At 50.7% G+C, this 108,072-nt stretch overlaps 8 protein-coding genes across 18 annotated transcripts; 3 read left to right on the top strand and 5 right to left on the bottom strand.

Moving 5' to 3' along the window:
- Positions 1–2,523: 2,523 nt before the first annotated feature.
- LOC100830057 (purine permease 3) lies at positions 2,524–6,253 on the top strand. Its single transcript, XM_003578215.4, has 2 exons — positions 2,524–3,497; positions 5,723–6,253. The coding sequence occupies exons 1-2, from the start codon at positions 2,652–2,654 to the stop codon at positions 6,068–6,070; spliced, it is 1,194 nt and encodes a 397-aa protein (XP_003578263.2). The 5' UTR covers positions 2,524–2,651; the 3' UTR covers positions 6,071–6,253.
- Positions 6,179–7,239, bottom strand: LOC100829746 (glutathione transferase GST 23). Of its 2 annotated transcripts, none has more exons than XM_010239948.3 (2): positions 6,783–7,239; positions 6,179–6,711 (listed from the first exon to the last, which is right to left on the bottom strand). In XM_010239948.3, exons 1-2 carry the CDS (start codon positions 7,098–7,100, stop codon positions 6,340–6,342), a joined length of 690 nt encoding a protein of 229 aa, XP_010238250.1. In that variant the 5' UTR covers positions 7,101–7,239; the 3' UTR covers positions 6,179–6,339. The 2 variants fall into 2 exon arrangements, with proteins under 2 accessions (XP_010238250.1, XP_003578262.1); XM_003578214.4 differs by having other exon boundaries at positions 6,187–6,690; positions 6,783–7,234.
- A 216-nt stretch (positions 7,240–7,455) lies between these two features.
- LOC100829436 (phosphoribosylaminoimidazole-succinocarboxamide synthase, chloroplastic) lies at positions 7,456–12,404 on the bottom strand. Its single transcript, XM_003578213.4, has 12 exons — positions 11,692–12,404; positions 11,511–11,612; positions 10,699–10,828; positions 10,518–10,610; positions 10,351–10,439; positions 9,753–9,833; positions 9,308–9,397; positions 8,547–8,636; positions 8,370–8,420; positions 8,162–8,208; positions 7,947–8,004; positions 7,456–7,870 (listed from the first exon to the last, which is right to left on the bottom strand). Exons 1-12 carry the CDS (start codon positions 11,989–11,991, stop codon positions 7,814–7,816), a joined length of 1,188 nt encoding a protein of 395 aa, XP_003578261.1. The 5' UTR covers positions 11,992–12,404; the 3' UTR covers positions 7,456–7,813.
- Positions 12,405–16,902: 4,498 nt separating this feature from the next.
- Positions 16,903–60,425, bottom strand: LOC106866728. 9 transcript variants are annotated; one of them, XR_002960383.1, is made up of 9 exons: positions 60,007–60,425; positions 59,500–59,661; positions 57,069–57,207; positions 56,809–56,988; positions 56,048–56,728; positions 55,528–55,634; positions 55,399–55,452; positions 44,019–45,927; positions 16,903–17,312 (listed from the first exon to the last, which is right to left on the bottom strand). XR_002960383.1 is itself a non-coding variant. In XM_024455155.1 (6 exons), the coding sequence occupies exons 2-6, from the start codon at positions 59,617–59,619 to the stop codon at positions 17,308–17,310; spliced, it is 780 nt and encodes a 259-aa protein (XP_024310923.1). In that variant the 5' UTR covers positions 59,620–59,661; positions 60,007–60,425; the 3' UTR covers positions 16,903–17,307. The 9 variants fall into 9 exon arrangements, 1 of the variants encoding a protein (XP_024310923.1); XR_002960384.1 differs by having other exon boundaries at positions 44,019–44,634; XR_002960385.1 differs by having other exon boundaries at positions 44,019–44,354.
- A 1,167-nt stretch (positions 60,426–61,592) lies between these two features.
- LOC100836584 (serine/threonine-protein kinase PEPKR2) lies at positions 61,593–65,550 on the top strand. Its single transcript, XM_010239946.2, has 3 exons — positions 61,593–62,506; positions 64,461–64,757; positions 64,919–65,550. Exons 1-3 carry the CDS (start codon positions 61,771–61,773, stop codon positions 65,230–65,232), a joined length of 1,347 nt encoding a protein of 448 aa, XP_010238248.1. The 5' UTR covers positions 61,593–61,770; the 3' UTR covers positions 65,233–65,550.
- A 16,018-nt stretch (positions 65,551–81,568) lies between these two features.
- Positions 81,569–83,217, top strand: LOC100835662 (zinc-finger homeodomain protein 1). The gene has a single exon (XM_003576575.3). The coding sequence runs from the start codon at positions 81,983–81,985 to the stop codon at positions 82,853–82,855; it is 873 nt and encodes a 290-aa protein (XP_003576623.1). The 5' UTR covers positions 81,569–81,982; the 3' UTR covers positions 82,856–83,217.
- Positions 83,218–90,842: 7,625 nt separating this feature from the next.
- Positions 90,843–92,550, bottom strand: LOC100829140 (GLABRA2 expression modulator). 2 transcript variants are annotated; one of them, XM_024455344.1, is made up of 5 exons: positions 92,337–92,550; positions 92,039–92,262; positions 91,836–91,937; positions 91,428–91,705; positions 90,843–91,326 (listed from the first exon to the last, which is right to left on the bottom strand). In XM_024455344.1, exons 2-5 carry the CDS (start codon positions 92,118–92,120, stop codon positions 91,138–91,140), a joined length of 651 nt encoding a protein of 216 aa, XP_024311112.1. In that variant the 5' UTR covers positions 92,121–92,262; positions 92,337–92,550; the 3' UTR covers positions 90,843–91,137. The 2 variants fall into 2 exon arrangements, with proteins under 2 accessions (XP_024311112.1, XP_003578260.1); XM_003578212.4 differs by having other exon boundaries at positions 92,039–92,550.
- A 6,073-nt stretch (positions 92,551–98,623) lies between these two features.
- On the bottom strand, positions 98,624–101,101 carry LOC100828838 (cyclin-D4-1). The gene is made up of 6 exons (XM_003578211.4): positions 100,600–101,101; positions 100,422–100,508; positions 100,198–100,296; positions 99,857–100,058; positions 99,614–99,732; positions 98,624–99,357 (listed from the first exon to the last, which is right to left on the bottom strand). Exons 1-6 carry the CDS (start codon positions 100,888–100,890, stop codon positions 99,115–99,117), a joined length of 1,041 nt encoding a protein of 346 aa, XP_003578259.1. The 5' UTR covers positions 100,891–101,101; the 3' UTR covers positions 98,624–99,114.
- Between the last annotated feature and the right edge of the window lie 6,971 nt (positions 101,102–108,072).

Raw genomic sequence — 108,072 nt, 5'->3', positions numbered from 1 at the left:
ATAGTAATTTATTCTCTACGGCATCGCATCCTTCGCCATAGCATTCCGATGAAGATCACACGATTCAAAAACTAAACACTTCAGGGTGTGTATGGGATGACCTAAGGTTCCCCCCACATCACGGCACCAAGATGCCGACAGGAGGCAGGGAACCATTAAATTCCGATGGAGACGATCTAATCAAAACCCTTATTTTTCCTCGTGCGCCGGCCGTAGCTTCCTTCCCCGTTGCCAACATTTGACTTATCAGAAGTTCGGCTAGGTAACTTCGTCTACGATTCGCTCTGGTGAGTGGTAATTAATGCCCACCATTATCTTGTCAATCATTGGGCCATAAGTGGGCTAAAAAGTTTTTCATTTGGGGATAGTGGGTCAGCAGGTTATCACTTGTGAGTACTACACTAGTACTCGTAGAAATAAATAGTGCGCGATTTGGCCGCTATAGAAGGGAACGGTACTGCACTCGTTGCAAGATTTGGTGAGTACTAGGAACCAACAGTCGTTAGAGCATCTCTAGCAGATACTGACCTTTTGCAATCTGAACTTTCGTGATTCAGTTTACCGAATAACGGAACTTCAGTTTCGCCCAGGTCAGCGCAGATCAAATACCGAAAATGCAAACCGAACTTTCGAATTCAAACATGGCACCAATTAGTAGCAAACAACAAAACACGTTTAAACAACACATTCCAGACGAACAAATCACATTGCATACGGCTTTCACATCAAAAGACTTACACATTCGAGCCGCGCCGGAATCTACCTTGCCTAGTCGTCGTCATCGTCGGAGACGTTACCCGCCAGAATCTTCAAGAGCTCGATGGCCAACTGGATGTCGGCCTACTTCTTCACAAGCCGGCGCGCTTCGTTGTCGTTGAGGCTTGCCCTCGACTGCTGCTAAACTAAGCGCGTGGTGGAGTCGTCGGAGCCGTCGAAGTCCTCGACGTGGCTATCCCGGTCGATCTCATCGTCGGGGGTGAGGGCCGTAGGGTCAGCACCATGGCGGGCCGCAGCGCGGGAGGACTCGGCCTCCTCCCGCGATGCGGAAGGCGCCCTTCGTCTCGTCTTCCTCCTTGAGGAATGCATCCCAGCAGATGCGGGCTTCCTCGCTGAGGTGGTAGCTGTGGTAATACCTTAGCATGCCCTGACGGCGTGCACCTAGACGGTGGCGCTCGTCGGGGCTGAGGGTGCAGTTTCCCCACCTCGACGGGGACCTAGGGTTTCCTCGACGATGCGGGGAAGCGGTCCGGCCGCCGCGGGGCCTCATTGCGGTGGCGGGGGGCAGCGGCGCGGTGGCGGTGGGCGGCTGTAGATATACGAGCTCGTTGCGGGCCGTTTCGGTTCCCCGAATTTTTTTATTGGGCCGGGCCGGCTTTCGTTAGCTGATCGGGCCGGTTTTTTTGCCCAAACCGAATACCTAATTCGGATCGGGCTAGATCGGTATTTTGCTAGAGATGCTCTTGTGCCGTTCTTTGGTACGGGACGATGGAAAGGCAAATCAGGCCTTTAGCACAAACAGATCACGAGAAGTGTGTCACTGTCTCAATGCTCAATGGACAATGGTGATCACTTCATCTGACCATTTGGTGTACGATGCAATCAGTAGTACTACTCCTGTATAGAATCGTGCAATGCACACATCGATCTACCGCCGTATTCGGCGATCGGTTTCTAGAAGACAATAACGGCGCCATTTGGATTTGGTGACATACGCCAGGCCACCCGCCGTTGTGCACTTGTGTTTCTTTCCTGCCGTCTTTGCTGAACCTGAGGGGTCCGTACCTGCGGGCGGCCAACGTACAAGTACGAACATGACGCGATCAAAATCGAAGCCCCACTCCGTCGTTCGCGTATGATATTGCTACCATCGAGAGTTCGAGACCTATCTCTTGGCGATGGATCATGCACATACATGATCGGGCTGAGACGTGAAGACGTGAGAGGAGACGCGTTCTCGGGACGTACGCGGTGCCGTTCATCTGGTCGGAGTAATAAAGTTGCGGAAAAGCAAATCTTGAGCGCAAGGCTTCTTTCTCTCTGCACGGTTCGAAAAAAAAAGGCTAGCGCAAAGGCCGTGCTCTACGCCTCTACGTGAACGGGCGAATCAATATCTTGCGCCAAACAGAGCCTCGGCCTCAGGAAAAGGAGATACGTATCATTAATTGGGCCGCAGTATTCGACGCGGGCTGACGCGATGCTTAATAGGCTGATGTGTGCCGGTGCAATGCGAGAGCCTCAGTTACGAAGAGGGGTCAGTCAGTCCAAGTGCCCCAAAACAACCGGGCAGACGTTGCTCAATGCTGAGATGAGAGCCTCAGTTCGTGTGGGTCGGTCCAACCAGCAAGCACTTTCAGTGCTCTTCGCAAACATCCAGTACAGTATAAGCGCACATGAATATGATTCTTAAAAAAGAGAGGCATAAGCGCATATAGGGAGGCCTAGCTACTTACGCGCACAAAATCGATCATATGGTACGCTGAAAAAATACGAAGCTTTTTTTTTCTTTTTTCGAAACGGGGCCGGGATTGCATTGCAGCTCACCGATATAAATACCGTACGGGTGTCCACGGGCTGGGGCCAACACCTCTAGCGATCGAGAATCAGTCCGATCGAGAGATCACTCGGTCGGCCACTCCGACTGACTAGCTACCATGGAGGTCGAGACTCCCCCAGCAGTACTGAGCCGCGCGCAGGCGCAGCAGCAAGCGTGCAAGAACATCAGCAGCTCCAACAACAAGCAGCTCCCGAGCGCCGGCGCCACCAGTAACAACAAGCAGCTCCACCACATGTACAGCCCTCTCTTCGTCGTCAACTTCCTCCTCATGGTGGTCGGCTCGGCGTGCGGCCCGCTGCTCCTCCGCGCCTACTTCCTCCACGGCGGCAACCGCAAGTGGCTCTCCAGCCTCCTCCAGACCGCCGGCTGGCCTCTCCTGCTGCCCGCGCTCGGCTTCTCCTTCGTCTCGCGCCGCCGCAGACGGAAAGCCACCAAGGGCGCCACGGCGGCGCCGCTCTTCCTCATGTCGCCCCGCCTCCTGGCGGCCACGGTGGCAGTGGGATTCATGACGGGGCTGGACGACCTGCTCTACGCCTACGGGCTCGCCTACCTCCCGGTCTCCACGTCCTCCATCCTCATCTCCACGCAGCTGGTCTTCACGGCCGCCTTCGCGCTGCTGCTCGTGCGCCAGCGGTTCACGGCGTTCTCGGTGAACGCCGTGGTGCTGCTCAGCGTGGGCGCCGCCATGCTGGGCATGAACGCCGGAGGGGACCGGCCGGCCGGGGTGACGAAGGGGCAGTACGTCGCCGGGTTCGCCATGACGCTCGGCGCCGCGGCGCTCTACGGGCTCGTGCTCCCCGTCATGGAGCTTAGCCAGGCGCGCCACGCGGCGCGCTACGGCCGGCCCGTCACGTACGCGCTCGTCATGGAGATGCAGGCCGTCATCGGGCTCACCGCCACCGCGTTCAGCGCCGTCGGCATGCTCGTCAACAACGATTTCCAAGTAAGTTTCTCTCAACGTACTGTGACATGCTGCACTCTCTCGATCAATCGCACATCGTGCTTCTGCTGCTGCTTCTGCAGTAAAAGGTCAGAAACACACTGCGGTACGTAGCACCCAAATGTGGAGGCAGGTATGAAATGATTGCAGCTTGCATCGCTGACATGCGTGATAGTTATCAGAGGGCATGGGCGCGCGAGGCACTGCACCGATAACCCTACAGTGGCGCTCACCATCCCTGGAATTTGTACCAGTGCCCAGTTAGCCACGTACCACCAGTCCACTGCTCCAATTGCTGATTTGCATTTCCCCTTCTGCCATTTGACGTCTTCCAGTGTTGATCCAATCGTCGGGTGCCCCACTGCCCCTGCTCCTCGCCGCCCTGGTATATACTACTCCCTCGGTCTCATATCAAGTGACTCAAAATTTTTCAAATATGGATGTATCTATGCCTAAGCGTCTAGATACATGTAAAACAATGTCACTTCATATGAGACGGAGGGAGTACACACTACACAGCGAGATCTAGTGGAGAAAGATTGACCAATTTAGCCTTTAGAGAAAAAGAAATAACCACCAACCGATTTTCCAAAAAAAAAATCCAATAAACTGAAGGCCGCATTTTCAAACTTTTAAACAGGAACGTTACCGTTTCTGATAGAGGCAGCTCAGTTGATTGTACGCATGATCAAAACTAGTGCAGTTCCTTTTCGTCATCTTGGCATGACCCAATGGGTAGACTACTAGGTAAAAGGCAACTACACAGATATGGTAAACTATTTTGGCGCACTATGAAATGTAGCCTTAAATTATCCTGAATAGCTCATCGTTGATCGCGAGGCTTAACGCTTTTTCGAAGGTGCACGTTTCTGAAAGATAAGACGCTACATGATACTTACCCATCGATATTCACATTAGTCACGATCAAATCCTGTTTGAAGAAAATATCTAGAAACGACCGCACACACATTGGATGTTGAGTGACTAAATTCGACCTTCGTCCTGACGAGTTGTACGTGCACACTCTATAGTCATGGGCTTATCCGGCAAGATCGAATCCTTGTGCAAGTTGTCCATGCTTATTAACTCTTTCTTGAACAGGAAAACGCTAGTCGTGTAGATCATGTCATGGTTGGGAGAATACGATCGAGCACCTTTGCGTGTAGTACCTTTGGACATAGAACGACTTCTTTAATATATATAAAAAACTTGCATAAGGAAATAGAATGGCTTTCGTGTTTCTACAATTTATTTGTTCCCAATTGTCGATTATGATTATTTTTTAAAAGGGAAAATCAGGTAAAAATCAATTCAAGATTCTATTTTTTTTAAATCCTACAAAAATATAGTATGTTGGAGGTGCAATATTCTATGGACCTAGAAAATTTCAATTCCTTTAAGAGAAATATAAAAATGAATAGTATCGAACAGTGAAGAACCGTATCATCAGGATGAGAAAACAAGTTAAATGCGGTAAAAGATGGAATGATGCGTGCAACTAAGAAGTAAAAAGAAGATAATTTTAAACCAGATAACCTTCGACAATCAACACATTTCTCAAACAAAGGATGGAAAGTGGAACTCAAGTAAAAGGTTGACACATGATTTTTGTGCTGAGGTTGAGGATAAAGATGAAGGGAGAAAATGAATTTTAATTAACTTTTGCATTACAATACAATACAGCCGTACAAACGTCGACGCGCACACTCACACAATGTTTGTAGAAACCAGTGTCGATGAGGTTTGGGATTAACGAAGTCGCCGTTGATGCCTCGCTATTGACAGTTAGATCGCCATTGAGAGGAGAATTAAACTTTATGAGTCACATGTTACGTCAAGCCTAGAGTGTTTAATCTCTAGTTGGCTTGGCTCAGGATACAACCACCTAAGTAACACCCTGTTTTTGAAGGGATTGCACTTTTTCGGAGGTGTCCTGGTAAATTGTTGTATGTTAGTGTTACATATTGTGGGCCTATTCTATGTATTGAATTTGGATTTGTAAGTTTGTGGGCCTATTTTAAGTTGATGGAGCCTCTTTTTCACCCTCCGACCTAAATTCGCCCACTTCACACTTCACAAGTCACAAGTTTTGGCTCATGGGCACGTGGTGCAAAATTTTTTTTTAGAGGAGTGCAATTTTTGTTTTTTTGACAGGAGTGCAATTTTTGTTAAGGGGACTTGATGTGAACACATGTTTTAACGGGAGAATAACCATTAACCAAATGCAGGCAATCCCAGGAGAAGCCCGGGAGTTTGGGCTCGGCCAGGTGGGCTACTACCTGCTGCTGGCCGGTTCGGCCACCGTTTACCAGTTCTTCTTCCTCGGCACGATCGGCGCCATCTTCTACGGCTCGGCGCTGCTCGCCGGCGTCATCATGACCGTGCTGATCCCGGTGACCGAGGTTCTCGCCGTCATGTTCTTCCACGAGCCCTTCAACGGCACCAAAGGCATCGCCCTCGCGCTCTCCCTCTGGGGCTTCGTCTCCTACTTATACGGCGAGGTCCGGGCCAAGGCGCACAAGTCAGAGTCAGACAAGCCCCCGAACACGGTCCACACGGAGCATCTTGATCCTTAGATGATCAACATCTGTATTCAGCTGATGTGTACTTCCATTGATCTTCATTTTAACACTCAGAAAATAAGTAGGCAACATATATCCCGAATCAAAGAAAAAACATGCATGGGACGAAATATATATGTGAGTACTGATATCATATCATGTAAGGCAGAGAGAAAGATATGATCGATGTTCCAGACATTTGCCACGGGATGTTTAGTGTGCGACAGTTATTTATCTAACGCTGTTGAAAGCGTACGCATGTGGGAAACACACGTACTCGTGCTCTACGCCGTGAGGAGCTGCTCGCGGCGGGCCGTGTTGAGCGCCAGTAGCTTGTCCCTCGGGGGCAGCGTCTCCTTCACCACGTCGACGGCGAGGAACCGGTCGAACCAGGCCTTCATCAGAGGCAGCTCCTCGTCGGTGACCACACTGGCGCCGGACACCTCCTCGATGATGGGCAGCCAGTACGCATACCACCCGACAACAAGGTCGAGGTAGCCGACGGCGTCGCCCCCGAAGAACTTCTTCCCCTCCAGGGCCTTCTCCAGAGTCTTGAGGCACTGCTGGGCCTCGTGCACCACCTTGCCCTGCGCCTCGCCGGTCGCCGTGAAGACCGGGTAGACAGCAGCGTTGCACTGGACAAATCCATTCAAATCCTGCCATTAGATCGAGCAGCTGCCGTGTTCCTATTAGGAGTGTTTTACTGGACAAAGCAGAGGTATCGTACCTTCTCGTCGGCAAAATTGGCCCAGAACCTCGCTTGAGCGCGCTCGTAGGGGTCGGCCGGCATGATGGGGTAGCCGTCCTTCCACGCCTCGTCGATGTACTCGACGATGATGGCGGACTCGACGACAGGCTTGCCGTCGTGGACCAGCACCGGCACCTTCTTGGTCACGGGGTTGTACCGGAGCAGCGCGTCGCTCTTGTTGCCGAGGTCCTCGTCGACGTACTCGTACACCACGCTCTTCAGCCGGAGCGCCCACTCCAGCCGGATGGCCATCGGGCTCGCCCACATGCCGAACACCTTCACGCCCTTCTCGGCCATTGCTGCGGGAGCTCCGTGGCGTGCTGCTGCTGCTAACAGGTTTGGTTTTGGTGATGATCCCCCTCTTCTGGTCGTGAAGCCATCAAGAAGGCCCGTGGCCTAGATCAGAGGCCCACATTGCACTTGGTGGGTTCGCTGGTTTATCATCTCCCCTAGTGGGAGATGGGTTGCCGGTCGTGGTTGGCAACCAAGGGAGTCAACTCTCACACGCCAAGTAGTTTAATTTAATTTGAAGATATGGAGACACGACCTGATGGGTCAGATGGGTATCTTCATGAATCTCTGATGTCTGAAGCGCAGCAAGATTTTGCACTAAGCCGGACTAATAGCTAACACTGCATTTTTACACAACACGGAAAAAAAAAGGTTGCATATTCCATTCATTCTTCTCCAAAGCTGCAGACATGGGGACGTTATAGTGGTCAGGGGAGCATGCCAAAACGCTCAAAAAAGAAACAGGGACCAATTATTCTACTACCCATATTACATCAGGGCTGAGTGTATTCTTTGACAAAGGCCGGGATAATGGAGATCAATAAAGTTACATTAACCGAGCATAGCTTCGCACAAAAATAAATCCAACCTTGGGAAGGATACATCTCATGTGCACATAGTAACTAGGACTCTTGGTAGCAATAGTGAGCCTCTAGCCTCCTGTTGCCAGGAATAAGTGATTTGTTTCAGCATTCGCAATTATAGATTCAGCAACACGATTATAGATTCCTTAAGGCTTGTGCCACATTCCTTGATATCCTTTCATGAATCGGTTCCTGTTGTTAAAAAGACAACGAATAAGTATTTGTTTGGCTACTAAATCAGAGGCACACAAAAAAATCATGTGAGTACCTGTGTTTCTGGGATCTCAAACTCCGTATTTGTAATTGTTTCAAATAGGAATATGTACCTGTAGTGCATAGTTATTAATTTATGCAAACAATCATTAAACTACAACAAGATAATCCTTTCTTCAGTTTCATGTACAGAGATGAACAACAATTTGATGGTTGGACAAACTGCTCCGAAATGAAAAGGGTTACGAGAAGCTATAGAATCTAGCATACCGCCAAGCAAGTTCGCAAACTAGTTCTTCCGGAGCTTCTGGTAGAACCTGTATGTCAGAGTAATTAATAAGCACAACCCAACCAACATAACTGATTGTATGTCATGTTCGACTGTCATTTCCATAATTAATTTGTGATTCATATTCGGTTCATTACGGAAACATACTTAAGCAGTGTTAAAAGTAAACTGGGAAGAAAAGTGGCATACCGGGTCTTCATATGGATTGCAATTATTCTTAAACCACAGCCTCAGGAACTCCTGGTGATAATTAGATCAGCCCATCAGCATTTACACATAACTAAATAAGTACGGTTCATGCACAGAGTTGCATGAGGGTGAAGTGCTCCCATTAAATGTTTGCGTATATGAACTAAGGTAGGTTACCTTGTCAACATTTTCAGGTTCCAGACCAGATTTGAATCTCTCTTCATATGAATTAGCAATCCAGTATCGGCTGGAATCAGGCGTATGTATCTGCTTGTTCAAAATGAGAATAACCGTGGTATTTGTCAGAAGTCAAGTAACAAATCAATTTCCTGGAATATAATACAGTTGTTCACAAAGGAAATATAAAATCCTGGAAACTCGAATAGCACGACCTACTAACTTAATTACTGTGTACGCATTATGCCAAAGTTCAGAAGTACTCCCTCCGTTCCATAATTCTTGTCTCAAATTTGCCCAAAAATGAATGTATCTATTCCTAAAAATGTCTAGATACATGTAATATTTCGACAAGAATTATGGAACGGAGGGAGTAGCTGAACACAGTTTCCATAAAATCAATTGGACCTTTTTTCCATGTATAGAGTTAATTAGTTAGTGCAAACAGCTCATGTATAGTCATACAGGTAGAAGACATCACACATAAAAAGTATACCAACTGTTAAGTGTCTATGACTCTACATAAAAAGAGACGAAGAAAGAAAGACCTATAGAAAATGTAAAACAACAGCTGTGTAGTGCACATTTCAGAAGATGTCTTCGGTAGATACAATTTCCAACAGGTCAAAGACATGGGCAACAATTTAAACATGATGGAGCAATAACTTGATTGTGTGACTACCATGTTTATACACAAAACAGAAACCCCATCGAATTTGGCATATCAAAACCTAAGAGAAGAATAAGTCAGAAAACATAACCTCATCGATCAACATAATTGTCCCGTCTGCTGTTTTTCCAAATTCATACTTGGTGTCAACTAGAATCACTCCATTCTCTAAGGCCACTTGCTGCAAGAAGAAAAGTGAGTTATGAACAGGGTCTTAAGTCTATATTGTCTCAAAACAATTAGGTTACTGTAGTGCATGCAATGCAAATGGAAATAAAATGACCATGGTCACATAGTTGCATATCGTATTAAGTGGACAAGTAATAGGGATAAAAATTGAACGCACTGGCAAATCAAAATTTTAAGTATTTCAAGCTCAATGTGGAAAGCATGGTTGGTCTAGTTGGTCATCAGTATCAGTCATGGAAGCCGATTCTCTGCTTCAGACTTGGTCACTGAAATCAACTGAGGAAGGTCACTAGATATGGACCTGGTGGCACCTTCTACTGCTAGAAGAAATAAGACAAAATAAGTACCTGGCCATATTCAAACAAGCTTAAAGCTTTACATCTTGCTTCATCAAAATCTTCCTTTGACATCAGCCGTGACTTCATAATCTGCAGAATATCACGATATATAAGAGGCTCTTTCAATGAAAATAAATGTAAAGAAAGAAGGTGATGCAAAAACAGATCTCTGGGACAGTTTTGTCAGCAGGCATGCTAGAATAAAGGACAATTTAGATGGAATGAAATGAACTACACTTTCGTGGTGAATCAGCAACACGGGCACAACCGCACAAGTATAGCCTCTAGGTTCCTACCACACTAGTATTTATGAATACCAAGCAAATGGAAACTTTTTTACAAGCAAGAGAAAATAGAGTAACCTTCCTGGCATGACAGAATGAGGATTCTTGACTATTTCTCCATTAACTCAAGGTTTTTACATATATCCTAAGGCTTGGACCAAGCCGTGAAATAGTCGGAGCTACTTGTGAGAGTAATCTCAGAACATCTATCTATCACATTCCTCTTTAAATTAGTGCTAGCTTGGAGATGTAATCCGTACAGCAAATATTCTGTATGTTCAAGATTGTGGGATGAAACAGAATTTCAGAAAAGATGGGGTAACCTCATCAGGAGTGACAGGGACATCGTGATCAACAGCTTTAGTTGTTGGCGTGAGGATATTTGCTGCTAGCTTTTGATTCTTTACCATTCCTGCAACAAAGGATCTACTCACAAGAAAGAATGCGGCAAATTATCACTGTATCATTATTGGTTATCAATTTATCATACCATCAGGAATAACATTTCCACAGTAATTCCTCACACCATTGTTATAAACTGTCCATAGTGATGTATCAGTGCTTCCAGTGATGAACCCCCTCACTGAAAACAACTAATTGTTCAGCATTTTCATCAAGGTTATGCCAGGTACAATTGTAAACTAGTGGAAGAAGCAAGTGATAGGTCTCACCGACAAATTCAACCGGAAAAACTGAGCACCTTTTGGCAATTGTCACATTCTTGTCGGGACAAGAGACCACCGCATTTGGAGTGATGTGACTTGTCCTATTGAACCACCAAAGGCTAGTCTCATTAAGAACCTGAAATCAATGTTCATGTTGGAGCACAACAAAGTAACTTATAGTGGATACAACTTTTTCCTGATTCTAGCATATTCAAGTTATGCACTTCAATACATGGGGCAAAGAGAATGATGCATCATTCAGCTTAGAAACATTCTGTTATATCAACAATGAACTTGAAAAAATGATTCAGCTTGTTACATTTTCAGGTGATAATTACTTCAAACATGCAATGCCACCATTAAGTTCGTGCATTAGCGTGGGGAGAGAGTGTCATGCCAAAGAGTGGAGGCTATCCTTTGATCCAGAAAATGAACCAGATGGACCAAAGAGTGAGATCAGATACAACATTCACTACAATGGCGATGGGAGAAAGTATTACATTTCTAAAAAATTGGGGTTTCTCGCATCCAAATCTTCCAAAGAACAATCAGGAGAATCAACGGCAGATGGGTTTATTTGGAACATGAATTATCAATACAAAGCCTGCATCATACAGAGTGGCCTTGCTATAGAAACTTTACATCAGAAAATACCAGGTTGCATCAAATAAGAAAAGCAATGCCAGATGCAAACAACAAGCCAGGAAGCCCAAATAGCGAATGGCTTAATAAGTAGATGGTCAGTATGGCATTGGCATGCAAAACTGCTACGGAGTACAAGTTCATCAACGCTTCATGGTAGAAGATGAGGAGCATACCTGCCCTTTAAAAGGGATGGAGGCAAGGACCCGGTCGAACGCGCTCTGGCGGTCGGTGGTAACTAGCACCAGGTGCTCCCCGCTCTCGTAGACATCCCTCACCTGCCCATCCAAAAAGTAACGGTTACTCACTGGAACCTTCGAGAACATCCCCCAGCGGGCAGGCAAATGGTTTACTCACCTTGCCTTTGGCGGCGAGCCGGAGCCCGGGGACGACGAGGTCGAGGTTGGTCTCGCCGAGGCAGTTCGCCATTGCACCGCGCGCGGAGAGGATTACTGCATCGCGGTGGGCCGGGTCGGCAGCGAGGAGGGACGGGGACGCGCCGCTTCCGCCTGCCGCGGCGAGGGGTGCGGTGCGGGGACGGGAGGAAATCGACATGGAGAGGTGGGGGGAGCGAGTGGAAGGCGAGGAGAGGGTCGGGGAGAGTGTTCTGGGCGGGTTCGCGACGCGGGCTACGGTGGGCGGCGCGGAAGGAGACATGGGAGGGCCTGTCGGTTCGGCAGGTGCGGTTTTGCGGCGGCAGTGCCTGCTGGCGGCTCTCCAGTGGCTGTAGGGACGTGCTCCGTGCTCGGGTGCGACGCCGGCGAGGCCGTGCTCCGGTCGTTGAGGCCGGGCGTCTGCGACTGCGAGGCCGAGGCGACGGCGGGATGGCGAGCTTTCGGTGGTGGCGGCCGCCGGCGGCGAGTCGCCTGGCGGCGTGGAGAGTGGAGACAGGAGACGGAAGTAGGTGAGGAATCCCCTGGTTTTTTAGCCCAATGGGCTGGGAGCCTGGCTATCTCAGGTAGGCTGCCTGTGGCGGCTGAGCGGCGCCGGTTTGGTGTTTGGACGAGCTCAGAGCGGCGGTACGAGTACGATGGGTCTGAGAAAGAAGATGCTGAACAGAACCGCCGAACCTGGTTCTTGTCGAGATTCCTGCGGGCTTGGTTGGATTGGCCCGGTAGTACTTGAATAGATTTGGCCCGGCTGTCTACGTCAATTGTGAGTTGAGTTGACCACTGGAATCTTGTTAGGAGGAAATCCCTCCCGGATCCATAACGTTTTCAGTGAAAACAGTTTAGTACATATGCTTGTAAACCATGCATTTGATTCTTTAAACTTGGCAAGCGAGAACAATTTCAGTACACAATGTGTTTTATAGTTCAAAAGTGGAACGTGATGGCTGACGTATTAGGAAAGTTCAGAGAGGAATTCATATAAACTTGCATCTCTAAAATATTTCTAGTAACCTCCCCAAAAGTTTTCCAATATATCCAAAATTGCTAACCTTAGAGACACCTCACGTGTGTCATCCGTGAGTCCAAGAGTCCCGACTGCATTCGATTTTGCAAAAAAAATGCTTGACATGTCCTTTTGTTCTTGTCATTGACAAGCTTATTGATGTCGTTGATGGGGAAATAAAGATTAAGGTGGCTTAGACCATGTGAAATTAGGAGGTTATTCATAATTTTTTTATAACAACAAGTTTCCTGAAACCCTCCTTTGAACTTTTCTAATGGTGGTGTTAGCTACAACGTGACGATTTTGAGATCTGAAAAGCGATTTGGATATAAATTATTAATTACATAAGACCAAATAATTTTGATATAAATTACTATATATTTTTGTTATTTAGTTGGCAAATAAGATTGTCGTTTGTTTATACTTTCCAAAATTCCTTAGAGTTATGGTTGAGGGGTGGCAATTCCCTTATCAATTTAATCGATAAACAGCTAGTGTCATTATTAGATATTGTTTTAACTTTGTTGATGTCTACAAAGTAAACAATCTATCATGCAATTTCATTATAGGACATGACTAGGGAGCGGCCGTTGGCTGGTTAACGCCGGCGAGCCAACGGTCCAAATTAGGCAGTTTCCAATTTATTTTTAATTAGGGTAATCCTATAAGGAAAGTTTTTAATCCTGCGCGCATCGCTGTTCCAGTTTCATGCGTCAGTAGTTATTTAATCCAGCTTGTTCTTTTTTCAAAACGCTATAATTTCCAAACCGAGCGTCCAAATTATAATCCGTTTTCACCATTGGCTTTATCGCGACGAGATCTTCAAAACTAGATCCCAATTGGATATATTTTGACAAATATTTTTCGAAAAGCAACTTTTTTGTTAAACAATGCAACTTTCTCGTACTTTTTTTGCAACTTTGTCAGGGCCGTTATATTGTGCCGACAACTTTTCACATACTAACAATCTTTGGTTGCTATGCTGGTAAGTTTGACTCACGTACTATCGACTTTTGTTTCTATATCAGTAACTTTGGCTATCATACGCTATACATGTAACTTTGGCTATTATACTGACAAATTTGACTACCATACTAGCAACGTTGGCTACTATAGCGTCAACTTTCACTCACATACTAGCAACTTTAGTCTGTTTACTGGCAACTTTGATCTACATACTAACAATTTTAGTCTCCATATCAACAACTTTGTCAGTTATAACGGCAACTTTTCACATAGTAGCAACTTTGACTCAATAATAGCAACTTTGGTTACTATGTCGGCAAGTTTGACTAGCGTACTATCAACTATAGCTTCTATACATGCAACTTTTCACTAACGTAGTAGCAACTTTAACTTCTATACGGGCAATTTTCACTCACATACTAGCAACTTTGACTCATATAACGGCAAATTTGACTATCATACTAGGAACTTTGGCTTCTATATATACCGACAACTTTCACTGACATATTATCAACTTTGTATGTTCTATCGGCAACTTTCACTCACATATACTAGCAACTTTGGCTGCTACGTCGGCAACTTGCACCACATACTAGAAACTTTGGAATCTATATTGGCAACTTGGACTCACATACTAGCAACTTTGGCTGCTATACCGGAACTTTGACTCGCATACTAGCAACTTTTGTGCTACACCGACATCTTTGACTCACATATTAACAACTTTGGCTGCTATACCGACAACTTTCACTCACATAATAGCAACTGTGCCTGCTATACCGACATCTTTCACTCTTGCGCTAGCAACTTTGACTCATATACTCACAACTTTGACTCACGTATTAGCAACTTTAGCTCTTATAATGGTAGTTTTGACTCTTATGTTAACAACTTTGATTCTAATACTAGCAACTTTGGCTCCCACGTGGTACCATTTTTTGATCTACTCTAGCAACTTTCACTATACTCTAGCAACTTTACCTCCATCACCAACAAATCTAGAGTGCTTCAGTGACAACTGTGTGTGTTTATGCTGGCAACTTTGACTCTCATACTAGCATTTTTGGCTTATATATATGCCGGGAACTTTCACTCACATACACGTGACCGCTCGTCTCCTCACTCGCTAATCATGTCAACGCCCTCTAACGTCGACAGGGTAGGCAAATGTAAGAAAGTTATCCACATTTAAGGCATATTCATATCTTATAGTACAAAAGCAGTATCACAAGCAAGTTAACAACAAAGGTAGTCAACTTATGAATGAAAAGTTGCTTTATTTTTATAGAAAGTTGCTTTTTGAAAAAACTTCGTCAAAACATATTCATATGTATCTTGTTTCGAAGAGCTCATCGTGAGAAACGCAACCATGAAAACGGATTAATATTCCGATGCTCAAGTAGAAAGTTATGGCTTTTTGAATATTTCAAATTGGAAATAAATGCAAGGGATTGCATGCTCTATTAAGTTAAATGACAAAGAAAACCGCATGTGTCCTCTGTTTTGGCTGGTCAGACCGGCCAGTTCAAGCGTGCGCTCGCGGAAGAATAAAAGTGCAGCTGCATTTGTTAGCCATTGGGTTCATTATATGCTTACAATTTTGTCTACTCTTTTGTCGCCACTTAATTTTACTCATGTATGTTAACTAAAAATTTACACAACAACCAGGCTCAGTCCTGAGATTTCAGTGGCCCAGTGCGAAATTTGGACTCGGGCCTTGTCGTGGCCCTTAATAAAATATACTCTTTCCGATTCATAAAAAGTGTCGGCCATTTTGTACTAAATTAGTACAAATTTTGTACTAAGTGGGTGACATTTTTTATGAATCGGAGGGAGTAATAATAATAATAACAATTGTATGGATATATAAAATTTCACCAACAAAAACTAACAATGAGTCAAAAGTTGCATCTGTATAAAAAAGTTTATTCAAATTTTCTTCTAACATTCCTTGATGGGCTTGCAAAATTAGACAATGACTTCATAGTTCTGAAATCTAACGAGACTAGATGAGTTCACAAATTGAAAATTAGCATAGAAAATTAAAGATGACTCGATTGCCGTAACTCCGTTGTCTCTTGTGTGCCGATGCAGCTTCCCCAATCAAGCAGTCAGCGAGGCGATGCAGCACGGCAGCAGCAGTCAGAAGCACGGCATGCAGATTGGCAGAGGTGAAAGACTGGAGGAAGGAGAGCGCATGCGGCAGCCGACAAGCCAGAGCGCCAGTCCTCGATCGGAATTTACGAATGGGAAAGGATCAGGAAGGATTCGTGTAGTCCGTTAATCGGGACATGAGTCACTGCGGCTGGCCAACAAGCAAGTTCGGTTCGTTAAGAGCTCGGATTATCTGAAACCATTGTTCGGTTCGGTTCGTTAAGAGCTCGCGAGCGCTCGTTAAGCTCGTTAAAAATTCGTTAAAATAATAGATGGTATGTTGATCTAAATTGGGCATTACTTGTTTGTTTGGGATAAATTTTGACAGCAAACAAAATATATCAAAAGTTAAACAATGCTATAAAGATTGGAAATAACACAACAAAAGAGAAATAACAACACAATTCCAACAGCAAAATAAGTTTCACAAGTAATGTACGAGACGAGCTCGCTAACGAGCTTAACGAGCGCTCGCCGAGCTCGCTCGTTAAGATCGTTAAGGTTAACGATCTGAAAAGAAAGTCCTGTTTGGTTTTTTAGTTAACGAACCGAGCCCTTAACGAACCGAGTTAGCGTTTTGTCCAGGCCTAGGAGTCACGATCATCGATCGCACGCTGACCGTTTCGGGATGGAAGTTGCAAATGAAGTTAAAGGTTTGGGCCAGCTCATAATCTGCAAGTGTATGTATACTAGGCGAATGCATGTATCCTAGAGCAGGGGCCCCCTCCAACCACTACAGCAGAGTAGCTGATCCGGGGCACTTCAAAATGCCTTGAAATGTACAAAAATCAAAAACTTGTAAGGGCAGTTTAAATAGTGCTGCATTTACTCATGTTTCTAAAAGTATTTGGACCACTTTTAAAAGGTGCCCCTAACAATGGAGGCACCATTTCAAATATGCATTCAATACTATTCAGGGCACTTTTCAAATATGCCCTAAATTTAATTTTGATGCACTATGAAATATGCCCACAAAACAAATGGAAGCAACTTGAAACTGCACCTTAAAAACCAATTGGATGCACTTTGAAATTTGCCCTTAAACAAATCGGATGCACTTCAGTAAACTGCCCCCAAAATATCACATATACCAGTATTCAAATAGTGTGCCCCAACAGTGCATTATCATCCATAATTGTATTTTCAACAGTTCTAAAGTACCAGAGTTGCATCCCAAACAGATTCAGCAGTTCACTCTGCCCATCATTCAGATTACAGCTACTACAACATCAAAAGACTGCTACCAGCAGAAACAACCCAGATCAACTACAATATCAAAATATTCCACTGTCACTCTCAATTACGTTGCTGCAACTAGTGCATTCTCCATGGAGGCATTAGCTTGTGAGTCCTTTTTCGAACTTGATTTCCTTGTAGTCGGATTGGAAGTTCTTCTTCTCTTGGTTGGCTTTTCTTGTCCAGTCTGTGAATCTCCATTGTTACTACTTCATTTGCGAATTAACCTACAGCACATCAACACATTTAAATTTGGCCCAAAATTCAAACTTCTCAGAAAAACTTCTCACAAGCACGATTTAATAATCACAGGTTCACAAGCACGACGGAAACTTAAGGCCCCTGAAAAAAAAGAATCAAACCAGTTATGCACCTTTTCTCTCGTGGTCTCTCTGCAATCTAGGAAGCAAGATGTGTGCATAAAACCAAGGGAGAATCAAAACAAAAATAAACCAGCTGGTGCATGTTTCTTGTAGTGTGCTTGTCTGGGTAGAATAACACTATAAAATCCCTATAGAAAATCCTGCTAGAAATCTGACCAAATAAATCATTGGGCATAGACTGAATCTGAGGACATGAGACAAAACTGAAATTGATGATTACGATTATGCAAAGATTGAAACTGAATCTTGTCGCACCAATGGCACCCGGGGTACCACCGTTGCTCAACGCATGGGTCGCCTCACTTGCTTCCCGCAAGAACGGCACCCTGGGCAGCGCGGTGCGAGCTGCTCGGGAAGACTGCCCGGTAGGAGACTGGGAAGGGGGTTGCCATGGACCAGGACTAGCCGGGCTGCAAGGATTACCCTGGAAGACAGCGTGAAGACCCCCGTCAGGACGCACCCCGGGAAACCCACCTGCCGGGGAGAGTGTTCCCTGGCGCAGGCGTTTACAATAGGGCCGGTGCCCAGCAAGCAGAGTATCGACGCCACGTGACTGCCCGGTAGGCTCCTTTTGCGCAGGGCTAGTCAGAGCGTGGAGCGTGGCACAAGCTGAACATTAAATGCTCCGACAGGGAGGAGGTTACCCGTCTAGTCAACCTGCAGTGAGTAGCCCACAGTGAATCTAGGGCACGTGTGGCCCTAGCTATAGTGCGTCTCACCGTGCATGCATGCCAGCGCAGCGAAGGCAGCTGCCTTGGGTCCCTGTTCGACGCGTGTCCTAGGGCGCGTCCCCCATGCAAACTGTGGCACCTGTGGTATTCCGTTGAGTATAAAAGGAGGACCCGCGCCACCGGTCAAGGGGTTCGGATTTCTAAAGGTTAGACTGGAGATGAGGTTGCAATCCCTAGAGATCTAGTCCAGAAGTAGTAAGTAGCCACTTACCAAAAAGGGAAGAGAGCGCCCGGGGACTCCCCCGGCAACCTTGTAAACACCTGTTCTTTGGTTAATAAACACTCAGAAGCAGGACGTAGGGTTTTACACCTCCGGGTGGCCCGAACCTGGGTAAACCGACTTGTGCATTGCAGCGCCCGTCATTGGCCTCGCCGGCGATCGCCAGAGCGATCCCCAACGCCCACTGCCGAACCGAAAAGGGGGTGCCTCACATCCCCGGTGTCTAAGCCCCAGGCTACGACATCTGGCACGCCAGGTAGGGGGGGCGTGCGGAGAGCTCGTTGGTTACCGCCACGTCATCATCTACAACTACATCAGCTCCGTCTCCATCGACGGCAGAACTCATCGCCATGCCTCCCAAGAGGGCTGGCGACTCTCGAATCGATCCGCATGGTGCCCCAGCGGCACACACGCGGCCACACGACGTGCAGCCCACGTCGCAGGATCAGGAGAACCCTGAGCCTGCCCGGGTGCAGCAGCAGCAGTCGCAGCTGCCACCGCCACTGAAGGGGCGCGTAGAGATAAACAAAACTTTTCCTACGCGAACTCCCAAGATCTAGCCGAGGTAGAAGGCCACAAGGATTACCACTAGACGCGCAGTTGCGGATTATCGATGCAGCGCCTTGATGCAGTGCAGTCCCTCGATCCGATCCAGCCGATCCAATCCCGCGATCGTCGAAGTGCTGAACGTACAGCACCTCTGCCGGTATCCACACGTGCGAGGAGGAGCTCCGGCGGCGGACTGCTAGGTCCGGTGCGACGGTTGGACTGAATGGGGCTAGGGTTCTCAATGCATGAGAGTGGCGAACCGTGCCCCTTGGGCATCCCACGCCCCTGCTTATATACTGAGTGGAAGTGGGCTCCAGCACTTGTGGCCCATCCACTCTACGAGTCCAACTCGCATTGTCAGTCCATTTCCGGTTCGGGTCCAACCCGACCAAATACTTGCTGCCGCTCTTAAGTGTGTGACCCCGCAGGCTCATGGCGACTTGGACACGATTGGAGTCCGACTCTCAATCGATCAATCGGTAGCGGCTCCTAGCAGAACGTGCCGACTCCCAAGTACCATGGAGTCATGGCGACGTACCTTCCAATGTGACATACGTCTTAGTCCCTTTTGCCTCACGATATACCTTGTCGAACTATAGGCGATTAATCGTCATCCCTTTAATAGTTCAACTCTCTTCTCGATCCGTGATATACGATTCATCCGACTAACTCTTAGTCGATCGACCCGGTTAACAGTTAACCGAGTCGCGCATGGCCATGCTTCCCGAATCATATCACTCGAGAGGGCTCAGAGAATATCACTCCAGTCGGAGGGGCGAAATCCCATCTTGGTTATCCACATCACACAGCTTGATTCTCAATCAACCCGAACTCTGCCTTTATAACTGCCCTGTTACGGAACAACGTTTGACAGAACCTAAGTTGGTGATCCACAACTCGGATTGTGCGATAACCTCAGGTCTAAGGATTACATTGATTGAGACATGCAAATAACGACCTACTCGTTGCATCTCAATATGGGTCAGTCCGACTCGCTAAACTCTTTAGCCGAGTCCGTGTAAGCTGGAATGACATCACCATGCCCATGACAAGTGGAACCGAGTCATCAGCCAACTTTCACATTTGTTTAGGTTATGTGTCCAGCACAACCTCAATAACTAAGGATAATTTAGTATGAACAACATGAATACATAGTTCCACAATCAAATCACATATTCAATGATACATATCAGATGTTCAAACAAGGACAACTTAATAATCTTTATGAATACATTGGGAATTACATCATACGTGATTGCCTCTAGGGCATATTCCCAACAGCCACCTCCTCGGCCGTCGGCAGACAACCGGCTCAGGGGGCCTGCGGCTCCCAGCGCCGGAGCCAGTCACACGAGCGGTCACGATGCCGCACGCGCCGGCCAGCGAGTCCACTCGCGGGCCGAAGAGCACAACGCGTCGCGTGCAACGCCGACAGAATCCCGCCCCACTCACCCGAGGGCGCCGGGGGACAGGGCGGAGTGCAGCCGGTCAGAGAATCGGCAGCCTCCCGCCCAAACCCCGGCAGAAGCCATCATGGCCACGCGCGTCATGGTGCGCTATGAGCCACCGCAAGGCACACCGGCGCAAGAAGCGTGAAGCTGGACGCGCTCCTCGCACTCGCCGCCTAGCTGCCGCAAGGCGAGGGCGCCCCGGCCGGTTCAGGCTGGGGGCAGAACCCGGGACGCGGAGACGCGCCCCGCATCTCGAGGCATGGAGAGCACCCTCCCCCGCAAGGTGGGCAAGGAGGCAAGGATCCCGAGGGGTCCTCGGATTCGTCACCGACTGTTACATGGGGTGACATGCGGGGTATCCTGAACGCCCGCCAACAAGATGGCCTCCGCCAACGCTTGGAGCGCCGGCACCGGCGTGAGGCAGAACACCAACGCCCAGAAGAGCAGGAGGATGCTCCCATGGGTGTCGAGGACGGCTGCGCCAGGTGACATGGCCCCGCAAGTTCCGAGCACCGGCGCTCGGGACGTACGACGGGACCATGAAACCCAAGGATTTTCTCCTGACCTACATGTTGGGGATGCACGCCATCGGCACCGACGACAAGGTCAGGGCCAACTGGTTCCCCATGGTCCTCAAGGGATCAGCGAGGACCTGGTTGCTCAACCTGCCCGCCGAGTCAATAACCTCTTGGGCTGACCTGCGCGAGCAGTTTGTGAACGCGTTTCAGGGCGGCTACAAGCGCCCGGGAACCATGGTGGAGCTGCACGCGGTCATGCAGAAATCGGGGGAGACGTTGCGGAGCTTCATCAACCGCTTCTCCAGTCTCTCCTACTCCATCCCTGAGGCGGGTATCAAGCAGAGGCACGAGCAGCGCCACGAGGAGTGCCGAGCAGCCGGCGCCTGCTTCAACTGCAGGGACATCGGTCATCTCTCCCGCGACTGCCCAAATGACCTCAGAGCTGGAGCGAAGCCAGCCGGCGTGGATGCCGGTAGAGAGGAAGCCCGGGGGGGTCGAGCCCAAGCCCGCAGCGGCAGGGAGTGGCCTCCCCAAGGGCGAGACAAGGCTCGCGCTGAGGAGCAGCGCGGGTTTGACTACAGTGAGGGCGACGAGCCTGGCTTCCAGGAGCCCCGCGGCGTCGCCTGCATCCATGGAGGAGCTTATGCTCTCTCATCCCATAGCGCGGTGAAGCGCCTCACTCGGGAGGTGTGTGCACTGTTGCCGGACATGGAGCCGCAACAGCCGTTGAAGTGGTCGCACGTGCCGATCACTTTCAACTCCGACGACCACCCAGCCCGGCAGCTGGGGTTAGGGGTTCTCTCCTTCGTGGTCTCACTGATCATCAACAACATGACGGTGACCAAGGTGCTGGTGGACAACGGAGCGGGGTTGAACCTCCTGTCCGCCAGGTTGGTGGAGAAGCTTCAGCTGCCGCTGGAGCAGATGAAGGCCACCGAGCCGTTCCGGGGGGTGAACCCCGGGATCGTGCGTCCCCGGGGCGCACCACGCTGCCGGTTACCTTCGGGTCCCGGGAAGCGTTCAGAACTGAAAATGGCGGCAACCCATTGCGCCTATGGCGTGATGAAAATGCCGTCCACGTACGGAGTCCTCTCCATCAAGTGCGATCTCAAGGACGCGGCTTGGTGTGTTGGCGAGGTCGTCAAGGCCGTTGCCGCAGCCGATTCTGGTGACGAAGGTGTCGCCGGAACAGAAGGCTCGCTGCCGGGCGACTGCCCCGCAGCAAAGAAGGCTCGTGTCACCCCGCAGCAGCTTGCCGAGGGAAGCACAAGCTCAAGCTCACGCCCCGGCAAGGGCCAGAAGCTCATTGAGGAGGCCGCATAGGTGAAAAAGCTGCTCCTCCAGGCCGGCAACGAGGAGCGCACCATCACCATCGGTGCGAACCTCAATGCCAAATAGGAAAGCGCCCTCATCACTTTCCTCCGGGAGAATGCCGACGTGTTCTCTTGGGAACCATTGGATCTTCCTGGAGTCCCTAGGGAGGTGATCGGGCATTGACTCGCGGTACGTCCAGACGCTCGCCCCGTCAAGCAGAAGATCCGCCGGCAAGCACACAAGCACAAAGACTTCATCAAGTAAGAAGTGGACAAGCTGAAGGCTGCGAGGGCTATCAGGGAAGTATTGTACCCCACTTGGTTAGCGAATCCAGTTGTAGTACCCAAGGGGGAAAATAAATTACGCATGTGTGTAGACTTTACCGATCTTAAGCGTGCATGTCCCAAAGACCCTTTCCCTGTACCTCGCATTGATCAAATAGTTGTAACATCCCAGAATTTTTCCATTTTGGAATGTTAAAATAAAATAATTATTTTAAATAAAATATTGGCTTTGGAAATATTTTGGTTGTGAATTTCTGAAGGATTTGAAATTTTTAGGACTTATTTAAATTTTTCCACACCATGTTTGAATATTCAACAAAAGAGTGGATTAATATGACTATCCAAATTATACAACATGGTTGGAATATTTATGTAACTTTAAAGTTATTCTAATTTGGACCCATATGCATCTTATGATTTCCACCGGATTATTCATTGCATCCAAATAAATCCTGTGTCCTATTTGAAGGATTTACTAACACACTAAGATTCCAATTTGGATGCCATGACCATTTGAGAGCATGGTTGGAATATTTGAATCGATTAGAAATGTTCTCCAACATTTATCTAAATGATAAAGAGAGTGAATAATATGACTTTCCTAGTTATAAGGTTGGAAACATATTTAATGATGCACCTATGTTATCTTGATTTTTATTTTGACATGTTAATTTTGTTTTCGAGAAAAAGTTGTCAAATATTCGAGAAAAGGATAACGTGACATCCTCATGTGCAAATGTTATTCCAACATTTATTCCGTCGTTGAGAGTGGGATAATGTGACTTCTTATATATAGTTGGAAACATCTGCAATGGTTTACATGGTTTGTGATTTGGTGTTATAAAGCTATTTGGGAATTTAGTGAACCATACAAATATTATAAGATTTTATGTGGAGTTTAACCCAATGGGGTATTTAGCTAAGGAAGGGTTAGTGCAAAGTATGCCAACCCAATATGTTTATTAGAGTTTAAACTAATTTATGAAACAAGGTTTCATAATAGATTTCAAAATCTATTTTATTTATTACTTATAAGCCCTAATGACATTTATATAAGCAAAAGTATTTTTACTTATTTTATTTTAAAAGGATTCAAGTTTCAAAAGCTCACACTTTGGAGGATTTGAATCTACAAATTTTCTGGAGTTTATTTGGACTTATTTGAAGTTAAGAATCAAAAGATATAGATAAAAACAGAAAAAAGGAAAAAATGGACCGACCCAACTGGGCCGGCCCACTTACCAGGCCGAGCCCCTCCTCCCAGCCCAGCTGGGCCGAAGGCCCACTCCTCTTTCTTCTTTTTTTCCCTTTTTCCTCCCTGGGCCTTTCTCTCCCTATTCTGGCCCACTCCGGCCCGACCTCCTCCTGGCCCAACTCCACCCTGGCCGACCTGGCCCAGCCCAGCTCGGTCGTCTTCCTCCTCACGCACGAGGACAGAAGCGCAGGCGCACGCAATCTCCTCCGCAATGTCCTCCGCAATCCCCGCTCTTCCTTTTTCCGTTTCGTGTCCAAGTGCTATGAATATTTGAATGCCATGTAGCACCGGCGCCCCGAATGCTGCCCGGCGACGTTCATGATCCGATCTCCCTCCTTGGCCTATGGAAGAGAATTCCGAGCACGTCACTTCGAGCCCCCACCCCTCCTCCCTCATTCCTCTATTGAGAGTTTTGCCTCTAGAGCTGTGTAACGCCCGGTGCCATGACCGTCTTCTCCGCCCGTCGCCACCGTCATTGTTGCAGGTGAGCTCGCTCCGAACCGCCGTTCTTCGATTCCTTTCACCGGTAGACTCGTGTGACCCTCACCTACCTTTGTGACAAGGTTTCGTGACCTCTTGACGCCGTTGGTCGCGCGTCCCCGACCCCATGCCGACGCCGCACCCGGAGCTCCGCCGTCGCCGTCCGGAAGCGCCCTCGATCCCGACAACCGCGTCACCACGTCCAGCCAGACCACCGTAAGCCAAAGGAACAACCGGTCTACGCCAACAAACCTCGTCACCATCGACCTCCGTCGCCGCCGTTTCCGTCGTCCGCCGTGCCGTCGAGGACTAACAAGGACGCAGCCTTCTTCGACGTCCACATCCTCCCCAAGCCCGGCCACCACCTCTACACCGTTCCTGTTGCTGCCTTCCTCCTCGCACGTTGTCGGTAAGATCCCCTTCCTCTGCCGATTCTCTGCCGCGGCAGAAAACTGCAACCTTTTCAGCAGCGAACAGTTTCGATTAGCCACCTTCCGAGACTCATATCTGTTGACTCGTAGATTAGATTAAGCCAATTCTTTCTGTTATAGTTAAATAACGTTTATCCCAATCGACTAGATCACTTTGTATACCCCGTTTCCAAGATATTCTGTAGTGCATCTTCGTTTGAAATTGTTATTCATAGCACGTTGTTTCTGGATTAGCCACCTTTCGAAATTCCTATAGATTGTTCCATCGACCCGTTTGGTTCCAAACCTCCTGTAGATCATTAACAGGATCCTGTTCTACACATTAGTTCACTTTAGGAACAAATTATGGTTTATCTTCACTTGTGCATCGTCGTTGCAAAACAGTACCTTCAGCAGTTTCCCACACTCGGCCAATTCTAAGCCTTTAGTTACAGAAACTTTGTTATAGATTAGCCCTTTTTGTAAGCCTGTATCTTTTGACTCACAACTCCTATTTAGGTGAAACAAGTGGATTTTGATAGGTTGTTGTATCTAGTTTAATTCACCCCATTGGTCCTCTGCCATTTGAATCAAGTAGGACCAGTACTTTTACAGTAGAAGTTAGCAACTTTAATCTGTCAGAATCTGACTAACCAGCTTTGCAAGCCAGTAGCTAATTCTCTTTAGATCCTTTTGGGATGAGACTTGTTGGGTTAGCTAGTACAATCTTAATACTATACAGTAGCATAATTTTCATCCCATGTTCTGCCATTTAGCACCATTTGCCAAACAGCCAAAATATCTAAGTTAGGACCGTTCCTATAAACTAAAATTCCATACTTAGCCACTCTAGTCTTAGCCCTAGGACCTAGAACTTTGTTTATGGTTAAGGTAGTACTAGTTATACGTTAAATTGGTACGGTTATTGATTACTTTTCATGTTGACTTGTGTTTGGTGTTCATTTGGAGTTATATATGGAGTTATTTGAATTGTGTGAATTGTGTATTTATATTTGGTTATTCGTTCTCTACGATAGATCACTCGGAGTGCGATTGTAGTGATTGTGTGTCGTTTAAGAAGAAGGCTTCAACAATCTTAACCAAGGCAAGTTCACTTCGATCATTTCACCTATTATTTTACTATGCATTAGATGTTTTATTAGTTGCATTGATAGGATTATTATTGTATCTATGCTAGCTATGATCTATCCTAATAGTATAGGATACCCCTGCCATGTCCTTACCACCAATCGCCAACGTAGGTAGTCAAATGCTATGCTATGTTAGTATTCGAGGGTGGTATTATTACAATATGTTATCATTGACATCGAGGAGTAATTTTGGATACTTGGCAAAACAACCCCAACGAATCATCCTGGGTGGACTGCTTTGAGATTTTGAGATGTTATGCGATGTCAGGTCCATTTCCATGGGTCCCTCTGAGTCGAGTCTCCGTGGATTTGGAGATGGATCGTCCATGGACGTCTCTCCCGTGGATTCGGGGAGCGCTTGCGTCGCAACTGTGGAATGCCACCTGGGGTATCAGAGACTGGACTAGTTTCCTGTTTAGTAGCTTCCAGTACAACCACATGGTAATATGGGCTCTGCTTGGATGGAGTAAGAAATGTTTACCCAGATCCGAGGGATTGTACTGAGGTAGTTGTGTAGGTGGGAGCGCAGGTCCCTCAGGTGGTCTGGGTGAACATGTTCTGAAAATTCTTGAAGTCGATGCCGTTGCTACTCCACCCGAAGGACAGCAAGGGATTAACACGTCGATTTCTTGTGGGGAATTTGTACAACCTCTCGAGAGTGTCAAACTAAGTACTTAGTCGTGTCCCCAGTTGCGGACAATTATGAGCAACTAGATATGGGGGCTGTAAGAAAGGTCTCACTCATTCCAATTTCTTAAATAAAATGAATGGTTTGAACAGGGTAGGGGCACTTGATGTATCTACTCAATGTGCTCTAGGTTAATAGGAGCATGGGTGTTTTTACCCCGTGTCCAATAGTGATAAAACTATTTAATAAAATGATAGGATGATATATTGATGCTTTTATGCAATTAGCCAAACCCCACCTTGCCAAATACTGCATATACTTGATAGGATCTGTTATAACCATTTTGTAGGCCAACGCGACCCAGGCCTTAGAGCTTGCGAAGCTGGAGGGCCGCGTCAGCAAGGCCAAGAAGGCCGCGCAAGACGCCCGACTCCATCACGGCACGCTGATCGGGCAGCGGCAGCTTGAGACGGAGAAGCTGGTGAAGATCGCCGAGTTGCTGCGCGACCTGCTGCCTAAGTTCGAGCTGCAGGCGGCGGAGGTGGACGGCACGGACGTCACGACGCTGATCCCCTTCTTCTCCGACTTGTTGGGGAAGCTTGGGGCGCTCGATGTCTGGATCGCCAAGTATGGTGCCAACGAAGTCGCCAACTGCGCCTGGGAGGTTGCCGGGACAATCCTCCCGTGGATTCATCTCCGGGACCCGGAATTTCCCTTCGAGTCCCTGCTGGACGCTTGGTCCGACAGCGAGGACAAGCCCACGCACACCCAAGCAGTGCGCGAGTTCGTCGACGAGGTCGTCGAGTGGATGCAGATGAAGCCGGAGCCTGAACCCCCCGTCGACCCCCCGGCCGAAGACGGCGACAGCTAGCTACCGCAGCCCCCAGCTATACTCGTTGCTTCCACTGTACCTCCTTCTTGTTTGCTTTTCATGCAAGTATGGCGCTTAGCGCCGTTTGGACAATGACCTTTTGATTAGTCCATGTAACCACTCGACACCAAGTCAATCAAGCTTATTAGTTTGCTCAATTTTTGTCCTTTATTCCCGAGGCCGCCTCGCGGGGTGGTTCCCTTAGCCTTCGCATGTTTTGCCTTGTGTTGCGGGGGGACTCGCGCACGCCTCACCCTTGACCAGACCAGGGACCTGGGACGGACCCGCAGTGCCGACCTGGGGCCAAGCGGTAGCGGGGAGCCACTCCGCTTGCGGGGTAACCACTCCAAGCCGTGTCCTCCCGGGGCGGACCCGGGAGCCACACGGGGAGCGTACTCCCCCCGCAAGCATCCCTTCTAACACTCCGGCTACGCGCGGGATCTGGGGCCGCACCCAGCTGGACAGTGCTCAGTTTCGTTCAGCTCTTAGCGAATTCAACGTTCATGTTCAGATACTTAGCTTTTCCGTTCGGTCCAATGTTTCGCGATGCTCTGCGGTAGAGTGCAGACAAGACGCTACCTCGGTAGGAAACCATCTGGGGTACCTGTTCAAGGGAAACGATCTCGGAGGGATGCGGCAGGAACGCGGGGGCAGAATCGCCACCGCCGGCAACCGCCGCCGACGATGCTACCACCACGCTCACGCGGCAATCCTCGCCCTAAGGGGCGGACCCTGGCCTTCAGGGACGAACCCTGGCTTAGGAGGACTCCGCTCCGGGAGCAGCCGCGAGACGGCTATAACGTCCTCGGCGTCGGCTTCGCCACACCCCGAACGGCGGGTACGGGTGACGAGGAAGTTATAGCCTTCCAGCGACAGCCCCCGCAACTGGGGAGACCTGGGTTTTCTCTAGGGAACTCGTCCCAAGGGATGCGACGACCCTTGTTACCCGGGAGCTAAACTGCTCGAGGGCCGCGGCAAGGACGCGGTGATGGGCCGGAACGAGCGACGAGCGCCGGCACCGGCGCCGGCACCGGCACCATCACAGCGTCCTCGCAACGACCCGCGCCCGAAAAAGGCTCTCTCAAAGGGAATGCGGCCGGGTCTCTATGATAGTGCACCCGTCGGCACAAGGCAGGGATGGCATGCACTACCATAGAGTCTCCGCGGCAACCCCTACTCCTTGCGGAGGTGTCCTACGGAGGGGGGCGACAAGGGCACTGTGGCAATGCACCACAGTGCCTCTGCGGCGACCCTCGCCCAGGAACCGCCCCTTTGAGGAAGTGCAGCAGGGGCACAACGGTAGTGCACCCGTCGGCGCAGGACGCCGATGGCATGCACTACCATCGTGCCTCTGTGGCACCCCTTGGGGTAGGCTCGATGGGGTGATGCAGCAGGGGCGTGATGGCGGTGCACCCGCCGACGGGAAGCACCACCTCCGTGCCTCCGTCGCACCACCTACTTTCACGGCCCCGAACACGGCTTCGCTCTGAGCAATTGCATGGTTGGGGCACGCCTTTTATAGACGCGGGAGGGAGGCTTGCCACCGTGCGCGACGGATCCGCGCGGCACCGCGGCGCCTTTTCCTCGAACGCGGCGCAGTTTCCGCCACCATGCTTACCGGGTAACCGCGGCACACGTGGCGGCCAGCCGTCAACTCAGAAGCCTCGGAGTGCGGTGAACCCCTTGTGTTGCGGTCCTCCCTCACCACAAGGCACTGGTGTAAGGTGCGACCCGTGGGCAGCTCACGGCACCACAGTGTACAAGATTCCTCCCTTTCCTGCAGGTTAGACTCTTACCAGGTCCGGGGTGCTGCAAAAAATTTCGAAACTTACGAAAACAAGTAACGCAGGTAAATCAGATAAATAAATTTCTTTCGTTACAGGGCCACGGCAGCCCCTTGGTCACAACCAAGTATGGAAAGACACCTTTGTGCACTTAAAGCAGGAGGCAAGAGGGGGAAAACTCGCGAATGAACAAGGCAAAAAGGCAAAAACAAAGCTGAGCTGTGAAACACTTATCTTTATTCACAATCAACTAGCGGTTTACACACGGGGGCTGCCCGGTTACACTAGTTCGAGAAGTATGCATCGGAGGCATCACCTGAGGGTCGGGCTCCACCGCTTCACGGGTAGAACTTGCGCAAGTGTTCAATATTCCAGCTATTGGGCACCGGCAAGCCGTCTTCAGTTTCCAGGCGGACAGCCCCCGGCCTGGTCACCTGTACTACCCAGAAGGGGCCCTCCCATTTCGGAGTCAACTTGTTCACGGCCTTCGTTCCTTGTATCCGGCGCAGGACAAGGTCTCCGTTCTTGAGCCCCCGGGGACAGACTCGTCTGTCGTGATAACGATGGAATCCCTGCTGGTAGCGCGCGGCTCGCACAGCAGCCCGGCATCGAAGTTCTTCGATGAAGTTTAGATCGTCGACCCTTTGCTCGTGTTGGCTGGTGTCGCCGTACGCGCGTACTCGGGGAGATCCGTACTTGAGCTCGAGGGGCAGCACCGCTTCTGCCCCATAGACAAGGGCGAAAGGAGTTTCGCCCGTTGCCCGACTAGGTGTGGTCCGGATGGACCACAGCACGGGCTGGAGTTCTTCGATCCAGTGCTTCCCGTGGCCTTTGAGCTTGTCAAAGGTTCTTGTCTTGAGCCCCCGCAGAACCTCTGCGTTGGCTCGCTCCGCCTGTCCGTTGCTCCTTCGGTGAGCGATGAACGCGAAGCGCAGCTTAGTGCCCATGTCTTCGCAGTAGGCGTGAAACGCCGCGCTCGTGAATTGCGTGCTGTTGTCGGTGATGATGCTGTTAGGAACACCAAACCGGCACACAATGCCCTTAAGGAACTTGATGGCCGCCTGGGCGGTCACCTTGCGCACTGGTTCCACCTCCACCCATTTGGTGAACTTGTTGATGGCCACAAACAAGTATTCGTAACCGCCAACTGCCCTTGGTAGCTTGCCGACGATGTCCAGTCCCCAGACCGCGAACGGCCATGAGGACGGGATGACATGCAGGGCTTGGGCTAGTTGGTTGCTCTTCTTTGAGTGGAACTGGCACGCTTCGCACGTCCTCACCAGCCGCTCTGCGTCGGCCAGGGCCGTTGGCCAGTAGAAGCCATGCCGGAAAACTTTGCCGGCCAAAGCCCGGGAGGCCACATGGTGTGAACATGTGCCTCGATGTATGTCCTCCAACAGTGCACACCCTTCTTCCTGCGGCACGCAGATGAGTTTGACATCATTCGCACGTCTGCGGTAGATGCTGCTGTCTATCATAGCGTACATCTTGGCTTGCCGCGCTACGCTCTCCGCGGCGACGTCATCCTCCAGGAGAGCCTCCCCGTTCAAATAGCGGGCGATCTCTTCCGCCCAGGGAGGAATTTCCCTGCCAGCGCATGTCGCCATATCAGCGGCATGGACCCCTGCTGCTGCAGGGCTTCCTTCGGTTGCCGGAGGGGCGTCCCCGGCAGCCGGCTGGGGAGCGACTGAAGGAGCCAGTTGCTTCTGACAGAACACCCCCGCCGGAGGCTTCCGGTGCTCTGCTGCCATCTTGGCCAGCTCGTCAGCAGCGAAGTTGTCCTTCCGCTTCACGTGTTCGAAACGCAAACCCTTGAACTTCCGTTCCAGCTTGTGGACCTCCTCCACGTACGGCGCCATTTGAGGGCAATCGTAGTCATTGTTCACCTGGTTGATCACAAGCTAGGAATCACCGCGAACAACCAGGCGCTTAATGTCGAGGGCGATCGCGGCCCGCAGCCCGGCAAGCAGGCCTTCGTACTCCGCCGTGTTGTTGGTGGAGTTAGCGAAGTCGAGTTGGACGGCGAACCGCAGCTGGTCTCCTGCGGGTGACTCGATGACGACCCCGGCCCCCGCTCCCTAGAGACTGAACGCACTGTCGAAGTAGAGGACCCAGTGGCCCTCGTCCAGCTTGCCAGGAAGGCCGGTCCCCGACTCACTTTTTCTACGCCCGTGGACGTCCACTCCGCGACGAAATCTGCCAGGGCCGTGCTCTTGATGCTTTTGGAGTTGGCGAAGTGGAGGTCAAATTCCGACAGCTCCATCCTCCATTCGGCCACCCTCCTGGTGGCTTCACGGTTGGTGAGGGTCCGCCCGAGGCAGAACCCGGACACCACCGTGACGCGGTGCGCCTGGAAGTAGTGGCGCAGCTTGCGGGACGCAAGGAGAATCCCCAGAAGGAGCTTCTGCACTTGCGGGTACCTTGTCCACGCGTCGTGCAACACCGTACTAACGAAGTATACCGGGCGCTGCACCAACCGCTTCCGCGGCGCCGGGGTTGCCGGCTCGGGGTTGGTCCTCGGGTTCGAGGCGGTTGCCGGGGGCCGCTCAGCCCCCTGCCCCGCAGCCCCAGTCCCCGGGACGTCTTCCTCCCTCTCGGCAACCAGCACCGAGCTGACCACCTGGTCAGTCGCCGCTAAGTAGAGTAGCAACGGCTCGCCCAACTTGGGGGCGACGAGGATGGGCGGTGACCTCAGGTATCGCTTGAGTTCCTGGAGCGCCGCCTCGGCCTCGTCAGTCCAGTCGACTGGACCCTTCTTCTTCATCACCCGGAAGAAAGGCAGGGCACGCTCGCCCAGCCTGGAGATGAAGCGTCCCAGTGCGGCAACGCAGCCGTTGAGGCACTGGACATCTTTCACCTTGCGGGGGGCCTCCATCTTCTCGATGGCTTCTATTTTGGTCGGGTTGGCCTGTATCCCCCGGTGTGAAACCAAGAAACCCAGAAGCTGCCCGGAGTTGACACCGAAGGTGCACTTATCAGGGTTCAGCTTGAGCTTGATCTTGCGGAGGTTGTCAAATGTCTCCCGCAGGTCATCAATCAGCGAGTCCCGACGCTTTGATTTGATGACGATGTCATCCATGTAGGCCTCCGCATTGCGGCCTAGCTGGGGACCCAAACATTCTCGCAGGGCGCGCTGGAATGTGGAGCCCGCGTTCTTCAACCCGAAAGGCATGCATGTATAGTAGTAGCAGCCAACCGGCGTGATAAACGCTGTCTTTTCCTCATCCTCAACCGCCATCTTGATTTGATGGTAGCCGGAGAAAACATCCAGAAAACTCAACAGGTCACAACCAGCGGTAGAATCAACTACGGGGGTACAGGGAAGGGATCCGTGGGGAATGCACGATTGAGATCGGTAAAATCTACGCACATGCGAAGCTTATTCCCTGCTTTGGGCACTACTACAGGGTTAGCCAGCCAAGTGGGGTACAAAACTTCCTTGATCGCCCAGGCAGCCCTGAGCTTGCCCACCTCTTGCTTGATGAAATCTTTTCGCTCTTGTGCCTGCCGCCGGATCTTCTGCTTGACGGGGTGCGCGTCTGGGCGCACCGCGAGCCGATGCTCAATCACCTCCCTGGGCACTCCGGAAAGGTCCGACGGTTCCCAGGCGAACATGTCGGCGTTTTCCCGGAGGAAGGTGACGAGGGCGCTTTCCTATTCGGCGGTCAGGTTCGCACCGACGGTAACGGTGCGCTCCTTGTCGCCGGCTTGGAGAGGCAGCTTCTTCACCTTGGCGGCCTACTCTCGGAACCCCCGCCCCTTGCCGGGGCGCAAGCTCGAGGTTGTGCCTCCTTCGGCTAGCCCTTGCGGGGTGGCGCGGGCCTTCTTCGTTGCCGGGGCGTCACCCGGCAAGGCGTCGTCCTCGACAACACCTTTGTCGCCGGCGTCAGCTGCAGCAGCGGCTCGGACGACCCTCGCCAACGCACCAAGCTGCGTCTTTGAGATCGCACCCGATGGAGAGGACTCCGTAGACGGACGGTATCTTCATCACGCCGTAGGCGCAATGCGTAGCCGCCATAAACTTGATCAGTGCTGGCCGACCAAGGATCCCGTCGTAGGGCAACGGGGTATGCGCCACGTCGAACAATATGTGCTCGGTCCTGAACGCTTCCCGGGACCTGAAGGTGACCAGCGTGATGCGTCCTAGCGGGCGCACGATCCCGGGGTTCACCCCCCGTAACGGTTCGGTGGGCTTCAGCTGCTCCATCGGCAGCTGGAGCTTTTCCACCAGCCTGGCGGACAGGAGGTTAAGCCCCGCTCCGTTGTCCACCAGCACCTTAGTCACCGTCATATTGCTAATGATCGGCGAGACGACGAAGGGTATAACCGGAACCCAACTGTCGTGCCGGGTGATCGTCGGCGCTGAAGGTGATCGGCACGTGCGACCACCTCAGCGGCTGTTGCGGCTCCGCATCCGGCAACAGCGCGCACACGTCACGGGTGAGGCGCTTCACCGCGGCGTGGGATGGGAGAGCGTAAGCTCCCCCATGGATGCAGGCGACGCCACGAGGCTCCTGGAACCCGGCTCGTCGCCGCCGGAATAGTCAGACTCGCGCTGCTCCTTGGCGCGCGCCCTGTCACGCCCCCGAGGAGGGCATTCCCGCGCAGCGAGGGGCTGGCTGCGCCCTCCTTGGGGTTCAACCCTGCCGGCACCACCGCCGGCCGGCCTCGGACCCGCTCTGGGGTCGTTCGGGCAATCTCGGGAGAGATGCCCGATGTCGCCACAATTAAAGCAGGCGCCGGCGGCACGGCGTTCCTCGTGGCGCTGCTCCCGCCGTTGCTTGATCCCTTGCAGGACGCGACAACTCTGCGCGTCGTGGCTGGAGTTGTTGTGGATAGGGCAGCGGGGTGCGTCGCCCTGCATCCCGCCAGATTCTCCCCCGGAGAGGCCTTCTTCGTGGGCCTCGCAGCAGGAGCCCCCGAGTCCGCTGCGAGGACTTGCTTCCCGCTGCGCTTACGGGAACCCTTCTTCTGCGAGCCCAGGCTGCCAGCTCGGGCGCTAGGCGCCCCTCCTCGGCCATGGCGCACTTGTGTGCCAAGGCGTACAAGTCCTGCGTCGTCCGGATCCTATGCGTGCTCAGCTTCTCACGCATCTTGGGATCACAGACGTTGATGGCGAAGGTGTTAATGATGGTGGCCGCCTCCGCCTCCGGGATGAATAGGAGAGATTGGAGAAGCGGTTGACGAAGGCCCGCAACGTCTCTCCCGTTTTTTCCCCAATGGTGTGCAGCTCCGCCATGGTTCCCTGGCGCTTATAGCCGCCCTGGAACGCGCTCACTAACTGCTCGCGCAAGTCTGCCCAGGTGGCGACGGATCCGGCGGGCAGGTTGAGCAACCAGGTTCGCGCTGATCCCTTCAGGACCATCAGGAACCAGTTCGCCCTGACCTTGTCGTCAGCGCCGATGGCATGCATGCCCAGCGTATAGGTCAGGAGAAAATCTTTGGGGTTAGCAGTCCCGTCGTACGTACCGAGCGCTGGCGCTCGGAACTTACGGGGCCACACCACCCGCCGCAGCTCGCGCGTGAACGCGGTGCAGCCGTCTTCTGGGCCCAGGGGAACGTCTTCTTGCTCCAGTGGGCGCTGACGCTCCACCTCGCGCCTGCGCCGGCGCTCCAAGCGCGGGCGCAGGTCCTCCTGTTGTCGGGTATTCAAGATGCCACGCACATCGCCCCCCGGGACGGTGGGCGACCGGGGGGCGATGAACTCGAGGACCCCTCCGGGCCCCCGTCTACCAGGCCCCGCTGAGGAGGGGGAGGGTTCTCCCCCTGTCGGGAGGCGGGCGGGGCGCCTTCGCGCTCTGAGTTCGGCCCGTGGCCGGAGCCTACCGGGGCGCCCTCGCCTTGCGGCTGCTGGGCGGCCAGGGCGAGAAGCGCTTCCAACTCCTCGCCCCACGTCTCGTGCGCCGGCTTGCCTTGCTGCGGCTCGTACCGCACCATGACGCGCGCGGCGACGATGGTTTCAGCCGGGGTTCGCACGGGGGGCAACCGGTTTCCGGAACGGCTGCTTCCTGCCCTGGCCCCTGACGCCTCCGGGTGCGCAGGGTGCGAACCTCCATGGGTCGCCCCTGACGCGGCGTGCTCCTGGTGCCGCTGCCGCGGGGCATCCTCGGGTCGCGACTCAACCCGTTGGCTGGCCCGGGCAACGCCATGCGTGCTCGCCCGACTACCCCCGGCGCTGGGGGCAGCCGGTCCCCTCGGCCGATTGTCGGTCGACGGTCGGGGAGGCGGTGGAGGCAGCTGCGTTTGCTGCACCCTCGAGGGCTCGGGATTCTCTTGAGCTCACGACTCGGGTCGAACGTCGTGCGACCGCGTGTGCGCCGCTGGGGCCTCACGCGGGTCTATGCGTGAATCACCAGCCCGCTTGGGGGGCATGGTGACAAGGCTCGTCGACGAAGGAGAGTGAGGCCGATGCCGATGGGAACTTCTGCTGCCGGCGATCTCCGGCGTTGTCCACTCCCGCGCCCCCAACCTGGCGCGCCAGATGTCGTCACTCGGTGCTCCGACACCGGGGGCGTGCAGCCACGTCCCCCTTTTAGGTTCGGTAGGGGCGTCTGGGGCGGAGACCCGGTTATCGCCGGCACGGCCGATGAGGCCCTATGGGGCCGGTGAGACCAAGTGCCAAGAGGGTGTGCTAGTACCAAAACAAATGCACACCCGTTTTTTACCCAGGTTCGGGCCACCCGGAGGTGTAAAACCCTACGTCCTGCCTGCCTGAACTGATATTGATTGCGGATCAAGCATTTACAGGTTTTTGCTGGGCCAGTTCCCGGGCTTCCTCTCAATGGCCAAGTACTCCTTACTATTCTCTGCTTGCTGTCCACCGGAACCAATTGACCAACTCACTACCCTCCCAACTGTCTGACCCGTCAACCGTCTAACCCCCTTGACCGTTGGCATGGGTCCTCCTTTTATACACAAGGGGATGCCACATGTGCCACGGTGCATGGGCTACAAGTGTCCAACGGGGAGGCATGAAACTCTCCCCGGTGAGCTGGTGGCATGCATGGGTGCCACCTCCGCTGCTAGGGGCCTAAGACCCTAGGATAGGATTGGACAACCACTGTTCCTTGGATCGGACGGGTAACTAAGCGGGAATGTTCCCCGAAGCCCCGCTAGCCCCTTTCGGGCTGATAGCTTGCCGGGAAGCTCGTCGGCGCTCTCCGGGATGAGACCTTCCCGGGAACCCGGGAGAGGGGCCCACGCGTCGCGCAGCGGTGGTACCCCGGGTGCCGCTGGTGCGACAAAGAGTATCAAGAGTGCCGCTCTGGCAAATTTCATTGCCGAGTGGACCTCGACGGGCATAGAAGAAGAGGAGCCGGAGACCAGCCTGCCCGGCAAGCTGGACAAAGGCCACTAGATCATGTACTTCGACGGCGCGTTCAGCCTGCAGGGGGCTGGTGCCGGAGTGGTCATCGAGTCACCCACGGGCGACCAGTTGAAATTAGCCATCCAACTCGACTCCCCCAAGTCCACTAACAACACGACTGCGTACAAGGGGTTGCTCGTCGGGTTGTGGGCGGGGATCGCCCTCGATATCAAGCGCCTGGTTGTTCGCGGGGATTCCCAACTTGTGATCAACCTGGTTAACAAGGACTACGACTGCCCGCAGATGGCAGCGTACGTGGATGAAGTCCGCAAGCTAGACGCAAGTTCAAGGGTTTGCGATTTGAGCACATCAAGTGCAAGGACAACTTCGCGGCTGATGAACTGTCCAAGTAGGCAGCAGAGCGCCGGAAAGTCCCGGCAGGGGTGTTCTGGCATAGGCAGACTGTGCCTTCAGTCACTCCCAAGCCGGCTGCCGGGGAAGCCCCCCCGGCAACCGAGGGAAACCCCGCAACAACGGAGGTCCATGCCACCGATATGGTGGCATGCATGAGTAGGGAAACCCCTCCTTGGGCGGTAGACATCGCCCGCTACCTCAAGGGGGAAGCCCTCCCTGAAGACGACGTTGCCGCGGAGCGCGTAGCCCGACAAGCCAAGATGTACGCTCTGGTGGACAGGGATATCTATCGGAGGCATGCAGATGGAGTAAAGCTCCTGTGCGTGCCCCAAGACGAAGGGCGCGCACTTCTGGAAGACGTACACCCAGGCACATGTTCGCACCATGTGGCCGCCCGGGCTCTAGCCGGCAAGGCTTTCCGGGACGGCTTCTACTCGCCTACAGCGCTAGCCGATGCCGAGCAACTAGTCAAGACGTGCGAGGCATGCCAGTTCCATGCAAAGAAGAGTAACCAGCCGGCACAAGCCTTGCAAGTCATTCCATCCTCCTGGCCGTTCGCGGTCTGGGGGCTGGACATCGTCGGCAAGTTGCCGAGAGCGGTTGGCGGGTACGAGTATTTACTCGTGGCCATCGACAAGTTCTCCAAGTGGGTGGAAGTGGAACCAGTTCGGAAGGTGACCGCTCAGGCGGCCATCAAATTCTTCAAGAGCATTGCGTGCCGGTTTGGTGTGCCTAATGGCATCATCACCGATAATGGCACACAATTTACGAGCGCCGTGTTCCAAGCCTACTGCGAGGGCATGGGCACAAAGATCCACTTCGCCTCTGTTGCTCACCCGAGGAGCAACGGACAGGCGGAGCGAGCCAACGCAGAGGTGCTGCGGGGGCTCAAGACGAGAACCTTTGACAAGCTCAAAGGCCACGGGAATCATGACAGGCGGGTCCGCCGTTATCTGACAGGCGGGTCCGTACCCGGGAGCTCGAGGTTGGAGACCTTGTCCTACGCCGGATACAAGGAACGAAGGCCGGGGACAAGCTGGCTCGGAAATGGGAGGGGCCCTTCCGGGTAGCAGGTGACCAGGCCAGGGGCTGTCCGGCTGGAAACCGAAGAAGGCTTGCCGGTGCAAAACAACTGGAATCTTGAGCACTTGCGCAAGTTCTACCCGTGAAGCGGCAGAGCCTGACCCACGGGTGATGCTGCTGCAGCATGCCTCTCGAACTAGTGTAGCCGGGCAACCCCCGATTGTAATCCGCTTGTTTCTATGAATAAAGATAAGTGTTTTCCTCTAAATTTCAAGTTGATTCGTCTCCTGCTCTAGGTGCACAGAAGTCTCTTTCCATCCTTGGCTATGAGTAGGGGCTGCCGGAGTCTCGAAAACAAAATTCCCGTTGCTGGATCACTCCGGCACGGGGTCGTGCCATTGCCGGTTCCCCGCAACGTGCACCACGCAGCAGCTGCGTCTTGGGAATAGGAGAGTGCTCACACCCATGTTTGGTATCGACCCTTCTGTGCCCGGGGGCTGGGAGGCAGGAGGGCTATCTGTGCTGTACCTTTTTTCGTGCATTTCGAAATTTTTTGCAGCATCTCGGGCTTGGTAAGGATCTGACGTGCAGGATAAGGTTAGGGGCAGACACATTGTGATACTCGTGGAGTACTCACGGGCCGTGTCGTCTAGCGGACAGCCACTGGTGCATGGCGACCGCATCAAGGTTCTTACCGCAGGAGGGTGTCGCCACGTGTGCCGTGGTGGCTCGGCGCGCGCGGGGGCAGGATTCTTCGCCGTGCCTACAAAAGGGCATGGTGGCCACGGAGCAACTCAGGGCAAAGTTAAGGAGATGGCTACAAAGGCGAGGGAGGCCACATTGACACGGTGGGGGTGCATGCCATCCGTGCTCAGTGCCGATGGGTGCACCGCCACCGTGCCCTTGCCGAATCCCTCCAGCAGGCGGTTCCAAGGCGAGGGTTGCCGCAGAGATGCTGTGGTGGTGCATGCAATCAGTGCTCAGCGCCGATGGGTGCACTGCCACATCGTCCTTGCCGCGCCCCTCCAGCAGGCATTCCAAGTGCAGAACTGATATGTTCAACATGAGAACAGACAGCTAAGTGCATTATCCTAGGCGCCGAGCTTTCTAATACTCAATGCTGGCTCGTTGGTGTGGGTCGGGTCTTGCGTGTGGCTCAAGTGTTAGAGGCACGTTTGCGGGGGGAGTGCGCTCCTCATGTGGCTTGCGGGTCCGTCCCGTAGGCGCGTGCTTGGGAGTAGCTAACCTGCAAGCGGAGTGGCTCGCCGCTGCTACTTGGCCCCAGGTTGGCACCGCGGGTCCGTCCCGGGTCCCTGGTCTGGTTAAGTGCGAGTCCCCGGCAACACAAAGCGCAACACACGAGGGCTGGAGGATCCACCCTGCGAGTCAATTCCAGGAGCAAGTACCGAGTAGAACCAGAAAACGAAATTTCTAAAAGTAGCAAATGATTACATGGACTAATAAAACCATAATTGTTCAACGGCGCCAAGCGCCACTTGCAGCAAGCAAAATGAAAACAAAGCTTGCAGGGGACTAAGACGGCTGGTTGCCGGGGGCTTCCGCTGGGGGCTCCAACTTCGACACCGGCTCCGGCTTCCTCTGCATCCGCTCCACCACTTCTTCGACGAACTTGCTTACCGCCCTGGTGTGGGAGGGGCCGTCCTCGCTGTCCGACCACATGTCCAGCAGCATCTCGAAGGAAAGTCAGGGTGGTGGTAGTGCACCCGGGGGAGGATCGTCTCGGCGATCTCCCTAGTGCACGACGCTATCTCCCCATCGCAGAACTTGGAAATCCACACGTCCAACGCCCCGAGCTTCCCCACCATGTCGGAGAAGAACGGGATCAGGGTGCTGACATCCGTACCGTCCTCCTTCGCGGCTTGTAGCTCGAACCTCGGCAGCAGCTTGCGTACGGTCTGGGCGATCTCGTGCAGCTTCTCGGTCTCCTTCCGCCGCTGCTCCGCCAACTTGTCGTGGTTGCCACGCGCCAGCGCCAACGCATGACTGGCCTTGCGGAGGAGATCCGTGATCCACACGATCTCCTTGGCCTTGCCCACGTTGTCCTCGCCCATCTTGAGGAGCACACCCCGGGCAGTGGACAATTCGGACTCGAGATGGGCGCTCTTTTCCTAGGTGGAATTGAGCTCCTTCTCTCGCCGCACCAACGCCGCTGCCGCGTCCTCCGCAGCCTTGGCCTGCTCCTCCAGCTTCGAGCGCAGCGCCTGGAGTTAGGAGGAGTAGCTGCTGATCAGCTCGCTCTTCTCGTTGTGGCGAGCTTGAGCTGTTGCGAGCACCTCCTCGTGCTCCTTCTTGGCCTTCTCCCGCGCCACGGCCAGCGAGTCTAGTACTCGCTGGTGCTCGGCGCGTTGGGCCTCCAGTTGCCGGTGGAGCTTTGCCTCGGGGACGACCGGCGTTGCGGCCTCGTCCCTGGCCTGCCAAGCCAGGCGTGTCTCCTCCCTTAGTGGGGAGAGCTCATGCCGCTCCCTTTTGACTTCCTGCCGCACTTCGCCCAGCTGACCCTTCGCGAGCTCGTGGTGCTCCCTCACCTTGTTGAACGAGGTGGCGAACGCAAATTGCTGCTCCTTGATGGCGTTGAGGAACTGGTGACCCTGATCGTAGATACTTGGGTCCCAGGTGATTGGGTCCTAAGTCGCCCCGGCAAGGATGCTGAGGTCTAGGCTGGAAGTAGCGGCGGACGAGGACGAGACCCACGCTGCCATGGTCTGGCCGGGGGGAGCATCGTCCCCTTGCAGGGGAGCCGCCTGCTGCTCCCCAGCCACGTCTTCCTCCACACCCGCGCTAGTGGGTTGCGGGTCTGGTGGGGGGCCACGCCCCCGACAGGAGTCGCCTCCTGCTGAGCGGCTGCGGGGTCTGCGCCTCTAGCCTGCGGAGCCGGGGATGCGCCATCGAGCCCCACTCCGGTAGCGGCGGTGGGTGCCACCACCGTCGTATCTGGGGCGGCGGGGCTTGGCGAGGGAGCCACCTCCGGCTCGTCCCTCAGCTCTGCGTCCTCGACGTCAGAGGTGAGGTCGATCACGGTGTCGTCTGCCCCCGCTTTGGGCGCACCGGGACCTGCTAAAAGAGAAGAATGAATATCCCAAGCTAAGATGGGGTACCCCACGACGAGCGCAAGGGAGTTCTCGATGATTACCTTGCGGGCTCGCCGTGCTTGTGGGGGGAGGCTTGTCTGAAGGAGCCCCAGTTGCCGCGGCAACCGCCAAGGCGCCCGCAGCCGTTGCAGAGGAAGCAGCAGCTGCCGGCGCCCTTGGTCGCCGCACTAGCGGCACGTCGTCCTCGTCCTCCGCCTCCGGCTCGGGGAGGACTGTCTTGGCCCCGGCAACGCCGCCAGCCTCGTCGCCGGAGGACTCACCGCCGGGCCAGCTGGAATCCGATCCCCCTCGCTCTCCTTGGCCACTTGCTTCCCACGGGCTGCGGGTGGCGGAGGCTTCGGGGCTGGGACCGGGGGATCGGACATCAGCCCCCACTCGTTGCAGGGTGGGTAGCTGCCGATGATGTCATGGAGGCCCGCGATGCCGGCGTGAAGGGATGGAGCCCTTGGGGGCAGCTCCGCGAATGGGACGTCCTCGCCGGTGTTCCCTTCACCCATTCCTGGATCACCTCCGGTGTCACACCCACGCTATCTAGCCGCGTGGAGTCGCCGGGCCCCGTATACATCCACGCGAGGCGGGACCGCAGCTGCAACGACGCGATGCGCCGGCTGATGTAGGTGAGTGCCACATCCAGATCGGTGAGCCCCGCTAGCCGCAGGGCCTTGATCTTCTTGATGATGGGAAGGAGCTCCGCGTCCCGGCTGTAGCGGTCCCGCCAGCTGCCGTTACTCACCGGCAGCTCGGTGGGCGCGTGAATGAACTCGTCGGGCTCATCCACGCGAACCCAACACCAGCTCCTGTGCCACTCCTTCTCAATCTTCTTCTCGCTTCGCACGATGAACTCCGACTTCATCTTGTCACGGGCGCGGAACGAGACCCCCGACGACATCACTCCGGACTACTGACGCGCGGGTAGAAGTAATGGCGGAACAACGCCACCGATGGCATCACCCCGACAAACCCCTCACACAGAAATTTGAAGACGGCGAGAAGGAAGAGGGAAGTGGGGTGGAGCTGCGCAACCTTAAGCTGGTACGCCGTCATGAGAGCATGGACGAAGAGGGAGTACGGAGGTATGAACCCAGCAAGGATGAAGTGGCCGAACACCCGGAAGTCGTTGTCTTGGTGGTCGCCGCCGGCGGGGAAGATGAGCGTCTCGCCGTACTCGTTGAACCAGGTGGTGACGGCGTGCCGGAGCTTGTCGACCCCTTCGCCGTTGTAGCCGGGCTTGAAGAAGGCCCGTGTGGCCCTCATCTCCCGGTTCTTCTGGTCATTCTCCGACAAGGGCTTCTTGGGGGCTTTCTCGCCATTGTCGACCGCAGAGCTATTGGAACCCTTCCATCTCTTGGGAGCCGTTGGCGCCATGAGGAATGTGGGCGGCGATTAGCAGGGTTTAGGGGCACAAGGAGGAATGGGGATGAGGTGGAAGGACTGGGGACTAAGTGTTTGCCCCTCAGCACAGCGGTAGGGTCTTATAGCACCCTAACTCTGAGCAACGGTTACATCCGCACCCTACGGATGTGCTGGGGATAACTATGATTTAAGAGGAGAATGCGGGATGTGGCCTTAACCACCAGAAATTAAAGTGGGGTTAGGGCGTAAATCTCGCCCCCACTTCTCTGCCCGTAACGGCGGAGCCCTTGGAGCAGCACACGAACGGGAACCCGGAACGACTCGAGACCCACGTGTTGGTTAAGGGCGTAGCCCGGCAACCGACCAAGGATTACTTCGCCCGGGAATCGGCATTGCCGGCCCATGCTCGGGGGCTACTGTCGCACCAGTGGCACCCGGGGTACCACCATTGCGCAACACGTGGGTCGCCTCGCTTGCTCCCCGCAAGGACTGCACCCTGGGCAGCCCGGTGCAAGCTGCCCGGGAAGCCACCAACCCGGCAGGACTAGCCGGGCTGCGGGGGTTGCCCCGGATGGCAGCGCGAAGGATCCCGTCAGGGTGCCCTCCGGGAAGGTCACTTCCCGGGGAGGGTGTTCCCTGGCGTAGGCGCTTACAACAGGGCCGGCGCCCAGAGCAAGCAGAGTATTGGCACCACGTGGCCGCCCGGCAGGCACCTTTTGCACAGGGCTGGTCAGGGCGTGGAGTATGGCACAAGCAAGCATTAAATGCTCCGACAGAAGGGTGGTTCCCTATCAAGTCAGCCCACGATGAGTGGCCCGCTGTGAATCCAAGGCACGTACCGCCCAAGTTACAGTGCTTTGTACCATGCATGCATGCCAGCGCAGCAAGGGCAAGCTGCCTAGGGTCTTTGCCCGACACTTGTCCCCCATGCACCGAGGCACCTGTGGTATCCCCTTGAGTATAATAGGAGGACCAGCGCCAACAGTCGGGGGGTTGGGTTCTCTCTAGATTGCACTTCAGTGGAGTTAGAGTTCGGGTCTTTAGCTGAAAGTAGCAAGTAGCCACTTAGCAGAAAAGGAAGAGAGCGCCCGGGGACTCCCCCGGCAACTTGTAAACACTTATTCATTGGCTAATAAAAACTCAGAAGCAGGATGTAGGGTTTTACACCTCCAGGTGGCCCGAACCTCAAAGATGTGCAAAAATTCACTGGATGCCTAGCATCACTAAGTCGTTTCGTTAGTCAGCAGGGTCAAAAGGCAATGCCCTTATACCAGCTAATGAAGAAAACCAACAAATTTGTGTGGATGCAACAGGCAAAAGTAGTTTTTCAAGAACTGAAGAAGATGATTGCTACGGCGCCGATATTAGCCTTGCCGATGGTCACAGTAGCTCGTAGGTTAGCACAATCTATGTGTCCTTTGTGTCTAGATAGCCAGTCCATCCCTAGGATTACATCTAAACCTTGGGACTCTAGTACGATAAGGTCTGAGGGAAAAGTCTCACTGCCAAGCCTTATCAACACTCCATGACAAAAATGGTCTGCTCGGAATTCTTTCCCAGGGGATGTCACTAACAACGGTGTTCTAAGTGCTTTAGTGGCTACCCCATGCTTTTGCACCCATGCTTTTGAAATGAAAGAATGCAATGCTCCAGTATCAAATAATATAACTACTAGGTTGGAGTTGATAAGGAACGTACCAACTACGACGTCCGGTGATTCATAAGCCTCTTCTGCTGAAACATGGTTCAGCTTGGCCTTCACAAAGGCGTTAGGCCTCTTGTCTCCCTGGTTCTTGTTGCTTTGCTGCTTCTCCGGACACTGTGTTGAGCAGTGTCCCAATTTGTGGCAATGATAGCATTCCACTTGACTCAAGTCCTTCTTCTCTGAGGTTGATCCACTGCGGTGCTGACGGTGTCCACTGCTGTTGCTGCTGCCATTACCTCCATGGTTGCTTCCACAATGCTGACTCCCATGATGGTGGTGCTGGCACTGATCCTTGTGCTGGTGGTGGCGTTTCTCCTCATGGGATCGTCCTGATGAAGAACGAAAGTGACGGTAAGATAGCTAGTACACACAGACCCGTAAGGATCCGGAATCTCTGTGTATTCTGTACTAGTCCCCAATAGCTAGTACACACAGTCCAAGATGAAATACCAAAAACACATGTCTTTTATTAACTATAACCAATAATCCAGAGTACATATTTTGTTACACAGCGGAAAATCAAATTGAACACCAATGAGTCCATCAACGCCACAGGCTTGTTGAGTATAGACCGGCGACCCTGCGTAACCTTTCTTCATACGTCAACATCTGCACATGATAGGTGCAGGTCAGTGCATTGAATGTACTTGCAAGTAGATACCTGTGTGGTTAGGAGAAATGCAAGTACCTGCTTAAGGATAAGTCCTAAATAGGCTTCTACGATTTCTTTTGCAAAAAGCCAGTTTTGGATTTTGAAATAATCATAATACTTTTTCTTTGGAAAACTCTAACTCTAGAATTTTGTAGGAAATAGTTTTTGAAAACTAGTATATCAAGTGGAATCTGCACCACAAGACCTAACTCTGTGATCTGCCATCAGTGCTTCGATGACTCACAAAGCTTTCCCTTACTATGCATTATGGGCCAAACGGACGCTCACATAGTAACCCTGACTCATTCTATGGATACTTCCATCGAGTAGAAACTCATTCTGTGGATACCATCGAGTCAAAATAGTTTTTGGTTTTTCAAAACAAAACTAGAAGATCTCCTCTTGACCAGACTTAGTAGCTCAATTCGCCCGTAACCAGAGGCATGGCTAATCGATTAGATTGACACTCTGCAGAGGTTTGTACACTTTACCCACCAGACACAATCAGTCCAAAGTGTTGCCTAACGACAAGCGTGCGTAACAGGTAAAGATTGTGATGAAGTCTTTCACTAGAAGCCCCCTATACTTAATCCTGGCACCGGCCGCCCCATATGAGCACATTGGCCCCTCTCCGGATGACGATACCAAAGTAAGGGTTTTCCGCTACTTACTCGACTAAGCCAGAGCCATAATAGCAGGTGGTTGTACAGGTAAGCTTTTGGGTTCCATTGGAAAAGACTTGAACTTTTTGATACTGGACGGCGGTCCCCACCGAATTCCTGAGCAGCTGCAGAGCCGAACTGGATGCTGCCCTTGTCAACAACCAAAAATGGTCTCAGACATACCACTCCGCCCAGTGAAAAACATTTTTGGGTTTTATTTCGAAAATATTATTGCCAAACATATGCCGGCTCAAATGAGCACTTAATACTTCGATAGTTTTGGGTCCCTCCCGGTACAATAATGCAGCAACCACTTCGTAAAATCTTACAAGTAATAGCTTAGGGTAATTGGTGGCATGACAAACAACCTGTAGGCATACTACATAGGTCATAACTAATAGATTGCAAACGCATTTTGAAAATACTTTATAGAGAATAAGACCTACACATGCATTCTTATAATTTGTAGAACAAAGTAGCATATGCAAAAATATAGGATTCTAGATGATCAAAGGTATCACTTGCCTTGGCCTGTGTTGATACAAACTTCTTCTTCACGACGCTCAGTACAATCACACTCCGAATCATCTATCGTGAAGAATAAATAACAACAATAACCACATTGTTCGATAACTCCAAATAAATCCAAATGAAGAAAACCAAAAGTGATAATCAACGATTATCTTTATTGCTAAAGCATAGATAGGGTTTTAGAAAGAATGGATATGGTTTGATAGGTATTATAACTAAGGAATAAATACTAAGCCCTTAATATCCCACATGTTTTATTTATGAAAACATGAACAATGCACATCTCACGATTCAACTAAATTATGGCAAGATATGCAACATTATGACAAAGCTACCATGGAAACTATGCATCTTAGGTGAACATGATAGATAATAGAAAGCATCAAGTTAATTGTTGTTCTAGCATGCTATGCTGCTGTTATTTAGTTAAATTAATTAATTTGAATGCATCTATGCAATGCAAACACAACTATACATTTAATTTATCAATGCAAATTGATAAAGCTACATGAGAGTTGATTTTATTAGTTGTGGCTTATTAACATGCAAAGGCTAGTTATGACATAAAACTCATGATGCAATTTATAGGTATGAAAATAGATTTACACAAACTACTTTAGTGATACCCAGACCTAGAAAAGATTATAAAGAACCTAGAGTTTATGATAATCAAGATTATAAAAGAATCTCTAAGTTGTTTGGGACAAAATAGAGAAAGGAAAACTAATCTAAATGAGTTGAAGACAAGGACATGTTTGATCAGATCATAACATGTGATAAATGCAAAGGAAACTCGGATTAGAAATAAGAATCTGGGATTAGAAATCAATACAAAAGGCTAGGATTGAATTGGAGTTGAAACGGTGAAGTTCTGGCTGTTAACAGATCCAAACTTCTATGGATCATCCGATACTGTAGATGAAGATGAAAAGGTGCACAAAGGGGTTCAGAATGTAGGGTTTGATGTATTATTGTCAAGACAAAAAGAATTATAAAATTTGGAGAAATGGATCAAAAGATAGGAACTTCGGAATACAGCTAATCAATGTTTCAACACAGATAGCATGTAACAGTGTTAACAGATAGCAACTTCGGTTGACGATGCACTAGTGTAGATGATACATAACTTGTGCAAGAAGTACACTGATGTGTAGAACATGATGTAGTAGATAATCTACCGAAGTTTTGAGACCAAACGGATCTATGGAATATTCTACACGAATTTCGAAACATGGCTAATCCAGAAGCAGGATGCTGTGAATAGCAACTTCAGATAAAGATTAACTACTGAAGATAATCCATACGTGGCATGCAAACTAATCTAATCTGTAGAGCATGACGTGTTCTAAGCATAGCAGAAAGAATCGGCTAAATAGAATGTACGGTTGACGATCTACAAGCTACTGAAGTAGGCTAATCAAAACAGACTGCAGCTCGAAAACAGAGCAAGAAAGCTCACCGGAGAAGATGAAGTTCGCCGGAGTTGATGGGATTCAGTCAAAAAGAGGTTTCCGAAGGCGAGGCTGTGGTGGATGGTGTTCTAGGGTTCGAGAGAGGTCTAGTGGTGGTGATGGCTCGGGCTAATTTGGGGCGAGGTGGTAGGAATTGCTCGCCGGAGTTCGCATGGAAACGGCGACGAAAACTCAAAATTGGATGCGGGATTGACAGCGGCTTTGAGCTAGGTTTCGAGGGATAGGTTGGGACTCTTGAGGGCGTCAGGTTGGAGGCTTTTATAGGGCGCGGGGCGCTCGGGATAAGGCCGGCGGCGTGTGAGATTTGAACGGGATCGGTTTCGCTTAAAATTCGGACGAGATAGAGTCTGGGATGGTTTGATTCTTGTTGGGATGGATTCCTTGCCATGTGGGTCACGAATTAGAGAAGAAAACACGAAGAAAAACGGTTTGGATTTTGGAATTCGAGGTGGAGGCGGCCATGGAGTCCTGCTCGTCCTCTAGCTCGAGCTTGGGCTCGGCTGTGGCGCTGCGCGGGTAGCGGCAAGGGCAGGGATGGCGGCGACCGGCGGAGAAGAGCGGAGGCGGCCAGGGATGAGCTGCAGAGGAGACCAAGCGACCATGGCTCTCGGCCAGGAGGTGCACGGGCAGAGAACTCCTGTGCTGTGTGCCTGTGTACGTGAGGAAGAAGAAAGGAAGGAGAGAAAAAGAAAAAGAGAAAAAGAGAAAAAGAAAAGAAACGAAAAGAAAAGAGAAAGAGAGATGGGCCGTTGGATGAGAGATTGGATGGCTGAGATTAGAACTTACCCCTTCGGGGCACTTAAGTGGAGACGGGTTTCAATAGAATATGCCTCCTCACAGAGAAAACGTACTCCGCGGAAGAAATAGAAAATGAAATAAAAGAAATCGGGGTTTCTGGGTTTCTAAATCGCCAGAAAATCAAATAAGGCAAATAAAATACCAAACGGCATCAGAAAATTCCATAAAATTCCTAAAATTCCAACTACCTGTTTGGAAGCTAGGAAAAATAGTTTCCTCAAGGAATATAATTTATAAAAATATTTTTAATGCATATAATCACTTTTAAGGTCCAAATGAACTCCCAATTAAATTGTAAGATCATCTCCAAACTCAAATATGGTCAAAATGATATGCATGTGACATGAAAAAGGTAATAACATCCAAATTAGAAAAATTGGGATGTTACATATGGCGGCAAAGAAGCTGAAGCATTATTTTGATGCACATCAGATCCGGGTTATATGTGAGGCGCCCATCTCGGAAATTATGCACAACAAAGACGCAAGCGGCCGGATAGCAAAATGGGCTATTGAGCTAGCACCCTACACGCTGCAGTACGATAGACGGGATGCCGTCAAATCTCAGGCTCTGGCGGATTTCTTGGTGGATTGGGCCGAGATGGAATATGAACCACCGCTCCCTGAAACTAACTACTGGAAGATGCATTTTGATGGCTCCAAGATGAAAAGCGGGCTTGGTGTCGGCATAGTTTTGACCTCGCCAAAGCGCGACCAACTTAAGTATGTGTTGAAAATTCATTTCGCAGCATCCAACAAGGTTGCCGAGTATGAGGCGCTTGTGCACGGACTGAAGATGGCAAAAGAAATTGGAGTTCGCCGAATTCAATGCTTCGGTGATTCCGATCTGGTAGTCCAGCAAGCTTCCGGCAATTGGGATGCATTGGATGCCAATATGGCGCTATACCGGTTCCATGTTCAGAAGATCAGTGGTCACTTTGAAGGGTGCGAATTCCACCATATACCGCGAGCGGAGAACGAGGCAGCCGACACTCTGTCGAAGCTCGGCTCAACACGACAGGCCATCCCGGCTGGTGTGGCATTGGAGCATCTACGTACACCATCCATCAAGCCATCACCAGAATCGGAATCAATCTTTATACCAGAGAGCTCAAAAGTTGACGTCACCCCCATGGACATTGACAATGGTAGTGGTTCTAGTGACCCAGGGACTGAGCGTCCTAACTCGGCGGAAGCAATGGCGGTTGAGCTAATGGAGATAGACGTACCAGATGAGCCGGTCTTTGCCACACGTCCCGTGCCGGCTTGAGCACAACCGATAATGTCTTACCTCAAAGATGTGAGTCTCCCGGAAGAGGAAGTGTTGGCAAGGCAAATTCAGAGAAGGGCAAAGGCATACACCATCATCAATTGCGAGCTATACAAGAGGAGTGTCACTAACGTCCTGCAGCGATGCGTTGACCCAGAAGAAGGGCAAGAGATACTCCAGGATATTAATCAGGGAGAGTGGCCATCATGCATCTTCTCGTCGGCCTGGGTAGAGAGAGCTGAAGTGAGTTGACCCACCTCGATCTTGTGCGCCTCCGCCTGCGCTGCGACCTACGCCTTCAGCCGGGCCACTTCATCCCGGTGTTGCTCTTCGAGCCGGGTCTTCTCATCTATTTAGCAGATATGTGTTTGTCGTCGCACGGGGCTCCGACACCGGGGGTGCGACCAGGTGTTGACGATGGCGGCAGCCTCCGCCTCCGGGATGGAGTAGGAGAGGCTGGACAAGCGGTTGACGAAGCTCCGCTAGAAGAATTGGTCAAGAAATGCAACGGTTGCCAACGATATGCCAGCAAGACTCATATGCCGGCATCCGAGCTCAAGACTATTCCAATCACTTGTCCATTTGTTGTTTGGTGTTTGGACATGGTGGGACCATTCAAGCGGGCGCGAGGAGGCATGACGCATATCTTGGTCATGGTGGACAAGTTCACCAAATGGATTGAGGTGAAGCCGATACGAAAGTGTGACGGCAAAACCGCGGTATCATTCCTGAAGGACATTATTTTGAGATATGGTTACCCGCACGGTATCATCATGGATAATGGAACGAACTTTGCGGAAGGACCTTTTGCACGATTTTGCACGGAAAAGAAAATCCGGCTAGACATTGCCTTCGTGGCACATCCTCAGTCCAATGGACAAGTTGAGAGAGCAAACAGCATGGTTCTAGTCGGCATAAAACCTCAGTTGATTGAACCACTAGAACGCACTCCAGGATGCTGGCTAGATGAACTCCCAGCTATGCTATGGAGTCTCAGGACAACGCCAAATCGCTCTACCGGCTACACGCCATTTTTCCTCGTATACGGGGCGGAAGCTGTCTTACCATCCGACATTGAACATGACTCTCCGCGAGTGACCATGTATACGGAGGCCGAGGTAAAAGAGGCCCGAGAAAATGATGTTGACCTGCTCGAAGAAGCACGGGAATTAGCTCTATCTCGATCGGACATCTATCAACAACACCTGAGGCGTTATCACAGCCGGAGGGTAAACCCGCGAGTATTCCGGGAAGAAGACCTCGTGCTCCGACTTGTGCAGCGCACAGCCGGCATGCACAAACTGTCGCCTCCCTGGGAAGGACCCTTCATTGTGAGCAAAGCGCTGCACAATGATTCCTACTATCTTATAGATGCGCACGATCCCAAAGCAAACAGAATGTATCGGTCGGGCGAGGAGACCAAGAGGCCATGGAATGTAGCTTTACTTCGTCCGTTCTATACTTGAAAGATGAGTATTTGTATCGTTTTCTCCTTATGTTCAATGTTTTGAGACAATAAAATTATCCGTCGGGTTCTCAAAAGGAACTCGGAGACTTCCATGCTATTTACGTGTTATATTGCAATTATCATTTTGTATGTCGGCATGGCTTAGTTGTGTAATCTTATGTCGGTTTAGTACTGTGTCGGTATTGAAAATCCCCTCTATGACTTCGCTGCTGTCCGCAACCTGGCTTCATGGCAACCTAGAGATTGGGAACGAGATAACTGAACAAATGAAAAACGATTGCGGAAACAAACAAAGAAGCGAGCCGAGATGCGCGTTGTTTCACTTAACCCGGCATTTCATTCCGGTTTCGGGTATTTCCAAGCGAGTTTGTCGAGTTTAATTTTTTGAAAAGGTTGTTCTATGACTTCGAGATTCATACGTCGAAGGCCGACAAGGCAGACAAAAGAACTGAAGTCATAAAATTTCACCAACAGAAAAAATAGACTCGGCGCCGACGCGAGTGGCCGACTCTCGCCACTCATCCAGACGGTCCTTCACCTCCAGCAGGCGCGTTGCCAGTACCAGGATGCCGGTCGGAGCTTCTTCTCCCGGCCACAAAGCTCGAAAGGCCTGGATGCCGGCGTTGAGCATGTTCACCCCGAAGGACTTCAGAGGCTTTACCCGGCTCGCAATGCTAACCAGGAAATCCTCCAAGTCGTATTCGAAGGGTTCTGCCTCGGCTGCATCCCTTCTTTTACGGGCTTTAATCACGGCAGCCTGGGCAGTCTCGACAGATTGTGGAAAAAATTCTGACAAAGGCAAAAAGTAGTAATGAGTCTCAGCACCCTATTGCTATCAACGGACAGGTGATCAATGGAAGAGATTTGGACAAGGGCCACTTACTAGTCAACACGGCGTCGATTTTGACGAGGTCACGCCGGCACACGCTGAGCAGGCGGGCGTTCTCGGCCTTTTCCTTCTCGGCACTACTGGCACGGCTCTCAACCTCGGCGACGAGGTCCTTGCATTTTTGCACCTCGCTTTCCAGGCAGATCTTCTCGTCGGCCTAGGTAGAGAGAGCTGAAGTGAGTTGACCCACCTCGATCTTGTGCGCCTCCGCCTGCGCTGCGACCTACGCCTTCAGCCGGGCCACTTCATCCCGGTGTTGCTCTTCGAGCCGGGTCTTCTCATCTATTTAGCAGATATGTGTTTGTCGTCGCACGGGGCTCCGACACCGGGGGTGCGACCAGGTGTTGACGATGGCTGCAGCCTCCGCCTCCGGGATGGAGTAGGAGAGGCTGGAGAAGCGGTTGACGAAGCTCCGCAACGTCTCTCCCGGTTTCTCCACGACAGTGTGCAGCTCCGCCATGGTTCCCGGGCGCTTATAGCCGCCCTGGAACGCGCTCACAAACTGCTGACGCAGGTCCGCCCAAGCGGCGATGGACCCGGCGGGCAGGTTGAGCAGCCAGGTTCTCGCTGATCTTTTCAGGACCATCGGGAACCAATTGGCTCTGACCTTGTCGTCGGCACCGATGGCATGCATCCCCAATGTGTAGGTCAAGAGGAAATCCTTGGGATACACGGTCCCATCGTACGTGCCGAGCGCTGGCGCTCGGGACTTGCAGGGCCATGTCAACCGCCGCAACTCGCGCGTGAAGTGCAGCCGTCCTCGAGGCCCATAGGAGCATCTTCCTGCTCCTGCGGGCGTTCGTGCTATACCTCGCGCCGACGCCGGCGCTCCAGGCGCTGGCGTAGATCCTCTCGCTGGCGGGCATTCAAGATGCCGCGCGCGTCGCCTCGCGCGACGGTGGGCGACAAGTCCGAGGACCCCTCCGGGTCCCCGTCTCCCCGGCCTCCCTGCGGGGGAGGGTTTTCCCCTTGCCGCGAGGAGCGGGACGCGGCTCCGTGCTCCAGGTTCTGCCCGCGACCGGAGCATGCCGGGACGCCCTCACCCTGCGGCTGTTGGGCGGCGAGCGCGAGGAGTGCGTCCAGCTCCTCGCCCCACGTCTCGTGCGCCGGCGTGCCCTGCTGCGGTTCGTACCGCACCATGACCCGTGCGGTGATGATGGCTTCCGCCGGGGTTCGTGCAGGAGGCAGCCGGTTTCCGGAGCGGCTGCCTTCCGCTCTATCCCCAGACGCACCCGGGTGCGCGGGGTGCGATCCCCCGGGCGTCGCTCGTGACGCGGTATGCTCGTGGCGCAGCTGACGCAGCGCGTCTTCGGCCCGCGATTCAACTCGCTGGCCGGCGTGAGCGGCACCATGCCCGCTCGCGCGACTGGCCCTGGCGCTGGGGACCGCCGGCCCCCTCAGCCGGTTGTCTGCCGACGGCCGAGGAGGCGGAGGAGGCGGAGGAGGCAGCTGCGATTGCTGCACTCGGAGGGTTCAGGGTTTTCCTGAACCCGCGACGCGGGTTGCGCGTCATGCGACCGCGTGTGTGCCGCTGGGGCTTCACGCGGGTCGATCCGAGGGTCACCAGCCCGCTTGGGGGGCATGGCGGTTGGCTCTATCGTCGAGGAGGACGAGGCCGATGATGGTGCAGACGCTGCCGCCGGCAGTCACCGGCGAGCTCTCCTCACGCGCCCCCTACCTGGCGCGCCAGATGTCGTCGCACGAGGCTCCGACACCGGGGGTGCGCGGGCACCCCCTTTTTAGGTTCGGCAGTGCGCTGCGGGGATCGCTCCGGCGATTGCCGGAGGGACCAATGCGAAGCGAGAATACACCCAGAATTCTACCAAGGGCACATGCACACACTTTTTACCCAGGTTCGGGCCACCTTGCGGTGTAAAACCCTACGTCCTGCTTGTCTGAGCTTGTATTGCTGGGAAATCAGATGGTTACAAGGTTGCCGGGGGAGCCCCCGGGTGGTCTCTTTTTGGCTAAGTGCCCTTTTCTACTTCGGGCTATTGCCGTTGTTGCACTAGGAGTTGGCTCTGTAAATCGAACCAACGAACTCACTAAAGACTGAGCTAAGCTGAACTAAGCTGATCGGAACCGAACCCTTTGACCGTTGGCGGGGGTCCTCCTTTTATAGTCAAGGGGATACCACAGGTGCCACGGTGCATGGTTTACAAGTGGCGAGCAAGGAGCTAGGGCATTCCTCCTCGTTGCGCTGGCATGCATGCATGAGCGCCAACCTTGCTACTAGGGTCTAAAGCCTAACAAATAGGATTGGACAGCCACTGTTTGCCTGACTAGACGGGTAACTCCCTTCCTATCGGCTCATTAAATGCGTCGTGCGCTTCACTCCTTGCTCTGGCAAGTCTGCACACTGGGCGCCTGGCACGCGCCCACGTGGCGCCGCTGCTCTGCTCGCTCTGCCCTGCCCTCACGGCGAGAACCTGCGCCCGGGAACCCCTCCTCCCGGCAAGTGACTTTCCGGGAGGTGCCCAGGCGGGAATATTCCCCGAAGCCCCGCTAGCCCTCCCGGGCCGGTGGCTTGCCGGGCAGCCTGTACGTTGCTGCCTGGGGTGAGATCCTCCCGGGAACTCGGTGATGCGACCAACGCGTCGTGCAGCGGTGGTACCCCGGCTGCCACTGGTGCGACAGTAGCCCCCGGGCGTGGGCTGGCAACATCTGTTCCCGGACGAACTTTTCCCATGTCGGTGTCCGGGCTACGCCCCAACCGACGCGTGGGTCCCGACCCGCCTCGGGCCCGCGTCTCTTCGCTGTCCCACGTACCCTGCCGTTACGGACGGAGTAGTGGGTGCGTGATTTCCGCCAAAACCTCCCCCTTAAACAGGGAAGTTAAGGCTACTCTTCGCATTACCCCTTTTGATTAGGAATTATCTCCGCACATCCGTAGGGTGCGGAACCGGCCGTTACCAAACGGCCGGGTGCTATAAAGATTTTACCGCTGCACCAAGGGGAAAACACTTTGCCCCCACAGCCTTCGTCTTCCAACTTCTTCGCATCTTACGCCCAAGTACTCTTGCTAACTTCTGCCTCCGTTCCCCATGGCGCCTCCCACCACCAGGAAGGGAAAAGAGGGGAAGGCCCCCAGGAAAGCGGCGGCCGGAAAAAGCGAGGCCGCCGCCGACAAAGACCAGAATAAGCGGGCGATGAGGGTCCAACTCGCCTTCTACCGGCCTGGCTACAACGGTGAGGCGCTGGCCAAGATCCAGCACACCGTTGCCTCCCAGTTCAACGAGCACGGGGAGACCCTGATCTTCCCCGCGGGTGCCGACCACCAGGAAAACGACTTCCGGATGTTCGGGCGCTTCCTCCTCACCGGGCTGGTGCCGCCGTTCTCTCTATTCCTCCACGCGCTGATGGAGTCGTACCAGCTGCGGGTGGCACAGCTCCACCCCACGTCGCTCTACCTCGTCGCCATCTTCCAATTCCCCGAAGCCCCGGTAGCCCTCCCGGGCTGGTGGCTTGGTGGGCAGCCTGTACGTTGCCGCCCGGGGTGAGATCCTCCCGGGAACTCGGTGATGCGACCCACGCGTCGTGCAGCGGTGGTACCCCGGGTGCCACTGGTGCGACAGTGTTACAGCAGCCTGAGTTTAAAATGGAGGGAACCCGGAATAAGGATAAGTTGATACCTTGAACTTCAGCAACGCGCTTCAAGAGCTCAGATATTTGAGCATTGTCCCCGGCTGTAAACAAAAGCACGTATCAGTTTATGTTGTGCATCAATACTCGGACAAAGTTTTTATGACGGTAAAATATACTTAATCTGGCTCTGGCGATCGGCTACCAAAGCCTTGTGCTCCGCCTCCAGCTTCTTGTACTTCGATAGCAAAATCTTGAAGGTGGCGGTGCGCTTATTCATGCAGGTCTGCAAAATAGTAATCCACGGATAAGTTTGTTACAGTGGAAGGTTCGCAGTTTCTCGGGAAATAAGTGTTTGAAGTTTTTAAGCGTCAGGCAGACTATTCTAAACCCGGCCCGAATCTCGGGGAATAAGTGTTTGAAGTTTTTTAAGCATCAGGCCGACTATTCTAAATCCGGCTTGAATCTCGGGGAATAAGTGTTTGAAGTTTTTAAGCGTCAGGCAGACTATTCTAAACCCGGCCCGAATCTCGGGGAATAAGTGTTTGAAGTTTTTTAAGCATCAGGCCAACTATTCTAAACTCAGCCTGAATCTCGGGGAATAAGTGTTTGAAGTTTCTAAACTCACCCTAAACCTCGAGGACTAGGAGTACCGGTACTAGAGTTAGGAGTGCAAATCTCTAAAGGAGTTTTTCATACCTCTGCAGCTCGGCTAGACTTGAATAAGGCGACCCTTGCCTGGAACATCCGGGCTGCCACGGACTCTGGAGTCGCCGCAGGCACGGGTCCCACCAGAGAGCTTTGCCACACCGTCCGGAGGATGCTGGAGTTCACCTCATAACTATCGGGACTGTTCCAGTCCATTACGAACTGGCCCAGTGATCCCCAGTTATGCCGTTGGTCGTCCTGAGGGGAACTCCCTGGGTGCTCCAGGCAGGCTGTGAGCTCGAGGAACTTGGAGGCGCCTGGCCCGCCGGGATAGCGGAGCTCCTAGTTTTCTTGGCTTGGGCAGCTGCAAGTTGGGAAACTTGTGGCTGCGGTGATGATGGTGGCGGTGTCGGAGTTGTCTGTGGTTCTTGGGGTTCTTGGGGCCCCGTTGCCGACTGCTGCGGGGTCTCCGTGACGAACGGCTCCGTTTGTGTCTCGGTTGCCGTCGAGGAAGGAGCAGCCCCGACTGCCGAGGTCCCGGCTGTGGATGTCCCGGCTTGGGCGACGCTCGTAGCATCGATGCTCGGGCCGACATCCCGGACGGGAGATGTCGGATCCGCAGCAGTCTCGGTAACACCCGTAGCCTGAATTGTAGGCTCGGTACGGGGAGATGGAGCCGTCGGGATCTCAGACGCAATGCACGTCTCAGATTGTGTGGCCGTCAGAGCCGCCCTGAAGAAATTAAAGTTGGTTGTTTTCATGACAGTAAAGAAGAAAACCGACACCAAGGATTGAAGCGTCGTAAGCCTTACCCAACGGTCTTGGGCTTCGGCTTGGGTCCGCGACAGGCGTATTCTTCCGCTTCATAGTTCGCGGAAGATCCTTCTCGGCGATACGTTTCTCACAGGCCGGCGCCGCAGCGGTAGCCGGGCCCGGCGCCTCAGCAGCAGCTGGAGCCGACGCCTCAGCAGCGGCGGGCTCATCCGAGTCGACTGTTTTCGGATTAGTGCAAATGTAAGTATCTTAGTGATAAATGTTCTAATGACTATAATAAGATGTCGAAAATTGTTACCATCGGTGCGACGGGGTCCGGCATGGGCGATCGGCATGTGATCCTCTGAGTCCGGATCTTCATGGTCGATGGTCGTGCGTTGTCTCCCAAAGCGTTTATCCGGAGACTTCCCGTCTTCGTTGCGCTGAAGGGTGAACTTCTGCACAGAGAAATCAAATTGTGCCGAGATAAGTCATTGTCAAATAAAAGCCGGCATAACCACATGTCGGATATAAATAGAAAGTGAGTATAAACAAGAACTCACCAGGGGAGCACGGTGCTTCCGACTGTATGCTGGTAAACCCCATTCCTAGTGCCCAGGCATACTCGTCTTTGCGATTGCCTTAACCCGGCGTCGGACTTCCGCCTGGTCGAGCCGGACGGTGGACACCCGATTCGGGTCAAACTGTCCACCGTAGAAGCACGTCTTCAGCCACTTCTTACATGACTCAAGACCTTGAATCCGAGGAAAGGCTGAACCTCGGCGAGGTATCACGGTGGCGGCGCCGCACTGAGTCATGGGCTTAGGGGCGCCAGAATTATCTTTGTCGGGAAGAACTTGGGGCCGAAACATGAAGTATTTGGCCCACAAGTCGATGGAAGGCCAGAGGTCGAATAGGCTTCACAACAGGTGACGAACGCCGAGAGAGTAAGGATGGCATTCGCCGGAAGGTGGTGCGGCAGAAGGCCGAAGAAATCTAAGAACTTCCTAGTGAAGTCACTGGCCGGGAGAGCAAAACCGCGTTCGAAATGAGCGAGGAAGACGACATGCTCACCAGGCTCCGGTGTCAGCACAATCTCGTCGCCGAGGATCCGGCACTCCACTTCTTCCGGAATCCGCCGGGAGCGGCGGAGCCACGCAATGTCCGCCGGGGAGACATCAGAGCCCTCCCAGCCAGCTCGCTCCGAGCCCGCCCTCTCTTCGACCTGTTGAGCAGCAGGGTCGACGGCGGCAGCGTCGCGGGATGAAGAGGCCATTGCTCGGAAAGTAGATCTAGGGTTAGCGTCTATGGCGAGAAGACGGTAGCGCAAGGCTCAAGCGGGCAAGGAAATGGCGGCGAAGAGCTAAGAGAGCGCGCACGAGTATGCGGTGGCGAGCTCGGTCGCTGCGGGCTAAGGTGCGCGAAGGCGGAAGAGCTTGGAGCAGCAGCAATGGCGAAGTGCGCAAGGGGCAGAGGAGCGCGAGAAGGCTAGGGTAGTGCGAAGGGTTTTCACTCTCGCCCCCTCCCTCAATTTATACCAGCAGTGCACTAATGGGGCGCGGATCTTCCGCGCCCACAATCCCTGTGGCCGTCGAAATGGCTGTGCACGATCATGGGGGCAATCAATCCCATTAACGCGCACACGCTTGGTTACTGCACGGAGAGGCGCAATAAATCCCGTGGAATCCGAGAGGATAAGGATCCACGTGGGAACCGATATTCCTCCCTTAATGGCTTGTCAGTTTTACTGTCCGATGGGATGACGCGCCACCTTAAAAGACGCGCCGGCAGCACTTCGGGTCTTATCTTCCCATTATTTAAGCAAAACGTGGAGTATAAGCGACAGGTGGCACCAATGTCAGCAGAAGCAAATTTTCTACTGTCGGCCACGGAGGAGAAAGGAATCTCAGTTCAAAGCTGAGTGAGCACGCCGACTCGATATGTCAGGTTGACTTGATCTCGACTAAGAAGCACCCGGGGTTGTCTCGGCATCCTTTTCGGCTGGGTCTTGATGAGCTTCGATGGTTTGTGTATGGGAAACTGTCGTGGCCCGACGTTCTCCCCTGCCAGACCGCAACAGCTTCGGGGACTAGTGTCGGGGGGATGACCCTGGGTAGGGTCTTGACGACACACATTAGCCGAAATGACGAAGGCAAGGTCGGCATAGGCATATATGTCGGCATCCTTAAGCCAAACTAATACTAAGCCGGGATACCAGGTGTATGCCGGCACGTCTATCTTGTTTTACGCGTTTGCAGGATGAGGACGAGTACACTGATCTTGGCCCTCGCCGAGTTGGCTCAACGGTCTTATCCTTACCTCATGACGCAAAGTAAAGCAGCGTTCTCTTTATCACGGGAAAGCAGTCGTTGCTTACGTCGTGGTGTCCGGCGTCTGCGTAAAAAGCACCGAAAGAGAATCTGTGACGGAAACCGGCAGCTGGCAACAGTACTTGTTGCAGGGTGACAGTAAAAGTAAAGTTGTCTTGTCCCCTGCGGTGCCACCCGGAGGGAACCAAAGCACGTGCCCAGCGGGGCCCAAAGAAGATAACGTTAGGCTCCGGCCCGTATATCAATGTGACATGGGCGGTTCATAAATAGAGCACTACCCCTCCCAAGAGAGGGATCGAAGACTTAGGCATTTAGGGTTTTCCCCTTCTTTTTCCTCTTCCTCAAGAATACAGCTCAAGGAGCGCCATTGTAGAGCTTGTTATCTCGGCTAATATAACAAAACAGAAGTAGGAGTCTTACCTCGGCAAGAGGGTTCCGAACATAGGTAAATCTGTGTGTGCTTGTGTATTCGTGCGTGTTTCCCTTCACGTCCTCCCTCCTCCGGATCCTCCTTCGTCCAGTGGCCCCAAGATAAGTCATCTCATGACATCTACCGTGACACCATCACGACATATGTTGCACCTATAGAGGCAAACATGAGCATACCAATTCTATTTTGAGCATGGTTCATTGGATAAATTTTCTAAGTCCATCACGATAGGTAACAGTTGATATGGGGGCAATTAACCAAGACTTGTCCATGATTTGTACAATTGTACTACTCAAGTCACGTAAACTCTGAATAAACAAACTAAGCAGTGCCTGCAAGTACAAATGGAACTCGTCGCATTCAAACATATGGTACAGCAAAATTATGAGAAAAACACAGGGCAATCAAAAACAACATTACACGTTCTCAACTATACACGACAACTCCAGATCGGACAATTCAAACAAATGAACCGCAAAGGCATAGAGACCACGCACCAGATTTAGCCGATTCGTTGGGGATGGCAGAAGTTGTTGCACGGGGACGGGAGAGGAATGAAGTGCGCGGATCCATGAGCTTGGAGCCTTAGACAACCGGCCTCTCCTTGTGCGGCGGCGGCCTCAGCGAGGACAACCCCTCGATCGGTCACGAGGAGGAGAGGATGGCGGAGGAGATCTCAATGAAGGCAGCGGCAGCTCGTGACGGGAGCGGGGAAGACAGGCAACCGATGCCGCAGGGTCGTTGGCAGCGAGTGGAGGCGATTGGCGAGCGAGGATATGGGCGATCTACGCGACGGCGACCTAGGCGGCGGCGGTCGGAGGAGGCAGCGTCCTGCGGCGGCGGTGCGTGATGACGAGCAGCGCGTGCGGCCATGCGGCCGAGGTCTCGATCGAGAAGAGAAACAGTGCGTGCGTGTGATTTTTTGAGAAGATGATTTTTCTAAGATGTACTAGTTAATTGAGGTGGGAGGACCGGGATGCTTAACTTAAAACTTGCAGGGGTGGTTTCATAAAAGAATAGAAAATCAGGGGCACTTTCCTACAACGTGCCCTTGATGCTTTGAGTTTTTTGAGGCATTTTTTTCAAATGCCTTGATTAAGTCTAATCCGAGGCAATTAAATTAAGTTGCCTTCCAAGCTCATAAGTTAGCGCATTTTAAAATTGTGGGCCAATGAAACGCCCTTAAATGCCTACCGTGGCCTAGTGAACATTCGATGCCGGGCACCGCCTGCACCCCCAGCCCGGGCCTGACAACAAGCGGCACATCATTCAGTATGTAGCTTGTGCAGGGGCATCAGAATAAAAAGAAAATGACATATAAGATGCATTAGCCTGCTATTGTTGAAGATGCGGCTGATTAGACAGTAACTTTCTGGTTGTCACTTCCATCGAACCGGCACGGCAACCTAACAAAGGTCCCGGCTTTCCTAACACGAAGAAAAAAGCGGCCACTCCAGCTAGTCAATCCCGCAGGGCGACCATGCCGCTGGATGCAGCAGCAGACAGCAGTGGTAAGCACCGCAGCAATCACATGCTGGACATGCATGTCGTGCAACAAATAACTGCAAACTGACAGCAGCAAAGCCGGTGCCGCTCTTCCCACGAGCAGTCCGTGACGCGAGTAAGAAAAATACTCATGGCCAGGCGGCCCAGGCCAATACAGACCTGGCGTAGAACGAACGAGCGCTGGCCCGATGGCCCGTCCCACTGTCGAACCAACCAGAAGGCTCTGTCGCTGTCGGTGTCCACCAAGGAAATCTCCAACTTCATTCCGAACGCAGCAATCAAAATGAAAGAAAAATCTCACCACGCCAGACGAATCGCACAATCACCATCAGATCAGTCTACTACCCGTAGTGTTGCATCGAACACCGAAAGCCGCGACCGCCCACGCATCAGAAACGGCGAGTCCGCGGGAACGTCGCGTCGCGTGATTCCCCCCGCACACCGACCCGCGTCCGGCACAACACAATCACGTCCACCCGCTTCCCTTCCGAAATCGTGTCCTTGTGCCGTGCTCCCGGTCCGGCGCAACACGAGAGTCCAACAAAGGCACGATTCCGGAGACCCCACCCATCGGGACGCCAGGCCCCCAACGTCCTTCCCTCCTTCCTCCTCGAGCCCCCCCCCTCCCACATCCTATCTCGCCCACCAAACCTCCCCTTCTCGATCCATCACCCCCCCGATCCTCCCCATTCCCCCATGACCCGCAAGAGGCGCAAGCACGCCGCCGCCGCCTAAGGTTGCCAGTCCCTCCTCCGATGGAGTCGCTTCCGCGGAAGCGCAAGGGCGCGCGGTCCCTCGCCGGCTCCCTCCACGACGCCTCCGCCGACCGGAAGCGCACCTGCCGGGAGAGGAAGCCGCGGCCCGACAAGAAGAAGAAGAACAAACCCTCCGCAGGCGACGATGCCGCCTCTACCCGAGGCGGCGTGGTGATGACGGCGCCGCCGACCAGCGGGATGGCCGCGCCGGACAGCCCCGGCCGGGGCCTCAAGCGTAAGGTCGGCTGCATCGAGTCCGCCACGCGGATAGGGCGCAAGAAGAGGCTCGACAGCGAGTACGCGCTGGGCGACGAGATCGGCCAGGGCAAGTTCGGGTCCGTCCGGATCTGCCGCGCCAAGGCCGGGGGCGAGGAGTTCGCATGCAAGGCGCTCCCCAAGAACGGCGAGGAGACGGTCCACCGAGAGGTGGAGATCATGCAGCACCTCTCGGGCCACCCCGGCGTCGTCACGCTCAAGGCCGTCTTCGAGGACACCGACAAGTTCTACCTCGTCATGGAGCTCTGCAGCGGCGGCCGGCTGCTCGACGAGATAGCGAGAGATGGCAAGTTCTCTGAGCAGCGCGCCGCCATTGTCATCAAGGATCTTATGTCAGTGCTCAAGTACTGCCACGAGATGGGCGTCATCCACAGGGACATTAAGCCAGAGAATATTTTGCTCACCAAGACAGGGAAGATGAAACTAGCAGATTTTGGATTGGCAGCACGAGTTACCAATGGTAAATCTTACGCACAATTGCTGATATTTTACTTTGAAGCTCTAGATGATAAGATGAGATCTTGGGGATGCTCTATGTTGAGGGTGACTTTAGTAGTTACTCGTTCGAAGGAAATGGCTATCTTTACGTGCAATTTGCAGTTTTGAGTTGCTTTATTGAGAAATAAAAACTAATTAGAAGTAGTAAAAGTTGAACTGGAAGTCCAACCAATTGGACTATTCAAGGTTCGATCGTCTGTTACAACGATTATTGTTGATGGCTGTACATAGTTGATCTGCATATTTTGATATTTATCTATTATCATGTTATTAGGATTTAGCTTAAAAACACATACATCTATGATCTATCCTTTACCATGATTCCTAGCATATTTTGCCGGTTTCCCATGTTTGTGGCCATGCGTAATTACATATATCAGCTAATGTAGTTCTAAATGAGTCAGTTGGACACTGATTATACTCTTAAGGGCTAAGGGATCAAGCAATTTTTCTCGAAACATCCAATTGCAAGAACCTATACATTCTGAAACCTGATATATCATTTCTTACAGTCTTGAGCATTTCAAAATTTCATGGTTTGTATTATGATTGATACTGATTGGTATGTTCACTCAAGTGGTTAATAGCTTAAAGTGAATTGCTAAATTGGTCCACTTGGTATGTGTAACTAATAGATAAGACCAGCTCAGTTTTGCATCAAGATTTGGGCTCCATCATTTCTCAAGTCCTTGTTTAGTCTGCACTCTGCAGTGATGAATCTTTTTGCTAAATCTTGTTTAAATCTGTACTGCATACTGATCATTGTTTTTCATGGTACTGCAAATGAAGAAATGTTATGCATCATACCATAAACATATGGAGTACTAAGGATTAGCAAGTGCAAATGTGTTTTGGAGTCATGAATCGGTTGCAAGTGGTTATCCATGGCATTACTTCTTTCTATCCAGGAGAATCGAAGCCTGGTGCTAGTTGATACTTGGTCTTTTTTTTGTGTGTGGTAGCGTGCAACTAATTTTGGTTATTTGCATGCAATTTGGAAGTTAAGAATCTACAATGGACAATTTCATCCTTGCATTGATATTATATTTTTTGTGGCATTCTCCTACAAGTACCTGTTATGACAAGTCTGAGGGCATAGTGTTCTTGAGCATACCAAACGGTCAGTGTCATGTTTTTAATATGGTAGAATATGGTGTGATGCCTGTCTAAATGGAGTTGTATGGTCTGTGAGTTGGAGTTGTCAGCATGGCTGCAGGGGCAGTGGTTCTTTAAAACAGCGGCTTAAGTTCTGTAAGGTAACAGTAACATTTAGATTTTAGCAATTCTGCAGTATTTACCTTTTATTTCAAATGTCTCTATCCTCTGTTCAAGTCTAGGTAGTGCAAACACAATGTTAAAAGCAATGCTGTGTGACACTGCTTTCTTTGGGTGACTCTCATTGATTCGTTGTAGTTTCTTTTGTCACACTACAATGGCGCATTTGTTCGTCTCAAATGTCACTGAAAGCTCCCTACACCAAGAGCACCTGGCATCAACATTGAGGACTGGGACAGTAGTAACTAACCCTGGAAGGCCTGGTACCGAAGCTAACCCAGGAATATGGTCCTAAGTGACAATATTTATTTTATTTATATGGACTTCTATAATATCAAATCTTAAAAGTACCTAATAATCTACTACTACCACCTTAGCATCTATAGGTGATCCTAACGGGTGGACTAAAAGTAGCTAAAATTTGTGTTGTGGAGAGAGGGGCAGCTAATCTAGATGCCAAGGCATGCGGATACTTAGATCTCTAATGCCGTTTTGCTTAGTCTGTTATTTTTGTAACATTTGGACTAGGGCTTGCATCTCCTGAATAGCACAGGACCATCTATTCGGGCTTTGCTTGCACAATCATCTGTATGAATTATTAGAATCTAATTTTGGCTTATGTCTTCTGCCTGCAATAACAGGTCAGAAATTATCTGGCATTGCTGGGAGCCCAGCTTATGTGGCGCCTGAGGTTCTGTCAGGAAGCTATTCAGAGAAAGTAGATATATGGGGTGCTGGGGTGCTACTCCATGTACTACTGCTTGGTTCACTTCCATTTCAAGGGGACTCTCTGGAAGCTGTTTTTGACGCTATAAGGACAGTTGAGCTTGATTTCCACAGTGGTCCATGGAAATCAATGTCAGTTCTTGGACGAGATCTGATTAGTCGAATGTTGGATCGAGATGTCTCCTCTAGGATAACTGCTGCTGGAGTTCTTAGTAAGTTCACACAATTTCTCTTCTTGCATTTCTTTATGTTGGATATTGTCTCTGGAATAACTGCTGATGGAATTCTTAGCAAGTTCATAATTTCTCTTGTAGCATTTCTTTATGTTGGATATTGTGTCAATGTTTTGATTTTCTGATAATGGTAATTCCAGGTCACCCATGGGTCTTATTCTACACGGAGTGTACCCTGAAGGCCGTAACTGCTAATTTGTGTGTCACTAACAAGATCGTAGCGCCCTGTTTTCCGTGGGACAGAATTAGATCACATTGTGATTCATCAGCTTCAGATTCGTCGAGCCAGAGGTCTGAGGACCAAGATGAATGTGGTATAGTTGATGCCCTGACAGCAGCAATAACACATGTTAGAATATCAGAGCCGAAAAGGACTCGGCTTTGTAGCCCTGCCATTTCCATACAACAGGAGTGCTCTTCGAACTTGAAGAGTAACCTGTGCACGGCGTTTTGACACAACCCAATGTATAGCTCCTGATTGGTTGGCCTGTGTCATTGATTACTCCACCAGTTGGTGTCTCTGGGCTGAGGATAATAAGTCGGGTTTCCTGTCAGAGCAAATAAGAGTTTGACATGGTATGATGTAGATTGCAGTGATGCTGTTAAACCCGACGTGATGACTGGTTCTGTAAATTTTGTAAATATAGAATGATCTCTAGCTAATTTATCTCTTTGGAACTACTTCATTCGATGTTAGTAAACATATTTTGTTCGATCTGCATTCTTTGTATCCTAGTCTATTGATATAGTATAATATTTTGGCATGGGAAGATATCAAAGGACTCCAAAGTCCTGAAAGTGTTCAGTAACATACTAACATGACTTTTCACAGACAGTATGATCAGCAAGGAGATACAGCATCTACACCACGTAACCGAGACTTTTGTAATTACGGAAACCCAGTTTTTTCATACAAGGCTACAGTACACGAATATCAAACACAACACTGGTGTACTTCGAGAAGTACTGTTCGGAAAGGCTCGCCTGGATGTGCAGACGTTAATTTGATTGAAGAATTCTATCGCCTTGTGGTACAAAGTGCCAGTGTGCTACCGCCTACCAAGCGAAGCGACGCTGCCAGATAGCCTTTCTCTGGTAAAGTTTGGTTGCCATTCCTCATTGTCGGTATTTCTATATTATTATTGGTACAAGCCGTAACATAGGCTAGTTTCGAATTCACTCACAGGATTCATGGAGCTCAGATTGTCATACGCTAATAGCCGTCTAGCGAGAAAACTATGGACCACTTCACTATTATTTTTTGAGAGGACCACTTCACTATATATGTATAACTTTAGGACAATTGTCTGCTCTAGTATTCTTTTTTAGAGGAATGCCCGTTTTACTTCTTTTTTTGCGAGGGAATGCCCGTTTTACTTAACCATCTATCTGGGCCTTATGGGCCGATATGGATTGGGCTGTAGGGTACCAACTTTACAGTTGTGGACTCGTGCTAGGGTTCTTATTTCACAATTACTTCATATAAATTTAAATTCGCTCGCAGTATGAAGGAATCAAAATCTACGATAAAAACAGCAGGATACAATCCTACATTATATTCACCTATTTAGACCGACAAGCGTATATCGGTATATGCGCATGTTAATGGTAGAGAAGCCCAGGAAATACACAGCATAACAAAAGAAAGTATTCACTCCGTCCAATAAAGGATGTCTCAACTTTAACCAAATTTGAATGCATCTATACACTAAGTCATGTCTAGATACATCCAAATTTTGACAAACTTCAGACATCTTTTGTTGGATGGAGGGAGTATCAAACGTGTCAAAGTTGCCTCAAAACACTGCTCTCTTCCTAATATGTTGTTGCTCCTGATTATGATGTATATTGCATGGATATGGATAATCCATGAATACCGGATACCCAGTGAATATGGATATGGATATTGTTTTGCATCCACGGATACTTTCGTGAATGGATAGTTGATTTGACGATTGATATGGATATGGATATGGATGTGGTCGACCAGTCCATACCTCCCCATTGCCATCCTTGCCATCCTGACATCTACCTAAGGTCCAAAGTACTCCTGATTTTGAAACAGTAGATCTCCTACATGCTACTGTACTACATTTCTGACCTTGAGATTTCCTTTCCTCGGCACAGCAAGAAAACAGGGGCATGTGGAGGGAGCAAACTTGGACGCGATCCCACAGCAGTAGTGCAACTGACCAAGTGTCTCCGCGCCCGCAGAATCGGAAGGAGACGTCATTTAACAAAGCATCCGCTGGCCGTACGTTTTGTCTGCACCAGGAAAAGTACATCAAGCATGACATGAACAACATTACGCGACTACCGGCGAGTTACTCCCGTCGTAAACAAGCAAGTCGCCACTGAACGGTCAGCCATCAAATTATTGTTGCCGCCTCCCCGAGCAACATATCGAGTGCCATCCATAGTAACCTGTCAATTAGTGTCTGCTTTTCTTTTTCCTTTTCTTGTCACACATCTTTCCGTGCACAATCTTCAGAACAAATTATTCCGCCTAGAAGAAAGATTCTTGAGACGAAAATAAAAAAAATTCTGTGGGAAAGGTTCTACAGCGAGGCGAGGAGTTGCATTTGCCAAATGAAAGTGAGACGGAGTATAAGACCTGCTGCTAGTGCACGAACAGGACAGCAGCAGATTTCAGCGCCCCCAAGCACACGCTTCTCTATGCATGGCATAAAGACATCTTGCCTTGTCTCCATTTGCTCCTCTTCATCGTTGCTATAATTTCTTGCTCCCTTTCTACTTTCTGGCCCCATAAATCGTCCGACGCATGACCATATGGGGTGGGAATCTGACTGCACCACTCTGATCTCCGGCCTACATGCATCATCCTATCTGATATTAGGGCTCTCCTGGCAAACTTTGAAGCTTCCTGCTATACCGAGTGTTTGACGAGATTTTGTACCAAAATTCGTCGCGAAATTAAGTCAAACGCGAAAGGAAAAAATATTGAAATGCATGACACATGTTTAAAATAGTTGTCAGCTGGTGTATCGTGGAGCTTGGCTAATGGCTAGCATCAAGCCCAGAATGATTGCTAGCATGCAGGGGCGGAATCACGTCTGGGGCAACTGGGGCTGCAGCCCCAGGCGTGGCCCATCTCGTAGTTATAGCCCATAGTAAAATTTTGTAATTTTCTAGCCCACCAAAGAGTAGCCCCAGGCGTCCAGGCCCAGGTCCAGTTAAGCCTGAGTTTCCACCACGTACACGCAGCCCATTGAGCGGAGGAGTCGACGGGAGAAGCTATCGATCAATCAGGGAATCGCACGTTCAGCCTCGTTCCGCCTGCGACTACTGTTCCTTACCTACCCTTTCGGTTCCGATCGCACGACAGGGAATAGCAAAACCCTTGCCGCCGCTTCTCCCGTTCCTTGCTTCGCAGGGGCCTGGCAGGGGCTACAAATCAGGTATTGAAATTTGATCTCTGAATAAATCTGCAGTATCTGATTTTCTTGCTCAATTGATTGGTAATAGTTGTCAATTTTGTGCTCCTTAAAATCAGAACACCAAGATGAACAGGAATAGAAAAATCTCCTCTTGGTTTGCACCGGTATCCAACAGCAATCAACCACCTCTTGAACCACAGCAAAACGAACCACATGTGGACCTTAATCCGGATGACATTGAACACGATCCTGGATTGCGAAAACCGATTGAGAAGTTGCATCCCGATGTTAGGGATGCTGCTTGAAGGGAGTATTTGGCCATGGGAAGATGCAAACCAACAGGTCATAATTATTTACGGACACCATTTGGTAATCAAATGAGAAGCTTTCGTGAAGAGTGGTTTGACAAACATGATTGGCTGGAATATAGTGTTGACAGCTGCCTTCTGTTTTTATTGTTTTCTCTTTAAGCAACCTAGAGCTGAAAACTTTGGGATTGAGGCATGTACAAAAAACGGTTTTAAAAATTCGAAGAATGCTATTACATCTTTTGATACTCATGTGGGTGATGTCGGAAGTGTTCATAATAAAGCTAGGAGAGATTGTCGAGCTTTTCAAAATCCTAGGCAAAATGTGGAACAAGTATGGGCTGGTTCAGACAAGAAGAAAGAGGAAGAATATTTGGGTCATTTAACTATTATGTTAAGTGTTGTAAGATTTCTTTTATTGCAAGCTCTTGCTTTCCGTGGGCATGATGAGTCTGCTATTTCAAAGAATAGGGGAAACTTTTTAGAGATGGTGCACTGGTACAAAGAGAAGGATGCAAATGCTAGCAAGTTGTTGAATTATGCGTCTGGAAATAATTTGTTGACCTCTCCAAAAATACAGAAGCATTTGTGCAAAGCCTGTGGAGAAGAGACCACTAAGGCCATTGTGAAGGATATTGGGGATAAAAAATTTGCTATCCTTGTTGACGAGGCACGAGATGCATCTATTAAGGAGCAAATGGCTGTGGCTTTAAGGTTTGTACCTCCTGAACAACACTTGCATTTGCCATTTTATTTTATTTGTGAAATATGCACGTATAAATTACTAACTATGTGTTTGTCACATATAGGTATATGAACAACCAAGGAGAAGTAATTGAGAGATTTCTTGCAATTAAAGACACGACATCAGCTTCATTGAAGGTAGCCTTGGATGCCCCGCTTCTTAAACATGGTTTATCTATCCATAGAATTCGGGGACAAGGATATGATGGAGCATCAAACATGAGAGGAGAATTCCATGGGCTGCAAAGAAGGGTATTAGATGAGAATCCTTATGCTTTTTATATACACTGTTTTGCCCATCAATTGCAGTTAGTGGTTGTTTCAGTTGCCAAGTGTTGTCCCTCTGTTTTGGATTTCTTTAGCTACACCTCCCTCATTGTCAATAGTGTTAATGGTTCTTGTAAGAGGCATGATCAGTTGGCCCAAGCACACCATGAAAATCTTGTCGAGAAGTTGGAAACCGGTCAAATATTTACAGGAAGAGATAGAAACCAATAAACTAACCTTGCAAGACCTGGGGATACTAGGTGGGGCTCACATCACAAAACCTTGTGCCGCCTTCAGGGCATGTGGAATGCGGTCCTAGAGGTACTAGAGAATATATGTGATGATGCCACTAGCACATCACAAAAAACCACTTCACGAGGCTTGTTACGTCATATGGAGAGCTTTGAATTTGTATTTATAATGCATCTTATGATCAAGTTACTTGGAAAAACTAATGACCTATCACAGTGCTTGCAAAGGAAGAATCAAAACATCGTTCGTGCCGTGGGATTGATTGTGACCACACTGCAGAAAATTAATGACATAAGGAACATGGTTGGGATGAGTTCTTTGACGAAGTAAAGACATTTTGCCTCAAACATAACATCATTGTGCCAGATATGATGGATACATTAGTTATTGGTGGTCATTCCAGAGGTCGTGGTGGCCAATTGGTAACTTACTTGCATTACTTCAATCATGAGATATTTAATGTGGTGCTTGATCAGATTATTGTTGAGTTAAACAATCGCTTTGCTGAAAGATCTACTCATCTATTGAGATGCATTGCTTGTCTTGAGCCAAGGAATTCTTTTGCCAACTATGATTAAGATAGGCTAGTTGAACTTGCTCAGATTTATGATGCTGATTTCTCAGAATATAATGCACACTTCTTAGGAACCAACTTGGGTGCTTTATTGCTGATGTGAGAGAAGATCTAGATTTTGTAACTTGTGTGGACCTTGGCAAGCTTGCTGTGAAGATGCTACAAACAGATAGACACACAACTTATGCATTGGTATTTCGTCTCATTGAATTGGCTTTGATTTTGCCCGTGGCAACAGCCACGGTAGAAAGAGCTTTCTAGCTATGAGTATTGTCAAAACTGAATTGCGGAATAAGATGAATGGCGAATGGGTGAATCATAGTCTCGTTTGCTACATTGAGCGTGATGTGTTTGCAACCATTGAAGATCTTAAGATTATAGAATGTTATCAGAAAATGAGAAAACGTAAGGGGTTACTACCTCGTTCAGTTCGCGTTCGTAATGTTGATGGTAAGTCATGTTTTTTATTTTGCAAAATTCTATGAATAATAGACTTAACCATTTGGCCTTATTTAAATAATTGAATTTATCTTTACAGCTCCAGGTCCTTCTAGTGTTGCTGATGAAGATATGGTTGGCTGAAATGAAGCAACTCTTCATTAATTAGCCCCACGGTGACATGTTTTGTATCGATGTAAGTATCCATGTTTCAGTCTCATTATGAATTTGTAATGTACTTTGAGTTGAACACGTATGCGTAGATGGTATCAGGTTTTTCTCATGACCGGTTACGAGTAGCCCCAGGCTTTTTGAGTTGCTAGTTCCGCCACTGGTAGCATGCACAAGGGCTGGTTATTTGCTTGCACATGCATACAACATATATATACGAGCTGATTTGATGGTTGATCGATCATGTGGTGCACCCGTCTACACAACTAGCTGTGCGTCCATGTGGTGATCGAAGCGAGCACTTCAGCTCTATACGGATAAGCAACCCAAAGAGATAATGATGATTCAAACGACCATATCGGTCTCTATCTTATCGGACCAAACTGAACCAGAAAATCAGGAGGCCGAGCGGCCGCGTGCAGCACGTACGCGCGATGCCCTGCCCGGCTCCCTATATAAGCAAGACCAGTATCGATCTGGGAAGGCGGAAGACAGGCCCCTAGACACCGGCGGGCAGCGGACGACGCGCCGATCACGAACAGGTACCGGGAGCCAACAGGAAATTGATCCAGAAGGCCAGGCGCGGGACAGCGCTTGAACACGCCTAAGGTGAACAGATCCCCGAGCATCCTAGGCGAACAGGTCCAGCAGATCGGAAGCCTGAGGCCAGACGCACGGCGGCACAATACGCACCCCACGCGGCGGCGAGGGCCACGACGCACCCAAGGTGAACAGATCAAGGAGCAGCGAAGTGAGAGAGGTAGCACCAGTGCCGCTCGCCGGCGCGCCGACCACGAGGGGTTGTACACATGCGACACCTGCCATGGAGATATAGGCAGGGGCCGTTCTCTCTAGAGCTTGGCGGGGTGATTACACGACCACCTTGCGACGTGGTGGTGATCACCGTCACGCCGTTGTTGACGCCAAGGAGGACCAGGCGCAGGTCCGGTTGAACATGAAAAGGCCGACGAGGCCGCCAGGCGCAGGTAGGGTTCTCTATCTACCAGCTGTGTTCCGGAGGTGCAGATCGACCACGAGGGCTACGCAGCAGACAACGCGCCCATGGCGGCGAACTTTGCACCAGAGCACGCATGCCTAGCAGCACCAACCAGGTTCACATGGATGGAGAACAGGAGAAGACACGGGCACTCGATACATGCATCGGGCATAGGCAGTTTAGATGTTGCCGAGCTGACGTTCCGGAAGCCACCGTCGCAACGCCAGCGGCCATGCCGGCGGCAGGGCCACTATGGTGGTCCAGCCGTCTCGACGGCCTCCTGCGCACGTAGTCGCCCCGCACGTCCGCAATGGTGTGGAGGCGGCGGCGGCTGTCACACGTGTGGTGTGAAGGCAGCGGCGTGGTGTGAAGGCGGCTGGCTTGTTTGAAGGCAGCGGCGGCTGTCACACGTAGTCGCCCCGCACGTCCGCAATGGTGTGGAGGCGGCTGGCTTGTTTCCGGGCGCCCACCCAACCATCGACACATGCACGCATGAAGGTAATATCATGTCCTGTAATCTCTTGTTCTCATGCAGAGGAGGACCAGGTCGTGGCTGCAAAGCTCACGGCTTCGAGCAACGACGACGACGCCATCTCCGTAGCTTGGCCGCATGGTGCCCACGACCACCTTTCTACGTGGTCGTGATTGCCATCGTGCGCCGTTGTTGGCACCATGTCATGGAGGTGTGCCACGTTCCGGCGCCCGCACAATGCGAGGCGTCGTCTTCATCAACAACCAACCGGCGTCCGCCCGGCACCACGCTAAGGACGAGCGTCACGTTCCGACACCCGCACAAATCGAGGCGTCGTCTTCATCAATAGCCAACAGGTCTCCGCCTGAGCACCGTCATGCTCGACGGTCGGTCGTGGGCTGGAGCCTCTACATAGTGCCCAACCTAGGCGGGGCGCTACCTTCATCCGCAACGGCCATCATCGACAACGCAAGCCTGAACACCGCCGCCGCCTGCGCGGTTGTGGGCGATGTCTACATCATACAGGTTGTCCGTACCGGCGGGAGGTGCATGTCGGCTCACAGGTCCGCGGCTCGTGGCGACCTTCTACGTGGTGTACGTTGAGACACCACCATACACGGCTCCCGCCTTGGCGCAGTCCTCACCAACTTGGCATGAATATGCCACCGCTCGTGGCGGCCTTCCACGTGGTGTCCGTTGAGACACTGCCACGCATGCCGCCCGCCTTGGCGCACTTTTCACAGGTATGAGTTATATGTATGAACACAGCCGCTCATGGCGGCCTTCTACGTGGTGTCATCTGAGACACCGCCATGCACAGCGCCCGCGTTGGCACACTCTTCACCAACTTGGCATTTGCATGCCACCGCTCGTGGCGGCCTTCTACAAAGTGTCCGTTGAGACACCGTCATACACGGCGCCCGTCTTGGTGTGCTCTTCACCAACTGGCATCAGCACGCCGCCGCTCATGGCGGCCTTCCACGTGGTTGTCTGTCGAGATACCGCCATACATGGCGCCCGCTTGGGCGCACCATTCACCAACTCCTGCCGAGGTCTCTTGCACCCCCGACAGCTCCTACATCATCGTCCTCAACATCAAGTCTACTCCCTCATCCACGTTGCCGATGGCATTCCGGCATCTAACCATCTTCCCCAACACTGGCGAGGCGAAGCCACTCTACCGACATGTCTATGTACCGATGAAGTTCATCACCACATCACATGCTCTTGCTGGGCACCGAAGCTAGGTGACGGCAAGACATCCTGTCCGGTCCGACGAGGCGGACATTTTACAGGCCAGGTACCAACGAAGCGAAGGCCACTTCATCAACCTGTCTAGCTGACAAGGCGCGTGTCAGCTAGACACTTCATCGTACATCGACAAGACAGCGTAGCACGCCGTTCGGCACCTGCACGGTCGAATGGTCGTGGCTTAGCATCGACGGAGCAGGGTCATACCACCCCTCTCTTCCTTTTCATCACCACCATCTTCTGCACCGACCACAAGGAGAAGACAAAACTTGAAGACGACACCATTGCAACAGCTTAATCGGAGATGGTCTGCAGGCTTGACCTGTGGACGTAATTAAGCGGGAGTTTTCCGAAACCCCATGAACCAAGAGACCACAATCGCACATGTCATGTTGGCCATGCTAGTAGGCCACACGAAGCGCAATTTTCATAAGAAAACTTGTAATTTCGTTTCTTTACATGAGATTAATAAAATACATGTTTCCCTATTTTACCCAAGAGCGTTGAGAAAATATTTTTTGCACGAAGGTAACGAGGGAGCAGTAGAGGTGAGGCTGACATGTCCATGGGAGTTCTGGATTCATGATTAGTCAATCGCATGCTTGGATTGCATCTCGTGCTTTCAGTTGTCACCTACCCATTAACTATCTCAAGCCGTCAAGCTGATGGCAACGCCTGACCTGATTGAAAGCTCCTGCACGTGCCTCCGCTTCAGCAACCGTGATTATGCTACGGCGAATGGAGCCAAATTAATTGAAAGGAAAACGCAAGGCGAACAGCATCGTGTCTGTTGACGAGGCTGTGCACGGACCGGTCGGATTCCGCAACCGTTTTTTTATGAAGATTCCGCGACATTTTTGGTGAAGAATGAAGGTGATCACGACCCATGCTGCAAATATGAGGACACTGTTTGCGGGAGATGGAGACGTACGTACGTGTTGATCCAAAATAGGAGTATACAATTTGATTTGCCAGACGATCGAGAAGTTGATGATTCGTGTTGATCCAAAAAAGAGAGGTTTTGGCGTTGTAGATGGATAAAGGCTCGAGAAGAAAACTTCGTGGATGATAAGAGATCAAGTTTGTGCTATCATTTTGGCACCCCTGGGTGCTGTTGTAGTTACTTTTTTTTCTTCCCTTCGTTTTGCGTTCCTTTATCTTCGTTTCTTCGATCTGTCCTCGCGAGATGAACTTGGTGTGTGTTCTCTGATAGCAATAGCAGTGGTAACCTGGCCCGTCAGGTCGTACGTATGAAAAGGAGACGAGTCTAGGTAGGTCCGTCCATCTTGTGCACGAACAAAAGAAGGGGCAAAGGTGAACGTACTACCACTTCGTGTCTCGCAAGCATCGGCAGAATGAAATGCGTGCCACACGCTTTCCTCCGTACCGGCCTATCGAAAGCTGCCTCTCTCCCAGCCGGCCGGGACGTGCGCGCATTCGATCGATTGCTTGGGACTGAAAGTGAAACAATGACCCGATTAGCGGATTAGGACTACACAAAATGCATACATGGCAAAGCCTTCAGTCCAATCCTACCTTTATCCATCGGTTCCAAAATAGACATGCATCAGCTTGTTCGTGGAGCCAGTCCACGTCCAAACATTTCTCCGACGTCTGCGAACCTTTCACCAGCACGACATGTGTTCCAAAAGGACATGCATCATCTTGTTCGAGCAAGCTCACACAGCAGGTGCCATGCGTGCCCATGCATGCATGACCCCGACGCGGGCGGGATCCGATGCTGCAGCTTGCCCGGGAGACGCGGTGGCCGAAGGTGCATGCATACTGTGCACAGAACTGAAACACCATCTTATTTTTGCCTAACATAATCCCTTGTTACTGTTATGTTAGGTAGTGTTTGGTTCTAGAGCGAGGTGAAATGAAATGTAACGGTTCTATTCAATAGGAACGAAATGTAATGGAACCGTTCTACTTTTTTATATCGAACCAAACACTTTAATCAGTGGTTCCACTTGAAACCAACTTATTTCTACATTTTTTAAGAAACTAGCATGGTGTCTCGCGCAATTGCCCGGGAAACATCTGTAATCATCTTATCTTCCTAACTGACGTAGATATGCATTATTATACGATCCAAGAGAAATAAGATGGTTAAACATATTGAGAGAATATTCATTTTTGAGGAACCATATCGTTCCATTCCACCTCTTTATGTTCTGAGATCCTGTCACTAGGAAGGTATGATGCATCCTTACTCTTAAGGAAGAGATCTCCCCCCTCCGATTTCTATTGCAAGATCGAAACCAAACACTGCAAGGTGGTTCAGCAGAAACAATAGAGATCATGCATCAGGCTAGACTATTCACGGATACCAGCACACAAACCTGAGATGAAGGAATCTGAGACCGCAAAACATACTCCCTCCGGCCGGATTTATTTGTTGAAATATTACATCTATCTAGACGTTTTTCAAACATACATATATTCAAATTTGAGCAAATTTAAGACAAGTAACATGTTTCGGAGGAAGTAACAACATTACTGTATCCCAGCGAGATCAATCAAAATCGGGCGATTGAAGAACAGAAAGCTCGGCTGGAGAACTAATTAAAGCCCGTGGGGAAACAGAAATGGAAACCACACGGCTGGCCCTAGCTCCCCACGTCTTGTCGCTATCTCACCCTCTCTCCACTTTCCCCTCCAAAAAACCCCTCCCAACGAGAGCACCGAGCTGCTGCTAAGTGGACAAGTCCAAATCGCTTTGGCAGTAGAGGATCGGTCACACGCAACGCAAGCGCACGGCCGAGGCAGAGCCAGCTAGCATCGACACGGAAAAGCACGTACGCTAGCCGCGCGCGAGTACAGATCGGTCGCAGAAGCCCACGCCTACTGGCTACAGCGCGTGATCCCACGAACGGCACCGGTGAGTAATTGGCTCCGTCAGTTCAGCTCAGCTATAGCTCGTATAGCTGTAGCTGCTTTAAGGTTTCTGAGCGCCGGCCAATGCACACACTGCACCACACCAAGGCACCAAATGCCCTGCACTGCGCTGCGCTGCGTGCCGGCCCATACCGAAGCGTGTACGCATGCAGTACGCTACGGCCAATGCGCTCTGCACGGCCAGACGACGCCCCAGGATGTACTACGTACGTGAGTGCAAACCCCCCATACAGTTTGTTTTGTCTTCTTCCTGGACTTCTCTCTAATCTCTATCTTCCTGATCTCTATGTAGCCCGTTTCGATGTTCTGAAACATGAAAACCTTCTGTTGCCCGCGCATGCAGGTGATGGCCAGGGCGGCACGGGCGTGCAGGGCCCGCCGGACGTACGTGGTTAAGGACAAGGCGCTGCATCCGTCGATCCATGCATATATATCGCTGCTGATCGATCGATGGTGGAACGCAGCCCAGCTGCCTATCACGAACTCTGTACGTGTACATGCACACATGTTAAGGTCCGTGCTCCCTCCGATCCGTTTCTAAATTTAGTTCAGTAGTACGCGTAGAGGCCGGTTCGAAGTCTGTATGCTTATAGTTATATAGTTTCTGAATGTGTGGTGATCAGAGGCAGGTGCATGCATGATGCATTCTCACCTGAGCTGGTGAACATGAGGGGTGCCGATCAACAAGGGCTAGTCAAGTCGGCCGACGTTTTGCGGCCCTGTTACTGACACAAGAAAACATAAACTCGAATGACCCATGCATGCACACAGCTGCAAACCACGTACGTAACATGTACTCAGTGAGTGTCCTAAATGCACAGCACTGCGTGCGGCGGGACATGTCTAGCTGTTCGCCCAAGTTAATTTCGAATTCACTCACAATTGTCTGTCCGTACCGTACGCGCATCAACTGGTGAACCCAATGAACTGATTAAGTACTGCACGTAGAGATGATGCGGTGTGATCCTTAAATAATTAACTAGTGTCCACTGCCATTTGCAAGTATGGATCGAGCAACGAAATCAGAAGTGCACGCTCGTACGTATGTGCAGCCAAAACGGCATGGCCTCCCTCTCCTCCTCATGGCAGCCTGGCAGGCGCGTCACGTGACCAGCTTAGGGCAGCCTGCCTGCTCTGCTCTGCATCCCTGTGCTCGATCCCAGAGGCGTGTAGCGGCAGGCAGAGCCAAACCACGCAACATGCACAGACATGCACGCACCGGCAGACTCTCCGGCCCGCGCCAGCTTTTACTCCCCTCCTCCCTTCCTTCCGTCCCTTTGCTTTGCTTTGCTTGCTTGCCCTGCATGCCCTGCATGCCCTGCCGCGGCGCAGAGAGCGTGTCTAGCTAAAGCATCATCGTCTGCGTGCACTTGGAATATTTACGGAAGTGCGCTCGCCAATGGGAGCTAGCGCCAAGTATGTGCCACCCGCTTGTTTTCTTCCGCTCCTGTCACCCCTCCCCAGCTCACCTGATCGACCATGCACGAACGACGACGCGGTAACGTCGCTTCATGCATGTGCATATATATACGTGTGACCCGTCCCTTCAGCTTCATGCATGCATGCTGGCTGGACCCAGCAGTATAGCACATGGTACGTAGCAGCAGCAATCACCCATTAATTAATTACTGTGGCATGTACCTGCATGTATCTATACGTACGGTTTTGGCGCTCCGTTTCGTCTTTCTCTCCTCTGTAGCTTCGATCTGCCTGCATTCTCCGGTCGTGCATGACCCGCCCAGTGGTCCATGCGTCATACCGCAGCTGAACTGAATAGATCGATCGCTTTACATAGTTTGTGGCATGCGTGCAGCACCAGCTGTATACGCCGTGTGCGAAATCACATTCACGGCCAAGAGAGATATCCTACTGATGGTGACACAAGTTTAAATTAAAGCGAGGCTTGAGCTACCCGGCGCTAGTTTCACATGTAAGTATCACAAGCTCACTATAAAAAACTAAGCTAAGTTGTTAATGGTGCCATGATGGAGCATGTCTCCATGGTTACAAAAGCGGCTGGGCTTCGCATATTTGTTTTTTCCTTCAAAAACAGAGTTGAGCATGTTTGCACACTAATTGTGTAGCTGTAAAAAATAAAAGACTGTAACATTTTAGCAAATGTGCAACTTCTGTAAACATTGTCTACTTTTAAATAAAACAGTTTATAAAGGCTCACCGGTTGCTTGGTATATACATGTATTTGCTTTGTCGTAGAATTGTTTTTCATGTTGCTCAACAAGAATGATTGATCTTTCAAGTATAGACGATTGCGATTGATCTTTCTAATTGTGTTGTTAAAATTAGAGCTGTTATTCAAAATTCAAATAAGATATATTTGCCAAATTCGAAGTAGATTATTGAAAGTCTACAGATAGAAACAAAATTTTCAGCCAAAAAAAAATCATAGATGTCTTCTTGATTGTACCGTTAAAACTCGATACCAAATTGCTCGGCTATTTGAGTCTTACAATTCAAGCAAGATATCTAGACAAAATTGAAGCGGAGTTTCGAAAGTTTCTAGGGAAAAAAACATAAGTTGTATACGAATCGTAGTTGCCTTTCTTGATTGTATTGTTAAAAATCAGAAGTTTTAAAATTCAAGAACAACTCGTTTGGGCTCAAGCTAATGGGTAGGGACTCGAGCCATAAAAAGGGATTATGAGTATGATATTTGAGCCGGGATCATTGATTTGGCTAAATATGCGAATTACATGTTTTAGTTACTCATTAATCTTAGTATCTCGGAGTCGTGGGTATTAGTTTGAAAAACCTTTGGGTTTGTGGTTTGTGTCTTTTTGGTGCAATTTACTTGATTCATATATATACGTACTTATTAAAAACTTTGAATTCAAGCTAAAGTTTCACTGATATGAAAAATATTACTGCCTCCGGCCCGAATTAATTGTCACTGATTTAGTACAACTTTATACTAAATCTAGGACAAGTAATTCTGGCTGGAAGGTGTAGCATATTCCTTGTATTTATCTCTTGGTAATATCATTTCCATGAAAGAAAACCTATATGGTGTATGGCCTGTAATCTTACTCTTCAAATTCATATGGTGGAGGAATTACGGACAACCAAAGTGGGCTGACAATACGTGACGAAACTGTCAACAGGCCCACAAAATATCCCGAATTGGATTCGGTCCGCGCCAAAATGAACGGAAACTGAACGCGACAATTACCGTGGGCCCAACTGCACGGCAGGACAAAGCTCTCCCCCTCCCCTGCCGCGTCCACGTAGACACAGCGCCGCTACCGCCGGCGCCCGAAAGCAACCGGCCGGCGTCTCCACGCCACCGCGGCCGCGCGCGGCTGCTCGCGGCTGATCCACACCGCGTGCTAGGCGGCCGACTAACAAGATTAGCAGCCTGTGGACCTGCGGTGCTTAGACTCTCACTTTCCTTATCACACCAGATAAGGCGTCGATCTGCCGCCTAATAATATTCCGCGTACTACTCGATCCGCCGGAATTAAATCCCCGCACTTTCCAGAAATACGCATGCTAGTGCTCCACCACCGCGCCCAGCTGCAGCAAATAAGGACAGTGAAGCCGGCCGGTGACGTTGAGCACTTGAGCGGCGAGACATACCGCGCATGCACGCGCCCATGCCCACGGGACTAAACACGTGTTTTGGCCGTGAACCCACCTGGCAGGCGATTGCGTAGCTTAACAAGGCAAAGGCTTATCCTGACCTCAGGGAGCAGCAGTCCGCCGTGACATGGGCGCAGGCCACCCGGATGGGACAAAGCATGGCTAGCTTAAAATGGGCAATTATAAGTCGGCGAGCCGCGGCAGGAATTGGAGACTAGCTAGTTAAGCGGCACGCAAGAAGAAACGGAAACCACCCGGCCGGGTCAACTATTGCGAGTTGTCGTGACGATGTGGGTGTTTACCGATCGACTGGAGCTGGGACCAGAGATGGGTCATGGACTCATGGGTTAGCAGCTGGCCGTGCGCGCGTAGGGTGCTAGGTAGCCTATCTGTTCCCGTTTCCAACGCTTTTGCCCCATCGATCGGACGCGCCACGGACCGGCCGGACCCGTGAAATATTGGACGCACGCAGCGGGTGGCCAGGCCGGGGACGGGACGGCGGCCGGGGCTGCTACACTACGTTTTATTCCTCCGTCATTTCGTGTCGATTCACCATGGAAATGGACAGCTGCTGACCCTACGTGGGCCGGCCTCCTGCTTTGCTTGATTTGCATGACGGCTTGGAAGTGCATGCTAGTTTATGGTAGTCGTCCTAAGATCGAAGCTAGCGGCCGGCCGGATGGAAATCCACAGTGCTACGTACGTACGTATACGCTAGACAATATTTTGCACGGTAGAAATGGACAGTGTGGGGAGTACATTGAAGGTTTTGTTTGCATGTGTGCGTGCGGGCAGGTACTCAATTAAGACTTGAAAATGACGTGCCCCGCAACTCGATGCTCTGGGAAAGGCTAGTGTTGCTTACATCACTCCACCGAAAAATAGCGGGTTAGTACTTGATGCTGCCGTGAGGTTATTTTGACCGTTGGAGGGTGGCTTGCGTGATTTTCGCCCTCATGGACGCTGGAAGCACCATGGACAATTAGACGAGTCTTTTTCCTTTTCTTTGGAAACACCATGTCTTTAGACAATTAGACATCCCCTTCTCACGTGCGGGATTCTGCGGCGCCTAAGTGCGTTGGTAATCTTGATGTGTCAGAGGCCTCAGACAAACTGAAGTTAAATGCACATTCCTTTCTCTGCCTCTGTCAGTAGGATTTATTTTTCTTTTTTGCGACAGATTCTCAGTACTAGGATGTCATCACCCAATGTGTTTTTCACCACATCTCAAGGTTTGGACATGCATGGCAGCGGTGCTATGCATTTGACCAAAATGGTCTTTCTGAAATACATCACCCACAGATCCATGTAAAAGGTGCGCAAAAAGAAAGACCAAATGTCGCGATCAAATATTCCAAACCTCAATTTAAAAGGCACTGGAGCCAAAACCTCTTGAAAAGCGAAGGTGGAGGAGAGAGGGACCGCCAGACAGACAGCAAGCAAAGACGCCCCCAGAGACACGCGAGACATCAGACAAATGCGACTCGAGGGAAGCGGAAGCGGTGAACAGAAGAGAAAGCGAGTTTAGCTACACACAGTCACACACAGAGAGAAGCTAAGAGAGAGTTTACATTACATCATCATCACCTGCTAAGGCGCTGGCTAGCTGGCTGCAGCCTTCGTGCAGCGCGAGCGTGAGCGGCGCGTCAAAACCGGCAGCCAGACGGTGTCCACACTCTCCTGCCTCTCTTATCTCTTCATCCCGGTCTTAACCTTGCTAAGCCTCTCTTAGCCCTTCTCTCTCTCAGGAACACACACACTCACACAAACCAAAAGCTAGAGCTAGCCATCATCCCAAGAAAACGCCGGGTAGCTAGCTCCGTCGGCGGCGAGCATGGACTTCGACGACCATGACGACGCCGACGAGGAGATGGCGCCGATGCCCGTGAGCTCGAGCTACGAGACTCCACCACCACTCGGCGGCGGCGCCGAGATTGCGCCCAACAAGCCTCCCGGCGAGCCCGGAATCGGGGGGCGTGCCGATGCCAAGGCGCCGGCCGGCGTCAGGTACCGCGAGTGCCTCAAGAACCACGCGGTCGGCATCGGGGGGCACGCCGTGGACGGCTGCGGCGAGTTCATCGCCGCGGGCGAGGAAGGCACAATCGATGCGCTCCGCTGCGCCGCGTGCACCTGCCACCGCAACTTCCACAGGAGGGAGTCGCCGAACGAGTTCCCGGCAGGCGAGGGCGTGCAGGGCGCCTCGCCATTGTTCTCCCCGGCCGCCTACGGGGCCATGGTGCCGCACCACCAGTTCTCCCCTTACTACCGGACGCCCGCGGGCTACCTGCACCACCACCATCAGCACCACATGGCCATGGCCGCCGCGGCCGCAGGGCACCCTCCGCGGCCGCTGGCGCTCCCGTCGACCTCCCACAGCCGCGACGACGCCGACGAGCTGTCCGGCGGGATGGCGGTGGGGCCCATGTCCGCGGTGGGCCCACTGAGCAGCATGTCCCTGGGCGGCGCCGGCCCGTCCGGCTACGGGTCCGGCGGGTCCGGGTCCGGCAAGAAGCGGTTCCGCACCAAGTTCACCCAGGAGCAGAAGGACAGGATGCTGGCGTTCGCGGAGCGCGTCGGGTGGCGCATCCAGAAGCACGACGAGGCGGCCGTGCAGCAGTTCTGCGACGAGGTCGGCGTCAAGCGCCACGTCCTCAAGGTGTGGATGCACAACAACAAGCACACGCTCGGCAAGAAGCCCAGCATTTGACGGAGTCCACATCGTCCTAGCTTAATTGCGCGGCGCATGCAAAGCGTGTCTTGGCCCAGAGCGCCGAGCGCCGAGCGATCCACCGTGGCTGGCTAAGCTTCCGGACCGTCGATAGGTACCTGCTGCATGTGTTTTACTCCTCCTAGCTAGCTAGCGAGCGGTGCATGGCTTAGGTTAATCTGTAGCCACCCTTCGTTCTTGGCTTTAGGTGGTTCTTTATTTATTTTGTTACTGTTGCTCGTTTGTTTAGTACTAGTACTCCTAGCTATGGCGCCATGGTCATTTGCTGATTTGGTTCTTCTCGGGAATGTACTTGATGTTGCAGCTGGCCAGGAATTGTATCTGGGGATTGGGGTTGCATGGATTCCGTGTTGCTCTTTATTTTGTGTGTGTGTGTGGCCGGGACCTGCATGCATGCGCGCGCGTTGGGACAATTTTACCCATGGGTCGGGGCCATTAATTATGACTTCGTTTAGGTTTGCTACTGCTCCACTTAGCTACTGCATGCCACCCCTAAAGAAGGTAGGTATAGACAACTGTTGCATCCCGTTCCTTTCATCCGATCCGTTTGTCTAATTCTTTCCACGCCCCTCTCGCTTGTTTTTGCACATCGCTTGATCTCGCGCTTGTACTACGTGCTTGGTCCGGCCGGGCAAGGAATAGCAAGTTTTCTTTTGACAAGGGGATCGGAGTAGCAAGCTTAATTATGCTCAGAAGTCAGATCATCGATTACTCCCAAAGACGTTTTTCTCCACCACCTCTATCCATGCACTAGAACTGTAGCTAGCGGCACACTCCATGTGTCCATGACATGTTCTTGGTTCGCGTTCTTCTACCCCCAATTGCCCTTGTCTTTTTTTGTCCCGAGTTAATACGCGCAACCGTTCGCCCGAGCTCTATCTGTGCGCATTAACTCCCTTCTCCCCGGTTCCCCCCCGTTCCGCGAGCAATGTTTAAGGTTCTCTTGGCACGCGCTAGCTGCAGCAGCGACGATCCACACCTTGGCATCCTGTCATGCATTTACTATCCCCCCGCGCGCGCCCTGGCTACACCTTTCCGTTTTTACTCTCGTCATCTCCTTCATCAGTGCCAGTACATGGACGCGGCTGCTGCATTCATTACGGCCGGTACCCGAGGATCGATCGAGGAGCTTGCACACACGTTTGTACTTGTACTTGAAGACTTCACGGTTTAGCTTACGGAATTCCTTTGAGCGTACAGCCAATTCGGGGCTGTGTATTGGACGTATTCGTACGTGTAAGCTTTTGCCACGCGTGCGCTGCATGCTTAATTTGCTTGCCAGCTGCCGTGTGTGGAAGTCCGGAGCAGGAAAGGGGAAAAGCTGAACGCTCCGCGCCCCCGCCGCCCGTGGCTGCGAGTTCGCTGGCTTTTGGCCTTCCACCCGCGCTCGATCAAGCTGCGGGCTGCGGTACGTCGTGGCTCGAGCCGAAGAGGCAGCAGGCAGGGAGAGAAAGGCAGGCAGCTGATCCCTTTTTTCTCTCGATCTCTCCTGCGTTGTGGCTTTGGCTTGCATATCGTAGCTACGGGAACGGGAGCCTAGCCATGTCGAATTGTCGACGCAGCACCTATGCATGCATGCCAAGGGGCCGGACACGTGTCCACGTAGCGTTGCCAACTGTGTTGTTCTCTCCAACGCAGAACCGTCTTTGTTTGTGCCGGGTGGTGGGACTGCAGCGTGCAATTTCTCATCACCTACCTAAAGGGTCGAGTAGTGCTCAGCGGCTGGCCTCGCCATGGCCGTCCGTCTTTGGTCCAAGCAATGACGATTGACGACAATTGTCCTGCTTCTGCAGTACTGGTGTAGCGTACGTCCTACGTACGTGCAGGTACACTTGTTTTGAAGGAATCCGACAGTCCACTATGCATTGAACTCATTCGGGGTGGGGGGGGGGGGGTAAATATTTCTGAGTGATCGAGAGCGGGATAGCATGCAGAATTGCATTCTGAATCTATGCCGAGCCTTGCTGCACGCCGGGAAAGACGACTAGACGAGTGTAGCATGTTTCCGTTTTGGGAGAGGTAGGATAGATCAGCTGCCTTCTCTTCTATTTTCCCTGCTAGCGTGGTTTCTCGGGAAGTGAAACTCGTGTCTTGATCTGTCTTAGATTTTGCAAATATCTATAATGATACTGCTACTATCGTGTGGAGTACTGCTCCGTATGTTCCTTAAAAATTGACATATTAGTTTTCATTAAAACAATCCTTTGACCATAAATTACTATGTCAAGATGTGATTTATATGACATGAAATTAGTATCACTAGATTTGTTATCAAAAGTACTTTATGATACTTGTGGTTTCATGTCATATAAACTATACTTTAACATAGTAATTTGTAATCAACCATTGTCTTAATGAAAGCTAATATGTCAATTTTAAAAAAAATTGAGGAAGTACTTCGTTAGCACTACGTACCAATTAATGGCAACATGCTCGCCATTATGCCCACTAGCAACACCAGTTCCCGCTATTACTCCCTGATTGCACCGTTCTTGTTTAAGGCATCTTAATTATTTGCATCGTACGGCTTAACATTGCTCTCACTTGATCGAGTGTTGACCGGCTGTGTGAACTATACCAGTACTATTTGCAATCATTCACATATAGCTTCACTTTCACACCGTGCAATTTTATTGGTGGGAGTGAGTTAATTAGTGCGTTCACTTTCACCGCTTTTCCAGCATCGATCTGCAAGAAATGCACGTTCCGACCGGGCAGCTATGCATGTTTCATGATCGAAGTACAGCCATGCCAAGGTTACCCACCAGGTTCTTCTTCAAATGAGCATCCGGAATTTGTACTCCGAGCCAAGTAGCCAACACAAAAGAGATTTAATTTGCTGTCGGCCCAAAGTAATTAATAAGCCTCACGAAATTAATTGAGGTAGCTAGCGTACGTAATAACCAGTAGCGCACAGTACGTTTTACTTCCATCAGTCTAGATCGCATGCATGCTGTCGTTACCAATTGCAACTGCAACAAATATATCAGTTAGGCTCTTGCAGAAAATGGCAAATGGCGAGGTGTGCTAATAGTAATCACCACTGTTGTGTCCGGCTGTTGCTGACAGTGACCGAACTAGACAGAATTAGGGATCCAGTCAAAGACACTATGCGTGTGGGTCATAACACACGAGCTCAAGGCAGCACGATCAAATGGTAACAGCGGGTCACGCACTCGGTTCCTGTAAGCTAGCGAGATCCCACGTACTATGTCCTAGGCTAATCTCCAAATCTTCTTTTTTTTTTTGAAATAGCAAGTCAATTAAGTGAGATAATTAGTACTCCCTCCATCCCAAATTAACTGACGTGGATTTCTACAAAAATTTATACAAATCGATGTCAGTTAATTCGGAACGGAGAGAGTATATCTAGCTTGCATCCCTAGTCTTAGGGGCCGGTGATTGTCGGGTTGGATGCAGATTATAGATTATATGCACAAACTTAATTATTTGAACGAGATTAGGGTCAAAGTTCTAAAGTTTTGATTGAATACCTGTACAAAGCGTCATGTGTATATATAGGGCGTAAGGAACTGATCTTATAGGTTACTATGGACAGAAAGCTCGATTCCGACCTTGACCACGGCATACTGTTCTCTGTTGTCAACGCTAGAAAAAAGGTCAACTATAGCCTTGTGTCAGCAGCAGCAGCTTAATTAACCTATATATGATGGCGCAGTGCGAACGATGTTAACACGGCATGCATGCATATACAATATGAAAATGAAACATCAAATCGTTGGCCCTACAATAATCACTTTCAGACATGATGTCACGAGCCATTTCCCAAGTAGATAGCATCTTTATTGCTTGTTGTTGTCGTGCACTGAAGCGTGCTTATCTGATAAAAGTAGCCATGTTTGCTGTATAATGATAAAAGTTCAGGCTGTTAAGTTCTATACTTATCGTCTCTGAGAACCCAGTTCGGGGACACATGCAGAACTGATCGAGACTGGGAGATCTTCATACACCCCGGCCTTTTCAGTACTCTGCCAATTAATACGCCCAACAATCTGTTAGAGATCCAACACTGACGTTAATCAGTAGTACTGCTAGGAATTGGGCCGGGGCGACAAATGCAGAACCGGGCCTTTGTCAGTACTGCAAAAGACGACCGTGTCGCGGCTCTTCCTTTTTATGCCGACGGGGCGTACAAAAGAGAGGACAGATCGGCGACACTGATACGGACATGGCAATGGCGAACGTTGCGTGCACGGGCTGGAATAATGTGGTGTGTCTTCCATTCTCTCCTCAGAGATGGCATGCATGCATCATGCTGTGCTGCACATCGATGCCTCGAGTGCATGCAAGCTTGTGCAAAAGTGAGCGCGAGCGAAAGTTCAGGGGGCATGTTTAAAGACATGAATGGATGGATCGATGGACTCGATGATGCATTCTGCATGCATAGGCTGTAATCCTCTCGATGCATGTAGCTACTTTCTGAGTTCTGAGTCTTGATCCAAAAGACTCCGGCTAAGATTTTTGGCGAGAAAAAGGCAGCTATGGTTAGTGCTGCGATCGAAAGATAACGGCACGTACGGTGGCCAACTATACGTGTACCTATACAAATGTGTACTCACAGTAGTCCAGGTTTGAGAAAATATTTGCAGATTTAGCCATCAGGGAGCTGATAGCTGCATGATGCACACATGGCCCGATGAAGCCGATTCGTTGGCTCTAGCTTGTACTACAGCTACAGGAAGTACGTAATTTAATCATAACGCTGTCCAAACAGCAAGCAAGCAAGAACATGCATGCATGGCCATGAACGTGGATCCGTGATGCACTCGATCGATCGTCAACCACACGATTCTGCGAGCGTTTGACCGGCCGGCCATCCCAGTTGACTGGAGTCGGTGAGATTTGTCGGTAAGGCATGCATGCATGCATGCACAGGGGATATATAGATCTCTCTTCTTTTCCCGGTGGCATGCAAGTCGCCACCATTCATGATTGCTATTCGTCGCCGGAGGGGAAAAAGCGCACCCGCACCATGCAAAAAGCCGGTCGAGATTAGCCAACACGGAGCAGCACGCATAGGAGAGAAAGCGCGCGCCCGGCCGGCTGCCAACACGAGCCGAGGAGAGGAAGAATCCATGCTGGGCGCGGAGGAAAAAGCGTACCGGCCGGGTCTCGGCTGAGCGGGACGTATCGGACGCGGAAAGGCGCGCGTGAAAGGGACAAAACGACCCGCCGTGCTGCGCTAGCTGCGTGCTGGAGGAGGGCGTTGCTTTGCCGGTTTGCCAAGTTGTCTGCTCTGTTTGGCTTGGCTTAATTCGCCTGTCATGCATGTGTGGACCGCTGTGAACAATGTGTTATGTGGTCCGTCTGAAAATCTGAATGCACGGTCGTCGCCGCAACCGTGGGCATGGACTGACGGAGTTTACAACTGTCAGCCGGAGTCAGAACAAAGGGAGCCGCCATGACGTCTTTGTGGTGTCACGGCAGATGTCATAAGATGGTTTAACTTGGAGCCGATGGAGGGACCGGAGGAGAGAGGACGTGAAGAGAAACACGCACAAATTCTCAAACACACACAGATTTACTCAGATTCGGAGCCCTTTTGTCGAGGTAAGACTCCTTCTCCTGCTTTGTTGTATTAGCCGAGATAGCCAAGCTCTACAATGACGCTCATTGAGCTGTATTCTTGAGAAAGAAGAAGAAAAAGGAGAAATCCTAGATGCCTAAGTGCTTCCGTGTCCCTAGGTTCTATTTATAGGCCATCCATGTCACACTGACATATAGGCCGAGTCTAACATCATCTTCCTTGGGCCCCGCCGGGCACGCAGCTTGGTTCCCTCCAAGCAGTACTGTAGGGGACAAGACAACTTTACTTTTCCCTACTAGCCTGCAACGGATACAGCTATTCTCTTCCGGCTTCCATCATAGATTACCTTTCGGTGTTTCTCTAGCGTGGTCAGCTGACACCGGTACGCAGGCGCTGACTGCTTTTCTAAGATAATGATGGCGCTGCTTTACTTTGCACCGCGTGGTCAAGATAAAACCGTTGAGTAGTTCGTCTTTATCCTGCAAACTTATAAGATAAGATAGCCATGCCGGCATACGTCCAGAATGCCGGCTTAGTATTAGTTTAACTTTACGATGCCGGCATACGTAACTATGCCGGTTTTGCCTCCGTCACCTCGGTTAGAGTTTTGTCGTCATGATCCTATCCGGGGTCATCCCCCGACACCATGCATGGCTGAGATTTGTCGGTAGTGTGAAATTTTAGGCGACTGAGACTGAGATTTTCAAACGATTCAAACAGCTGAGATAGATTAAAAAAAATGCCGGTTTGCTTCTAGGATCAGATTAAATCTTGATCTTCATATTGTTTCCTTGATAGGAGAAATAATTTTGCATTCAATAATTAGTCTTGCGATATGCCTTCATTTGTGTGCTTTTTTTTTGAAACATTATTTGTGTGCATTTCATTCATTACTTACATTCAGTAGTGCCCTCAACAATTTTTCGTTCCAAAAGGAACTGTAGCAAACACAGATTGGGCTTCTGCATTAGGCCGAAGGCCTACAGCCACGAAGACAAAGTACGGAGTACTCCATACCAATGTGGCCCGCACAGACTCAGCCGACCTGTCCGTAGTGTGCGTGGTACAAGGAGCCGGCGCCCACGGCAAGGACTGTCTTGGGCCGGCCTAATAGGTACAGGTCTATTAGGTCTCTTCAGCCAGTAGGATTAAACCGGGCCTAGCAGTGGGCATCCAAACGTGAACATAGATCTCTCCACTCAACACCACTATCACTGAACTGGCCAAAGATTGAGCTCTTAAAAAAGAGTTTGGCACGTTGCCAGCAAGCTCCCTCTGACCGGATGGCCTCCAGAATCCCCCTCGCACTCGCCGTTTCCCCATCAAAGACAACTTTGTTCCTGTGCAGCTAAATGCACCAGCAGGAGAGCGTTACAGCAGTGGCGAGGTCCTGTCGAGCGTTGCCGGTGCAGTGGAGTCCAGACCACCAATCGGCGAGTTGGTTTTCATGCGTGGGCATCCATTGTAGTCTATTCCAGAGCCGCAACAAGGACTGCCAGACCTCCCTCGCAACCACGCATCCGAGAAGAAGATGGGAGATCGATTCCGGAGCTTGATCACAAAGAGGACATCTAGGAGGAGGATCAAGTCCGCGTCGTTGGAGCAAGTCTGCAGTCCAGCACCGATTTCCAAAGCACTTGTTCCGTGCTTTGGAACCCCAGATTAGGTCGACGCCTGCAAACTCCATCTGTCCTTCGAAGAACGCCTCATAGGCCGATTTTGCCGTGAACTAGCCCGAATACGACCAACTCCACCTGAAATTATCTTCTTTGCCGGTGGACAATTGGACGAGGCTTAGGCGATCCCACAACAAGAGAAACTCATTGATCCCTGACTCCGACAAGTTGGGGTTAATAACACTCGTCAATCATGATGAGTAAGTGCTTCGGCCACAGTCACGAGGGCAGCTCCACGGGAGATAGAGGCGAAGACCTTAGGTGCCACATCCTCGAAACGGAGTCCACCAATCCGACCAGAAGAAAGAATCTCGGACATTTCCAATGATAGCCGATGAACCAGCGGCAAACAGGTCCCTCGAGGCCTGTTGGATCTCAAGCTGAAAATCATGACATGGGCGTTTTCGTGTCGGGGATGGACCGAGCGAGAGAAGGGGAGAGGACGCGTTTTCGTCCACCTGGGTCGGACGACCACGTAAAAGGTTTCTCGATAAACATGGTGATTAAATTAGTAATTTGTATGGACAAATTGTAGTTTAAGAAGAAGTGCATAGAGTGTGTCCTGGCTCCTCTAATCTGCCGGCTCCAGCACTACACGCGAGTCATCGACATCTCCCTAAAAAAGGAAAAAAAAAAAAGGTATCTGCGTAAGTTGGTAGCGATACGGAAACACATGTCCCTGTTGGCCATTGTTGTCGCTCCGAGTGGGAGGCCGGCCGGCTTCAATTTGCACGACGTAACATGCAATTTCGTAATCGTCTGATTTCTTCCTTTGGCTCTCTGTATAATTTTTACAGCAAACATTCCCTGGGTAAGTACAACTTCGGTATCAGGAAGATAATCGAACAGTAGTCGCTGTAGCACCAGAGTAGCAGTAAGCAACATACTGCAAATTGCAATGCGTCGGTTCCTCAGCAACACCAACAAAGCACAGACACGCGGCTACTCCGGACTGTATTAGCGAACAACCACTACCACCACAGTCCACAGGTATACTCAACGCCGATGCCGATCGACCGTCGTCGTACGTCACACGGTCACGCCTGCAAATTGTGGAAGCCGCTGAGAACTTCTTGCAAGTGCATGACCGCGCTGCCGTAGTTGACGAACCCCATCAGCCAGAACTCGTGGTTCTCCACCGAAACGAGCTGGATGAACTTCTCCGCGGGCTTCAGCTTGCTGGCCGACGGGATCGCGGCCCTCAGCCGGTGCAGAGGAATCGCCACCTGGCATAGATTTGAACACGAAATCTTCATATTTCACAACTACATGCAGCACAGCAAAATACAGAATGGGGCATACCGCGCGCGTGCAGTGTGTGGTGTACCTTGTAATAGCTCCATTCTGTCCTGTCGCCGCCGGAGGCCTCGTAGGAGAGCGGGTTGTCGCTGCAGAAGGCAACCCTGGCCGTGGAGAGGTACATGACCCCCATGACCGGGCCGGCGGACGTGGACAGGTAGCACGCGTACGACTTTCGGAGCTGCTCGTCCGGCGGCGCGCTGAAGGCCTGCCGGAAGATCTTGTCGTGGCCGCCTTCCGCCAGGACCTTGGTCCCCTGCGCTATCCTCCCCACCGCCGCCTCCGTGATGCTCGGCGCTGTCCGAACTGGCGTCCGATCGAGCAAATCACAAAAAGGGAAGTTAAATCGGTCAGTTGCCTCTCTGTTAATTAAGCAGTCACGTAATTGGAATTGGGATGGTTTTGTTGGGGGGAAGAGATGGCCGGAGGCGCTCACGGTGCTGCCATGTGTTGCGTGACAGGTCCTCGGCCTTCCTGGTCGCCTCGCCGACCTTCCGCCCCCACAGCGACAGCGCGTTCTTCACCGTCTCCTTGGTGCCTGCAACCGGAGTTCCAACAACAGGATCAGCGGCAGAACTTTCAAATTTCAATCACAATTCAGGTAACCCCGGCCCGGGCGGCCGGGCACCGTGCACGTACTCTTCTGCGCCGGCGCCGGCATCGCGTAGGGGTTGGCCTCCGTTGCCATCGGCGACCACGTCCTCCCGGCAGGCGCCTGCATCCGTACGTGCGTGAGAATTTGCAGCTAGGAGCTTCGGGGTGTACGTCGCCAATGCCAGCTGCCGCTGCGGACTCCTCTAGCGCGCGAGAATTAGCCTGAACGGCTTGGTTGCTTCTGCTCGATGGCTACCGTAGCAGCTCAGCTGGTTCGCATTTGCCAGGATCATATAATCTTTTTCCTGAACAGGATGACTGAGTCTGATGAGTCACCTCTCACCTGCCTGCCTGCCGTCTTCGAAACGCTTCGGTTGCACCGACTCCTGTAACAATTGATTATGCGCCGAGGGACCGGTGAGAGGGGCTTGCATGTTTGTTTCTTTTCGGTCGAGCCGGGAGACCTGCCGTATCGGACGGAGACCTCGGAGTGGAGTGGAGAGTCGGGCGACTTCAGCGCGAAGCGGAGCAGTCCACGTGACGGTCGCTGCTGCACCGGCCGGAACGGCACGGCTCGCCGTTTAGAAAAAGATTGGCGCCGGCTGAAGAGGAAATGCAGGTATATGCAACGGACATGGCCCCGCTCGTCTCATTGTCTTTTTCTTTTTCAAGTTTTTCTATTTCTCAAGCAGCTATTTCAGTCGATTCCGTGAGCAGTTGGATATAACATCAAATTCGTGTACGTGTGTGTTGTGATTTCTTTTTTTTTCTTTTTGAGGTTTTATTACCAGGACAATGAAATAGTAGAAGACCAAACTTGCATGAGTTGGACTAACCTTATTGTTGGTTTATAGAGCCGCATGAGCCACCCACCCCATCAGCTGAGAACTTGAGATCGTTGGACGCACAGTGGCCGGAGACAAACCCCTTGTCGGGGGGATGATCTCGGATAGGGTCACGACGACACGCTTTAGCCGAGATGATGAAGACAAAGTCGGCATAATCATGTATGCCGGCATCATTAAGACAAACTAATACTGAGTCGGCGTACCTAGAGAATGCCGGCATGACTATCTTGTTTTATAAGATTGCAGGATAAGAACGAATACTCCGAGATATCTCAACAGTCTTATCCTCACCGCGCGGCGCAAAGTAAAGCAACGCTATCTTTATCACGGAAAACAAGTCGCCGCTTACGTTACGGTGTCAGGCGACTGCGTATAGAAGCACCGAAAGAGAATCTCTGACGGAAGCCGGCAGATGACTGTTGTACTTGTTGCAGGGCGCCAGCGAAAGTAAAGTTGTCTTGTCCCCTACGGTGCCACCCGGAGGGAACCAAGGTGCGTGCCTGACGGGGCCCAAAGAAGGTGACGTTAGGTTTCGGCCCACATGTCAGTGTGACATGGGCGGTCCATAAATAGAGCACTACCCCTCCCTGGAGAGGGATCGAACACTTAGGCATTTAGGGTTTTTCCCTTCTTCTTCTTCTTCTTCTTCTTCTTCTTCTTCTTCTTCTTCTTCTTCTTCTTCTTCTTCTTCTTCTTCTTCTTCTTCTTCTTCTTCTTCTTCTTCTTCTTCTTCTTCTTCTTCTTCCTCAAGAATACAGCTCAAGGAGTGCCATTGTAGAGCTTGTTATCTCGGCTAATACAACAAAGCAGGAGTAGGAGTCTTACCTCGGCAAGAGGGCTCCGAACCTGGGTAAATCTGTGTGTGCTTGTGTATCCGTGCGTGTTTCCCTTCACGTCCTCCTTACTCCGGATCCTCCTTCGTCCATCCGCCTCAAGGTAAGCCATCCCATGGCATCTGCCGTGACACCATCACGACACCCCTCGCAAATCAGGTTGTCAAACAATTGAATCATCGTCGAACCGATGACGAAAATGATCAAAATCACGAAATTACGAGCCATGAGATCCACAAACATCATGGAGTAGACCATAATAGTTAATCCAGAACAGGGATGGAACCAAGAGACTTTAAATCCGTGCGTCGCCGCCTCCACCGTTAAGACGTCATCGCCAAGGATACACAAAACCTTCTATGAAGGTACTAAAACACCATGCCAAATGTTGATACGTGGTTTCCCTCACCTTCTGATGACAAATTGGCAATCAGATGCGAGAGAAAACCAATGAAGATTGATGCCGTGGCGGCTAGGGTTTCCTCCGCTCTCTTCGTCCGGCGCTCCTCTAGCTGATTTGGGCTTTTCTTTTTGAGGGGGTGTGTTGTGTTTTTTTTTGTGTGACTTGCTTCTGTGTTTGGCTGAGAGATTCTACCAGATGGACTCGGTGGGCCTAGTTTTAATTCTTTTGTCGTATGGTTCGGAGGTGGAACTACATGGGCTGCATAGGCATTTTTTCTTTTGGTCGCGTTGAGCTCTATCTTGTTTGGGGCTTCAACGGTGGCATTACATGTTTTGGTCCGAAGGGTCCGTTGACTTGTGACTCTGACTTGCTTTTATGTTGGGCTGAGAGATTCCACGCGATGGGGTGAACTTACCTGGGCTGCATAAGCTTCTATATTTTTCTGCATTTTCCCTTTAGTTGTGTTGGGCTCTACCGTGTTCCGGTGTTCGGCTTCGACGATGGCATCTTGTGTTTTGGGCTGCAGGGTCCGTTGATTTGTGTAACATGTTTTTTCTTTCTGTTTGGGTGCCAGTGCTCCGTCCGGCTAACTCGCACTGTTTTCTCTAAAAAAAAAAAGCTAACTCGCACTGTCGCACATAACAAGCAGATGTATGCTGTATTTTTTAGAAACACATTATAGAAGTACACGTTCACAAACATGTACTCTCTCTGTTCAACAAAAAATATTTCAATTTTGTCAAAATTTGGATGTATCTAGACATGACTTAGTGTATAGATACGTTCAAATTTAGTCAAAATCGAGACATCTTTTGTTGGACGGAAGGAATACTTATATTTGTTTTTATGAACGCACGTGTTCAGCTCTTGAAGATTGTTTTTTTTTTAATATGTTCCATTAAATTATGAAACAAATTTTGATTTTAGTTTGACTTGTTTCTGGAGTGTTGATAAAGATGATTTATTCTCATATTCCACAAAATTTCAATTTGTTCGGGATTTTGACAAAATTTTGAACCGTGCTTTACACGTGATTGCAACACGACGTACCAACCAAAATTCCGCCGCGAGTACGTCTCGATAACATTCTACACCGCCTTCACATCTGTGTTGTTCATTTCTACGTTGCCCATCCATTTTGGCAACCGCTTCCGTGCATCGCATCACGGAGGAATCCTTTTGAGTTCTGACCCATGGATGCCGCGGCCAATGTCCTCGCATCGCATGCATGTTTCGAGGCACCGTTTTCAGGGTCCCCGGACCCAAAGCCGTCGGTCCCCATGGCCCCGCCCCGAATTCCCCTCTGTATCATCAAGTTGCAAACGCCCCACGGTGATCAAACAATCATGCGACAGTCGTGACCCAACCCTGACCACATCATCTCGGAGACAATTCCGATGCAACACATGTATACATTCCCGCTGTCTCGCTGCGAGGCTATACGTACGATGGGCCTACGGCTCTCTGGCGGATCGGCCGCTGCTCGATCGGCCCGGCGGGGCGCATATTTTGACCACAGGTGATGTCTCACAGGCCCGCCCGCCCGACCGGAGACCCACCACCGGGCACCGGCCACTAGCTGGCGCGCTTCCGCCGTGGCGGGGACGACGCGTACGTCCAAGACCGACTAGATGCCGACGCCCGGCGACGACTAGTCTCGGCGCGCGATCCCATCTCGGCCTCTCTCTCACTCGCTGAGTCCTGAACTCTACTACTGGCGCGCATGCATGTCTTTGGCCGGGCATGGCGGCTTTGCTAAATTATACCGCTAGTCGGCGGCGTGGCGTGCGTTTATTCCCTTGTTGCCTCTTGGAGATCGAAAGAGAAAAGAAAATGTAAAATGTAAATCGATGGATCGGCCGGCAGCCAACTGGGCGCGCGTACGTCGGCATCTGCTTTCGCCAATTCGCCGTGCTCACTCACTTCGCTTCAGCTCGGCAATGTGCATGTCATATGTTCTGTTCCTTTGCCGCTGAATTTACCGGCCAAAGCGGACGATACTGTCGCTGGCGCGCATCTCGAGAGTAACTTTGAGACCGGTCCATGCATGCGTCTCTCGTGCTCGTGGGGGCATATACGTACGTACGTGCACCCACGCACGGAGCGAGCAATGCTCGTTTTTGTAGGACTAAAAGAGTATCTGAAACAAGCAGGTAAGGAAATTAAGTAGGATTCACGAGAATGGATGACTTTGAGGCCGGTCCGTACGTCCATGCATGCGCCTCTCGTGCTCGTGGGGCATACGTGCACCTACTGATCACCGAAAAGAGTAGTGCCCGTTCCCTGCGATTAAGATTTCCGAAACAAATGTTGTTCCAGGTCTGTGTGGGGTGGGCTTTGCGAGCAGCGGTCGAATGTTATGTGCGCAGTTTTAGCTTTGTTTTCAGTTCCCTTTAGGAGCGGGCGGCATGATCTGGACTTTAAACTGTAAGATTTTGTGTTTCATTTTCAATGAAAATGGAACTGGGCTGGGGCCTTCGGCTCTAAAACAAAAGATTTTTGAAACAAGCAACTATGGATTACGTCATCTCTCATGCGAAACATTAAGATCGAGAGGAACATAGGCAGGCGACCTCGTCTCCCATGGCAGCTAGGGTTCTCAACTCCTCTGTCGGCCCATCGAGGATCCGGCCGCTAAAAGATTTCCGCCCTTCTCGTCTCCGATGGCCTTCCTGGCCTTGGAGGTGCGGCGGATCCCGGCCACTTGCTGGCGGAAGGATTTTCCCGTTTCTTGTTTTATGTCTTTTCAGCGTCTTTTTTGATATGGTGAGGGGCGGCCACATCTTGTGGTTATAATAAGGTCGGCTTTTGTGCTCGTTCTTGTGGTTTCAGGTCTGACTCTTTCGATCTATGATTTGGTGATGGTTGGTCCTCTAGGGCCTTAGCACAACGACTTCCTTGACGTCAACTACAACAAGCTGTCATTTGACAAGCTTGTCCGGCTCGGATGATGGAGGGGCGAGGACGGTGGCCTGACAGATTAGGATTTTTCGTCATTACTGCCAAATGTATGAATCAGTAAGCATTGAAGCATGATCGAAACGGTTCTCTACATAAACTTATAAATAATTATTTTTCACCGCCTTGGAAATATAGCAAGACTATATTTTTATTCCCTCTCTCAAAACCCATTACCCCCAAGACTTTCGCCCTTAACAGTCTCTTTGATTCTCAGAATTTTCAAAACAGGGGAACATAAAAAACATAGCATTGGACTAGCATGACATCTCGAATAGATGTTTGATCGTGCGCTGCAAAAACATAAAAAATCTTACCAAGAAATTTGAGCGGACGCAAAATTTCTATAGAACTTGCTGTAAATGAATCCTAAGGGGACAAGCCTCATGCTTTATGATTATTTTTAGTCAAACGAGCCACAAAGAAAATAACTTTAGGGATCAGAATTCTCTAAAATGTCTTTGAAAATCTTTTGAATCAAAGGCCCTCTAATTTCACCGGTTTCCTTGCTCCACCTGCAATTGTCGATCTGATCAATACCAAAATCGCATTAATGAACAGCTAGCAATTAATGATATCTTCGTGTAGTTGGATCTAAGCAGATTGCACTTGAGAAAGAAATCACGATTTTGTACCTGTGCGACTTGTCTTCCAAAATGGCAGACGATTCGAACGCTACACTTTCGGTAGAAAGCCAAAGATACAAAAGCTTATCAGTCTGAAGAAAGATCACGTTTATGTATTCATCCAAGGCTTGACCAGGGGTTAGGTGATGTGAACTGGCGATCGAAAACCTTATACAATGCCGACCAAGGCCATAAATACATGCATGTGATGGCCTCTTAACTGGATCTTGATGAATTTTAGTTAGTTAGCCTCGCACGCGCACCACAAATCAAAGATCGAATCTCGTGCAGACATAAACGAGTCTGGATGTTGGCATGGTCATGTGATTACAAACATTTTTCAGTATGCTGACGATGTAGTACACCGTAGCTAAGAAACAGAACACGATAAACATTGGTTCCTGATAAGGTTATGTCAAATTGCATCTTGCCCTTTTAAAGTGGCCACGGAGCAGCATCTCTACTGCTGTTTAACAGAGGTGCTTTCCTAGAAGTGTTGCGTTATTAGTAGTTAAGTGTCTTTGCTTGGGACATAATAACAAACAACGCAGAATTAAACAAAGCAATGGGTCACCTGAAAAGGACTGTAATTTGGTGAAGGGAAGCTTTAACTCCAAGAAAGGAACATAAACTTAACCAACCTAATTTCTTTAGGCAGATTCTCAACACCCCTGCACTGTATGGCACTAGTACTAATTTTATGTTTGTGTTCCCGAGGTTCGTCCAGACAATGTCTCCTCTCTTTTATCTCCATAGTCCGCGCAGACAACTGGTCAAACAATATAGGGTGCCAGCGAGACACATGTAGTACTAATGCAAAGCAAAAGGAAACTGATCATAGATGATGTTGATAGTTCATGATCCCTAAAGGAAACCCACTTCCACATCTTATGGGTTTTGTCTTTCTTTTACTCTCTTTTTTTAGTTTTGCCTGTTATTGAAGTTCAATCATGTCATGATTATTTGACGCCAAAATTGCTTATTTCTCTCTTGGATTTTTCTTCACAAATGAAATCAGGGGGAAATTACAGAATTATGCAAACTAGTAGCAGCTAAAACACAGCAAGGTCAGTGACATAGTTCTTCGGTTCTTGCCTTGTGCCACTGTCACCTCACCAGACTTTATTTTGGTCGCCTCACCTCAACCCAAGCCAGCTTTGTCTTTGTACGTACAAAACCTAGTGTGCTCCTTTGAGAACATCATTATGGCTGCCTACTTGTAGAAATTTAGAGCCAGGTCCTCTTTATTCACCACTGTCTTTTGCTCTGTTGTCATATCCAAAATGCCCTGCTTTTGGTCCATCAGTTGCCCTTTCAGGCTCTTTCATACGGCATCAAAAGCTCCCAAAGCCAGCGCAATCGATCAATACCATTTGACTTTTTTTCTCCAGGGGGCGACGATGATGATCAGTGTGCACAGAAGATAAGACTTTTTGACCTATTATTGTTCTAATCATCTGCTAATCTTCCTCCTCTTGCTGCAAACAGGGGAGCTGTCGAAAGCAGAGCTTGCAGGCGACGATGCAGCAGTGGTTGTACCATCACTTCTGCAGCTAAGGCAGGCAGCGTCCAACACCCCAGTAGGGCTCCGTGGGGCAGACGAGACGGAGGAGGCTCTGCCCCGTCTTGCGGTTTTAGGTGCTACCGGCATCAGGTCCATGGCCTGAATCGCTTCGTGGCAGCGCAGCACCCGCTCCTGCAGGCAGAAAGCAACAAACAAACCCATTAAGTCTCCACGTTACTAGTAGATCCCCCGCTAGCTGTAAATGCAGCTCACGCCGTATGCATGGCGTTTGGAGGAGAAACCATGGACCTTTTCAGTGTATAACGCACAGCTCCAAACTAAGCTATGCCACGCCTGCGCCGTAGTAAATGGGGTACGCTGACGCCGGGAAGGCAAACAAAAAAGCTGCGAGAACATGCATCATCGATCGCGTGCCTGGCTGGCTCACCTTGTCTACGTAGGTGCAGCAGCGAGCCATGTCGATGTCTACAGTGCAGTCTTCCCCAGCCACGGTGGCGGCGGCCGCCGCGGCGATCTCCGATGGCCTGAATTCTAAGCAGTCCGTTCCTGCCAGGAGTAAATTAATCCAGAAATGTTAAGACTTATCCAGATGATCGATGCGTTTTCTGACAAGGTAAAAATATCTGAAAGACAAAAAACTGCTGCACATTTGCCGTTTTGCAACGCGCACCTCTGGATATGCGCAGGATGAGTTCCGCAGACCGCCGAACGGCGCTTCTCGAAGGCGCATTGCCGCCGTTGAGCTCGTGGAGGAAGTAGTCGATGTAGGAGAAAGGGGTGACGGCCTGCATCCGCCATTTGAGCGTGCTCAGGACCAGGAGCTCCATCCTCTGGATCGTCATGGCTTCGAACACGTACTGTGCGTCCCCGACCTGAAACGATCGATGGACACGATCTGACGGTGTTCATTACAAGATCTCGGACCTAATGTGCGCGCTAGTAGTGTGCAACGCGGCATGGGTTTATTTAGTGCAGTGCCTGCAATGTTGAATCTTTCTAGTGCTTTCTCACCTGGAGGTCAAGAGATTGAGGCACTGAAGTTTCCTCCATCTTGGCCGCTACAGACAAGCACGCCACTGCAAGCAGCTGCGTCATCCAAGTCTTGCCTTCCTGTAAAGGTGAGGTGCACATAAATCACACTAGTCCTGAAACACTGCAGTGACGAACACATATGTATGTATTGCCAAAGAAAGTATGCGGCGCCAGTTCATAGGATGAATGGTATGGATTCTTACGGGAAGCTGGTAGAGCGAGAGGAAGCGGTCCAAGTAGTTGAGGGCCAAGCAGGCAGTAACAGGGCCGAAACTGTAGTACGTGTGGACCTGTCGATGCGAGAAATTTAGAACATATTCACTGGATCGACGCGGCCGGGCACAGGTGAAATCAATCAGATAACCAAGAGCAAGAACCCACCTTCCAAATCCAGTCAATGGCATCCGTCCGGACAAGAAGATCCACGCCCCCAGCGCGCAGCCTCTGGGCGTAGTCCTCCCTGGGCATGTGCTCCGCCTCCGTCTCCACCCAACGGGCCACGCATTCCTCGGACGGCAAGGGGAGATCCGCCGCGAAAACATCGCCGGAGTACGGCGACCAACTGGCTGCCTTCACGGCCGCCGCCTCTTCCTCCTCGCCGAAGCCGAGGATGCTGCTGCTGTCCTCGGCGCAGAGCAAGATGGAGGCTGCCATCTCGTAGCTCGGAGCCATCGATCGATCCCTTGAGGTCCTTGTATGCAATGTACTGATACAAATGATTTAGGCGCAGCTTGCTGGTTGGTTTGCTCCTCCTCCTCGTTCCGCTCCTCTCGTTCTTCCTCTGGTTTGGAGCGGGTGAGGTGTGGGAGTGGAATGAGGGAGGAGGAGGGGGAGAGTGAGCGAAGGGGGGACTCCACTTTTGTATGTAGCGGCGTACAGACAAGGGGAGGGTTTATTTTGGGCAAGAGATAAAAGACAGAGAACGGAAGCGGGAAGGAGGAGGAGCTGACTAGAGAAATGCACGCTCTTTTTTTCATGCCGCTTTCGTTCTCTTTTCTTTCCGAGTCTGTACTTTGAGGAGCAGTAAATAATGCTTTTCTGGAGCTTTTTAATGGATGGTTTTTCTGTGGCCTGGGCATTATTTTCATTTTGTTCTGTTTCCTTCCTGTTCGGTTTTATTCATTGAGTTCACTTCTACCTTACGCGTAAGTGTAAACAAGATTGATTACATCAGTGTGAAAATAAACAATGGATCCAACCAAATGAGATGAGACCACGAGAGTCAAAAAAGGACAAATCATCCATTATTTTTGAAACGTTTAGCTAAATGATTATGGAAGGGATGGAAGTATGATCTCCGTTGGTTTATAGAGCGAATAGTCCTCCGGTGTATCTTTTTTCCGTTGACCTCTTATTTTTTGTTCCAACTTCTTTTATTATACGTTCTTTCTCGACCAACCTCCATAGCCGATAGATGTTACAACCGTCCTCTGCTTGCACTATCGACACTGTCCCATTGCAAAGATAATTTTATGCCTAGGTGCGTCGGTTTCATCCATTTGTTGCTGCCAGCCCGCAAGCCCTTGTTCCTTTCAAGTGCTTATTGTTCTCTAAAATTGGCTTTGTAAAGTTAAGTTGTCATCGCAATCAACAGACGGTATGAAATGGGACGTCGCCGATTTACGAAGCTCCACGTGGTGGCGGTTTCGTGGTCAAATTCCAACCAAGCGGTCCCTCGAGCTAGTGAGTGAGCACATGGTTTCCGAGAGAGTTGAGAGCCCAACCTCTTATCGGGCCTCCTTGGGCTTTCCTATTTTGTATGTTTTATTCTTCTAAAATAATAAAGCCTAAAATTGACCAACCTTAATTCTAGGGATGAGCTTTCAATTTTTTGTAAATTTTTGAAATTTGAGATGGACTTTCAATTTGCATCGTGCAAGGCGTATAAAACCGTACGTTTATCACGTCCTATACTAAAAGGGAAAAAGGACAAAAAAAAGTTCTAAATGACGACCGTTCGGCTCGCAGTCCCAGCGTACGCACTATGCGCTGGCCTCGATCTCGTGCGGCTAGCTAAAACAACGCGCACAGGGAGGAGCAAGTCGTGTATAGTCGTCTGGACGACTGTAAAGCTTCCGGACTCCGTAACGGAAGGGCGGAAAATGTACGTAATTCACTCATCCTTACCATTCAACCCCGTGCACAAAACTGCTCACATGGAGTTCTGCTGCATGCCCGGCACCTACACAGAAGTACTGTACACTACCTCTCTTTGACCTCTCCCGGTAGCATCGATCGACTTGGGCACTTGGCCGGTTGGCCCACCAGCTTGCACACCACTGTTCGCTTGCCACATCATCATGCCAGGTCCGTGTCCGTCCCGTACGTCCCAGCTATGATAACTCAATCGCCATAGTGCTCTGGGTACGCTCCAGTACTGCTCGTATCGATCGTCGCCTTCCGTTTCCGCTTCCGCCGCGAGCCTCAAATGTCAAATCCCCTCCCGCTCGCGCGATCGTGGAGCAACCGTTCTCCGCCCAGCCGGGGTCACGCGCGCGGCCAAGGCCTGGACGCACGCGACAGCTTTTAACCTTTAGCTCGTTTCAAGTAGTACTCCACTATATAGCTAGCCCCAGCCAGCCAGCGCAGCTGTTGAGATCGATCGAGTAGTAAGCTATTGCTCGGGCTCCCCGCACGGCGCGCCCTCCTATAACGGATTCTTGCTCGCATGCTTCTTGCCGGAAAAGGACCCGCTACAGTGTCCCGTGACTGAAGGGTGGGCCATACGTGACAAGTGGAGTACCACTGTACCAGTACCAGTACCGGCGTACCGCGCGCGTTACAATTGGACGGGCAATACGCGGTACGAGTACAAGGGAAGGTGTACGTATACGACTGTACGCGTACATACGGCATTATCACTGTGGCGTGGGCAGCCAGCCACTTTATCCCGGGAAAAGTGAGACAGGGGCACTGGGCACTGTGTCCTGCTCGACTAGTCCTACGTACGTACGCATACTTTGACGTTGATGTGGGTGTGTTCTCACGGTCACGATCTCCTCTCGCTGTCTAGTCTAATAAGGGGAACGATGATCGCAGTGGCTGGCTGCCAAACACGCACGCACTTTGCTCCATCACCTGCATCATGCGTTGCAATGCAAATGCATGCATGGTCCAAAGACGAAGACTAGGAGTAGAGCCGTAGTACGTCGAGATCCGAGCTCTCGAAATATCCGCCTGACCATTCGAGGAACGCCTTTCGTTGCGTGTGTTTGTGTTTGTGTGTGTTGTTTAACGCGCAGGTTGGTGACCACCCGACGCGGCCGGCTAGGTCCGCTGCAGGTTGCATATATAAATACTGCTCCACTGGCCAACGTGGAGCCGAGGCGTATGGACGCGCGGAGCAGGAGTCCAAAAAATGGCGCCCACCAATGTGCTGGTTGGTGAGTGAGTACTGAGAGTAGTGAGTGAGTAGTCAGAGTGTCAGGTCCGGCGATGGCGGACAGTTCACAGTTCGTACCGCGCGCATTGCATCGCCGCTGCTGGGGCACACTCGGCGCTGTTTCTATCGCTTCTCTGCGTGAGACGCCTCTGCAACTGCGGAAGTTGGTGCCGCGACACAGTTTTCTGCAGACTGAGACCCGCCTAGGTACTAGCTAGCCCCAACGGATGCATCAACGCCCTCAGCAAGGCTTGGAAGTTTAGTGTGACAATTTGCGACGCGATGCAATGCCTTGTTGCTAATTACTGGATGCTATATTCTGACTTCCAAATATCAAACTGTATTATGCACCAATCCCAATGGCAACGACCAAAACAAACCAGGGCGAGGACCGAGCATGTTCGACTGCATCGGTTCTCGTAAAGATGTTTTGGTCATCCGTTACGATAACGTATACAGTAGCTAGCTGCAGGTCCTCGATCGGGAGTCAGAAGAGAAGATTACAACCGGGAAAAAACAACACAAGATGGCAGATTCACCAACGGAGTTCAGTACGGCTATTGGCTTTTCTTATTTGACCGGTCTGCCTATTTTCGCCAAACTCGAGGCGCTGAGGGCGGTCAGCTACACGTGAACTTACCAAATGGAATCGTCGGTAAGTTCCCAGTTTCTTCAGTAAGAACATGGAGGCAACGTTAAGGAATTTCTTGGGGAAGGACTACTATGGTACTGTACTAGCATCCAAATCCAAGCTTGAAGAGCTGGAACTTTTGAGTTTTGGCCCTTGCATTTGGGCGCTCTCACATCCGTGACTTGATCAAGCTAATTAATTATAGTCTATAGTATATCAGAGAGTCTAAGCTGTGTATGAATTAAGCAAATTCTTGCAGCTGATCCGGTCATCCGGGTCGTCTTCTTTCTGTTTTATCTATTGTATGCAGCATATTGCACGCGGTGGTTTACTAACTCCACACAGACACGTCGAGGCGGATCGACGTGCATCGGTCAGCTAGCTAGCTGCATTCAGCAGTAGACACGGGGAATATATGTAAACAGGGATCAAGATGCATGCAGCTATTTAGTACTCCTATATACTATGTACATGTGGGTGCGATATGAAGTAGTGGTATTATTAGTCTATGTCTCCGTCAGTCCGTCCTCTAGGTTCGTGGCGATCGAAGGCTAGCTAGCTACTCCCCGATGCGAGTCTCCCGGATGGATCGAGGAGCCCCAGGCATTCGGGTCGACCAGTACGTGCCTGTGCCAACAAGAACAAGGCGCTGCCGGTCGATGCGCCATCAATACATGAGCACCCAGAACATCCGGCACAGCCTCTGCGTCGGCGCAATCCACGCCGGGACACCGCGTCCCCCATGCCTGCACGGTCATCAAAAACGAGCTCGTTGGTTTTTTATAGCCAGTGTGTTCATGTCCTTGGAGCCTGTGATAACGTTCCCGTGTCCCCATCGCTCGTGCATCGAGGAAGGAAATTGCACATTACACCGTCTATGAACGTCGTTGGGCAAAACACGGCTTGAACGATTTTTTTGAAGAGTTGACCCAGTGTCGTAATAGAGTGTCAGGCGAGTTAATCATGTTTCTGACCTATGGACCCCGCATGTCAGTGTCAACATGGACCAAGCCCATTGCCATGTGTTCATCTTCCACCCGATCCCCTTCCCAAGAACACGATGTTTAGATTGTGATGAGAATGAAAAACCGTGTGTGATTCGATGATGTTCTGTCCAATATATAGGCTTACAAAGAGTTGCGTCTCGTCCAGAGGGATGCGAGCACCAGCCGCGTCCGCTCGGGAGAGACACGCACGTGCAAGGCGTGCAGGCTCGGCGGTTTGCACAAATGCAACCCTTCAGGGTAATTGCAAGGGATGATTAACATTAATCTAATTAATCTTAACACTTCCCCTAATCATGTCTTGTCCTTGCTAGTGGTTCATCATCTTGAATAGAGATCTCCTCCAAAAACCCTGTGGGAAAAATATGAGGATAATGGCGTATGATATGTTGCTAAAACTCCTTCAAACCCAGTGGGAAAATAAGGATAAAATGATGCAACAAAGGGTTATTGTCTCCATGATTGCCCATACGAGAAAAACCTTTGAAGGAAAAACTCATGGTGAAGTTTAGAGAACAATAAAAATGTCATGTATACATCCTTTTAAAAACCCCGGTGGGGAAAAATGGGAGGTACGGCATTTGTACTTGTGTTGCTATTACCTCATTAAAAACCTTTGATGAGAACCAAGAGAGTAAACTCATAAAGGGAAAAGAGTGTAATATGATGTTTGAATAAGTTATATTTCAGGAAGGTACTCCCCCTGACCCATGCAAGTATCGAAGTCGTCTCATACCAATTTCAGAAATGTATTTCTCAAATGTTGAACTTGGTAGAGATTTCGTGAATAGATCTGCGAGATTATCGCATGATTTGACTTGCAAAATGTTTATTTCCCCACTCTGCTGAAGTTCATGAGGATAAAACAATTTGGGGGTAATATGCTTAGTGATGTTGCTCTTGATATAACCTGTTTGCATCTGTGCAACACAAGCTGCATTATCTTCATAGATAATGGTTGCTGATCCAATGAGACCAATACCACATGACTGTTGTATGTGGTTTATCATTCTGCGTAGCCACACGCATTCGCGTGATGCCTCATATAGAGATATGATTTCAGAATGATTAGTGGATGTAGCCACTAGGGTCTGTTTGGAAGACTTCCATGAGATAGCTGTTCCACCATGAAGGAACACTAAGCCGGTTTGTGATCTGGCATTGTGAGGGTCTGACAAGTATCCAGCATCAGCATATCCAATCATATTAGAGTCCAGATTTCTCTGGAATTGAAAAAATAAACCAAGATCTTTGGTGCCCTGGAGATATCGAAAGATATTCTTGACTCCTGTCGAATGACGTTTGGTTGGAACAGCGTTATGTCTAGCAAGTAGATTCACTGCGAATGCGATATCAGGCCTGGTGCAGTTCGCAAGATACATAAGCGCTTCAATGGCACTGAGATAAGGAACCTCGGGTCCCAATATCTCTTCTCCATCTTCCCTTGGTCTAAATGGATCTTTCTCTACGTCTAGAGATCGAATGACCATGGGAGTTTTAGATGGATATGATTTGTCCATATTAAATTTCTCCAATATTTTCTGGAAGTAAGCGGCCTGGTGAACCAAAATACCTGAGGGAAGGTGCTCAAGTTGAAGACCCAAGCAAAATTTGGTTTTACCCAAATCCTTCATCTCAAATTCCATTTTTAGGTGATTGCGTGCTTCATCAATATCTTGTGAGTTGCCGATAATGTTGATATCATCGACATGAAATGATGCAAAATCCTGTTGAGGATTTCTTAATAAAAAGAGGATTTCTTAATAAAAACACATGGACAATCATCATTATTGGAGTAACCCTTTTGTAAAAGGAACTCACTAAGTCGGTTGTACCACATCCGTCCCGACTGTTTTAAGCCATATAATGACTTATTCAGTTTTACACAATACATATTGCGTTTTGCGTTAGGATTCGGGACAGGGATTCCGTTAGGAACCTCCATGTAAATATCCGAATCAAGTGACCGTAAAGATATGCGGTCACTACATCCATCAGCTGCATGGATAGATGATTTTGGACTGCCAAAGATATAAGATATCGGAAAGTGATCCCACTCATTACTGGAGAGTATGTTTCATTGAAATCAATGCCAGGTCTCTGCGTGAAACCTTGCGCTACAAGCCTTGCTTTGTATCTCACCACCTCATTGTTCTCATTCCGTTTCCGGACGAAAACCCATTTGAATCCCACAAGGAAAACATTGGGAGGTGTAGGTATTGCGTCATTGAATACCTTCCTTTTGTTAAGCGAGGCAATTTCTGCTTGGATTGCATCCTTCCATTGATGCCAGTCGGAGCGTTTTTCACTCTCAGCCATGGTTTTTGGATCATGATCATTTTGAAGGTTTTTTGCAATCGTAATCGAGAAATATATGTCGACAATTGTAAACTTTCGGTCATATGATTCTCCAGAATCAATGTAGTTGGTTGAAATTTCATGTATCCTTAGTGACTGATCGTTATCTCCCAATACGATTGAGTCTGGGCATTCTGATGTCCCAGCTAATGTGTGCCCCACTGAACTGGGTTGTGGAGGTTGCCCTTCCACCGGGCGAATAGTGCCCGTTTGGTGTCTATCAACGTGGAGTTGACTTGCATTTACTGATTCGAAGGATTTCTTCCTCCGTTTCCTTTGTTGCTTGCGAGGAGCAGGATCCTGGGTTGCAGCCGTACTTCTTCCCCTCTTATTTTGAACGGGAGGTTGAGTGGTTTTAGTTGGTACCTCCACTCTTTCAGGTGCATTTCTCGCAGGATTGTAGGATTTTGTAACACCTTTATAGTCAGTAAATGAATCTGGCAGTTTATTTGCAATGTGTTGCAAATTGATTATTTTCT

Source organism: Brachypodium distachyon, chromosome 4 (assembly GCF_000005505.3).
Source record: "Brachypodium distachyon strain Bd21 chromosome 4, Brachypodium_distachyon_v3.0, whole genome shotgun sequence".
In the NCBI taxonomy this organism is placed as follows: Eukaryota; Viridiplantae; Streptophyta; class Magnoliopsida; order Poales; family Poaceae; genus Brachypodium; species Brachypodium distachyon.
The sequence above is the reverse complement of the archived record's forward strand: the minus strand, read 5'-3'. Positions and strand labels throughout refer to the sequence as shown.

Bases quoted from the DNA above. Each gene is read 5' to 3' on its own strand.
- LOC106866728 (XM_024455155.1), bottom strand. From the start codon at position 59,619: ATGACTTATCTTGGGGCCACTGGACGAAGGAGGATCCGGAGGAGGGAG. The intron at 57,208-59,499 runs GTAAGACTCCTA...TTCTCTGTGCAG, and splicing joins TTCGGAACCCTCTTGCCGAG to AAGTTCACCCTTCAGCGCAA. The intron at 56,989-57,068 runs GTAACAATTTTC...ATCCGAAAACAG, and splicing joins CGGACCCCGTCGCACCGATG to TCGACTCGGATGAGCCCGCC.
- LOC100829140 (XM_003578212.4), bottom strand. From the start codon at position 92,120: ATGCAGGCGCCTGCCGGGAGGACGTGGTCGCCGATGGCAACGGAGGCC. The intron at 91,938-92,038 runs GTACGTGCACGG...CTCCGGTTGCAG, and splicing joins GCCGGCGCCGGCGCAGAAGA to GCACCAAGGAGACGGTGAAG. The intron at 91,706-91,835 runs GTGAGCGCCTCC...ATCGGACGCCAG, and splicing joins ACGCAACACATGGCAGCACC to TTCGGACAGCGCCGAGCATC.
- LOC100836584 (XM_010239946.2), top strand. From the start codon at position 61,771: ATGGAGTCGCTTCCGCGGAAGCGCAAGGGCGCGCGGTCCCTCGCCGGC. The intron at 62,507-64,460 runs GTAAATCTTACG...CTGCAATAACAG, and splicing joins GGCAGCACGAGTTACCAATG to GTCAGAAATTATCTGGCATT. The intron at 64,758-64,918 runs GTAAGTTCACAC...TGGTAATTCCAG, and splicing joins AACTGCTGCTGGAGTTCTTA to GTCACCCATGGGTCTTATTC.
- LOC100830057 (XM_003578215.4), top strand. From the start codon at position 2,652: ATGGAGGTCGAGACTCCCCCAGCAGTACTGAGCCGCGCGCAGGCGCAG. The intron at 3,498-5,722 runs GTAAGTTTCTCT...AACCAAATGCAG, and splicing joins TCGTCAACAACGATTTCCAA to GCAATCCCAGGAGAAGCCCG.
- LOC100829436 (XM_003578213.4), bottom strand. From the start codon at position 11,991: ATGTCTCCTTCCGCGCCGCCCACCGTAGCCCGCGTCGCGAACCCGCCC. The intron at 11,613-11,691 runs GTGAGTAAACCA...TTGGATGGGCAG, and splicing joins GGCTCGCCGCCAAAGGCAAG to GTGAGGGATGTCTACGAGAG. The intron at 9,398-9,752 runs GTACTTATTTTG...TTCTTCTTGCAG, and splicing joins GCTTGTTTGAATATGGCCAG to CAAGTGGCCTTAGAGAATGG.
- LOC100828838 (XM_003578211.4), bottom strand. From the start codon at position 100,890: ATGGCTCCGAGCTACGAGATGGCAGCCTCCATCTTGCTCTGCGCCGAG. The intron at 100,509-100,599 runs GTGGGTTCTTGC...TCGCATCGACAG, and splicing joins CCATTGACTGGATTTGGAAG to GTCCACACGTACTACAGTTT. The intron at 100,059-100,197 runs GTGAGAAAGCAC...CGATCGTTTCAG, and splicing joins CTCAATCTCTTGACCTCCAG to GTCGGGGACGCACAGTACGT.
- LOC100835662 (XM_003576575.3), top strand. From the start codon at position 81,983: ATGGACTTCGACGACCATGACGACGCCGACGAGGAGATGGCGCCGATG.
- LOC100829746 (XM_010239948.3), bottom strand. From the start codon at position 7,100: ATGGCCGAGAAGGGCGTGAAGGTGTTCGGCATGTGGGCGAGCCCGATG. The intron at 6,712-6,782 runs GTACGATACCTC...ATCTAATGGCAG, and splicing joins CCAATTTTGCCGACGAGAAG to GATTTGAATGGATTTGTCCA.